General features: G+C 31.6%; 2 protein-coding genes and 4 long non-coding RNA genes across 6 annotated transcripts in view; 3 read left to right on the plus strand and 3 right to left on the minus strand.

Moving 5' to 3' along the window:
* The window catches only part of LOC143049201 (uncharacterized), a 4,815-nt gene extending 3,973 nt beyond the window's left edge, over positions 1–842 (minus strand). The window contains exon 1 of the long non-coding RNA XR_012970121.1: positions 760–842. This is a non-coding gene — a long non-coding RNA (uncharacterized LOC143049201). The remainder of the gene's footprint in view (positions 1–759) is intronic.
* A 14,265-nt stretch (positions 843–15,107) lies between these two features.
* Positions 15,108–33,086, plus strand: LOC143049202 (uncharacterized). Its single transcript, XR_012970122.1, has 4 exons — positions 15,108–15,867; positions 16,792–16,861; positions 31,877–31,974; positions 32,692–33,086. It is a non-coding gene; the product is annotated as an uncharacterized LOC143049202 (long non-coding RNA).
* Positions 33,087–36,173: 3,087 nt separating this feature from the next.
* On the plus strand, positions 36,174–38,468 carry LOC143049203 (uncharacterized). The gene is made up of 4 exons (XR_012970123.1): positions 36,174–36,207; positions 36,969–37,035; positions 37,444–37,535; positions 38,423–38,468. It is a non-coding gene; the product is annotated as an uncharacterized LOC143049203 (long non-coding RNA).
* A 2,729-nt stretch (positions 38,469–41,197) lies between these two features.
* On the plus strand, positions 41,198–60,694 carry LOC143049503 (uncharacterized). The gene is made up of 12 exons (XM_076223116.1): positions 41,198–41,203; positions 42,679–42,724; positions 43,213–43,289; positions 44,804–44,849; positions 45,337–45,413; positions 46,280–46,325; positions 50,131–50,207; positions 52,470–52,515; positions 53,129–53,205; positions 56,450–56,495; positions 58,714–58,820; positions 59,672–60,694. Exons 1-12 carry the CDS (start codon positions 41,198–41,200, stop codon positions 59,735–59,737), a joined length of 717 nt encoding a protein of 238 aa, XP_076079231.1. The 3' UTR covers positions 59,738–60,694.
* Positions 60,695–63,934: 3,240 nt separating this feature from the next.
* LOC143049204 (uncharacterized) lies at positions 63,935–78,322 on the minus strand. Its single transcript, XM_076222923.1, has 6 exons — positions 78,251–78,322; positions 76,530–76,607; positions 71,181–71,252; positions 66,359–66,430; positions 65,263–65,414; positions 63,935–63,999 (listed from the first exon to the last, which is right to left on the minus strand). The coding sequence occupies exons 1-6, from the start codon at positions 78,310–78,312 to the stop codon at positions 63,935–63,937; spliced, it is 501 nt and encodes a 166-aa protein (XP_076079038.1). The 5' UTR covers positions 78,313–78,322.
* A 38,085-nt stretch (positions 78,323–116,407) lies between these two features.
* On the minus strand, positions 116,408–122,594 carry LOC143049466 (uncharacterized). Its single transcript, XR_012970261.1, has 3 exons — positions 122,522–122,594; positions 121,128–121,199; positions 116,408–116,477 (listed from the first exon to the last, which is right to left on the minus strand). It is a non-coding gene; the product is annotated as an uncharacterized LOC143049466 (long non-coding RNA).
* Between the last annotated feature and the right edge of the window lie 21,585 nt (positions 122,595–144,179).

The raw sequence follows: 144,179 nt of genomic DNA on the forward strand, positions 1-144,179 counted from the left end.
TTGAATTTTTGTCGATAATCATACAATTAACCTCTAGATTTTTACGAGTAACGATACACTATACATTTATTTAATATGTAATAATGCAATATATCAAAATGTATTCCCCGAGGTACGAAGATCAACTCATTGATCTATTGCCGGAAGCCAACGGCTAATGCAATAGAACAATGAGCTGATCTTCAGACCGAAAATAATATATTTTGATCTATTGCACTGTTACACATTCAATAAGTGTATTATTACCTAATACATACTGAGTCAGTTCTAACAAATCCTTAGAAATAAAACACATGAAAGTAACAACTTTGTTATGGAACATGTATTATGGAACATGAATACCTTTCAACTAATTATATTTCAGAATAAGAGGTCATCACAGGTCAGTGAAATAGACTGCACACAGTCGAACGATATTTTTCAGTGCAAAAGACCATGGAACAAAAACAGAAAAATAGCAAATAATTTTGAAATATTAATAAAACAGTAAAATACTCTGTATTATGTAATAATACAGTTTATTACAGTGAAAAACAATTCCAAAAACAATATTTGTCTTGAGGACTTTTGGTAATTACATTTCATATACAGTATTTATCATTGGTAACGATGTTTTCAATAAACTGTCTATGTTATACATGCTATTTTAGCTGATTTAACAGTATCAAATGTATATTGGCTATTAACTTGACATTTTTTAAATGGAAGTATGTTAGATAGGCCGCTTCTTACATGTTTACTAGTCTATGTGTAACTTACCAATTTTTCGTTTTGATGGTTGTGTAATTGTAAGTGTGTGAACTACTTCCTTTATCTACTTCTTCATTGACCTTATTGACATTATGAAAACACATCGGTGTTGATGGAAGCCTGTATTTCAAATCAGACAACTGAGTTGATACATTTTAAAAAGGATTAAAATAACTTTTTTGATTTGTAGTTCAGAAAATCAATTGAATATTTTGTAAGCTACTGGAATATAGTATTAGAAGCAAATACGGATAAGATTTTGTAGGTTGTCTTTTAATACGTTTTTTTTTAAAAAGCATGATACATACATGTTTCATACTGATATCCACTTGTGTGACAGTTTTCGACTATTTTAGTGATATCACCAGACAGTTTAAAACTGTTTACCAAGTATAAAGGCGAGTATAATGCGACACGGGTTATGTTCTTCTCATATATGTTATGATGGTATAATACTAAACCCATAACGGGAAGGATTGTGCCTGATATTCATATGATGAAGAAATAATATTTCAATCAGTTAAATTGAAGTCAGGAGCTGGCATGTCAGTTAACTGCTAGTAGTCTGTTGGTATTTATGTATTATTGTCATTTATTTATTGTCTTCCGTTACCAGGTTACATCTTCTGACATCAGACTCGAACTGAATTTTAATGTGCGTATTGTTATGGTTTTTTTTCTACTTGGGCTAGAGGTATAGGCGGAGGGTTGAGGTCTCATAAACATATTTAAACCCGCCGCATTTTTGCTCCTGTCCCAAGCAGACTTGGGGTAATTGTAATTGTAATCGTTAATCAGCTGTAATTGATTACAATTTTTCAAGTAATTAGTGTAATCATTAATCAGCCAAAAATCTGATTACATGTAATTTAATTTAATCAATTACTTTTCAAAATACCCTGTAATCATGATTACTTTTTGATTACATTCTGATTACAATGAAAAAAATCTAAAATCGTGTTTTTTGTCATTAAATGAACCTCTTTGTTCATATTTGATATATTTTTAACATACTAAAATGGGTTGGTTACTTTAAGCTTGTCTACTTCAGTAAAAAATAAACTGTTACAGTATTGAAAAGTCATCATTAGTCTAAGCAGAGACATATAATACAATTATATATCTTTTATCTTGGTAAAAGATATTGTACATACATGTATAGTCATCGTTTTATAATGATCTTCATATTAATATTTTATTATAACTGTTATATATTCAAGTAATACTTTTCATTAACCCTTAATTATAATCTTTTGTTAATTTTTGTGATTTTTGTCAACTTTGAATTGACAGGTAGGAGACTAATTAAGGTTTGTTTTTATTGCAATTACCAATTGAGTATAGCTGTAGGGAAATATATATGATGAAAGATAAATCAGACATGAAAATTTATCTAATTAGCACAAACTAAATTAAAAGTTGGACAAATATGTTGTTTAAACTTTTTTTTTATTTGGACTGGACGTGTAAAATGCAATGGTTTTTAGTACTTTAATACATATTGTTTACAATTTGATTAAACATTTCTATTAAAATTTAATATAGTTTTAACCGGTACAAATGTAACTTTATTTCATCCATATTTAAACTTCCATAAACTGCAACTTGGAATACATATAAATTATGAAAGAGGTCAAAAGACAAACAAAAAACTCTTGATTATGATATATCTTTATTAAATTTAATTCAAAATAATTTAGAGAACATTGGTGATAAAGTGTGATATATATATATGTAGTGAAATTTGGTGTTTATTTAAATAGATGACGTTTAATTTGAAGTTATCATTTTATAATTGAACCAAATAATATACGTTCTCAAAAATGCTATAGTTATATTAAACGTTTATTCATCCACATCATTCTAAATGTTTTGTTTTTAAATTCATTGTAATCAGATGTAATCATGATTACTTTGCCAATGTAATCATTAATTTAATCAGATACTTTCAGAAATGATGTAATCATTAATTTAATTTAATCGTACAAATGACAAAGTAATTGTAATTTAATCAATTACATTGAAAGTAATCGGACCCATCTCTGGTCCCAAGTCAGGAGCCTCTAGCCTTTGTTAGTCTTGTATTATTTTTAATTTTAGTTTCTTGTGTACAATTTGGAGTTTAGTATGGCGTTCATTATCACTAAACTAGTATATATATTTGATTAGGGACCAGCTGAAGGACGCCTCCAGGTGCGGGAATTTCTCGTTGCATTGAAGACCTATTGGTGAGCTTCTGCTGTTGTCTGTTCTATGGTCGAGTTACTGTCCTTGACAAATTCGCCATTTCCATTCTAAATTTTATAAAGGGTAGGCATTCATCAGCTAAAATACCAATTTCCAAGTCAAGTGTGTACAAAGGTAGATAGGTTCGAAATGATGACGATGATTATCCAGTTATTCAAATGTCTATTGTGTGAAATACTGGAGGTGAAATAATTTTTTCACCAGTTTACATTTCTTGTACAAGTGTTACGGCAATGTAATTTCTCATATTTTAATTTCCTGTATGACTCATGTAAATTAACTACCCAATTTTCGCATAGAGAACAATTCCTTGACACTATGTTGTAAATCATATTCTTACATGAATGTTTGTACTTGCACATATTGTCAGCTGAATCAGTGCACACGCAGAGGTGTCCGATTGCGTATTATAAGTAATTTTATTGTGATTTTGAGCTCTTTGAAGTAGCGTTTATATTTTCTGTTGAATGACAAACATGCATTACACTTTCAGATAATTTCAAGTTTTTAATATCATAATATTGTATAGTTTCTGTTTCTCTGAAAAGATAAGTAACCATTGTAGCAGTAGGTCATATAGAATTTATTATTAGTTTTATCAAATATTTTCATTTTTCAACTATATATGTTATAGTTTGTTTTTTTTAATTTGTCTTTGTAAATAATTACTGATACTGGTAAACATATTTTTGTTTATATCCATTTGACATGGCTTGGTGCTGTGGTAAATATTTTGGGTTTGCCTATATGCTTTGTCTAAATGCCTTTTTAACATTTTATGTTTTGTTGAAATTTTTTTTTGTTTTTATAGTGATAAAGATTATAACACTATATGTACTGCTGTACTCCTTTTTTGACATTTTTACCTATTATGTTTGTGTTTTAGGTTCTCAAATTGTTGTCATTAAAATGGATTTTTAAAGCGACTGTTTTAAAAATATGGGGTTTATGATTGAAACCACGTATAATTCCCAATCTCCACATAAGAAAACTCCTGTACCAAGTCAAGAATATGATAGTTGTTATTCACTCCTTTGCTGTGTTTGAGCTTTTGAACTTTTGAGTTTGTCATTTGACCAGGGACTTATAGTTTTGAATTTTTCTCGGAGTTCGATATTTTTGTTTTTTCTTATTTTTTACACTAACTAAAATACCATGTTATAAGACATAAATTCCTTGCTATTTAGGCGATGGTAGATTTATATTACAACTGTGAACGATTATAACCCTAATTATTCTATGCTAATGGACAAAGATGTTATTCAATTCATATAAATCTGAAAGTATGCTTGTCGAGAGCGGCGAATAATCAAATATTAATAGTTCGTTATCAAAAAATATATTTTTCATCGTGTTAAGCAATTTCAATTGATATTTTATAATATGTATGTTTACGTTGTAATAGAGAATTTTAGGTTTCTGACGTACTTAAACGTAACACACCTTAACATTTAAAGAAAATGGTCATTGTTATCTCCCGTTGACCATTGAACTTGTAAATTAAACAAAAATCGTATAATTTGACGTACGTAATACACCTTAACTTTGTCGTTGTAAAATTGTGTTTGTTTCCCTTTCTCCGTTTAGTTCAAATCTATCTAAAATTTGATTGCCTTTAACATGAGTAAGGGCTTTTGTAAATATATGTGAGAATACCAAACATATTTTTGTTGTCGTATTGATAACTTAGTTTTTTTGTTTTTTTTGTTGTTGAATGAATGATCTGTGTCGTGTGTTCCATGATTCATCAAGAAAAGCAGTTCGAGAACTTTTACTTGGAAAGTTCATTATGGCAAGTGAAAAAACAACCATATCGCGGTGTAATAAATTTGCCATGTTTAGAATCCCTCGAAGGATGCAAAAATCCAAGGTGACATGTAAGTTATCCAAGTCGAAATACGGTTCGCAGAATGGGTACTAATATCTTAACCATTTATGTCAACGAAGCGTGATTTGATTCTAAGATTTTTTTACTCTTTTACCACGATCAGCGTATTAACTTTAGAAATTGACCGTCACATGGCAATGTTGTACGAGCTTAGTTGTCGTCAAACTAATACATTACCATAACAGGTGAACCATGCCGAGTACGGTTTTCGGAAATAGTAATCTTCATATATTTTTCCTGTAGCATAGCATTAAATATTGGAGCCAAATTAGGCAAAGGCGACAATCAAAGAAGCAAATTTGATTTGTTTAAAATCTGCGTATCTGCTCAAAGGAGGTCCTATAGTAAAGACTTAGTATACCTACCCCTTAAAAAACCTTTTGTATTGGTTTCTGACAAATGCATTGGATTTTTTTTTCAATCAAAGGAAAACAAGTGATATTATTTTAAAATCAAGAGTAATACATAAATAGCAAGAAATCATAATTTGAAGTATTTAAAACAACTTTTAGAAAGATTCACCCAATTGTAAATATACGACATACATTTCTATCGTTTCCTATAGCGAAAGTTCAATTTCTGATGTTTTAATTCTGGTAGTTACCAGACTATATCTGATTCATGATAATCCAGACTACAAAAAACTTGGATATATAGCAAAACCGTGGTTCTAAAGTGTTAGATTAGTAACAGGGGCGGATCTAGACATTTCAAAAGAGAGGTACCAGAATAAAAGAAAAAACAATTGTTGTCTCCTTTTTCCGTAATATTCACGTTATTTGCTAATTTTCCGCAAAAAAGGTGGAATTCAATCACAGACCCCCACCCCTAAATTATTTGTAATTTTTTATCTGTATTACATGGTAAACTTGAATGGTCTGTAGGGAAATTACCGAGCATTACCAACGATATTGGTCTTTCTTGTGATCAACTGAAATTGATGCAAAGAATTCCATAAGTTATGACCCTGACATTTGACATTTTATTTATTTTCTTTTCTGAGTCATAATTTTTCTTTATTTTTTTTATAGATAATATATCATTATTGTTCAGTATATATTTTTCCTCGATGTATCTAACAGATATTGTGTTTCAAGTCATATAATCATGAGACAAACGTTTAAGTTCTTAACTAAACTCGATGCACACAAATGTTTTCGTAGTGACGACGTAAAACTGGTCACTAGTTACCAATAGTCAGACTGACACGGCCAAAACGAACTAAAAAGTCTTAAACATAATAAATGACCGAGAAAAAAATGTAGATTTTTCAGTATTTACAGTCTTATTTTCAGGTCACAGTCCTTGCTTGCTGTAATGTAGATCAGTTGAGTCTGTTTAAATACCACTCACCTAGGCTACACGATTTGGTATGAAAAATGAAAAGGACTCCTCGAATCTTAATTTACCGCAATGATTGTTATTCGAAAAATGGACTGAAAATGGTTTTAAATCTTGATAATTTTATCTTGTAAGAACGAGAAAGAAAGAAAATCTTGCGTAGCCTTATTCTGCAACCGTAGGAACATCTTATTCTTAATCAAGATCATTTTATAAATTCAGCCCCTCTCTTTTGAAAGTCCAACACATAACTGAACTATACATGAGAGGTTTTTTTTACCTTTACACTTGTCAACCTGTCGACCTATGCATTTATCGACTTTTCAACATGTCGACTTGTCAACCCGTTAACCTTTACACTTGTCAACATGTCGACCTATACATTTATCGACTTTTTAACACCTCGACCTGTCAACCTGTCGACATTAACACTTGTCAACCTTGTAGACCTGTCAACCTGTCGACCTTAACACTTGTTAACCTTTTAGATCCTTCTAGTGTCAACCTGTAAATTTTCTAATGTCAAACTGTGTACCTGTTACTCTGTCAACTTATGTACATATAAACCTATATTTACTCCTCCGTTTTCCTATGGAACTACTGTACCGTGCATCTTACTTGACCCCACCTTATGAGGTATAGTCAGGTAGTTAAACTCCGCTCTGTCAGTTAGATAGAAAGCCGACCATGCAGACCTATTTGCATTTGTTCTGGTATAGTGATGTCGATAAATTCCCTCAGTCCCGAGAAGACGGAAGACAGATAAAAAGGAAAATATTAACTTTCAAATACCAAAAACGAAAAAAAAAATAATCTTTAAATGTGTTATTTTTTAAGTGTTGTAAACATTTTACCTTCGCTCAGCTAAATAAGAGTCCATGTTTTTGATTAGGGAACAACCCTTTTTATTGTTAGGGGAGGGGGTGCATGAATAAATTTGTTCTATTTCTAACTTAATTGCCTGTTTGATTGAGCCTAATTTGTCCTAGCTTGCCAACATGATTTTTTCTATATTCCAACCATCTTGTTTTGCGGCCATTTGTTTTATTCTGCCTTTTGATTTTATAAATACTTTTCCAAAATTTGTTTCACCATAAATTCGAGGGTCCTGTCTGTTTATTTCAAATTTTATCTAAGCCCCCTCATGAAAAGCGATGCTTTGCTTTTGCGCCAATTGGCATTTCATTTGCTCCATAAAAATCTGTCATTTTCGCCTTTTTACAGGTACATACAGGTACAAATGTATATTGTTAACGAAGCCTTTTTAAAGTCATTTCTTCAATTCCCCCTCAAAAATGTGTTCAAAATATTTGTTGATACATTACAGGGTATATACAAAGAAGACAAATGAAGAATTGTACGTGTTTTCTAAAAAAAAATCGATTTACTAAAATTAATTAAAGTATATGAGGTATGATTGCCAAAAATAATGAAACAACTCTCCAAAAGAAACAAAATTACATAAAAATTAACAACTATAGGTCATCGTATGGCCTTCAACAATGAGCAAAATCTACCGTATAGGTTCATCTTAACGACTTGTCTTCATTTTTCAGAAGATATGATAGCCTATACTTGTGTGTCCATCCTAAATTATAGACTTATTTTGTCTGTTTGTCTTTGAACTGACAATGTTCTTCTTGATACTGTAAACACAAATGTTATTCACAATAGGGCAATGAATATTGAACTTTTCCTTTAAACAATACATGTAAAATGGCGCAAATGAAGTTTTATTTTGGCGCAAATGAAATATAACCTTGTGGCGCAAATGAAAGATTGGATTTTTTTTTAAATTGGCGCAAATGCAATGCGCTCATAAATAGTTATGATTGTATAAAGTAAAATCACAAAAATACTGAACGTAGAGGAAAATCTATTCGGAAAGTCCATAATCACATGGCAAAATCAAATAACAAAACGCATAAAAAACGAATGGACAAGAACTGTCATATTCCTGACTTGGTACAGGCATTTTCAAATGTAGAAAATGGTGGATTAAACCTGGTTCTATAGCGCTAACCCTCTCACTTTAATGACAGTCTCATCAATTTCCGATATATTTAAATTGAATAACCTTATGTTTAATGCATACACTTGTTTAATTTGTCTTTAAGTCATCGATCATTAATTTTTCAGGGGTGGGGTGGGGGTGGAGGGAGGATTTGATGCAGAATTTTTGTTTTGAAAATTATCCAATGGGTAAAATGTAGACCTTTTTTTAAACTCAAAGTGCTGGCTAACTGTGAAATCAATTTCATTCAGTCATAATCAGGATCAGAAATTTCTTCATTTTAAATCCCCCCACACTGATAATCGAATGGTCTGTGTTTGATACATGAATGTTATTTTAGAATGAAAACAATTTTAAAACTATCCAACTGAAATCTGAAATGCTGAAACCGGCGAAGGGAGACAACCACAATTTATATTATGTCTTTTAGTCCGTATAATTGTATGCCTAAGTTACTTGCGTTAACGTACGTAAGTTTCGTTTGAAACTTAAAATTCTCTAATATTACACTATTGTCTAAGGTAAGACTGAAGGTTGACGCTATACAAACGTTTAAACCCGATGTATCAGGTTTAAGTCAGTAGGATATTATTTAATGGTTATCATTTCTTAATTATAAGAATTAAAAGGCATGTGTTTCACGGTTAACACCTACACAATAGTGACAAATATTGTAATTGAGCTACATTGGTCTTTTTTGCATAAATTATTATAATTATGATAAAACATGATATAAAGAACTCATAACAATATAAAATAAGACCATTTGTTTTTCAATCAGTCATCAATAAACATCAAAGACCAAAACTGATTTCCCCATTCATTTACAATATACAATTTAGTATGGATTTGGTTGAAGCACAAAGCGACAGGTTGCTTGATATCATGCTGAGTATGAAGTGGTATGTCAAAAACAGTGGGTAAAACCCCGGATTTCTTTTCCAATCTGTGTATGTTGTTTGAACCTTGTCCACTGACACAAATGTGGCCATAGTCATCAGAACATATGTCAGTGGGTGTATCAATAGTGGCAATGCTACACGTTTCTTTAATAGGCGTACCGACAAAGATGTTGTTTTGGCCGCCTATACAGGAATAGAACAATCATTTGTTGTATGGAACTTAACAACATCAAATCCTTTAGTATACGATGAAACTATACGATCATTAATCGTTTTGGCTTCGAGGTTTCTGAAATAAGTGATTAAAAATTTAACTAACAAATTAACTAGTGGATAGATATCGACTTTGACAATCAAACCTCATCTCTTTCCTGTTATAGATATATATATAATATTTTTAAATCAGAGAAATTTGAAGCTGTAAATTCATATAAAAAAACTTGAAGTTTTGTTTACTTACCAATTCAAAAGAACGTAGAATGATATGACAGCAAACGCATTGTCTTTCTACATGTTCGAGGCCGAAACATTTAATCTAATCTCAAACCTTAGAAAATATGCATACTCGTGTAAAAGTTATTGGCATTCCAATAATATTTCCCCCATAACAAACTGATATAATTTTTATACCGACGATATTAACTATCTTAAAATATCGTGTGAAAGAAAAAATATTAGGCCTTTTTAACATAAATTCAAATTAGCGATGCTTGTATGATTTTTATTCTTGATGACGACTTCCTTAAAACTTGCCATTGAAGGGACTACCCGCCATACATTTCTTAATTGTAATTTAGTAAAATGCAATTTCTTTCTTTAAATCAAATGCAATATCTTTCTTTAAATCAAATGCAATGTCTTTCTTTAAAACAAATGCAATTTCTTAATTTGTGAAGTGAAATTTCTACATTTGTAATTTGTGTTTTTTGTCCCATCCGTTACATGAATATCTGCATTTATTTACTGTGAAATGTATTTCTAACGAGTAAATATAATTTCTGAATTTGTAAACGCATTGTCTAGTGTTGCTATCGGACTATTGCAACTCATTCAAAATTCTGACCAAATTGCAATTTGCTTTATAAAACCAAACTGTTCAACTGGTCAAAATTTTGAACAAACTGTTCAGTCAAATTGTGAAAGTGCAAAGTGATAAATTAAAATATACTTATAATCCTATAAGACTTTAACTCCACTTTGATGTTGCTGTGATAAAATCAGTCTAACAGTTTGTATAGATATATCATAGTCATTACCATGCAAGAGGTGAAATGTAATTTTGAATTGCTATAAAAATGTCCAAACTAAGCTTTCATATAATTTTTCTTTTGAAAATTCTTCTATATTCATAAGAATCAGACATTATTTGAATTGAAACATCATATATTCGGTAAAATATGTGTGAAATAACAATACTTTAGTGATAAGTGTCCATGGGTAGATAACCTAAAACATTATTCTTTTGAATAACGACTTTTTGAAAGAAAAAATGATTATCTCCCCATGGAAAATTCCTAAAAACATATTGTAATTTCACATATATTTTACTGAATATAAAATGTTTTAATTCACATACTGTCTAATTCTTGTGAATATAAAAGACATTTTGAAAGAAAAACTATATGAAAGCTTAGTTTGGACATTTTTATAGCATCTAGTTACATCTAATGCATCTTTTCAGTCAGAGTCAATTTAAATTGAATGGAACATTGTGAATTACAAGCTTCCAGCATGAAAATGCGGCAAGGGAAAAATAGAGATCCGCTGCATGAAAATTGTTCTTTACCGCCACTTTAAAAAAAAAATTTAGTAAAGTTAATATATATTATACTGAAGATTAAGAAATTTCTGCGTACATCAATCGATTCATTTTAAAATGCGCAAAATTTCAGAACTACAGTTATTTCGATTACAGTTGATACTGTTTGTATACATGTACAAATTCTGCTCTAAAACTTTAGAATTTTATTTTTGCTATACATATTTCTTCTCAATTTTTGCTTTAAATAAAACTTTGCAAACAAAGTACAAACAGGGAATATTGTTGGCATAAATTACGAGGTACACAATGCCGTTGGCGATATCCAATCGCTGTAACAACTAATTAATACGTTAAAACTCCCTCGAAGACGGTTCTTTAAAATCACATGCAGTTTTTCAATTCAGTACACTGTAAACATGATCATTACAGCTAACAAAATCTAGACTGGATATATTTATCAGAACGTCATATAATATGTGTTCTGTATTGAACAATATATAAATAACACATAGCTGAGTGGGGGATAGAGCAGATTGGTATCCCGATAAAAACATTGTCAACCACAGCGAAGCAGTGCATGCAATAATCATTTTACATCCATCACTGAATCGGCAAATATGAAAGAACGTGAGTAAAGCTGTGGATTTTCTATAAAATTTCCATCACCACAAGGGTACATGATCCTTAAACGAGAAAATAACAGCGTGGAGAATGTTCAAAACAGCGAGACGAGGAATTTGTTTTATAGGATCTTGAACAGGAAAACATAACAACAGTTGTATATAATGTAGACAGTGTTAACAAGGCATACACCAATTTTCCTACAAATTTAATGAGTATAGTTTGACAACCACATAACAGTGAAAAAAAGAAAAAAAACTGTACATAAACCAGCACCGTTTATGAATAATGATCTAAAAAATGAAATTTACAAGAAACCAATGCTACACAACAAATATTTAAGATCTAAGAAAAAAATAGAGACATATTGTAAAAAAATTAAGAAGTCAGTCTATAAGAAATTATTTTATAGAGCGTTGCACTGGTCCAAAACGAAATGATTTTTGGCCAACAATTGAATCCTTTTTAACAAACAAAGGTAGTCATTTTGAAGACAATATTGTATTGTGTTATGATCAAAACATCATACATGATCAGTCTAATGTTGCAGAATGTTTACTGATTATTTTGTAAATGTAGTCAAAGACAATGGCAATGATAGTTTGATAAAAATAAAAACTGTAATGTGGAATGTAGTTTATCGTTTAATAAAATTAATGATGATTTTGATGAAAGACAAAATAATAAAATCAATGTCAATAAAGCTACTGGCTTTGATGGTGTATCTATCAACATTTAAAAAAAGCCAAACCAGTAATTGTTCAACCTATTACAAAACTTATTAATATGCCAATAAGAAATTCAGAGTTTCCTAACGATCTTAAGGAAGCACAGGTTGTCCCATAAAATGGGGAAAATAGTCCGTTAGAAGCAGAAAACTCCAGACCTGTTAGCATACTTCTGGTGGTTTCAAAGTGCTTGGAAAGGGCCATATACCAGCAATTTATAGACTATTTTAGATAGATTTTCCATCCTTTTTTGTTAGCTTTCAGATCTGGCTATGGCTGTAATACAACACTTCTTAAAGTAATCGAGGACTGAGAAAAAGCAGTCGACAACAATGTATATGTTGCAGACGATGTTCTTATAGACCTTTGGAAGGCCTATGACTGCCTACACCATAACTTACTGTTATTAAAGTTGGAGGCATATGGCCTGTCAAATGAGGCAACTATCTGTCGAACAGAAAAATAATGTGTAAAAGTGGGTGCATATTTCAGCACCTGAATGCATTTATAAAGGTGTACCGTAGGGAAAATACACGAACGTGTCATGAGGTTTATCTATGAAGTTGTTAGTAGTGACTATGAAACTCTTTTGATAAAATCTGGTTTACCTCCTTAAAAAATAAGACGTCTACGTATAATGGCAATATATTTTTTTTTAAATATTACACAAAGAGTCACCAGTGTATCTTGAAATTATTATTTTTAAAAATGTACTTTACTCTTTTATAAAGCAACAGACGGTTGAAGTACCTCACGTGAGGATACACAATTCGGACTTCATTCCTTAGGGTATGCTTGAGCTACACTCTAGAATGAGCTGCCGGACGTGAGCAGTCGAACCTGAACCAGTTTAAAAATATGATCAACAACTGGAAAGGCAACTCATGCAGATGTAGCTCCTGTATATCTGAAAGCTTTTCATTTTTTTTTATGTTTTCCATGCAACTTTAATAAACTAGTTTATTCGTCTGCTTTGCATGTGCGCATAATCTAGTTTAGTGCTTTCCTTGTTTGTGCCTACTTCTATATATGGACTTTGCTTATGCAATATAGCTTTTTTTATATTGTCCTGTGTATGCTGTATATTTCTAATATGTCTTAATATTGTATGTGTTGTGATTGTTATTAATGTCGCTAAAAAGCTCTACAGAGCTTATGTTTGTAGTACTTTATGTAACCCGGCTTTAAGTAAATTTTCCTATCTAATCTTATGAATGTAAACAAAAATGACATACAGAAAAATAGCAAAAACTTCAGAATTACAGGCTCAGGATTCCGTACAAGTACATTCAACGTGTTTACGGAATAATTTTACGGTTAAAACGGCAAATTATCTAGTTTGTTATCTGTTTTACAAAAATATACGATCCAGATAAGTGGACAATTTTCACAAGGTAACATTCAAACGCCAATAATATGTCATTTTATCTTTTCACACTATTCGTAGCAAACAGCTGTTACGTCAGTTTACCATGATACTGCTATTTACCGCGTGATAAGGCGAAAAAGCATAACATGCCAATTTCCAAGTCATTGGTTTAACCCGGACATATACTTAACTCATGACTCAAAATGACAACGCTACCACATGTGCACGAACATTTTTGTCACAATAACAAACTTTGCTATGTCACTAATATCATTAATTATTATTTCATGAGAATAATTAAAGTTGTATCATTGTTATTTTAATAAATGTGTCCATTATGTATAAAGAAAATTGTTGTGAGTATTTGTTTAATATGTTTATACAGTTGATCTTAATAAAAAATAATAAAACTAATGTTTGTTAATACAATAAGCATCTTATAAATAAAAAAATATAAAAAGACGTAAAAATATTTAAGTAAAAAAAAAAATAGAGATTATGTCTTACAAACAAAGTCAATCATAATATCCTGGGTTTCTTGTTTTTTTTCGCAAAAATATTACGAGAGAAGTAACATTCAAGACAATATCAAAAACAATAACGGGAATCATCAAACTTGTTGTTAATTCGAATCTCCAACGGTCAGCAAACAGATTGTATACAAACAGCAGAATGTCGAAGATGATGTCCATTATCCGGTAAACAGTGATAAAGCTTTTAAAATATCCAGGCCATCCGAATGTGATTGTGTCTAAAGAGGAAAATCCTTTCATTAAAGCAAATGTCATTACACCGTAGAAAAACACATTATACAGTAAAATTATACTGAACATCGTAACGGATAATCCACTTTCTCTATAGCCAGTTCGGTTTATTCCACATATTAATAGAAATCCACATACATTGATAAATAGTCCCATTGCTGTGCGGATCATTAGAACTTTCAACTTCTTCTCTTCAATTTTACCCTGTGGAGACTTAAAGATTTCATATAACGCAAGAAGAATGGCACACGAAATATCCAAAAAATCTTCTGAAAAACACATCTTAAAATATAGTGTTGACGGATTGGAGGTAGAATACTATGTTTTTATACAACAGATGATTTCGAGTGTAATACAATTTAAATAAACGTTGAGTATCGCATGTTTTTAATAACAGGTATAACACAGGTCTATATGATACCTCTAAAATTGTTGTTTGCTTGTATCACTCATGCATGTAACTGTTCTTTTCAAAATATCCCAGTAGGTGAAATTCATAGCGAATTGTTACCGTTTTTAATTATCTAAATTGGGTAATTTCATACGTTTGAGGTTATTTCATTGAATTTAAATGACAATTATAATAGTGATGTCCATTAAACTGCAACAGTGGTGGTGTTATTTACAAATTAATGACGTGGAACTAACAATGATAAGAACAGTAATAACTTGTATTTGAAGTCAGATCTCGGATTTCTAAAAAGAATCTGATTTTTTTTAATTTATCAACTGTTATTAGAATAACTGTATTCTTTTAATTTATGACAATTTTAAAATTGTGCTCAAAGTGTTGTGTTATACATGCATGCGTTTGGATTTAAGTTCGGTTCTATTTGATAGTTAAAATGTGCTGCAGGCTTACGTGTGTGTTTTATACAGATTTGTTATGTTCGTTCATGCTCAGTAATTACGATAAACTTGCAAATTATATTGGAATAAATGATCCAGAAGAAATATATAATCCACAAGACAAGATGTTATTGATTAAGAAAGTAAGGATCTTACTATTACGGCTAGGAATAGGATATTTGATCAACATTGCATGCTTTCTTATTGTTTGTTTTGTCAACAGAAAAACTAAAGACGAAGGGGAAGGCGGATTCCTGTTATTTTGTTCAATCGTTATTTTTGCAGTGTGTTTTTATGCTTTTATAACTTTTTCACTAGTATACAGAATTTCAAGATTTTCTAAGGATGCTGACAACAGTAAGGCTGAATATAAAGTCTCAAAATATCAAAAGTTCATGATGGTATATAAATGTCTGGATGTTATTTTCGACATTGAGGTGTTGCTTTATAGTTTCATTTTATCAGATTGGCAGTTAACAGCTTTTACTACCACGGCTGTTGCGGTGTTATGTACCGATATAGTACTGAATGTAATTGTGGTAATGAAAAACTGTTGTTCCGACGAGGAAAAAAACAATGCATATCGTTCAAGTGAAACTAACCAAGCGTTTGAAAATCGAGAAATAAAAGAGGTAAGAATACATGTATTTAAAACATGTACTTTGTGTATTTGTTAGTTCGACTTTGCTGATTAATTCAAAACGTATTTAATATAGCCAATGTTTTAGTGATCACTATTTGTTTGCAATGTAAACCTCTGAATTTGTTCGTGTATTTGAGTCGTTTATATGCTTTTTATTGACTTTCAATCCTACGTTTTTTAAAATCATTTGATAAACATAAATAGTGATATAATTTAGCCGGTCCTTAAGTCTTAGATTTGTTATTGTGAGATTAATTTCAATTCACGTACTCTAGTGTACGCGTATCGTTTTGTGCATACACTATTGACGTTCACATGCTAATTTTTACAGGTACACTTGAGGCACTCGTAACTGTTTGTTTGATCAGCGACATATAAACGCAACAGAAAACCTATCATCCTTTTTCATGAATTATGAATTTTCTGTGTTAACATCATTTCCTTATTCTCCAATCTCAAACTACTTTCAACAGAAGAATAAATGTCAGAAAAGGTATTAGTAAGGAAACATTCCCTTAACATGAATACAGATCAGTTGGTAGCCTTCGGCTGTTGTCTGCTCTTTGGTCAAGATGTTGTCTTTTTGTCGCACTTCTCGTTTCCATTCTCAATTTTATCTAAAACTATAATAGGAAGAAACTTATAATATACGTGAAGGATGTATTTTGGATTAGGGAGATAACTCAGGAAATAATGCTTAAAATTTGACAACAACCGACAACAAAACGACAAGTACTGTTGTCCATGTACAGTGTATAATATGGAATCCTTGTGAATATGTAACAAGTATTTGCAACTGATGCTTCCATAATAATAATAATTAATAAATATGAGAATATTTAACGAGAGCCATTTCTCGACTAAAATCTTGATTTTGACTAAAGTTATAATCATTTGTATGTGCATTTTGTAGGATGGATCGAATGCTATTCATCATTATATCATTCATCATGATTATAGAGAAGAAAGCGTGTCACGGGAAGGTAAATTGTGTAATATTCCAATTATAATGTTTTAACGTGTTATAAATGAGATGCAGTTAACAAGAAAATGAGACAACAAACTAACCCGAATGAAAAAATCCCATATAAAACAAGAATGTGTCCATATTACACGGATACCCCACTCGCACTATAATTTTCTGTGTTCGGTGAACCGTAAAATTGGTATAAAACTCTTTTTTGGCATGAAAATTAGATTGATCACATTATAGAGAACATGTGTACTAAGTTTCAAGTTGTTCAGACTTCAACTTAATAAAAAAACTACCTTGACCAAAAATGTTAACTTGAAGCGGGACAGACGGAAGAACGAACGAAGGGACGTACAGACAAGGAAACATAATCCCCTCTCTATCGTAGGTGGGGCATGAAAATAGGAAACATGTACAGGTTACACTATCATTAAAAAAGACAGAAAGATGTACGTCAATCAGTGAAGCTTAAAATCGCCACAAGTACAAAATTATTTAAACCCGATCTTCTTATTATATATATATATATATATATAAAAAAAAAAACGCCTATAAAAAGTGTACACAACAACACCAATAACATAAAAAGGAACTATAAATATAATTATTTATAATTATTTCGGATAACAGATATCCTTCATCGGTATATATGATTGTGATGTTGAATGAATCATCAATCAGTCTACTTAGATTAAGCTGTTACAATCTTGAAATTTATACAATGAAAAAATCAAATCGAACATCAGGTAAGACGCTTGCACAAGTCTAAAAATTCGTTAAACACGACATAGGTTATATGACTAATTACATCAGAGAGTTCAAATATATGCTTTAAATACAAATAATAATGTGCGATATGAACTAGCACAAATATAAAGCTTTAACGGGGTCGATAATTATGATTTTACAAGAAAGATTGCATCAATAAGAATTCAAAAAAAAAAAAAAAAAAACAGCACTGAACGGTCTAAATTTGTAAATATTTCAGATTTGACAACGGTAGAGTAGTTACATCAGAGTCTGCGATGTTTAAAACAAACAGCCGTTAAAATATAATAATAAATTTTGACTAAGGTAAACTAGTTGAACGTGGCTTGGTACCTATACATTCCTCACAAAATTAAGCAATGTAAAATGTTATATTCAACAGATTTATTTTAGAGATGAGTAAGATAAAGAAATAAAAATAGATACTGTAATAATAAGTAATATAACCCAGATGTGAGGCACTGCATGGAGTCGAACTACATCTTTCATTTATCCCATTTGGTGCCAAATTTGTTAATTTCTTATCCAAAATCATTCCCGAGTAAGTCTATCCTCTCTAGACCAAGCAGAGTTGTGGTCAATGATTGTTCTGGTCTGCCGATTGAGATCTGCCTTAGTGTGGCTAGGGGATCTCAAATGTCGACTAAGAGGGAGGTCTGGCTGGCATTGGTAGTCGCTACGATTACCGTTCATTCGTTTGTAAAACGGCTGTTCTGACTCGCCAACATACTATTTTCCACATTTACACTACAGGAGATACACAACATTTGTAGTCTTGCAATTATATGGTGTATTCTGTACCAGTGGAGTGACCGTTAAAAGTCTGGGAAACCCGTATTTGTTTGCGAGTCAGACATCGTTTGTTTCCGCAACCCTAACAAGTGCCCTATGACGAAGAGCCTGCTTGAGAGGATAACTCAGCTCTCACCAGTTAGTCTTAAAGGCTTTAATAACATCTTAATTGTCGACCCCGTTAAAGCTTTAGAATTGTGCTAGTTCATATCGCACATTATTATTTTTATTTAAAGCATATATTTGAACTCTCTGTTGTTATTAGACATATAACCTATGTCGTGTTTAACAAATTTTTAGACTTGTGCAAGCGCTTTACCTGATGTTCGGTTTGACTTTTTTATTGTATAAATTTCAAGATTGTAACAGCTTACTCTAAGTAGACTGATAAATGATTCATTCAACATCACAATCATATATATCGATGAAGGATATATGTTATCCGAAATATTTATAAATAATTACATTTATAGTTCCTTTTTATGTTATTGGTGTTGTTGTGTATATTTTGTAGGCGTTTATATAATTTATTTTATTGTGTATATGTAAAGTTACTTGTAACGATCCGTCGCCCTCGTGGGAAAATCGTTGACTATTATTCAGACGTTCTATATATATATATATATATATATATATATATATATATATATATATATATATATATATATATATAAATATATATATATAGTGTCTAAAAATAGCAACAATCAACATTCAATCTATCTAGGTGTGGATCAGTTTGTAAATAAACTGATGCAGTTACTAAATTAAATTATATAAGTGTCTAAAACTAACTATATATATATATATATATATAGTTAGTTTTAAAGACTTCGCCACTTACAACAGGCATAAAGTCAAACAGATTTTTACATAGACGGAACAATATTCTATACAACAGTTCCTTTAGCCTGATGAATCTTTTACGTCAAGAAGCAATTAATCAAGTTAATAATCTATATAAACTTAGTGATAACTTGCACTGCCGATATCGTGACCAATTATCTGGTCTTGAACTTGACGAAATTCAAGTACGGCTTAGTGATATCAAACGTATTGAATCACATAAGCTTCACGTCAAGCAGATAAACAAATTTAAACGTGATGGTGTGAAAGTTACCACTCCTTTAAACAGACCTTCAAAAAATTATAGTAAAAAGCCTCGCAATCGTAGATTTCGAAGAAAAAAATCATATTACGGCCAATCCCAACAACACAGTTGTCAATTTGTCAACAGTCTCTTTGACTGAGGATGAAACCAAAGTCTTATCTAAGGGTTTGAATTTTTGCCCTACTCCTAGTAACATAGATAATATGAAACTGGAAGATGACCTCAATAACTTTGCCAGAACCCTCAGAATTAAAGAATACTTTGGTAACAAGAACAAAGAGGAGGATAATGAGGAAGACACAGACACGTCCAACTCGGAAGACGAAATCATAATTCCGCATTTTAAAAAGAAGAGTTCATGGATTCCAAAGCCCAGCAAATCTGCTACACTGGAAGATGTTATTGACAAAATCAAATCGGATGTTGTTCATCTAGCCAGCAACAAGTCCTCGTCGTTTTATAACACCTCTTCTGACGAGAAAAAAGCCATACAATAGCTGAAAAAACCGAGATGATATTGTTATAAAACCAGCAGACATGGGAAGTGCCGTTGTGATAATGGACAAAGCCGACTACATCGCGGAAGCAGAGCGTCAGCTCTCTGATGAGAGATTTTATAAGAAACTTGACTATGACCCTACTTCCGAGTTTAGTTCCAAAATTATTACAGCGTTACAAACCATGCACGATGACGGTCACATAGATGAGGATACAATTGGATATTTAAAACCAGAGAACGCCAAGCCTGGTCGATTGTATCTTCTTCCTAAAATACACAAGGGTTAACAACCCTGGTAGACCCATTGTATCCGCTAACGGCTACCCGACTGAGAAAATCTCGGAATTTGTAGACTTTCATTTAAGATCTCATGTAGAAAATCTTCCTTCTCACATTCAAGACACTACAGATTATCTTCGCAAAATGGAATCCATGCACCCTCTTCCTCCGGAAACCCTCCTTGTCACTTTAGATGTCACCTCATTGTATACAAACATACCTCATGATGACGGAATACAATCGTGTAGGGAAATATGGGACTCGCGCAACACTTTAGAACCACCTACCGAATGTTTAGTCCAGCTGCTTACTCTGGTCCTGAAATGCAACAATTTTACCTTTAATGGTAAGAATTACCTTCAAATAAACGGGACAGCGATGGGGACGAAAATGGCACCGTCTTACGCCAATATTTTCATGGGCAAATTAGAGAAACAAATTATTTCAACATCTTTAACCAAACCTCTGTCTTGGTTCCGTTTCATCGATGATTTTGACATGAAATGGATTGAATCCCAACAAAAATTGGATGCTTTTATCAGACATGCAAACAACGCCCACCAGTCAATTAAATTTACATATGAAATATCCGACTCTAAGATATCTTTCTTAGACACAGCTACATCTATAAAGGACGGTGTTATATCAACAGACCTTAACTGTAAACCTACAGATAAACATCAGTACCTTTCTCCCCAACGCTGTCACCCCAAACACTGTACAAAAAGTATCCCGTACAGTCAAGCTCTCAGAGTAAAGCGGATTTGCTCCTCTGAGGAGGCTGTCACTCAGCGGTTACAGGAACTTCGCGGATTTTTAATCAACCGAGGTTATAAGAAATGGGACATAGATAAGGGGTTTGTGCGTGCGAACAATATCAGCCGCAATGACCTGTTACAGTACAAAAAGAAGAGGTGCAGCAAAATAGTTCCAATTGTTTTAACATACAATCCCGCCTTTACTAACCTTTCACGTTTGATCCGTGCCAATTGGGAAAGTATTGCCAATCACCCAAAATTATCCAAAATCTTTCCCGATCCTCCTGTCTTAGCTTTTCGGAGACCAGCAAGTCTAAAAGACTTATTTGTGAAAGCTGCCGTCTCCTCTAATAAAAGCTGTTCAACTACAGGATGGTGCAAGTCATGTGGTAACAAACGATGTCTGACTTGCCAACAAATACTGAATACTCAAACATTTACTTGTCACTCCACTGGGTCTGTGTTCACAATATTTTGTAATGTAACTTGCAAAACCCAGAATGTTGTATACATTCTTCAGTGTCGATGTGGCATGCAGTATGTTGGCGAGACAGAACAGCCATTCAACAAACGCATGAATGGTCATCGTAGTGACTACACCTGCAAGCCCGACCTCCCCGTAAGTCGTCTTTTAAGATCACATGGGCACGACAAAGCTGATCTAAAAAAAAACTTACCATCACCATCATAGATCACAACGAGGATTGGTCAAAGACCGACATACTTGCTCGGGAAAGATTTTGGATAAGAAAGCTCAGTACAGTTTCCCCAGAGGGCATTAATGAAAAAAACATAGAAGAGTCACTCATTTTCCCTACCATCACTAACTTCCTGCCATCACCCGTGTTCAGTAACTCCGGCTTCCGTACTGGACACTTACACTTTTCAGGAATTTTTGAATTATACTAGTTTTAATTACAGTTGGCAGGGATGTGTAAATACACAGCCACGTTCTATTACTTAACCTAAGCAAAAAATTATTACTCATTTTTCTTTTTATCTAATTACTATATATTTGAAATGTTTAAATACGCAGTCTCTTGCAATTTTTCTACCGCTGTCATATTTTAAATAGTATACCAGCGTAAATCGGTCAGGACTGTTTATTGGGACTGTATTCCCACGCAGTTGTTTACCATCTCAACTATCACCACCATTGAGAATTCAGAGTTGTGCCAGTTCACATCGTAAATAACTAATTTTATTTTGGCATATCTCTGTAGTCTTTGCGCCGTGTTTGGAAATTTTAACATTGTTCCAGCGTTCGCTTAAATTGTATTAATTTCAAGATTTTGATAGTCTTAATTTGAATTGACATGATTCATTTGTAATCGTGCTATTACCGAGGAAGGATATCTGTTATCCGAAATATCTAACATATTGTTCGTTTTATTGTGTTTTTGGTGATGTTGTACCCTTTTAGATTTGTTATATATTATATTTTGTAGTGTACTGAATCATAATCATATGATCCATCGCCCCGTAAAATTTATCGTTGACTATTTATTCAGTCAATTATATATATATATATATATATATATATATATATATATATATATATATATATATATATATATATATATATATATATATATTGCGCAAAATCAATAATAAAAAAACCAATGAATAAAAAAAGGAAGAACAAGTATGTGTCCCCAGTACACGAATGTCCCATCCGCACTATAATTTTCTATGTTCAGTGGACCGTGAAAATGGGAAAAAATCTGTAATAGGGCCATTAAAATTAGAAAGATGATATCATAGGGAACATGTGTACTAAGTTTCAATTTGATTGGACTTCAACTTCATCGGAAACTACCTCGACCAAAAACTTTAACTTGAAGCGGGACAGCCGAACGAAAGGACAGACGGACGGACGGACGAACGAACGAACAGACGGACGCACAGACGGACGCACAGAGAAACAAGCTTTATGACCATAAATGGGGCATAGAAAATAATAAAAAAAAAAATAAAGCAAATATTAATTTATAAAATTACAGATATGTATTAAGTAAAACCATAAAATATTAGTCAACCAGAAAGTCAATGACATGGTTTCAAAATACAGACAGATACGTGACATGAACACGTGATGGCAGTTTTAGGTTTAAGGGGGCTCGCGGGTCTTAACCAAATGTTTTAATTAATATAGGACTTCGCTTTTTTTTTCTATAAATGAACTTTATCTCACTACAAAAGTCAAAAAGTCTGAAAAGACCAGTTTTTGTCTTGATTTGCATGAACTTTTACTCGACATTATCCAAAAGTATGACATGCGTCTTAATTTTTCTTGGCAAATTCTCATTTATATCAAATTTTTATGAAATGTACTCGACATATTCTTGGCATTCTGAATATGGTCTTAAAATGTCTTGACATATTCTTGACATTTGAATACCGTCTTTAAATTTCTCGACATATGCTCGACATTCTTATTTTTCTCAGTATGGCTTGACATATTCTGAACATTTTGAATTGTGTCTTAAATTTACTTGACAGTTCTTAGTTTTATAAATCATGACCAAAATTCATGATATAACTTTAATCTTTATTTCTCTTTACATAATATACAGTTGTTTTAAGTTTCACTTGTAACAACAAATATGACAGTTAGACATGTAAAATAATTAAAAATTTTGGTATCTAATTTTTTTTACAAATGCAAATATTGTATGAAATATTATGTATAAAATAATTTAAATGTGGGTTTTTAAAAAATTACAAATTTTGATTCCTAAAATTCCTATTAATTAAATGATCAAAACCATCATATTGTAGACATATTTCATTTTACATTCATAATATTCAACGTTAATATGGTAAATATTTATTTTACAAAAATGTGGTAAGATTTACATAAATAGCAAATTATGATGATATACAAGTCATTCATTTAACAGAAGAAAAATTTGTGTAATGTCATCTGTTGGAAAATATATTAAGTATTATACATGGACAGGATAATCCCCATAAAATTAAGGTATTCCACACCCCAGAATACACACCACTGTCAAATAGAAATTACTGATTTACCTGTAAGAAGCCATACAACTTATCAGTTGACCATTCCAAATATTAAAAAAAAAATATTATCTACTCCAGCAATCATAAAATAATAAAAAAGTATTGGTATAAAACTTATTGGTCTTATGATATAGATCTCAAACAGACATGCATAATATAGCTCTAAACATTTTTTTTTCTTTTTGTTTTATAAAAAATTATAAAATTCAACACACAAATTTAAATAAAAAACGATTATTGTTGTTATATAAATGAATAAGGTTTTTGAATCAAGATGAGAACGAATTATTTGACCTACACGAAAGCCCCCCTTTTTTAGCCACATTAACCCTAAAGATGAATTGTGGGGTGCAAACATGGTCACATGTTAAAACTGCCTTCAAGACACCTATTTTAGTAAAGCATTTGACTGGCAGTTTTGCAAACTGGCAAAAATCTAAATGCTGTTTGTCAGTTATTTCGTCTTATATTCCAAGTGAACACAATTGATTAAACGTTTAATAAAAATAAATCAAAATTAAACTGCATTGGGGGGGGGGGGGAGTTATTCAGGGTATTCCAACTTAGGTGCACAAAAGGGGAATCTTACTATACCAAGTAAATCCTTGATTCTGCAAAGTTTAGTTTAGCCATAATAAAAAGGAGATATACCAGCAATAGAATGAGTCTGTACACATTTAAGGCGAAATTTATACTGTGAGATAGTGTCAAGACATATATAAGACTTACAAGAATATGTCAAGACATATTCAGACATTATAAAGAATGTCAAGAATATGTCAAGACATATTCAGACATTATTAAGAATGTCAAGAATATGTGAAGACAGATCGAGACAAATTTAAAACAGTCAAAAATTGGTCGAGACTAATCCAGACTCTTATCAGATGATACAGGAAGTGTCGAGAAATTTTAAGACAATGTTCATATTGTCAAAACACTAGTCAAGGAAAATCAAGAACCTCATTAGACAAATTAATACTATGTCAAGAATTTCTTAAAAATTATTCGTACAAATAAAGAATGTCGAGTAAAAATTCATGGAAATTCAGACAAAAACTTGTCTTTTCAGACTTTTTGACTTTTGTAGTGTCTAATACTAAAAAAAATGAAATACAAAAATGGAGTTACCGTTCCTTTACGCTTACAATCTGCCTTCGAAAGAGGCATCCTTTTTTGTAAGCTTTAAGGTACTTTTTATCTGTTGAACTAATAGGAGAAAAAGAGGTAATATCGTAATAAAAAAAGAACTTATTTACTGAAAAAGATATATCAATTTTTATGCCATAAAAATGACATTTTTGCACCAAAGGGAGATAATTCGGAGCGTTTTCAATGGTATCTACATTTTAAAAGTCATCTGAAGCCTGTTCAATGATTTTTGTTCTATATGATAAAGTAACAACTACTAAAGGTAATAAATATAATTTGTAGTGAACAATACATGTTATTTTTTTTCTGAAATTTTTATACCCTCTAACCTCCTTAAGGAACACTATCTCAAAATCAGGGGTATATATGATTTTAATAGTTGATATAAGATCATTTAAAATTTAGAACTTATTTAATACTAACACAACCAAAGATGTAGTTATGTGAAATTCACAAAAAATCTTGAATTTATTCTCCATACTATAAGTAAGAAGAGCCTTAGTAAAGAACAAAAGACTGCTCAATGACGCTAGAAACCAAAAAAGTTAAAAAGGCCAAATAAAGCACGAAGTTGTAGAGCATTGAGAATCAAACATTCCTACCAGTATTACCAAATATTGCTGTGGTATTTATTACTTATCTTATCACGAGGTAAAAAAGCTTAGATTAGTATTTCAATACTTCAGAGCTTAATTCATCAAATTGACTATATCAATGATTATTCATATCAACACAGAAAAATATGGATAGGTTAGGAACTTCTATTTGAGATATATATTTTTTTTGATTGGCGGGAAAAGTGTAATTCCTACAAGTATTGCAAAATATTGCTGTGGTATTTATTACTAATCTTATCACGAGGTAAAAAAGGTTAGATTAAAGTCATAAGAAACCTCAAATTAAAAAAATGATGCATATGATTTTTATAACTAAATGGATAGTTTTCATTATACAACTTATGTACATATACTTTTTTCTGAGGAAAATTCTTTAATTTGTCCACATTTAGAAGAAGTTTATTTGTTTTTAATTGCTTGCTTCCAGGAAGCAATTCGCCGACATATTTTCCGTATTCATATTGACCTGAACGTTACCGATCGCAATACGCATGGATCTGTCATTAAAATAAACAATTATCTGATTGTACATGTTAAACACGTGCTCAATACCCATGCTTTTTGTTATTTATTTACTATAAGGTGACAATCGGTAAACTTCGGCTTTAAAACACGGCATTTAATGAACAGCCATATTTGTTAAATCGTAACAGACAGAGAGAAAAAAAAAATTGACGATTATTCGATATATTTGCGTAAAAAATGACAAAATCGTGCACAAAGTTCTAAGTTTATGATATATACATGCATTGACTCAAGAATTGGATAAACATTATTTTTCACCACTCACTGCTTTCATATGACTTTAACATTTCAATAATTCAGAGCTTAATTTATCATACTGACTATATGAATGATTATTCTTGTCAACACAGAAAAATATGGATAGGTTAGGAACTCCTATTTGAGATATATATTTTTTTTGATTGGCGGGAAAAGTCTTATTCTGGTCTCAAATCAAAAGAAAACAATTAATACCGGTAGCTGCCTTTATTTTGAAAATCATCTTAACGTGAGCTAGTGAAGTCTACTACATGTATGAAAAAAGTTGGCGATATTGGGCAATATATTATACCCTGTATCTAATGAAAAAAAAAACAAAGGAGTACGAAAATCTGACAAAAAAAATCCTAATTGACCCTTCTACATTCTTACAGAACTATCTATCTTATAAACTCTCATAAGGCACCAATCAGTCAAAACATACCCTTTTAAAGTGTTTAAGACTCGGGGCCGTATGCATAAAACATCTTAACTTAAGTGTTCCTTAAAATTAAATTTCACTAAGAATTTCCTTAGTTAAGTAAAGTTCTTAAGTCGTATGCATAAACTTACGTAGGTCTTCACTTAACTAAGGAACCGTAAATCGGAACCTTTCTCTTATTACCGTATGATATACTAGCTTATTGCATGGACTCATCCGTGTAGAAGTTTGTTATGATTATTCACATTGATTGATCAATATATACATTGTACTTTTATTAAGAACTGGGGTTGGTGTGTATTAAACAATTCAATAATGTGTAACATAGTACAATTTTGAAACACAAGATAATTTGTCGCATAAAAGAACAGTTTGACGTTTCGATGGATGACCATGGGAAGAAAAAAATGTATGAAATCCAAAACTTATCCTACCAGAGGCATATAATTATGTCTCTGCCCCTACTTAATCTTAAATGCAATGAATGTTATATTTTTCTGGAGACAAAAATATATTTAAAACTCTTAACAAAACATGATCAGAGTTTTCATTGCATGGCACCAGTGTAGCATTGCAATTTTTTTTAATCTAAAACCTATTTCAATTTAAATAAACATTAATCCTACCCCTTTTACATGAAAAGGGGCTTTTATGACAATGATAAATATAACATTAAAATAACAACATAACATGACAGGACTAAAGTACAAATAAATGCAAGAACATTCAGAACAAAGAAATACACAAATAAACCTTGCAATATGACATTTCGAAATGCTGATATTTATCAAAGGTATCAGTCTGATAATTTAATACACCACACGTGCGTTTTGTCTACATAAGACTCACCATTGACGCTAAGATCAAAATAGTTAAAAAAAAAAAAACCAACAAGTACAAAGTTGGAGATCAGTGGTGACCCAAAATTGTAAAAAGTGGTGCAAAATACTGCTACGGTTATATATTCTTGGATAAGAAAATCCGTAGTATTTAGAATAATTCTTACTTTTACAAACAGTAAATTTATAAAAATGACCATATTATTGCTATTCATGTGAACACCGAAGCGGTGAGTCACCACAGAATAAAAACAAACACATAACAACAAAAACGAAAGCACATAAAACAGTACAAAATAACTAACTGTGCACCACTTATTGCGGACCTGTTTTTGTATTGCTATGAGTTACACTTTATGACAAAAATCAGCAAGGACCCATCGAAACAACATCTGATACACAAATTTAATAATACTTTTAGATATTTGGATGATATTTTAGCTCTCAATAATGAAGACTTCAGTATGTATACTAAAGAAATTTATCCTGTTGAACTTACTTTAAATAAAGCTTATACTAACAATGACCACTGCCCTTTCCTCGATTTTGATATATATATATATATATATATATATATATATCATAAACGGAAAGCTTAATACTAAAAATTATGATAAAAGAGATGATTTCTCATTTCCTATCGTTAATTATCCATTTTTAGATGGTGACGTACCCTTGTCACCATCTTACGGAGTTTATATATCTCAACTTGTACGATTCGCTCGTGTATGTAACAATGTTTTAGATTTTAACGAGAGAAATTTATGTATTACTGAAAAATTATTACACCAGGGTTTTCGATATCACAAACTAGTCAAAACATTTACTAAATTTTATCATCGGTATAAGGACATCATTCGTAAATATAGCTCAACACGCATATATACTTCTTATACGTTCAGGTATTTTACATCGAATATTTTATGGAAATATTCTTTATAAAGCACAAAAATGTCAGTATTCACCTCAGAAGCTAACAAAACCTTTAAATAGACTTATTAAGAAAGGATATAGTTACGATGCTGTTGTCAGGTCATTAAAGATTGCATATTTTGGCTTTAATATTGATAGGGTCTTTGCATCGGAACTAAACACATTTATTCTTAATAAACCAGTTTTTGGAATGACACGGGTTATGTTCTTCTCAAATATACTATGATGGTATGATACTAAACCCCTCACGGGGAGGATTATGCCTGATATTCATATGATGAAGACATAATTTTTCAATCAGTTTAATTGAGGTCCGGAGCTGGCATGTCAGTTAACTGCTAGTAGTCTGATGTTATTTATGTATTATTGTCATTTTGTTTATTTTCTTTGGTTACATCTTCTGACATGAGACTCGAACTTCTCTTGAACTGAATTTTAATGTGCGTATTGTTATGCATTTACTTTACTGCATTGGCTAGAGGTATAGGGGGAAGGTTGAGATCTCACAAACATGTTTAATCCCACCGCATTTTTGCGCCTGTCCCAAGTCAGGAGCCTCTGGCCTTTGTTAGTCTTTTATCATTTTAACTTTTAGTTTCTTGTGTACAATTTGGAGTTTAGTATGGTGTTCATAATCACTGAACCAGTATATACTTGTTTAGGGGCCAGCTGAAGGACGCCTCCGGGTGCGAGAATTTCTCGTTGCTTTGAAGACCTGTTGGTGACCTTCTGCTGTTGTCTGCTCTATGGTCGGGTTGTTGTCTCTTTAGCACATTCCCCATTTCCATTCTCAATTTTATTGAATTGTCACCTACAGAAAATTACTACGTTAAAAAATGACGTCACAGGTAAAAGTGACTAAAAGTTTGGTATAGTTCAAAATCAGGTTTGTAATAATGGCATTTAATGTTTTAATACAACAATTACAATTTAATTAATATAGAATTGTGTTAGCGACCAGATAATTAATTTAATTATTTAGCTATGTAGGTATTAATTTTATAAAATGAAACTATAAAGCAAATAAATCGTATACGTTAAGTTGCCCCGAACTAAAATCTCGTGAATAAACTGGGTTGATGATGGAAGTGTTTGGCGACCTTGACTGGCTTTTTAGCCTTCGCACGGTCAAAGTAACTGGGTGGTTAATTATCTGTACAAACGAAAAGAATATTAAAAAATTAGAACCACAAATACAAACAAGAAAACATTTAACAATATCCAATCAGAATAACAAATACAACAGCATAACTAAATACATCAAATTTGGATAGCATAGTACCTTGACACGTCTTATAGTAATGCGAAATCACACTCAGCAAGGCAGTCGAATTCGGGAGTAGGTCACATTCGGTACTCAAAATACAAGACGACGTTAATGGTATAAACAACAATCTAAACCATATTCAAAATGTCCTCAGTTAGTTTAGAGAGAAACACATCGTATGTATCACGAGAGGGATGAAAGATACCAAAGAGACAGTCGAATTCATCAATCTAAAATAAACTGACAACGCCATGGCTAAAAATGGAAAAGACAAACAGACAAACAATTCGTGAGGGTGTCCATAAAATTTACGGAGTGTCATTTTTAATCTTTCCTCTTCAAAACTTTGTAGGAGCTAGTTTCAGAGAAACCAATTCAGGGAAAATTTGCCCTGCATCTTTTGAATAAAACTTAATAATTTAGTTTTCAACCGATGCCCCACCCTTCTCCCTCCAACCCATAGAGAAACCAGGGATTTGTATGCCTGAAGTTCTTCATCTCTTCAAACCTTCATGATACAGAAACTGTTTATTATGAACGGTTACAATTGAAACCACGAGGTTTAGTTCAAGAATTCAACGTTTAAAATTATTTGTGTAAACAAGGACGTGTACAGAGTAAACAAAATTAAATACTAGCAGGAACTCCATGCGCGAAAAAATGAGTACTTTTCGGTATACACAATTACTAGTTTGGGGAATAAGGATAGAATGACTTTAACATTATATAACTACCTTCTGTAATCTTTTGATATCTTGATTATACGTACTGCTTAGAAAATTAAGATGATCGTTAATATTAGGTAATAAACAAACGATTTAATAGTATTTTATTTCTGATACAATTATCAATCAATTAGAATTATATTAATCTATTAATGTTCTGCAAAAAACGCACATTTTTGACAGATGTTTAACTAAATTTGAAGATTTAAGGTAGCTCTATAGGTACCTTAGACTAAAGTGAAGTCTTATGAGTTTTATAAGCGTGACTCAAAACAACCTATATTTTACTTAGGAAATACTAAGTATAAGATTTTGTATGCATACCACTTAGGTAAAAAGGACGAAGTTACCTTAACTTAGGTGTTTTCTAAGGACAATATTAACTTGAGCAGCTTTATGCGTACGGGTCCTGAAAAAAAACTCCATATTGTTATGATAGTTCATGTAAGCTATTCGGTTGTTTTGATTTGAGGGTTGTTCTTAGAAATATGATATTTCAAAGTTGTATAATTGCACGGTTCGTTGTCTCTTAATTGAACTCCATTTAGATATGAAGTGAGCTATTCATACGAAACATATAGAGTTATTTTCTGATAAACAAAAACACAATATTACAACGAATTTTATTTTGGTTTACAGCGATTCATTCACTTATTTCAATAAGTGATAATTGAAACTATATTTGATTTATACGGGTTTATAAATCAATAAGATAAAATTCTGCTTTGCATTGTACAGCAAATAAGTGTCCCGATTGAAAATTAAATGAAATCGTTTTTGAGGTCTTCAACAATTATCATTAGTTAAACCAAGCCTATTATTTTCACATTACTAAATTAAATGCTAACCAAATCAGTATTCTATAAATGATGAAGTAGTATGCACTAAAAATAGAGTCAGCAATATTATTTGTTAAAACTAAGTTTAAGCAATAAACTGCATTTAACCATTGAGAAAGTTTCTTACAAAGAATGACTCTTCAAGCTTTGTCAAAAATTATACGATGTTTTTTAAATAAGGTGCAATTAGAATTATTTTAAAATATTTATTTCAGAACCAGATTTGGAAAGACTGCCACCTCAATCGGTTTCTTTATCTGATACTAGAGTAAACAGGAGGCCATATACAGAAACAGACCATCAGCAGAAAATGGTAGATATACGTTATGAAAACAGCCAATACATATTGTTCGACAATGTTGAAAAGCGTGTAATGCTAGGTTCATACTATATAATATATATTAAGTAAAAATTCGTTAACAAATATGTATTGCAGAATTATTTATCAACAATTGAAAAGGGTGGATTTGTTGTTGAGATTTAAATGAAAATAACTGATACGAGTATTGATTTAATTATTTCTAAGAAAATTATGTAGCGTGATTCTCAGAAAAGTAAACAACTAGGTTATTAGTTCATGTACTGTTAATTGTAAACAAAGGTTGACATGCATTTTTTATTATCAATTTTACTTTATAGTTTACAAATACATCCGTGCACCCTAGAGCAATTAAAATAACAACAATGGATAACTTGATCTTACACTTCACCTCCTAAAAGACGAAAAAACAAAACCAACATGATCTGTTTTTATGAGTACTTAGATATCAACCTGATTGAGATAGAACTATGTTCTGCTCTTTTGTCGGTTGTTGTCTCCTTGACACTTTCACCATTTACATTCTGCATTTTATTTAGTTACAAATTCTCATCCAGAAACTGCACAATTTGAGCTTTGAAAATAAGGAGGTAGTCTGAAATAGGAAAATATTTACAAAAACACTAGGTAGACGTTATGTCCTGATAATGTTATACAAACTAAATATGAAAAGTTTAATAAATCATTTTATGTTTTATGGTTCAATTGTAGTCACGCAGTGTCAGTTATGAAGTGCACGCTAGTTCAAAAGGAGAAGAAGGTGAAGATATTTAATTAATATTAAACATATAGGCGGGAATAAGGTGACTGTGAATCCTAAAAGAGATACCTAAAATTTAAAAAAAACAAAAGTTTTAGATTAACATATCGCATTTTGTTAAAGTATCTGTTTTTGAAGATGAGCTTTGCAATTAAGCAAAGTGACTGTTATTCTTTTTTTTGTAAAGATTGTTATTTTAGTGTGCACATTTTGTCGTGGAATAACATTCAGAATATTGTTCAATCTTTTATTAACAAGAGACATATTGTCAATAAGAAATATCTTAAATGTTTTTAATATTTTTAATTCATTTCAAATTTACTTTTCAAACAATTATATATAATTTTATAACCCTTTATCTATCAATATAAACATTAATATTTTGAGACCTTCTCAATTTTTTATCAATGAATATCGTAATAGTCATGAATGATCTAATGGGTTTCAATTCACAATATTTGTTATTTTTTTAAAATTCCTGTTATTTATTGACACTGAAAAAATAAATTTCTCAACATTTGCAAGAGTCACTAAGCAAAGCAAAACTATTCAGTTGCGAATTTAAGGAGTTCAGTCGTATATATTTCTGTACTCGAGGTACAAATGTTTTGCTTGAAATACCAAATTATAAATTTTTATTGCTAGATTTCTGAGCTTTAACATGATAATCATGCTCGAAATTTTTATGACCTCAATGCTTGTACTGTAAAAAGGAAGAACAAAGACAACGTTATTATTTGGACGTGTCAATTTACTATGTATGTAGCTCCATCAGGTGAACCGGGGGATATAATACCCCCCTGTTGTTATCTTACAACTATACACCATGCATAAGGCTAGTACAATGTACTTTCGAAAGAGATTATTACAATAAGGTCAATAAGATAAATGATAAAATCACTTCGTTGCAAGTTAATACCCTTATTGTCATTTGAGCAATTACTGGATTAATGATACGAAACAAATGTGATTTGCTACATTTAAGAAAGAAATGTAGAAACAAAACTCAATTCTAATGACTGTAAAAACTCTAAAAAAGGGGGTAGATTTGTTTAATATTCTAAATTCAAGTTTACTGATTTTATTAGTTACACAGTGTGCAATTGTCCTAATACGAGAATTTATCGGGTCAATAAAATTCATATCGGGTGAGGCAAAGCCAAATCCGATATGAATTTTATTGACCCGATAAATTTCGTATTAGGACAATTGAACACTGTGTAACGAATTTATCCTGATTTTGTTATATTACATATAATTATATTCAATTTCAATAATAGGACAATATCAACCAAATATATTTTAGATATTTAATCTAAAACTGTGAAAAATCTAATATATTAGGACTATTTAAGGCAATTCAAATTATATATTCTTTATTAGGTCAGTGGTATAAGGGAGATAATTTTAATTGACGTAATAAATAAGGGAGATAATTCCAATTGACGTGATAAAAAAATATACTGAAATTTATTAGGAAAATACCAGCCAATCAAATTGCGAGACATTACTCTAAATCAGGATAAAGTGTTTTATGGGTCTATTTTGTATTAAACTACATTGATATTAGCGTAATAATAACCAATTATCACCCAGTTACAATTTGATTAACTAATACGCATGACGACAAGTACTTATAAATATTTCATAAAAATCTGTATTTAATTTGACCTGCTTTAAACTGTTGTAATAATGCTTTGATATGGTTTTTGATTTGTTTTATTTTGATGGTTGATGAAATGTTTTGCTAAACATAGTATAACAGGAATTATATTTACCATTCATTCGTCGAAAACGTATGTATTACATGCAGGACAGGAATAAGCTAGTCATTTTTTACTTATTGTTATGTATTTATTTTTGTTATCTTTTTGCCGTAGTTTTTAAATACAATCCTTTGTAAGAGGCAAAATAAAAATATTAGTATGTTCTTTGTGATTTGTCACTTTCATTTTTGTCTATCTTTTTAGTAATGACTGGAGAAAGTAACATAATAATACTAAGATTACAAATATAACGGCACATTATCGATGAAAGTACGACAGAATCATAGCAGACACACATGAGAAAAATAAATACCCAAGCATTTTTATTACTACGATTTCAAATAAGTGTCCTGATCTTGAGAGTATAATAGTGTTAACTAAATAATTAATGGCAACGAAACCGTGTTTTATAGTACTATTGTTAAAGAGTACCGAAATACGAACGTGACATTTAAAATCTTAAACAAAAAATGATAAAGCCATGACAAAAAAAAAGACAAACAGATAAATAATAATACAAACGTCACATAGAAAATTTAAGACTAGTCAACACAAGCCACATAAAAAAGAAGGGTGCTCTCAGATGCTCCGGAAAGGTTAGCAGATTCTGCTCCACGTGTGGCACCCGTCGAGTTGCTCATGTTATTATAAAACAGGTAAATGGTCTAATTCGTAGGTCACATTCGTAAAAATGGAACTGTATTTTTTACATAAGGAACATATCCGATATCATCTTCGAAACGAGCTATTGATGGCCTTCGTAAAATTTACGAAGGGATGATTTTAACTTCACCAATTGGACTCTTGGTTTAAAATCTTCCCAGTAAGCAACAACACTCCATCAAGGAAAGCATTATAGGAAATACAAGCCCAGGAATATTGTATCAATTGGGAGATAATTATATATTCCAACTTTTAAGACAATACAATAAAGCAAAAAATAGCCTTCGCCACAATATGCTCAAAAAAGAAATATAATAAAAAAGAGACAACAATGTACAAGTCATCATGAATTGCTGTTTTGATAAATAACATACAATGGACTTTTTTCAATATTTATTTTTCTGTTTTATTTATTGTATGAAGGTTGATTTCATCTCTGCTTCGACACAAACAATAAAGGAGTGTAGCAAATTATAATGTGGAGTTATAACACTAAAACCAGTTGTGTTATAATTTTATCAGGATAATGCTAATAGGTCTACCAGATATCATCATTATTTATTGTTGCTAAATTAAAGCTACTGCAACAATGGATCATAATGTAACATATTTCAGCATAACAAAAAAGTCATTTACATTCAAATCTTGATTTTTATATATCTTCTGATTACCTCATTAGCGATTAAAGAACACTGGTAAATATTATGTATCAAATATAGAATATTTCTCTTCTTGTATTACAAGAAACTGTACATTTTTAAAAACCTAAATATACAAAACAAAAAGCATATATAAGAACTTATATATATCAAGCGTAAAATTTTGAAGAAGTAAAACTAAGTGCATTGTGTGAGAAAACACAGATTTTCAAATCACTGTTACAATTTGTGTGATGATCTGTTTTGAAAATTATATATCGGTGTCTAATGTTTTTATATTAATTCCTGCAAAAATTCTTGTTGAAAAAATTGTCTATATCGTCGTTTGATAACAACTTATTTTGTAGATCCACAGGAAGGAATTCCGCAGAAGTTTTCGGTATGTTGAATCTGATCTGATAGAATCAACAGTACTTATTTCACAGATAGAAAAATGTCAAATAACAAAAATACCAAAAGTGAATATTCAAAGCGGAAAATCTTTTATTTGTTGGCAAAATCAAAACTTAAAACACACCAAACGAATTGAAAACAATTATAATATTCCTAACTTTTATCAAGCATTTCCTAGAAAATAACGTATAAATGAAAACATGAATACCATTGACGTGAAATAGTATTTAAATATAGGAAGATGTGGTATGAGTGTAAATGAGACAACTCTCCATCGAGGTACCAATTTATAAGTGTAAGCAATTATAGTTCAAGGTTTGGCCTTAAACACAGAGCCTCTTATCTTTATAAAAACGAGAAACGAGAAACTGAACTACATAAACAGACGACACCTACTGTACATCTGATTTAGGACAGGTGCAAACATTTGCAGCGGGATTAAACGTTTCAATGGTACCAAACCTTCTCCCTTTTCTGAAGTAATAATTTAAAATCACAACATCGAAAAACACACAATAAAATATTAATTAGAAGGCTCAACTCAATAAAAAAAAAAAAAAAAAAAAAAAAACACGCAAATTAACACACAAATAACAAAAAAGTTAGATCTGTGATACATAGTTAAACAATTAAGGTATGAAAATTGGATTTAAATTGTATATTAATTACTATCCATAAGAAAACTCAATTGAGCATTTTTCGCTATAGTATATGTTTCTGAACATTTTTTGATATTGTTTGTGTTAGGATTCGTTTGATCATAATGATGAGTTTGACCAAAGAAAAACAACAGACAACACAGAAATCTACAATAGTAAGTTTGTTTTATATTTCTGAAGACATTAGTAAACGAGTACTGACTTGGAATATATTATAAGATGTCTAAATTATACAAACGAAATAATTTCTTACTGACTCATGTATTTTAATTTCAATATATTTTTACATATCATTTAATTTAAAAGGAGAAATGAAGATTAAACAGCTTCATTGCCGGTAAACCGTGCATCTCAATATTTGCTGGATGTTTATGTCAACATTATTACCGGTCAACAGTGCATCTCAATATTTCCTGGATTTTTATTTCAACATCAACTTTGTAGTGTACCTAATTAACATTGTCTTAATCATGAGAACCGGAACATCTATGAAAAATCATTTTTTTATTGTAAAATTTTATTCTAATATTGAAAAGTCTTTTTCATATTTTTCTTAACTCAAGAATCGAAGAATGACAGACCACCACCTTATTCTCAGGTAGTTAATGATACAAACAATACAGGCCATAACGTATCAGAAGAGATTAATCAAGAGGTATGCTATGTAGATTGTAATATTGTGTAATGTACATGATGATGTATATAGGATTCGTTTGATCATAATGATGAGTTTGACCAAAGAAAAACAACAGACAACACAGAAATCTACAATAGTAAGTTTGTTTTATATTTCTGAAGACATTATTAAACGAGTACTGACTTGGAATATATTATAAGATGTCTAAATTATACAAACGAAATAATTTCTTACTGACTCTTTACAGTAAGAATATATAACATGAATCTCAACAAATTACAAGTCGATATTTTCCTTATACTATATAACAGTGTATAACATGGGAGTATCATATGTAGACCTAATCATAACAACTTGTTCTAGCCAGATTCTAAAATAATACTTATATAGTCATTATCACATGGTATGTAAATGTATGGAAAATGTAATATATTTGATAAAAAGATTTTTACTGAACCTACTTCTTAGAAAAGTAAGACATAACACATTAAAATTCAATTATCAAAGAAAAAACTAAACACATCAATACATTAAAGTGTTTATAAAAAAAAGTTTAATCAATAAACATATAAACAAAAGAAATACAGGCTGCAGACAAGGTACGTATTGATGAATTGCTTTTCATTAACTATACTAAACATAACACATATCTAAAATAGCCCACACAGTTTTAACGTCTCATGAATGCTGTTTTATGAAGTCTTGTCATCAGGATTGTCATCTTATTTCGTCCACAAGATGTTGCTTTCTAACTTGCTAAACAAGATAAAAAATAATTGAAATTTGAAAACGAAATATTGTATTTTTTCGTTTTGTGGTTTTGATTGATTTTTGATTTCATTAGTGTAAATAATGTTAACATGACATGATTTTGTTTTATGTGATATATGTTAATCTATTTGTAGAAATGTAAAGAAAAGTACGAGTCAAAAAAGAATAACGAGAATAAAAGTAGGTAGTTATTACATATATTTCTATTACTATACAAATTCTTCAACATCAGCTAACACGATCTCGACACTATGATCTAAACAGAAGTTAATCATTCGTTAATTGATTTTTTTTTCTCTTACAAGGTGATTTTGAAATAAACATCAATGCAATTGTTTGAACAAAGGTCTCAGATCTGTACTCAGTGTTCTGTTGTCACTGAGATGTATAATTACACAGCCATGTCAACTTTGTGCTTTTGTTAGATGTATTTCTATTTGTATTCATCTGATAAGGTAACCAATTGCAACTGAACTGTTAACATCCACTTCATCTGAACTTTGATGGATGGTTGTCTTATTAGCAATCATAACACATCTCTTTATTTTTTATATGCTATTCAAATTGTACAACAATGTTTTATTACTGAGTGTATGTAAGAACTATTGAAATTCCTAAATATGATATATTTTACACGATGCTGTTTTGATTATTTAATTCTATTACCAGAATCTGACCTGGAAAGAGACAACCTTTATTCCCTAGAATCCAGACCCAACAATAGACAAACAGACGACCAAGATGAAGTACATTATTAGATTAAAGATATTAATCGAGTTTAATATAATGATTGTATGATTTGTCATAAGGAAATGATGTGATATAGATGATTGCTACGTCTGAAATAAAAATAGCTTAGTCGATTAACATCTATATATAAGAAATATAGGCTGCAAAATAAAGGCAACAGTAGTATGCCGTTGTTCAAAACTCATAAATCCATGGACAAAAAACAAAATCGGGGTAACAAACTAAAACTGGAGGAAACGCATTAAATATAAGAGGAGAACAACGACACAACATTAAAATGTAACACACACAGAAACGGACTAAGCATTAGACAAAATCCTATGAGAATAACAAATATAACATCAAAACCAAATACATACAAACAAGGTACCTATTGATGAATTGTTTTACATTAATATTCTAAACATAACATGTTTAACCCCGCCACATTGTTTATGTATGTGCCTGTCCCAAGTCAGGAGCCTGTAATTCAGTGGTTGTCGTTTCTTTATGTGTTACATATTTGTTTTTCGTTCATTTTTTTACATAAATAAGGCCGTTAGTTTTCTCGTTTGAATTGTTTTACATTGTCTTATCGGGGCCTATTAAAGCTGACTATGTGGTATGGGCTTTGCTCATTGTTGAAGGCCGTACGTTGACCTATAGTTGTTAATGTCTGTTTCATTTTGGTCTTTTGTGGATAGTTGTCTCATTGGCAATCATACCACATCTTCTTTTTTATATAACAAATATCTAATTAGTTATCAAAAGTAGCAGGATTATAATGTAATACGCCAGACGCTTGTTTCGTCTAAATAAGACTCACCAGTGACGCTCTGACCAAAATAGTATAAAACCAAACCAGTACAAAGTTGACGAGCGTTGTAAACCAAAAATTCCCCAAAAATTGTGCCAAAAACGGCTAAGGTAATCTATTCCTGGGATAAGAAAATTCTTACTTTTCCGAAAAATTCAAAGTTTGGCAACAGCAAATTTTATAAAATGACCATATAATTGATATTCATGTCAACACAGAAGTGCTGACTACTGGGCTGGTGATACCCTCGAGGACGAAACGCCCACCAGCAGAGGTATCAGCCAAGTGGTGTAAATAGTTATCTAGGGTACCAGGATTATAATTCAATACGCCAGACGCACGTATCGTCTACATAAGACTTATCAGTGACGCTCAGATCGAAATAATTATAAGGCCAAACAAGTACAAAGTTGAAGAGCATTCAACAGACTACCCAGTTTTGACGAGCATTCAAAAGCCTACTCAGTTTTGACGTCTAATGAATACTGTTTTATGAAGTATTGTTAGTTTGTTTGTTTTCTTATTTCGATCGCAAGATGTTGTTTTCTAACTTGCTAAACAAACTATAAAATAATTGAAATTTGAAGAGACGAAATATTGTATTTCTTCGATTTGTGATTATGATTGCTTTTTGATTTTATCAGTGTAAATAATCTTAACATAACATGATTTTTTTTACAATGTTTTATGAGATATATTTTAATCTATTTGTAGAAATTTAAAGAAAAGTACGAGTCAAAAAGGAATAATGAAACTAAAAGTAAGTAGTTATTACATATTTTTCTATCACTATGCAAATTCGTTAACAACAACCAATACGATCTCGACATTATGCTCTAAGGAGAAGTAATTGATTCGTTAATTGATTTTTTTTTCTCTTACAAGGTGAGTTTGAAATAAACATCAATGCAATTGTTTGAACAAAGGTCTCAGATCTGTACTCAGTGTTCTGTTGTCACTGAGATGTATAATTACACAGCCATGTCAACTTTGTGCTTTTGTTAGATGTATTTCTATTTGTATTCATCTGATAAGGTAACCAATTGCAACTGAACTGTTAACATCCACTTCATCTGAACTTTGATGGATGGTTGTCTCATTAGCAATCATAACACATCTCTTTATTTTTTATATGCTATTCAAATTGTACAATGTTTTATTACTGAGTGTATGTAAGAACTATTGAAATTCCTAAATATGATATATTTTACACGATGCTGTTTTGATTATTTAATTCTATTACCAGAATCTGACCTGGAAAGAGACAACCTTTATTCCCTAGAATCCAGACCCAACAATAGACAAACAGACGACCAAGATGAGGTACATTATTAGATTAAAGATGTTAATCGAGTTTAATATAATGATTGTATGATTTGGCATAAGGAAATAAGGTGATATAGATGATTACTACGTCTGAAATAAAAATAGCTTAGTCGATTAACATCTATATATAAGAAATATAGGCTGCAAAATAAAGGCAACAGTAGTATGCCGCTGTTCAAAACTCACAAATCCATGGACAAAAAACAAAATCGGGGTAACAAACTAAAACTGGAGGAAACGCATTAAATATAAGAGGAGAACAACGACACAACATTAAAATGTAACACAAACACACACAGAAACGGAATAAGCATTAGACAAAATCCTATGAGAATAACAAATATAACATCAAAACCAAATACATGCAAACAAGGTACCTATTGATGAATTGTTTAACATTAATATTCTAAACATAACATGTTTAACCCCGCCACATTGTTTATGTATGTGCCTGTCCCAAGTCAGGAGCCTGTAATTCAGTGGTTGTCGTTTCTTTATGTGTTACATATTTGTTTTTCGTTCATTTTTTTACATAAATAAGGCCGTTAGTTTTCTCGTTTGAATTGTTTTACATTGTCTTATCGGGGCCTATTAAAGCTGACTATGTGGTATGGGCTTTGCTCATTGTTGAAGGCCGTACGTTGACCTATAGTTGTTAATGTCTGTTTCATTTTGGTCTTTTGTGGATAGTTGTCTCATTGGCAATCATACCACATCTTCTTTTTTATATAACAAATATCTAATTAGTTATCAAAAGTAGCAGGATTATAATGTAATACGCCAGACGCTTGTTTCGTCTAAATAAGACTCACCAGTGACGCTCTGACCAAAATAGTATAAAACCAAACCAGTACAAAGTTGACGAGCGTTGTAAACCAAAAATTCCCCAAAAATTGTGCCAAAAACGGCTAAGGTAATCTATTCCTGGGATAAGAAAATTCTTACTTTTCCGAAAAATTCAAAGTTTGGCAACATGAAATTTTATAAAATGACCATATAATTGATATTCATGTCAACACAGAAGTGCTGACTACTGGGCTGGTGATACCCTCGAGGACGAAACGCCCACCAGCAGAGGTATCAGCCAAGTGGTGTAAATAGTTATCTAGGGTACCAGGATTATAATTCAATACGCCAGACGCACGTATCGTCTACATAAGACTTACCAGTGACGCTCAGATCGAAATAATTATAAGGCCAAACAAGTACAAAGTTGAAGAGCATTCAACAGACTACCCAGTTTTGACGAGCATTCAAAAGCCTACTCAGTTTTGACGTCTAATGAATACTGTTTTATGAAGTATTGTTAGTTTGTTTGTTTTCTTATTTCGATCGCAAGATGTTGCTTTCTAACTTGCTAAACAAACAATAAAATAATTGAAATTTGAAGAGACGAAATATTGTATTTCTTCGATTTGTGATTATGATTGCTTTTTGATTTTATCAGTGTAAATAATCTTAACATAACATGATTTTTTTTTACAATGTTTTATGAGATATATTTTAATCTATTTGTAGAAATTTAAAGAAAAGTACGAGTCAAAAAGGAATAATGAAACTAAAAGTAAGCAGTTATTACATATTTTTCTATCACTATGCAAATTCGTTAACAACAACCAATACGATCTCGACATTATGCTCTAAGGATAAGTAATTGATTCGTTAATTGATTTTTTTTCTCTTACAAGGTGATTTTGAAATAAACATCAATGCAATTGTTTGAACAAAGGTCTCAGATCTGTACTCAGTGTTCTGTTGTCACTGAGATGTATAATTACACAGCCATGTCAACTTTGTGCTTTTGTTAGATGTATTTCTATTTGTATTCATCTGATAAGGTAACCAATTGCAACTGAACTGTTAACATCCACTTCATATGAACTTTGATGGATGGTTGTCTCATTAGCAATCATAACACATCTCTTTATTTTTTATATGCTATTCAAATTGTACAATAATGTTTTATTACTGAGTGTATGTAAGAACTATTGAAATTCCTAAATATGATATATTTTACACGATGCTGTTTTGATTATTTAATTCTATTACCAGAATCTGACCTGGAAAGAGACAACCTTTATTCCCTAGAATCCAGACCCAACAATAGACAAACAGACGACCAAGATGAGGTACATAATTAGATTAAAGATATTAATCGAGTTTAATATAATGATTGTATGATTTGGCATAAGGAAATAAGGTGATATAGATGATTACTACGGCTGAAATAAAAATAGCTTAGTCGATTAACATCTATATATAAGAAATATAGGCTGCAAAATAAAGGCAACAGTAGTATGCCGCTGTTCAAAACTCATAAATCCATGGACAAAAAACAAAATCGGGGTAACAAACTAAAACTGGAGGAAACGCATTAAATATAAGAGGAGAACAACGACACAACATTAAAATGTAACACACACAGAAACGGAATAAGCATTAGACAAAATCCTATGAGAATAACAAATATAACATCAAAACCAAATACATGCAAACAAGGTACCTATTGATGAATTGTTTTACATTAATATTCTAAACATAACATGTTTAACCCCGCCACATTGTTTATGTATGTGCCTGTCCCAAGTCAGGAGCCTGTAATTCAGTGGTTGTCGTTTCTTTATGTGTTACATATTTGTTTTTCGTTCATTTTTTTACATAAATAAGGCCGTTAGTTTTCTCGTTTGAATTGTTTTACATTGTCTTATCGGGGCCTATTAAAGCTGACTATGTGGTATGGGCTTTGATCATTGTTGAAGGCCGTACGTTGACCTATAGTTGTTAATGTCTGTTTCATTTTGGTCTTTTGTGGATAGTTGTCTCATTGGCAATCATACCACATCTTCTTTTTTACATAACAAATATCTAATTAGTTATCAAATGTAGCAGGATTATAATGTAATACGCCAGACGCTTGTTTCGTCTAAATAAGACTCACCAGTGACGCTCTGACCAAAGTAGTATAAAACCAAACCAGTACAAAGTTGACGAGCGTTGTAAACCAAAAATTCCCCAAACATTGTGCCAAATACGGCTAAGGTAATCTATTACTGGGATAAGAAAATTCTTACTTTTCCGAAAAATTCAAAGTTTGGCAACAGCAAATTTTATAAAATGACCATATAATTGATATTCATGTCAACACAGAAGTGCTGACTACTGGGTTGGTGATACCCTTGAGGACGAAACGCCCACCAGCAGAGGTATCAGCCAAGTGGTGTAAATAGTTATCTAGGGTACCAGGATTATAATTCAATACGCCAGACGCACGTATCGTCTACATAAGACTTATCAGTGACGCTCAGATCGAAATAATTAAAAGGCCAAACAAGTACAAAGTTGAAGAGCATTCAACAGACTAACCAGTTTTGACGAGCATTCAAAAGCCTACTCAGTTTTGACGTTTACTGAATACTGTTTTATGAAGTATTGTTAGTTTGTTTGTTTTCTTATTTCGATCGCAAGATGTTGCTTTCTAACTTGCTAAACAAACAACAAAATAATTGAAATTTGAAGAGACGAAATATTGTATTTCTTCGATTTGTGATTATGATTGCTTTTTGATTTTATCAGTGTAAATAATCTTAACATGACATGATTTTGTTTACAATGTTTTATGAGATATATTTTAATCTATTTGTAGAAATTTAAAGAAAAGTACGAGTCAAAAAGGAATAATGAAACTAAAAGTAAGTAGTTATTACATATTTTTCTATCACTATGCAAATTCGTTAACAACAACCAATACGATCTCGACATTATACTCTAAGGAGAAGTAATTGATTTGTTAATTGATTTTTTTCTCTTACAAGGTGATTTTGAAATAAACATCAATGCAATTGTTTGAACAAAGGTCTCAGATCTGTACTCAGTGTTCTGTTGTCACTGAGATGTATAATTACACAGCCATGTCAACTTTGTGCTTTTGTTAGATATATTTCTATTTGTATTCATCTGATAAGGTAACCAATTGCAACTGAACTGTTAACATCCACTTCATATGAACTTTGATGGATGGTTGTCTCATTAGCAATCATAACACATCTCTTTATTTTTTATATGCTATTCAAATTGTACAATAATGTTTTATTACTGAGTGTATGTAAGAAGTATTGAAATTCCTAAATATGATATATTTTACACGATGCTGTCTTGATTATTTAATTCTATTTCCAGAATCTGACCTGGAAAGAGACAACCTTTATTCCCTAGAATCCAGACCCAACAATCGACAAGCAGACGACCAAGATGAGGTACATTATAAAATTAAAGATATTAATCGAGTTCAATATGATGATTCTATGATGTTTCATAAGATAAAAAGGTGATATGTATTCATTACTACATCTAAGACGATTATTTGTATTTCCAATCTGTTGATTGAAAGTAATCAAGGCCGTACCTTGACCTATGGTTTACTTTTATAAATGGTTACATGGATGGAAAGTTGTCTCATTGGCACTCATACCACATCTTCCTTTATAGAATTACTGTTCCAAAAAAAAAAAAAATAAAGGTTTTGATCCGAAGCCATGGTTTAGAAGCGGAAACATTTATCTTTTTACAATGTAAATTATCTTACATGTAGTGCTGATAATGACGTCTATTGACCGACCGTTATTGCAAATATCTTCGGTAACAACACCTACCAAACTATAATAGTTTACTATACAAATATTCACAGCTTACTTAGATTCATCTAAATCAAATGATGTTGAAACAATTTTTTCTCGGTAAGCTCTTGTTTTATTTCTGTGATTTTTTTCTTAAGTTGTGACTTACTGCAATTAAAGTATTTTTGACAAAAACATATTATGAATCAAACATTGTTTTCACTGACCAATGGCAAAATTATAACAGCCTTTGTATTCATTTATATAAAATAAGTTAAAATTCCTAAACACATTGTTATTGTATCTGTGCACTAGTTATCTTAATTTTTCAACATAACCATCTATATATATTTTATTATAATTTAACTGTGGTGAACAATTGTTTTGCCAGGATATCTCAGATATTTCATTATTTATTGCATATGTGTTTTATATGGACTTTATCCTATGAATGAATTTGTGGGTCCAACAATTTACTGAACATAATATTTAATCGGATTGTCTAGGAAAATCAAGAAGAACATGAACAGAAAACGTGTATTGACACAAGGAGTAAGTAAATGTTTAAAAGATATCAACATTCATCGAGTTCAAACAAACTAGCCGTCCTCATATTGTAATTTGAACATGAACAGAAAACGTGTATTGACACGAGGAGTAAGTAAATTTTTAAAAGATATCAACATTCATCGAGTTCAAACAAACCAGCCGTCCTCATATTGGTACTTAAAGAAAAAGATTTGGTATAAATGATAACGAGACATAATTGAGGCAAAATATACCAGAGAGAAATATGTCCATTAAGAAACAAACAAAGTCTAGGGTAGAAAAGCAAACGACTAATATTAGACAAAAAATAGTACACAAAGCACAACATAATCAACTATAGATCAAGCAACACGAACCCAACAAAAACTTGGGGTGATATCCGAAAAATTTCCAACAAATGAAACAATACGTGAATTAATACTTTAGAGAACAGCCCGGATTTTCTCTGATATTCAACATTGAAACCATGTAATTGATTGTTTATACAAGCAATTAAATGATTAGGTTAAGTGCTTCATTCAAAGTTGGTGTCCACTGATGTTATCAAATGAACACAGATGGTCAGCTGGTCAAGATTATTTAATTTCCATATCCTCTGCACTAAATACATTTTATATTCTTGTCTATAAAATATTCTCATATTCAAGGTATTTTGAATGAAAAAAAAAATACTTTAAAAATTCATTTAAATAATATATTAATTTAATTTTTCTTTAGGATTTCTGCAGCTAATTTGGAAATGCTATGATAAATATTTTAAATTTAGCAAATTTGATATGTTTTAATATTATATTATTATCAATAGGGTCCAGGACCAATCCAGTCTATCTTATTATAGTCCTTCGTAATTAATTCCATTTTTCATGTCCATATAGCTGGTATATTCAGTGAAGGATAAATATTTCTTGTTAAAAAAGTTTTTATGGAATACATTTTTTAGCATTTATTTAGATTTTTTTATCAATTCCCACTTGCAAGCTTGTGTGTGTATATTTAGAATAAAAATCAAAATCTGGTCTGTGGTTCTAATACTATAAAAGGTGTTTCGGTTACTGTCACCTATCCTCATCAGGTATCCCTAACCTATATGTTTCCTTTCTTGTAATACTTAGAATGGTTCGAATTTGGTTTCAATTATGGGGATACGCCAGAAGCGGATTTAGACGGGGCAAAGCCCCCCCCCCTTTTCTGGGAGAAATTTGATTGATTAAATAGGGAATCACTGAAGCCTGACCGGAGCAGGCCCCTCTAAGGCAGTCAGTGTACTCAAATAACAATATTGAAATCAATCAGGTTCAGGACCAATCCATATATTCTTCATTAAAATAGTACCTAATTCTGTTGACGTGCAAATGTGAAGTGGACACACACCCCTTTTTATTTTCCACTGAATAGATGGGCAATATGTATATAAACCACTTTTATTGTTATAGTATTGCATTGAAATGAGTGAGATAAAACGCTTAAAATAAGAGAAAATAAGTTGGAATATGAAATTGAGAATGGAAATGGGGAATGAGTAAAAGAGACAACAACCCGACAAAAGAGCAAAAAACCGATGAAGGCCGCCAATGGGTCTATAACACAGGAAAAAATCCAGCACTAGAAGATGTTTTGAAAATGAAAATTAAGCACAACAAGAATGTGTCCACAGTACACGGATGCGCCACTCGCACTATCATTTTCTATGTTCAGTGAAATTGTGGTAAAAATTCTAATTTGACATTAAAATTAGAAAGATCATATCAAAGGGAACATGTGTACTAAGTTTCAAGTTGATCGGATTCCAACTTCATCAAAAACTATCTTGACCAAAAACTGTAACCTGAAGCGGGACAACATAAGGACGGACAAACGGGCGCTACAACCAGAAAACATAAAGCCCCTCTACTATTGTAGGTGGGGCATAAAAATCATAAACAACTGCACTGCCATGAGCTAGAGCGTATGATACGCCTAGCGGTTTTCAAGAATACAGTTCAATAACTTCTCAGTGTCATACCAGAAATTTATGAAAAAGGGGGGTTATCTTAATAGATATAAATCAGTCAACAAAGTTTAACGAAAAATGATCAAAGCACTTTAAGGTTATTGTCTGAAAACTAGAGAATCACTCCTCTTAAAATCCCATAACTCGGAAATGTGGGGGTAAATAATTTATAAAAAGCGAAAGGGAGCTTAAATAAATAGATATTAACAATTCACCAAAGTTTCATGAGAACTGCTGAAAGCATGTTTTAGTTTTTCTCCAAAAACTAGATAATGTTAATGTCTGACATGTTAAAGACAGACGGACAAAGATATACCAGAAGACTTCCTTTAATCAGGAGTATAAAAAGGGGGAGGGGTGTTCTTATCCCAAATTGTCTATGCTTCATGAATATTTGATAAAAACAAATTGTTTAAATATCAAGTCGATTTTGTTTTATCATTTTAAAAATCAAATTTATAAAAAAAAATGTGAAAATTACAAAGAATATTCATTTCTTAATAAAATTAATCTTCAAAATGACATCAATTATCAATCTATTCAATTAACATTTAAAAAAAATGAAAATTAATAAAAAAATTATTCAGAACTTTATTTTATATTCCTTTAACTGTATTTGAGCATGAAGTTGATAAAAAAAAACAGTGACTTGATTGTCAAAATCTTATGAAGAATATACACACATAGATTATGTTACATGTAGTAGAAATTTTTCAAGAAAAGACAGAAAATGCCAAAATGTTGACTGTCTTATCAGATAATCTATATGTAACATCTGTGGTCAGTTTATTGGGAAGAGTGATATATAAATTACAAGGACTTCAAACTGTGAAGGTAATCAGTTGTGAAATTTGAGATTCCCTCAAATCTGAGGGCATTCTTCGGGCTGTACTATAAAGTATTAAAGCAAGTATATGCATGCAATAACCGGCATGCAAATTCAAACAAGCAAATACTCAATCAGTACCATTACATATTGGATGATTTCTGGTACTGGTATCTAAAGACCTAAAAGTCTTTGAAAAAAATGTTTCTAATGAGTTAAGACATATCAATATCGTATAGATATTGACTGTTATACTTATGCAATGTCAATTTTATTTATTCTTACTTTTATATTTGGTGTAATAGTTTGTGGAGCACACTTTTACTGAGGAAGTACAAATTAGATGATTATGTACGAGCGTACATGTACAAGCCATGCCTTTTTAAAAATAATTGCATAACAGATTGATACTGATTTTAGATAATTGAACAGATTAGATAACACAACAAACCGTTCAACATCAACATGAAAGTATAAACATGCAAATACAATCAATGGCAATCGAGTTAGTAAAACGTTTGGTCACATTTATGCAATAAAAAATGACGGAGGCGTAAAAATGAAATATCAAAAGCTTCTGAATTAACATTATTCCACACTTTCATCTATAATACATTAAAACGAGAAAGAAATTATTAAATGTAAAATAACACAATAAAGAATACTGTTCACTAATTGTTGTCGAAACTGGAAAAAAATATAACCTTCAAAATAATCAAAACACCATGTCGGGTAACTGTACTCATTCTCCCCTGATTAATCAATGTATTTGGCTGTTGCGAACCTTTATGACATATAAAAAGAAATTGTTGCAATTTTTCGAACAAAATTGAAACTGTAAAAAACCTTAGTACAATACGTGATATAACAGGATTCAATTGATCTATTTTTCGAAAAGTGTATGGTGTTGTTCGGAAACAAGATCATGTTTCAGAAGGGGATTGAACTTATTCTAATGCAGTCGTTAAACGCCGAAATATTTCTATTTCTAGAATCAAACATAGAAAGCCGCAATCGTTATTCTAACGACCACAGAGGACCAAAAACTAGTGTTGATGTTGAAGAAGAGGTACATATAATAAGGGTTCACTTGTTTGTTTGTAGGTTTGAATATTCATACGTGATGGAGAATTTTATTTATATTTGATGTTTAGTTTCGGTAACAAAAGTAGCGTCATAATTTAGTGTACATCGCTTCATTAATAAAAAAAGTAAAATAAAAAAAATACTAAACCTCAAGGAAAATGCAATAGGCAAAGTCCATATTCAAATAGCAAAATATTTTAACAACTTTCTTGGTACAGGCATTTTTTTATGCAGAAAATTGTGAACTTATTCTGGTTTCCTAGCTAGCTAAACCTTTCACTCGTATGACAGTCGCATCAAATTCCATTATATTGACAACGATCAGTGAGCAAAACAAACAGACATAATGGATGTAATCAGTAAATATGTAAAAAAAGGAATACAGCACTCAACATTGTGTCATAATCTTAATCACTATACAAACATACAAATATGCATCAACGAAGCACAAAAGGCGTAGAGACAATGCACATAAGCAAACCTTAAAGTAGGGTTGGATGCACGGTTTCCCCTGGGTTAATGGCCTGGGTCGATGCCACTGCTGGTGGACGTTTCGTCCCCGAGGGTATCGCCAGCCCAGTAGTCAGCACTTCGACATGAATATCAATTATATGGTCATTTTTATAAATTTTCTGTTTACAAAACTTTGAATTTTTCGAAAAACTAAGGATTTTCTTACCCCAGGAGTAGATTACCTTAGCCGTATTTGGCACAACTTTTTGGAATTTTGGGTCCTCAATGCTCTTCAACTTTGTACTTGTTTGGCTTTTTAACTATTTTGATCTGAGCGTCACTGATGAGTCTTATGTAGACGAAACGCGCGTCTGGCGTATAAATTTATAATCCTGGTACTTTTGATAACTATTAATTATTTTTTTCGCCACCTCTTTCGCCAAACAATATATTTTTCGCCACTTTATTTTTTTTATCGGCAAGTAACATAAATATATTTTTCGTTTAAAATTTACCTTTTTTCTACCCCCCTCCCTCCCTTAAAAAAGATGATTTTGTCCCATTGTGTCTATGATTATTCTCTCAAACTTATTTCAGAGTCTACATTTTAATGAATAAACACTACACATTTACTTTAAAACATCAGAATTTCTTTTAACTTAAAAGCTAGGGAAAAATATTAATTGTTTTTTAAACAACTTTTCTAAATGAGGGGGCTGTATACTTTTAATAATAAAAAAGATATAAGTCCTGGAATATAACAAGTTAATGTTTTTTTTTATCATATAATACCAGTATAGTTCGTAGGGAAAGTTTCTTAAAAAGAAAAATACTGATGTGTCCTTTTGTACTGAGAAGTGGTTTTTACAACAAAACAAAAGCTTTTATCACATGAAATTAATCCCTCATTTCATGTGTAGTCATTACATTGAAGAGTTACTCTCATTCGAGAGGTTGTTCCCAACCTTTTGGATATATTTCGTCATAACGACAGTTTTTTTTTCTTGACCATCGTAAACAATGGTAAATGAAAAAGTTGAGACGTCAAACTATGCTTGAAACACGTGGGTCACTCAATCGACTTTAAAGTAGTTTCCCTCATCAATTACCTATATTAAAGTCAAAGAATAATTAAAGTTTTAAATCGGAGATTTTTTTTGCTTTTGAACATTTTTCGTCACAACAACAGCTTTCTTTTCTAAACTGTCTTTAAAAAGGAGAGGAGACGTCAAAACGTTGCTTCAAACATGTGCGTCGTAAAGTGGTAAATAATTTCTGTATGGGACATTTAACAGAAGCCATTTAACCATATCATTTTGTCAAACTCTTCAATAAACACCTTTATTAATTAGTCCTTTGTTGTCGATAGCTTTAAAAATGCAATCAGCTGATTATTGATTTTCTGAGCTCAAGGTGAATTCCGAGTATTGTTTGATCGGGTAAAGTCCGAAAAACTCGAAAAAATTAAATAAACAAGATGGAGAAAAATAAATCGATATATATAAATATATTTCTTTCGCCAAATTTTTTATCGCCACAATTTTTATTTTTTCGCAAATTGCGAAATCGTCTGCCAGCGGAAACCTTGGTTGGATGGCTACACTATTAGAACATAACAAGTATTGGAACAATCTGAATATACAAGTTTCCAATGCACGACCACGAATCAACGGTATGTCGAGATTTCATTCATTACATTTCATGGTTGTGCTCACATGACGACCTGGTGTCTTGAACAATGTCCAAGATTAATAGACTTCGATCAAAAGCTTTTTTTTTTTTAATTCTTTAGGATTATCTTGAAGAACATATTCCTGCAAGTACCAATGAGATACACCGTAAGTAGATTTTAGAACTTTAGTGAAGTCAAATTCATAATTGATCAAGTGGTAAAACAATTTAAATTACTTTAAAGTCTTAACTTTAGAGAATACATGAGTGCTAGATTTTTTTTTTAAATAAACGTATTTTATTTCCTTTTGTTCTTTTCTGACGCCTTACTGAATTATCTGCGTTGACGTATACATATATATTATAACTATTGAATAGCCTGTATAGTATGTCGTCCATGCCACTTTGTGTATCTATTGTTTCAAAAAAAGAGTTTAAATGAAGGAATGTGATTTTCTAACAGACAAAATGATGACATCACAATTTCTGCTTTATAAGTTTTAGTAGCAACATGAGACACATTTGTTTTAAGAAGACAAACATGATATTTTTTTATCTTCTATTGAACGTGACATCAACATTGAACATGTTTTACTTTCGTTAAGTTCTCTGGTATTTTATAAATAAGCTTTATTTTACATTTAAATTATAATTTCCCTTTACTCTTTGCAGTATTGTGACCTTTAACTACAATAACTTTTGTTAAGTACTATTCTATGTACAAAACATGCAGAGTTTTATTCAATGCAGTCTTTTGACGCAGGATATTTTTATTTCTAGAATCCAACATAGAAAGTGACAATCGTTATTCTATAGAACCAAGAAGACCACAAAATGGTGTTGATGTTCACGAAGAGGTACATATATCATGTAATTCAGGAGATTTCTGAGATTGTAGGTTTTTGATATTGATCGGCTGTGTTATGCTGAATATTTATGCATCAGTTATTTTAGTAAACCAACCTGAGGGTCGCACTTTAGTGAACACCGTTTCATACTGAAACTAGAGGCTCTAAAGAACATGAGTCGCTCACCATGGTCTATGTGCACATTATACAAAGGACACAGACGGATTCATGACAACATTGTGTTTTGGTGATGGTGATAAGTTTGTAGATCTGACTTTACTGAAATTCTTGCTTCTTACAATTATCTATATATATAATGAACTTGGCCAAGTAGTTACAGAAAAAAATATTATGTAAAACTTCACAAAAATTTACAAAAATTATGAAAATTGATAAAAATTGGGCAATAACTCCTGAAGGGATCAATTGACCATTTTAGTCATGTTTGACTTATTTGTAGATCTAACTCTGCTGAACATTGTTGTTGTTTACAGTTTATATCTATCTTAATTACACCTTATGTAAGAATGCTGCATTTTGATTGGTTAAGAACCAGTGTATTTTTTGCATATTCTAAACTTTTTTCTTCATTTCAAAAGAATTTGGCTTTTTTTTATCACTGCCGGTGAATTTGACGCAAATACCATGGTATTTGCCATTTTGGATATTCCTTTTTTACCCTCGCGAGCCTCTTCCCGCCAAATTATTCGGAACGTTTCTCTTCTTATCCCAATTATTAAGGCAACGTGATTAATCAATATTGATTGATAGAGATATTCCGAATACTGTAAACAAAAATGTCAGCTCACACGGCTGCAGGCGGTCGTGGATTAGATAGATTTGGTACTGCTGAAGATGAAGATATCGATGATTTGATGAATGATGTGTTGGCAAATAACACTAAAAAGTCAACCAAGTTTGCAATAAAACTAGTTTATGACTATTGTGTGTCTAAAGGAATAGATGCAAATATAGAGGACAGAAGCCCAGCCAGTTTAAATAATTTGTTAAAAGAATTTTATGTTAACATTCGCCAAGCAAATGGAGATTACTATTCTAGAAGCAGCTTTTGTGTAATTCGTCAATCTATTAATAGGCACCTAAAGCAGCCGCCGCACAACAAGCCCTTTGATGTAATAACTGATACTGCATTTACTACTGCAAACAACATCTTCAAAGCAATGTGCAAGAAACTTAGAAAGGAAGGAAAGGGACAAATTAAACATAAAAAATCTGTTGACAAAGGTGATATTAAGAAACTGTATGAACATCCACGTACATTCAATGTTAATTCTCCTTCTGGACTATTGAACAAAGTGTGGTTCGAGGTTTTATTATATTTTTGCCGCCGGGGGCAAGAAAATCTCCGTGAAATGAAGCCACAAGACTTTAAAATTTCTAAAGATGATGAAGGGAAAGAATATGTACACAAAATTTCATCTGAAATGACAAAGAACCACCAGGGAGTGGATGAAGAAGACTTTGAGCCGGAAGGGGGCAGAATGTATGCCACCGGAACCCCAATGTGTCCAGTTTTGTCTTTCAAAAAGTATCTAGATAAACTAAACCCAAACCAAACTGCATTTTGGCAGAGACCAAGAGATTCTTTTGATGAAGAGGATGAAATTTGGTATGAAAATAAACCCCTTGGGAAGAACACTTTAGGAAATATGATGAAAAACATTTCAGAATCTGCAAATTTATGCAAATCATACACTAATCACTGTGTGCGAGCAACGTGTATAACTGTTCTTAGTGATTCTGGATTTGAAGCCAGACATATTGTCACTATTTCAGGCCATAGGAATGAACAGAGTGTACAGAACTATGTTCGTGACACATCCACAGCGCAGAAGCGTGACATGTCTGCTTCAATTTCGTCGTATACCGCTGCGAATTCAACTGCAAATTTAGATCAAAACAATAACAATGAAAATATAAATAATTCTGTTTTTGATGTCAATGAATCAGATTTAACTGAAGATCAGTGTGATGACATTTTTGAAAGTATTCAACAGGGAGAAGCTGAATTGCACCCTCTTTCGGACTTAACAAACATAAATCCACCAGCACAAACTACAAAATGTACTGCCACTACTGGGATGAATAAGCACCCTATCGTGTTTAATAACTGTAATGTTACCATTCACAATATTTCATAAAATTCATGTTTTGAACATTTATAGTTGACACTGTTATTTTTCATGTTTCTGTTTGTATTACACATGGTATATTTATTTTATAAATATTTTACATAGTGTTTTAGTGAACAAAATTAAAAGTTTATCAATCTTGCACACTCAATTTATTCACATAAAATAGTTGTGGTATAATTCCTAATGAGATCATGTAATTATTTACAAATGCAAATTATGCATAAACTTGTTTACAGATTACAGCTTACTACTAGTGGTAACAAAAGATTTCCTTTGACCTGTACAAACAGTTATAATCAAAATAGATTCGGTGTAATTAAACAGATATATCATGTTATGGAGGGGTATTTGCGAAAAATACCAGTCTTGGGACCAAATTTCCCTCGCCTAGCGGCTCGGGAAATTTTACAGTCCCTTGACTGGTATTTTTCGCAAATACCCCTCCATAACATGATATATCTGTTCAATAATAATATTCAAGATAATAACCAAAACGGCAACATTTCCTTAAAATTACCAATCCGGGGGCAACAATCAAACGACGGGTTATCCGTTTCATCTGAAAATTTCAGGGCAGATATATTTTGACCTGATGAACAATTTTAATATATAAGCCAAAATCAACATTTAATCCGTATGTTCCATTTTTAGCCATGGTGGTCATCTTTGTTGGTTGACTGGGGCACCGGACGCAAATATTTTAAACTAGATTTCCCAATGCTGATTGTGGACAAATTTGGTTAAATTTGGCCAAGTAGATTTAGAGGAGAATATTTTTGTAAAAGTTAACGACGATGGATGATAGACGCGCTCGACGGACGCCAAGTAATGTGAAAGCTCACAAGGCCATTTGGGCCAGGTGAGCTAAAACGGAAATAAGCTTAAATGAATGATGTGGGTTACGATGGGTTGGATTTTTTGAGAAGCATTCCATTGTTATTGTTAGATATAGTGTATCAATTGCCTATCGATAGTAATCATAGTTTACAGTCGTCACTGTTGTAACACAAATATAACAAACTGGAAAATGTTTGTTCTTAACAATAAATTATTGATTTAGGCCTCACTCAAATGCCCTATGTTCTTAAATTTTATAGGATATTCATGAAGAACACATTCCTGCAAGTCCTAATGAGATGGAAAGTAAGTATATTTAATATTTCAGTGAATGTGTATGCATAATAGACAAAGTCAAAACATAAAAAAAAAGATAATCATGATAAGGAAATAAAGACATTTGTGTTAGAAATTTATTATTTAGGCAAAAAGAAAAAGAACAAAAATACTGAACTCTGAGGAAAATTCGAAATGGATGAAAGCCCTTAATAAAATGGTAAAATCAAATGGTAAATGTACAACGTTCAATCTTGTATTTTTTAACGAACAATAAAGTATATCTGCAATAATCCATATAGCGTTGTCGACCATGAGTCAATTTGTGTATCTGCAGCCTTTTAGACGAAAATGTAAGTGATTTTAGGCGTTTTTCTTACCAAAACCATAAATTTCTGATATCATGCGACGTAAATGTCCTTGTGAGACGAACATTATATTTGTCCTCCAAGTGCAATTGCCTTCATAAAAAGTTATGTCAAGGGTTTCATAATTGAAAGTTTTTACATCATGCTTAAAAAATATATAGCTGGAGTTTCCGGCTGTTTTGATAGATACCCATGTTTTGTCCGTATAAAAAAGAATGCGGATCAAACAATGGAGCTGAGCTTACAATTTCCATCCCCTTCACGTTACGCTATAATGGTCATGCCCTTTCTCGAAATTATGGAAAACGGACAAAGTTAACCGCAAAAACTGGTCACATTGATTAAAAATGAAAGATCCCACTGAATATAATTGGAAAGGATATCGTTCTAGCATGTCGATATTTAGACATTGACATGAAAACGTTTTATTAAAATCAATAGAGATGAATGTAATATGTCAATTGTCAACGTCTCATTGTATTTACCAATATTTGAGGAGAGCATGTTTAATGCAGTTAACATGGTGTTAAGTGATACGGTATGTCAGAGCTTGTGTTTTGAATAAAGGCAACAGTAGTTTACCGATATTCAAAAGTCATAAAGTTTTTGAGAGAATACAACTCTTGTTTATAATCTTAAACTAAGGGAAACACATCAACTATAAGAGGAAAACAACAAAAACTAAAGAACAACCCAAGACATACGACAATGCAACATACATAAGCGCGAACTATAAGATAACAACTGCAATATTTTTGACTTGGTTCAAAATAGTTTCAGAAAAGAAATGGTGGGTTGATTCCGTTTTTGTGGCCAGTCAAACTTCAGCGTTTCATTGGAATGTCCAAAAAAAATTTCCCCAGTAGAGGTTATTACTCAACCTTGTATTTTTATCCACGGTTTTAATATAATTAACTTAGTGAGGATTGTGGTTTGTAGTGCAGAAGTAAAATCATATTATACATCAGCTAGAGTCTGAATTTAATTATGGTTTTGAAAATGCCAGGGAAGCTATAACTTCAAACTTCAAACTTCAACAAACGGCAAAACACTTTAGATAATAAGTTGAGGATAATACATAAATGTCATAAGTTTGAAAGATGAAAAGAAAATAATAAATGTCTGCAAAAAATCTATAATATTTAGAATTTAAAAAATCGTTGTTTTCAAAGGCAACCTGAATACTGTTAGCTAATGAAGTCATCTAATTTGTGCAAAGCATGTACAAACCTTTGATGTTTGGGAATATTTTGAGACATTTGATTATTTGTTTTTGGTAATGTTGTACCCTTTTTGACTTGTTTTGTATATATAAATAATTAAAGCCTAAGTGGTCGAGTTGTCTTTTGCTCAAATAATGTAGTATCTAAACACAAATATGTGATTTTATACATATATATATATATACAATTCATCAAAAATCCGGTTTAAAGGTATGAAATATATTTGTAATGCTAACAGCTCCGATATTCGTTCTAAGTACGTCTTAATTAGAAACGTGATCCTATAGTGGAGTAACAATTTTGGCCAACTTTGGAACGTTACTTTCAATATCATTAACTTGAAGTTCTTTCATCGAAAGTGTCACCGACGTCATAAGGTTGACCATTATCGACATATGAGTTACAGTTGATTCAGTGTTGTTCATACGACTGTAGATATTGTAGCTAAAATCCAGGTCTTTGATCCTACGGAGAAAATTTACAATTTACATCTATTTACTGCCAAGTACACATATTTGGTCTGAATTTAATCCTGTACTTGTCATATTTATCTTGATATTAGTGCAAACTGTAATTTGAAAGTGTTTCCTGATATCTGCATAAATCGTAAATGGTTTCCTTACTCAATGAATTTGAAATATTGTAATGTATTAATAGCTATTGAAGATTCATCGGACTATTGTGAACCGATGGAAATAGAAAACTCTTCTGATGATGTCCAAGAAACAGTTGCAACGTCCGATTTTAATTCATCATCAGATTGGGTAACATTTTATACTAATTATACATCATAAAGCGATCAACCATTCTTGAGAAATGACGAAACCTTAAAAAAATACACGCTTATGAATCTATGTTACTAGATAAATATGTAATATAAATGATGGCACAAGAAAAGTTACATGAAAATCTTATCAGTAATAAAACAAAAATACGATTTAGCATGAAATGTAAACAAGTTTGATGTGATTGTGAGATGTTTTGATATTTTCAATTTCTAATTTGCAATTCATGAAATGTAAACGTTACATAATCATAATAATCTTTGATTATTGAAAGGTTTTTGTTTTCTTTATTTCAATTAAAAAATGTGTTATGCATATTCAGGACAACAATCTTCATCGAAACGATGTTGTAAAAATAAGTTTTCAAGAGAAGAAGAAAAAAGTCGCAATTTTAGCGGTTGTTGAGTTAACAAAAGGGGATTAAAATATTATTTTGATTTTATAATGATTGATCACTATGAAAGCCATGCTGAATGATGATCTTTAAATAAAGGCAACAGTAGTATACCGCTGTTCGAATTCATAAATCGATAGAGAAAAAAACAAATCCGAATTACAAACCAAAACCGAGGGAAACGCATCAAATGTAAGAGAACCAAAACTTGGAAAAAAAAAAAAAAAAAGAGTTATTGAACATGCACAAATACATAAACTATGTGTTGACAGTTTTTTTTCATTGATGAATTTAAATGCCTCTGGTTTGACATATTTCACATTTCCTTTATTGAAAGTTTAAGAATAAACAATATCCAAAGGTTTATGCAGCATATAAACCATGCGAATTAAATTAAGCCGTTAGTGTTATAATGCTTCCGTCATTTTACTTCCAGGTCGAACCCGAAGAAAAAATTCGTGATGCAATTACAAAAAGCCATATTGAGGATTGTGAAGTGTAGTACAGAAGTAAAACCGTATTTATTTAACACATCAGCTAGAGTATGAATATAATTATGGATTATATATAATGGTTTGGAAAACGCAAGAGAGGGAACAATAAACGTCATCAAGTGTGAGAGAAGAAACGGAAACTAATAAATGTCTGTATAAAATGTACAATATTTTGAAGCTAAAAAATTCATTGTAACATCCATGTTAGCTAATAAAATCATCTAATTGTGCATGTAAAAAGAAGATGTGGTATGATTTCAAATGAGACAATTCTCCACAGGAGACCAAAATGACAATGAAATTAACAAATATAGGTCACCGTACGGCTTTCAACAATGAGCAAAGACCATACCGCATAGTCAGCTATAAAAGGACCCAAAGTGACAATGTAAAACAGTTCAAAAGAAAAACGAAAGGCTTTATGTATGTACAAAAATAAATATGAACAAACGACATCCACTGAATTAAAGGCTCCTGATATGGGACAGGCACATACATACATAATGTGGCGGGGATAAACATATTAGCAAACCTTTGCTATTTTTGGGAATATTTAGAGATATTTGAAGTTGTATAGGACGATTTAAACTTTTTAAATCAACGTATTCATGGTATTAGTAAATATAAATGCAAGTGTAAGGAATCTCATCCCCCTTTCAGAACGTCAATATTGTAAAAAATACCAACGTTATGAACTGTGATTAATCATATAACGTTTAAGACTATAAGTTCAGCTTGACTACCACATGTTAAGATACGACTCATTTGTCATCTAACTGATGGAGGAAACTAGTTATCCAAAATGTTTAACATTTGTTTTTGATTTTATTTATTTTTTGTAATGTTGTACCCTTTTCGACTTGTTTTATATACATAAATATATATAGCCAAGATGGTCGAGTTGTTTATCTCGATGGAAAAACTTTAATTACAGATCTGTATGTCGTACCTAAACATATATGTGGACCTTTAAGATTATAATATTGTATTTAGTATGGCTTATATATTTACCCTAAAGTCTGGTTGAAAGGTGTGTAATATATTTGTAATGCTAACAGCTTCAATCTTCGTTCTAAATTCTCCTTAATAAATCAAAAGAAACGTGATCCTATTGAAGAGCAACAATTTTGGCCAACTTGGAAATAATAAAAAAAATAACTTACGCCAAACCTTACAATGTAAACAACTTTTATACCCTATTTAATTTTGTGAGTTTTTATCATTGTTGATGGTCATACGATTGCCTATACTTTCTGACGTCAACTTCATCTGAACTGCGGTGTATTGATGTCTTATTGGCAAGTTTTCTCTCGTCTCCTTATTATATAGACATTAAACCAGTGCTCACATTGGACAAAGACTTTTGTTAAAACAGTCATTTAAACTAAATACACACAAATATAGATGGAACTAGCTAGCGAACTCGTTAAATACTTTCTAGACTTGTTTAAGTTCATATCATAGGTTTGAAATATGTTAATCTTCGTTCTTAAATGTATAAGAATGCCTTTATGTGGATAGAATCAATCAATCACTGATCTACCTTTGTTTCATTTTTTTAAGTAACTGAATAGCCTAATTCATGCGTAATCTAGCTAAGGGGTTGAAATGAAGGTGCAATAAATATGGATTTAATGAAATCGATGTTTTCACATGTATATGAATTATTCATCGCCGATGTTGCCATACTGGCTGCTCAAAAATTATATTTTTCACTTTTTCACTTTCATTACCGATTGAACCAAAAAAAAAAAAATATTTTAGATTTATTATATGTTTTGTAGTTAGTGCTCCTTTAACTGAATAGAAACCGCGGCGCCATCGTTTTATTCAAATACTACTCTTTGTTGGACATCATACTTTAAATGATGTATTTTGTAGCTGTAAATATTTTAATCACAAAAAAATAATTACGAACATGGCATATACAAAATATAATATATAATGTAACAGCTTAAAACATTCAGCAACGTAGTTTCATACATATATACATGATCAATGATAAGCCGTGGATCGTAGTTCACAGATATTAAAAAAGGAAAAATAACATAAACGAGAAGCAAGATATGAGTAGTCAGTCTCTGTGTGAATTATGCTGAAGGACATGGTGCTCCAATGGTGGCATGCTTTTGAAACCAGATCCACTTTCTACATCTTCAAAATCGAACATAGGAAAGGTTTGGTCTGTACATACGCTTTCAATTTTCATTGCAACCTTCGACAGAAATTTATAGAATGGTTACTCTTTTTTTTTTATATAAGTAAAATACACATGAAAATAATTTTTTTTTTAAATATGGGAATGTTTTTGTGATTTTACATTGTGGTAGATTGTTTCGTGTTTCGTTGTTTCACTCAATGTAAGGTGTTTATTTATTATATGAAAAGCGAGATATACACAACAATGTTTGACTATAAAATGCCACTTCCATTCCGATATATGTATTTGCCAGACATATTCAATAATGCCTTATTTTGCTCCATTTCAATAATATCCGAGACATTTCTATTAGATCAAATTGACATAGGTAAACCTACGGCTATGATCGTTTTTTAATTACCATTTACAAAGAAGAGGGCAATAGTTTCTATTTTTTTTCAAATTTTTGATACATAATTCAAAGTAACAATGTCGGAACATACTAGAAGGAATTTGAATAACTAAAAATGACAACAGATAATTATGTAAAAAATGGACAAACTATAATTTATAACAATCTATTTTCTTTTGAAACGATCCACCGGATCGTTTGTCGTTTGTAATACTGAACCCGTATCACCCCGTAACCCCGCCCCTCTTATTCATCCCGAACTGTTTATGTGCTCAATCAGCAACAGTTGTTCCTCTTATAATGTGGTAAAGATGTTGGTATATAAAAAAAGGAAAACTGATTATTGATCTCAAATAGCTATTTGAATGTAACAATCTTTGAGTCAAAAAGTACGAACAACAAATTTTAAGATCATGTTAAGGATATTTTTTCAGGTAATTTTACGCTGTATTAATTCAGTATCGATCAGAACATTCGCTTGTAGTCTATAAAGATCTGTTCAGTTCAATATCAAACTAAATTGTCAGATAATTCGGTAATTTCAGTTAACATGTTTTGTTGTGTAGAAATCTGTAATCATTCTACTTTAATATCCTAATTTATTTTCCAGGGAACTAATTTTGTATTATTTAAATGACTTTTTACCTGCCTTATTTCAATTTCCTGGACTTCAACTCTTCCTTTACCTAACATTTTCATTATGGAAGCTATGATAGTAATAACAGAAACTATCCCAGAAATGCAGCCAATTATAGCCATTATTATTTGAACGCCTGAAATAAAAACAAAAGGCTTCGTATTGAAAGCCATACTTTGACTTAAACTTTTATAAATGGATGGACAATTGATTCATTGGCACGATTACCCAATCTTTCTATATATCTTACGTCTTACGATTTTTCATGCGGTATCAATCAAGTTCATTGTTTTTATATCCTAATCATCAGAAGTAGAGTTTGTTAACAAGAGTATTGGGCAAAGCTTTGCCAGAACTAAGCAACTTATCTAGATTTGTTACGCACAGTATTCACTGACATTTTTGCGTTAAGAAATAAATATATGTATTACACATAAGAAAAAAAAAAATTCTTACGAAAGTTGTTCCTGTTGAGTGCAAAATATTTGACAACGGTCATTGTCACAATTAAGTTGACAGTACATATAGTTTACCAATGTGCACATCTCGTTATTCGACTAGAAAGAGATAATGAACGTAACAAAAAGAGAAAAAAAAAAAATAACCGAGGGAATGTCATGAACTCGTGTCTGCTTCGAAATCTCTTATAATACTAATAAAATAAAATGCATTAGTAGATACTTATTCTGTATCAGTTTTTCACATTATACAGTTATACTAAAGATCATTACAGTTTTCGTCATGGTAGAACTCGTGGTGTATTTGTAAACAATAGGTTTTAAAATAAGCAGGTAAAAGTATTATACAAAACCCGACTCATTGTAAACATAGCAGATTATTCTGTCCAGAGCATATACTAGTAGTCCATTAAACAGGAGTATTCACTGGTTCATGCTGATAAAAAATATTTTCTTTTCACAATTCGTTACTTCTTCTGTGTTTTACTATATAACTGATGAGAATAATAACACATTTCATAAATTATCTAATAATGCAAGTAAATAAGTTTTGGTTATTTATAGAATACCTGTACTTGAAGCTCTTGGCATTGCTGTTGAAATTGTGTCAGTGTCCGTTGTGCCTAAAAGACAATCCAACTTTTACATATAGAACATAACATTGTATACATTATTCACAAAGTGACATTTTATGTAATTCATCTTACAATAATTACATGAACAAAACAAAATAAAAATAATGCTTTGGTACTGAAATGGTTGATAGCAAATTTTTCAATGCAATTGAAAATAAGAATACACGCCCTATGTAACTTTCAAATCTTTCATGCAAAATTGACAAAAGAACATGTTTAATGGTTTGAGATGTGGTATGATTACTAATGAGACAACTCGCCTTAAAAGACCAAATGACAAAGAAATAACGGTTATGGGTCACCGTACGGCCTTCTACCATGATAAAAGATTATACCGCATAGTCATCGATTAAAAGATCCAAAATTACAAATGTTAGGTTCAAATTGATCATCTAGCTCTTAACGTTTCGATGTTAAGTATGTTAATCTATAATATAAGAATACAGTTAGTAGGGGTATATTTTTTTATGTTACAGAGGGTAAATATTAAATTTTATTTTATTTATTCATTTTAAAACACCATCAGGTATGGAGTATAGGTGTTCAGTAATACATTCTTAGAATTGTAAATTAAAATTTTATAAATATAGATGTATATGAACGAAAACGGGCATTTGAAATTTAATACAAGGAATATACTTATTATACTTATGATTATTCTGATTCATAGACCCCTAGCAAGTTCGAGTGCAAGTGCTTCGGAGACAATTAATATAGAAGCCCATGGAACATGTTCTGTTCAATTTATTTATAAGTCTTAGCCAACTGTATCTATTACATTGCAGAACTTGTGCTGTGCAGAGAAATGTGACTGAACTTGTTTTAGAGTGTATAATACTTCCTCAAAATTTTATTACATCATGTACCTTTAAAATTAGATGATAAATTTTGATAGATAAATGAATGAAATTATAGTAGCAAATCTTGCTATATGCATAATATTTACGGTAACACAACAGTTTTAACTCAATAGAGCGAGAATAACGTTTGAAACACACCCAACTAAGATACAGAAATCCTAGTGATAATAGCTTCATCTCCAAACGAAGAAGAACAGGGAACGAGTCTCCATGTTACATGTATCCATTTTATCCATGTACCATCCGCTGTTGGAATTTAATCTCTGTCGAATTGTCAAAATTTGAAATAAAACACAATTTGTAAAGTTGCAGATTGACGAATATCATGGTATCTCCAGACATAAAACTACACAATTTTGGATATAACTTAGTAACGATATATATGCATTACCTGTATCATCTGAACACTGTTGATAATTATCAATTGAAAGCACGTTTCCGTCAGTAATATACTCAGCAACGATGGACACATTTTTCCAGACTTCGGTCAAATTCTTGAGATAGCATATACTATTTGAATCAAGTAAATTGTTCCCAATATCTCTGCAAAACAGTGTTTGAAAGAATCTTGTAAATAATTTAAAACACATGAATAATGGCGCACGGAAAACTTGAACAGGCAAAATGATCGGTAATAATATTATTTATCTTACCTTCTATACATTTCAAGGAATATGATTGGTTAAAAGCGTCCGCGTGAAAACCGTGTATATTTGATATTAGGTTAGTAGGGAAGCGGGGCTTATTTCATACGCGGTTAGTAGTGGAATTACGTCCCTTCATATTCCATATTAGGTAAGAAGGGACGGGGCTTATATCATTCACGGTTAGAAATGGTGTTATGTATCTTTATAAAAACAAAATGGTACTGAGAAAAAAAATTAAAAGTTCCAACAGACGAAGAAATTTATGATTGAGATTGAAATAAATTCATTAAACACATTAAAACCTTACGAGTCGTTATTGTTGGCATCTGTTTTTGTAGGATCAATGGAAGTATTTTCTTACTGCTAACAGTATTGAAGACTTGCTCATTTTGAGAATCACTAGTTTTAATTTCACACGTTAAGATAGTCGGTAAGATAAATTCGTTACATAGTGTGTTAGTGACGTAATACGGTATATATGGGTTCAGCAAATTCCATATATACCGTATTAGTTCACTAGCACAGTATATAACTAACAGTATTAATCTTCGAGTATTGGTTATGAATAAAAATTCTGCGTGTTGCAGGTGCGCACGACTCGAAAATTGTAAATGACTAGGAAAATAAGTCTGGATCAGGTGTTCCTTCCAGGCATGAAATATTGTACTGCCACAAAAAAATAAATTAAGTAAGACCAATGTGACAGTAAACACTAAAAAAAAATCTATCACTGAAAAGATCAAACTAAAGCTTTTTCGTCATTACAGAATACAAAGCACACAATATTAGATCTTAATTTCTTTTTATTAACGTTACGTATTTGCAGATATAATTACTCACAAAACTTCGAGATTTCCAGGAGAAGGCAAAGCACCAATTTCTATTGTTGTTATTCGGTTCTTGCGTAGTGATCTTAATTAGAAAAAAAATGTGATGAATTAGATGTAATATTCAATATGATTATAACGTTGGATTTGTAAGAAATGACATAATAGATGCAATCTCTTTTATTGACAAACATAGGATTTTGAAAACTGACAGGACTTTATCGAAGATTTGATTTGAAAAAAGTCATATCACAAAAAGTCCCTCTCAGATTGCTAAATCAGAAGCCCTAACAAATCAAAAGATTGGATAACAACCGCCATATTCATGACTTGGTACAGGCATTTTTGTTACGATGACAACAGTGGATTGAACCTGGTTTTATAGTATCTTAACCTCTCATTTGTTTGACAGTCGCTTAAAATTCCATTGTATTGACAACGATGAATGAACCAAACACACAGACATTATTGGTGAAAATGTAAAAAAAAAAGGACACATCAGTCAATATTGTGTTATAACCTTAATCACTATAGTCCTGCCGATCGGTGAAAAAATTGCTCAAATAATGAGGAAAGCACCAAATTTTGTACGATGGTATATTTTTGTGTATTGAGCAATACTAGCTATGGACCCACCCTCAACATTCAATATGGCGGCTTTTTTAAAGATGGCTGCCATACATTTTAAAATATTTTCCAGTATTGAACAAACCACAGTGGATTTGATGCTGGAAGCACGAAAATCAACATATTTGAATGAATTGGTGTACTAAGCAAGATTTTGTTTTGATCTATCTTTGAAATTCAAAATGGCGGCTATTTTCAAAATGGCCGCCTTGAAAAATAAGCAAATATTTATTATTAAGAATAGACCTGAATTTAAGCATTTTATTTATCTATAGTGTCATTTAGTCTCTGTCGCAGTTCTGTCCTTTTTGATTTTGCCTAAATTGTCATTTCAAACACAAAATAGTAGCTTTCTTAAAAAGCTGCAGTAGTAGCTTTCATTAAAAGCTGCACTATTTGTTGTCTTGGGTCAGACATAAAAGCTGGGATTTGGGATTTATTTGCCCTAAGATATTATTCAGTGCCTATCTCATTTCTTTGGTCGCAATATTTTTCAATTTGAGATATTATACTGTGAATTGAAAATCATTTAAACACTTATCAGTGAAATGGCAGTGATTGAGAACAACAAGGACAAGAACATTGAAATGGAAGAAACTGAATCACCTTGGGGATCTGGAGAAACCCACAGCTGAAGACGCTTTCAGAAATGACTATTAAACAATTGTACCAAGAATTTTTAGCAGATAGGAAATCTAACGCTCATAGAACAGCTGAGATTTACCGCAATATAAAACAGAGCGAAGCGCGAATTGATCAAATATGTGTCGGTCTAATTACGATGCAAGCTGAACAGAAAGAGGTAATTTTAAAATATTAATAACGAACGGATGGGAGAAATATCTCAACAACTTCAGCAGTCTAAAGACAGAATAGACCACAAGGCTATTGTTAATTGCTTGGCGAAATTGATGGTCAGACCAATAATATCTTCAATTTTGTGCTGAAACGCATGGACAAGTTGACAACAAATAAGGAAGGAGACACAATTCAATTTAAAAGTGCATTTGTACAGCAGGGTACCTTCCAACAATTGGCATCTGTTGCCTGTTGTAAGTGAATTAGTGGACAATTATGACAACCTCGTCAGCTCCTGGAACTCTAACAGGCTTTCCATAACAGCAAGCTGACTCCACTGACCGATCAAGGATAGGGCAGAGGAAACTAAAAGAGTGTGGCAACAGCACTTCTCCAGACTCCTCATTGGAGAGATAATATACCCGATGGCAATAAAATCTTGGTGCAAGGGAACGGAGACTATGCCCACAGCTCCCAAAAAATACTCAATTGGAGAGGATTCTTGAATTGGGAGGCGTTCATTTACCAATTTGAACGAACTGCCGGTAAATGACAATGGGAAAACAGGAAAAATGTGTGTAGGCTCCCAGATTGCCAAACCGATGTTGGCTTTGAGTACGTTCGCAAGGTAAAGACAGATGATGCTTCCAAGGCCTTCAGAAAAACATTTGAGCAGCGCGTCAGCAAGAAAGAAAGACGACCAAACCAGATTGGAACCGAAACATTCCTCCCAGGATGTAAAGACAAAGATTCTGCAAGGCATGTAATATAGAAGAACCCAGAAACATTCAACAAAGCGTTAAAACAATTGAAAAACCTCAATAGCCAATCAGATGGCGATATATGGATTAAATAGTGCCAATTATGCATATCGGCATGTCTACTTTGCTTGAAAACCTCAATAGCCAATCAGATGGCGATATATGGATTAAATAGTGCCAATTATGCATATCGGCATGTCTACTTTGCTGTTGGCGCAGTATCACCGACCTATAAAGGAAATATGAGCAGTCCTTTGGAAAATGAGGTGCATAACCTAACACAAATTGTTAAAAAATAGCTGATGTTATGTTTCAACTAATCAGCATAATCCTAGATTGGCCGATCAATATAACTGTGGTCCTTCTGATCAAATAATCATGGAAGATCACCAGTTCAATGGAAGATCACCTGATCAATATACACGTGGAAGATCTCCTGATAAATAAAATCGCGGTAGATCGCCAAATAGAAATACAACCAAGTTCAATGCCTATCGACCAGCAACACCCCCACTAAGCCAGATATCATATAGCCACTAAGGACAATGGTTAGCATCTCCACGGACAAACTCCAGAAATCCTGGTTATTTCAGACAACGGTCACCTTTACCAGGATACAGAGCAAATAAATCTGCAACCCCAACAATGGAGTCTTTAAACAGCAAAGGGTCGGGCCAGTAGGCCATCGCTCGACTCCCATGTCTATTGGCCATGAAACATCACCTCATCACAACATCGAACAGAGGCTCGCGGCCTCGTCCGATATCGTCATCAGACAAACCATTTGAAAGAGCTTAGCAGTACGAGGTACTATACATGACCAGAATATGAGCATGATTGTGGACACTGCTGCAATTATAACATTAGTAAATGAGAAATTAATTCCGGCAGATAATGGAGATTTGGAGACCGTTACGCCACGTGGTTTGGGTGAACAGCTTGTTTTTTGGGAAGATTATAAAGAACGGCTCTCGACATTGATAGAGTAAACATACGATGGGATGTGTGCAAAGAGCCATTAACAGACGATGTTATACTTACGCTTGATATTTTGGACATACTGAGCGCAGTGATAAATCTCAGTACTCCCACACTTACCATCAACAATTAAGTGATAAATGCGGCAATTGTTAACAGTGGAAACGAGATTTCAACTCAGCATGTTTGCATAAAACGAACCATCATAGTTCTGCCAAACTCAAATATGACTGTTACCATTAAAACTAATAAAAGTGCTGACCAGGAGTGCATTTTAGGACCATGCTCGCTGATTAGTTGCGAATTGGTTTCGCACGTAGTTGGAAAAGGACATAGTTGCCCCTTAACCATTTTAAACTGTGGCAATCGTCTAATCCGACCGCAGAAAGGTACACCTATTAATTACATAGAATAATTTGACGATGTAGTGGGTACGGCAGATGAAAACGCGATAAGTGACGTCAGACGTGGCATTGAAGAGACATGAGACAAGGTGCCCTCGGCACTGCCTCAAAGTTCAGATAAGTTACCTACAATGTAATATTCCACCACATTTAACCGACCTATATCAACGTTCAATCGACTCGCTTTAACCTATTTCATTCCAACCATTAAAACTTAAAGCGTTTAAAAAACGATTACAATAACATGTAACATATTGATTAACTTTTTCAATTTCATTATTTGGTTTTGTATATGCAGCCATTTTTGCAAATGTATGTGTTATAGATACTAAAATATAACCAAATTAATTTGTTTATATTTTGAAATTAATTGATAACAAATTCAAGAACAAGAAGACCATTTTTAAAGAATCATTACTTTAATTTCCGAAATTATATAGAATACCTTGCGGACACTTGATATTGATAACGTTTTTCCGCCATCTTGAAAATGGCAGCCATATTAGATTTTTCAGAGTGGGTCCATAGCTGAAATCAAAGGGTATATAACCTAGAACTACTGTGCAAAGTTTCATGCTTTCCTCACCAAGTGAACAATTTTGCTCTATATGTGCACCAATCGACCGGACTACTATAAAAACATCCAATATTTAGCAAAGAAGTACAAAAATGAATATAGAAAAAGCACATCAGCAAAAATAAAATAAGAATACAAACATTTACCATAACACAATACATTTCTTATTCTTCAACGCATTTGAACTCATATTATAAGTTTTCCTCATAATTTAAGTTCCTCATAATATAATTCCTCATAATATAAATTCCTCACAATATACATTCTTCACAAATTCTAAAATTGAAGAAATATTATGGAAAATTAAGTGCACTTGGTCATACCCAGAAATAATTAAATGAAATGAAGAAGTATATTCCGCATACAGAGTTCTATTTTCTTGTCTTTATTCGAGTATACTTTTTAGATAATGGATAAAGGGAAGGTATTAAATTGAAAAAAAACCCGGCCAGAGAGCAGACAACAGCCTAGGACGACCAAAGGGTCTTCACCAAAGCGAGGCAGGTTACAGTTGACCACTACAAACATATTTGTACTAGATCATCTAAAATGAAGGTCACACTACACACTGAAACACATAAACGAAACATCTGTGAATCTTCACAATATACGCAAAACTGTTTAGCAGACACATGTGAATACAAACACACAAAACGCAAAACTGTGTAACACATATATGTGAATACTCACAAAACACGCAATTCTGTGTAATTACTAAAGTCGTTCTTTTTCAATGTAGTTATCTGATTGTTGTCAAAAGCTCTGCAATATAAAAACAAGAAGATATGCTAGAAACTAATATAACAAAAATACCGAATTATCAGGAAAATTCTTAATGGAATATCCTTAAGAAAACCAAAAGGTCATACCCACCAGATTTCAAATGACGAAGATAAAAACATAAGTTTTAAAATATTAATGTCATGTTAAAACGACTCGTCGAAATGTTGCTATTTCTATCAAATATTCTGAATAAAATGTACTAGTATGAATAGATAATTTATGGAACGCATGGACGATCGGTGGGTAAGGTTGTCCTGCGAGAGAACGTTCTGTGCTGGTGATTCGGTCCTGACGGGTGCTGGTGATCATTGAAAAAATGTAAACAAAGACGAAAATGATGATTTTTGACAATTTCTCTAATAAAAAATGTAAGGAAACCGTTGTGATTTTTCAATTTTGTTTCTTATGGGTTCATAGGCAAACCATTAAAAATGTGACCCTCTAAACTGTTTCAGTAAGTGTAACACAAAAGTGCTCATTTTCAGAAAATCTAGAACTGAAAAAAATAACACAAAAATGCTCATGGAGTCCGCTTTCTATACCCAAATCCAAAAGACAAAATTATTTTGTGAAAAACTAGGCATTATAATGAAATGTTGCAATTTCTCAGTTTTGTTTATGTCCTGATACTGTGCTGGTGGGTCCTGATACGGTGCTGGTGATTTTGGGTAAAAATTGACGATTCTTTACATGATATGCTAACTTCAACAGTTTTAAAAGGTGCTTAAAGTAAAGTGACATTTATAAGTGGGCGTCTTATATTGATATTAAGGTTTGACTGGTTTATTTCAGTTAAATATGCATTCCACACATCCCTCGCAACTCCATCCAACCAACCTCTCCTCCTTTCCTCATTCATTGGTACCGTGGTGTAACACCACAACAATTTATCGCATAAAATAATAACATTAAGACACTTATTATTGAACAACACATACTTGCAGCTACTGAAAGCTAGTTCAAAGCCACATTTATAACTAAAACCGGTAGATAAACCAAGTTTTCTTAGATAAAAATCTCAATCGTACCTGTCAAAAAGTTCATATTTTAATGTTTGATAAAGCACAACTTTAAAAGTGCAGTGAATCTTGTGCTCACAACAGTTATTTCATATGTATGAATCAGACATTATATAGTCATTTGGAAGATATCAAGAAATATTTCACAGTTAATGATCATGAAGGGGTGAAGATTGCATGGAAGTTAACATAGGATAAGAAAAAATTAATAGTGTGTTTTGTTGAAAGACTTTAAAACTTCTTTGCATTAAATTCTAAATAGTTTTTTTTTCTTGTCGTAAAGGTTAAATTCTCAACAAAATTTCAATAACTGTGTTGGAACAAACAGATCAAAAGCGACCTACAGTTGTTAACTTCTGTGTCATTTTGGTCTCTTGCGGAGAGTTATTTCATTGGCAATCATAAGCGCATCTTCTTTTTTATATTTAAATCAAATTTTCATGGAGTTTGATTTACTTTTAAGCTCCAACCATGGTGAGCCATGCGTATTGTCGGTATGCTGTTGCACACATCGCATGTAAATTTTCATATTTCCATCTTTCTTCTGATATATTTTATCCAATTCATACGTGACAGGATTATTATCCTAGTAATCGGTGTAACCATGTATACATTGAACATAAGTTAAAAAAAATCAACAATACTATATTTATGTGTGTGTCAGTTTGTTTAAGCAAAACAAAACTACAAAAAACTTCGAAAACAAGAGAGATTTTTTTTAAACGTCATGATTATCTGTCGATTTCTAGAGCTATTAACTTCAGATGACAGGGAATTCACACCCTGGTGACCCTGTTGTCTTTCATAATTATATTCATATAAAATTGAGAATGGAAATGGGGAATGTATCAAATTAAAGGGACAACAACCCGACCTTAGAACAGACAACAGAAGAAGGTCACCAATAGGTCTATACATATATAAACTGAGACTCTATCGATTTATCGGATAATGCTAGTCTCCTTATACATGTAGTTAGCTACGTTATTTTAACTTAATTTTAATTCAAAAACTCATATACATTTTAACAGACATTGGGCATGTTTGTTGATGAATATTGTCTTTCCTAGATTCACTCTTGAAAAATCAGTTGGTAACATTTAATCAAGTAATTTCAGAGAACATATTTTTGTTATTACGGACGCCAAGTCGATACATGTAGCTCACGCCGCCCTTCGACACAGGTTAGCTTATAGCGAAACGGGTTGAAACCAATTATTTCAAATCAGTTGTGTAAAGTGTGTAGATTTGTAATGTTACAGCGGATAACAGTGAGGGCATTCCGGTGTATTGCTATCGCCTAGATTTCCATTACGTAACTTTCGTTTTGGGGTTTTAACCGATCCATAAACATGACGAATACATAGTTATCATCAACATTCCTTATCGCTTGTTATGAATCTATTTCTTTAATGAATACTCATCAATTTTTTTTAAAGAAGATAAATATTAATTTACGTTTTTTTTTATTGAGTTAAGCCTTCCAATGGATGTTTATCGTGTTTTTTTCTATGTTGTAATGTTATGCTATTGTTTCAGAAAAAGGGAGAAAGTTTGGTACCATTAAAACGTTTAATCCCGCTGCAAATGTTTGCACCTGTCCTAAGTCAGGAATCTGATGTATAGTAGATGTCGTTGCTTATATGTAATTTATACGTGTTTCTCGTTTCTCGTTTTTTATAAAGATTAGACCATTGGTTTTCCCATTTGAATGGTTTTACACTTGTAATTTTGGGGCCCTTTATAAGCCAATGCTCCATGTTGACGGCCGTGCATTGACCTATATATACTTTCATAAATTCTTATTTGGATGGAGAGTTGTCTTATTGGCACTCACACCACATATTCCTATACCTGTGTAAAAAAATCATTAATATCTATGCACACGCATGCGGACGAATATCTCAAGAACTTTTGCAATCTCAAGGAACGATTACTGCATGGATGATTCAACATTTTTTGCGGGAAAGTACGAATGCCTACTCAAATCCATTCTATTAGAAAAATTGAATTATTTCAGTAGTGTCCAATATGCACTTGTACTGCACTATTATTTATAGAGTAGAAAAGAATGATAAACAAATACATGAGCATTATATATACAGTCATGTAACTGTAATATGCATGTATGAATATAACAATAAACCAGAGTAAACTGAGTTGTATCACTACAATACAATAGGTATTACGGTGAGGTTGAATTCCCTGTTATTAATTTATCATCCACGCACGAATTTGTCCCAAAATAAAGAAATTATATCTGTTAACAAACCTCACTTTACTTTCAGGTACAGAGATGTGATTTTTTTCTAAGACAAATGGTGGTCGGACCATCCACAAGAACATGTGGTCATCCGATGTTCAGTACATCAGTACTTTGATTTTTAACTGTTATGACTTTTTAAAGTTAAATGTAGGTGTGTAATTTAGTTTTTTTTGCATCTTATACACTTGTATAATTATACTCAATTGGAAGTATGAAGCTACGAGATATTTTATTTTTTTTGAAATCAAATGCACATTTAACAAAACCGATTCCGAGGTGCAAACAAGTATAAATTCAACTAAAAACAAAACGTACACGAAAAGACAAAATATTGATTTTAATTTGCATATCTGACCCCTCCCCCTCCACATCCGGTAACAGCACTTTTATTCTATTTTGTTGGGGGTTATAGATGGGCAATCATTTTATTGCATTTTACTTCTAAGGCGTGTTTGAATTGACTGTTTTGTCCTGAAAACACATATTAAATGTAAAACTGGTATATCTGGCTTTAGATTCGACTATATGACAAGATATATATAAAAAGGCTACATTTTATTGTTATAATACTAAGAATTCACTGTATAAAAAAGTATAAAAAAAAATGAAATAAATGCGTGAAGTGAAATACCTCAGTAACGAGTCATTACTACAGAGAAGGTGTGTTTGGCACACAAAACTTAAAAGCCTCGTGATATTACCGATACTTTAATAAAAGTGTATTTCTTAGTCTGGTATTTTTCCCCGTCCACTCTTTTTTCACTCGTTTTCAATCAAAATTAAGGTATATTCTTATTTTTAGTCAAGAAGTATATTTAAATATAGAAAAGTAGGACACATCATTCACTCCACCCTGAATTCTTTATCAAAAATCTTTGACAACAGACTTTCTTTTGGAATTACAAAATGCAAAACTTTTTGTATTGTATATTTTGTTCAGTTCATTAATATATTGATAATCGATAACGGCTTTTTTAATCATTTTAAATGACAGTCAATTAAAAAAGATACGGGTTATTTTGTTCATAATTACAGTAAACAGATTCACAATAATTTTATGATTATATACAATAAGAAAACAGATAACAGCTAATTAGTTAATTACAGTTAAGCATCAATGATCTTGAATATTTGCCACTTTTGACTAAAATATAAAGGCACAGAACCAGGACATAGGAGCACAGAACCAGAACCGTTTTTCTAGTCACCAGCACGGCGTCAGGACAATTTAGTTTAGCGAACTTGCACGACGTTTGCAATAAAATAGTGTTGTAATATGCTTTGCATGGTACTTATGACGTATCAGAGAAAAATTAAGCAACAAAACAGTTGTTCTATTGCCGTTCTGATACAATGTAAACAAACCCACCAGCACAGAATCAGGACCCACCAGCATCCGTCAGGACCGGATCAGCAGCACAGAACGTTCCCTCGCAGGACAACCTTACCCACCGTGATATTAGGATATTTTAACAATAGTGTCAATTAAAAAAAATATTAAACTGTATAACAGGAGATTCATAAACAAAAGTTTGTATTGAAATCTACAATGTTTTACTTTATTTGACCTCGTTTCGTAAGATTTGTATACATGTAGTTCCAGAAAGCTATCTAATTATTTTAATACATTTATTTATAAGACAAGATTCATCAACCTTGAGCTTCATTCACATTGAATGCAAAACGTGTTGTTATCGTCAAACAAACTAAAAAAGATTTGTTTTGCATACTGAAAACAATTAGTTTTTATTGCAAAGTTAGTACAATGTTGTATAAAACTGCCAAAATCTGAATGGTAAAACATAATAAAAAAAATCTATTAAACATTTGAAGGGCGTTGCATTTGTCAAAAAGCTTATTTGTTTCAAACTATAACCCAAGTCAGAATTGATATTTTAATACATTAAACTACACGTAGAACGAAAAGTATACTTATATTTTAACATAACAGTTTGTTTCAGATATACATACATTTCATATAGTTTATTCTCCAAGGTATTCGTTCCAGCGAAGGACATGTTAGATGATATCAAGTTGCCATGTGAACGTCTAAAATAATCAAAATACAATGTAATCATAAATGTCTCATGTTCATACAAAAATATACATAGAAATTCAGCTGTGCATGATAGATTATCTGAAGCAGGGCATATCAATATCATGAATGAAAAAAATAATCTACACAGATATCTCGGAGAACAATGTTTTTCTGATTCTGAAACAAAATGAGCTGATCAAACAATATCTCTAACTGACGTCATTATAAATTGAGTTTTGTCCATAAACAACCTTTGAATATATATGTACAGTTCTAACATATAATTAATTTGGACAACATTTCTGTTGTCTTGTCGTTAATGATCCAAATAGCTATAAAATTGCCTTTTAATACCATCATTGTCATGAAAATTGTTTGGACACATATATTGAATATAATTATGTAAAGTTCAAGATTCATACTAGTTACGTAGGCGCGTCATTGTTTTTGATATCCTGTGGAGTTTGTCGTTGATGGGAAATGTGTGTTTATGTTCAGTTAATTGTATGCTATGTTCCATGTCATATCATTTGTTTCTGCGTTTCTTTGTTTTTTAATGTTCTTGTGTGTGTGTGCGTGTGTGTGCTATATTTCTGTCACGTAGTGATTTAGTAATATTTTTTTAACATTGCATGCAATTTAACCAGGTTCAACCGATTTCTCTTTTCTTTAAATTACCTGTACCAAGTACGGAAACTACATAACGTTGCTTTACTACCAATAATGACCAAGTACGGAAACTACATAAATTTGCTTTACTACCAACAATGACCAAGTACGGAAACTACATAAATTTGCTTTACTACCAACAATGCCCAAGTGCGGAAACTACATAAATTTGCTCTACTACCAACAATGACCCAGTACGGAAACTACATAAATTTGCTTTACTACCAACAATGACCAAGTGCGGAAACTACATAAATTTGCTTTACTACCAACAATGACCAAGTGCGGAAACTACATAAATTTGCTTTACTACCAACAATGACCCAGTCGGAAACTACATAAAGTTGCTTTACTACCAACAATGACCAAGTGCGGAAACTACATAAATTTGCTTTACTACCAACAATGACCCAGTACGGAAACTACATAAAGTTGCTTTACTATCAACAATGACCAAGTACGGAAACTACATAAATTTGCTTTACTACCAACAATGACCCAGTACGGAAACTACATAAAGTTGCTTTACTACCAATAATGAGTCTTGAACAAAAACGAAAACCTGGCACTATATATAGATCGTCTCGGGTGATGGACAACATCTTATACAATGAAAACATTCAAATATATTTTTGAATGAAACATTCATTGCATTCAAACAATACCTGATTACTCACAGACGGATATCTGCATATGCCATATTCAAACATGATGCAGACGTAAAACGTGATAATCATCGTCCATTAAACAAATACCACATCGGTGGCCTTATATTAAGGGAAGGAACTAGGTAATCAGTGGTTATTTCGTTTTTAAAACAATACCTGAAATATTTTTTTTTTCTCAGAGACAAACTTTATCATATTGATGATAAAAAAAGTTCAGAAAAAAATAATATACAAACAAATAACTTATTATTGTCCTTAATCTATATCTACCTACCTAAACATGGTAACTAATTATGGCAACATTAATCAAAACTTACACAAAACGGAACTTCGACAAAACAATGGGTTCTCCTAAGAGACACGTTGTTAACATAGTCATCGGGTTTTTTCCTGATCTAAAATATTTCTCAAAATTATAATGTAAATCATTAGTTAAGCAGTGGACAGAATCTGCTTACCCTTCCGCAGCACCTGAGATCACCCCTAGTTTTTGGTTGGGTTCGTGTTGCTTATTCTGTAGTTTTCTATGTTGTGTCATATGTACTATTGTTTGTTTGTCTTTTTCATTGTTAGCCATAGCGTTGTCAGTTTATTTTCGATTTATGAGTTTGAATGTCCCTCTTTTAAATGATATTATGCTAAATGACATAACCAGCATTATATGCAATGTTTTCGTGTTCAACAACTAGTAAATTTAAACATATGTTTCGAAAATCAAGATAGTTCATTATTATGATTTGAATACAGAAATCTAAGTTCTGGATTAAAATTGATGTGGAAATATAATACAGTATAATATTGACTCTATTAACGTAAACAAGAATTATTTCAGTCAAAAACTAATAAACACTCCAAAACGACAAAAGACAAACAACGGTATACAAAATATATGATAGAAACTAACTGGTGAGCATCACAAACCACAAGAGTAGCCGGATTGATACTTGATGTTCCGGAAAGGTATGCAGATCTTTCACCGCATACAATATCGCATTCGCATGATTTCGTATTCATTGTTTTGATTATTAGGACCTTAGCTTTAAGAAAGTGTGCACAGTGTAGGAATTTTCTAATGTCATAATGGATCATAACTTTATATGTCTTATATTATTAATTTCGTCACTTAACATTCGATTAGAAATATGCTATATAAACAAGAAATCAATCATATTTGTTAATTCTTCTTAAATGCATTCTACACATGTATCATTTGCTTTTACAAAACTTAATTTAATATTTATTCTTACGTTCGATATATCAATTGCAGATTTGTATTAAATTGATAACAAACAAATACTTTTTTCACTTTTTCACCAACTTTACACCTGTAATTAAAAACGCATGTATCCCAATCACCTTCTCAATTGAATTATAAAAAAATAAGCGGTTCTGTCATTTCTTATAATTTAATTCTAAATTCCATTTTTAACTGTAGAAAACCATGAAAAACATTGATGACTTCACGGTCATATGACCAAATTATGTATATGGGCTGATAACAAAATAACGTCGGCCAATCAGAACACGCGTTACATCCAAAATTAAATTATATATAATTGTGATGGAGGCAAAATTAAGCTTTTTTCAATTTCGTGGACAAATATCGCATTAACTAAATTGTATGTGATCATGTCGTTACAGAACGAAACAATCATTTTTCGATCACATTGTTTATCTTAAACTAACCTTACTAAGATGATAATCTATTGCTGACGATTTATAGTCAGTAAAAAAGTATCATGTGACAAGTAAAGAACATGCGCATTTCTCTAAAATTATACACAAACTCAATATGTATAACATATAGACCTTTACCATTTTATAAAATTTACTGTTTGCAAAAGTATGTATTATTCTAAATTCTAAATAATATTAAAGGATGTTCTTGTCCCACGTGGATAACCCTGGCCGTATAGGTCGCATCTTTTTGGAACATTTGGTCCTAAGTGCTTTTCAGCTTTGTCTTGTTTTGGCTTTCAAAATTTTTTCATCTGGGCGTAACTGGTTAGTCTTGTGTGGACACCGCGCTCGTCTGCATGGCGTATTTAATTTTTAACTAGGTACCATTTGTTGGCTATTAATCGTTTGTTTCTCTGTCCTATATTTTCTCCAACTTATTTGTATTGTAGTCCTGTCATGTAATGTTGTCATTGTAATGTTATAATTAACAATGCCATAAAAGCGGGAGGTTTGGCATGTCACAAAACCAGGTTCAACCCACCCTTTTTATCTTAAAATGCACTGTACAAAGTCAGGGAAATGGCCATTGTTATATTATAGTTAGTTTTTGTGTGTGTTACATTTTAATGTTATGTTTCTCTTGTGTCGTAGTTCTCTTATATTTGATGCGTTTCCCTCCATTTTAGTTTGTAACTCGGATTTGTTTTTTCTCTATCGATTCATGAACTTCGAACAGCGGCATACTACTAATCCTGCAATTCAGAAGATTTCAAAATATGGTTAACAAAAAGCCACCGATCGTTTTTTAAAGTTATCCCATTACTAATGTAGAAATGACAGGTCTTTTCTTATGTAAGTCTCTAGATAACTTGTGGGTAGATGTACCCTAGAACTGATAATGTGAAGAACAGTTCTTGGATCGTTTTATGCATTTAAATTACAGAGTACCCTGTATTAAACAGTTTTTTTATGATGATGATGATCAGTTCTAGGGTACGTCTGTCATAACTAGGTGTACGGAAGAACTGTCAATACCAGTAGAAAGGTAGACTGACGATTTCTGACTTATTATTCAGGAACCTGTTGTTCAGTGGTAGTCGTTTGTTGAGGAGGTTCCTAAGTGTTTCTCGTTACTCGTTCTTTTGTATAGATTATACCGTTGACAAGAAAAAAGGTCAGGCAAGGCAGGGTGTCGGCATTCTCAGTTTTGTTTTGTAAGATTAGGCATAATTTGAGACCATGAAAATGTGTCGACTAAAGCAGTATGTTGGAATAATGAGGGGTCGGATTAGACAGGTTGTACTGTACAAGAATGTGTTGTGGTGGTTTCTATGCATTTGTTGAGTGTCATTTTAATCTTTCCTTCTAATGTTGGAGCAGTTTGAATATATTTTTTTACAGATGACAACAGGTTCTATCAAAATTTAAAAAAAACATTTATCGCCGGGTTTGTATAACATGGGCAACAAACTTGTGCAACACGTCGAGTGACATATTTTTGACGTTGATAAGTCATGCCGGTAACGTATTAATTAAATAAACTGATTCAATAATCAAGATTGTCATTTGTTTTACATTATCATTGGAAATGTTATTCTATGTTGATTTTCATTTCTAAGTATATTTATTTTAAAAGCAAGTATTTCTTATATATCTAAATAATATTATTGTGTACTCACATTAGGTATATCAAAATGTCTGCGTCGCTAGCGTCAGTCACGTGATCACCGTCATGATCTGTTTCGTAGTCACATATGCATCTCCTACAAAATTGAAAAAAGTAAGATAACAAAAAACAAATAATACTGAACTTCAAGTCAGGAATAAGACAGTTCTTCTCAATTCGTTTGATGTGTTACCGCTTTTGATTTTGCCATTTGATAACGGACTTTCCGAAATGAATGTGACTAAGCGGTCGATTTTTTTTCTTTTTAACAAGAAATTCTTTCATTAGTGTAAAAATCAAAAGCTCTAACATGTCAAATGAATCAAATGAAACGATCATATTGTTGAAGTGCTACAGACCTTATTTCAAAAATGGTAGATTTAATTTATTTTATAGCTAGCTTAGCATCTTATCTGTATGATAGTTGAATATAACTCCATTGTACTGACATAAATGTGTGATTAGAAAAAAACAAAAGACATGATAGATGCCAATGTAAAAAAATGGAGTACAAAAGTTAACATTGTGTTACAATCGTAATCGACATGAAATAAATATCTACTTTTACAACGAAAAATTAAAATTGCATATTGATACTCTATACGGTTCATAAGTACAAGACAGGAATATAAAAATGATCATAGCAAAATAACTAAACGTCGGGATGTATAAATGCCGATCCACAATACAATTCTTAGTTCTTATATTCTCTTGTAGCAATTTAAATGTCAAAGAAGAATACACACTATTATTATCTACATAATTAAAATCAATTATAATAATTTAAGAAATTGAAACAAAAAGAGACCGCGCTAATTTTCTCTGATATTATTTCACAGCGGTGGAGCTAACGTCATTTACTATTTACTGAAATGCACAAATAACATATACTCGTCTTGTATGTTATATTTAAGAAGAACTTTGATGCATTTAAAAAAAATCTTTGGTCGTATTTAATTTATATTTGTATTACACACATTCGAATTCAAGTGCGTTAGAAAAAAAAACACCAGTATAGTAACAAAAGGTAAAAATGCTAAAAAAAAACAAACCAACAAAACAAAATGGGAGATAATTGAATATCCAAGTTCTGGAAGTTTTTGTAATATACAGTAAATAAGCCGCGTACAGATTTTGGCCCAATTCTCTTGATGAAAACTCTTTCAATGGATGCAATAATGATAATTATATGCATGAAAAGAAATGGAAACGTTCATAATTTGGGAGCCTTTTATTCAGAGATTGTCCTTTATTTTTTATTATAAAACAGTACAGATAACTCACCAAAACGTACGGTGTTCTCGAGGAAAGTCAAACAAGGTTATATTTGTGTATTGTTCTCCGCAACTAAATTCCGTTTCATTTATAGATATAGAACACATTCCCATCTGCTCACATACAAATGAAGTCGACTCTGCGCACAGAAGCAACCCAAGCAAGGATAGTATACAGATATAGATCATGATTAGCACAATGTCTGGACAAAAAAAAAAAAACATATATATACATTAGCATAAACATTGTATGTTGGTATTTTAGAAATATATTTATATACTTGGCAGATTAATTGTGTTGTATGGCAATATAAATATTATATCAATAGAATTGTAAAGGGTTTGATAAATCACAGTTTATAAATACGATCCACTCGATTTGAATGTACCGACAAAGGCGTTGACCATTTGCCTGATCACACGTATTTGTATTCGTTTGATAAAAGTATGCATATATATTTATTCGAAAACTGTATCAAATACGTATTGTAACATAATTTGTTTGTCTATTGTAGATAGTGAAATGCAACATTTTTCATTTATTTCAACATCGTTATCAGCATAATGGAATTAGATGCAACTGTCATACAAGTAAGAGGTTTAACTTCATCCCCTCCTTTTCTACATAAGAAATTTCCTGTACCAAGTCAGGAATATGACAGTTTTTGTCAATTCGTTTAAAGTGTCTGTACTTTCGATTTTGCCATTTGATTAGGAATTTTCCGTTTTGAATTTTCCTCGGAGTTCAGTATTTTTGTGATTTAACTTTTCCTGTTTATGTGCCTGACAATATCTTAAACTAGTGTTTTAGTTATTTCTTTATTTGAAGGAGATAAGAAGCAGAATTGGCAGACGGCATACAGAAATTATAAAGTTTTTTTATATGTCGTTTGAATTTGCATTTAGGAAACAACATAGAATACCTTTATATTATATATTTCTAAAACAATCTAAATGACCACACGACGATGAAGAAGAATGACCGATATCGATACAGCATTAGATTTACTGTCACCTTGGCAAATTTATTGACCTACTCGATGATTCGATATCTTGACTCTCAAGGGACATGTTTTAATAAATCGTAATATAAAATGCCGTTTGTTAGTTATACATGGTGTTTTGACATACGTTTAATCAGATGAATACATTTCGTTGATAATAAGCTTTTTTAGCTGTAGGTGTAATACCACCAAATCATGGTACGTCACATCCGGTTGTATACGAAAGTAGATCTAAATAATATTCCCTTGAATTTAACAGTTGCAGTAGAAAATTAACCCTGCATTTCAATGCACTTAAATTTTTGTGAGTCATAAACATGTATGTTGGGTGTCTGAAAGCATCATTCTTTTTTTATTTGATGATCTTATAAAATTTTTTGGAAAGTTAAGGTTACATAGTTACCAAAGCAGGTAACCAGTAAATAACAGTGTAAAAATTAGGTTGTTTAATTACGGTGATGGTTACTTTCTTATATGCAATGAAGGTAGTGTGAAATTTTTACAGTAGCACTGGAAAGTATTAAACTTTATTCATGCAAAGTATTTCTTTGGTTGAAATAAATGTAAATACTGTACATATTTATTTAAAGTGCCAATTTAACAAAGACTAATAGGGGAAAATCAATGGCGGTATTACAACTGTATCTCAATCATGCAAATACAGCAGTGTCAAAAGATATAGATAACTCATTTTACATCAAAACCAAATCCAAAAACGAATGAAAACGTTCCTATCATATAGAAATCAATACGAGTAATATTTGTAAACTTTTCATATATTGCCAATTGACCATCTACGGTGCTGGAAATGCTTTCCCTTCCAAAGCACCTGATTTTACTCCCGGTTTTAAGTGGAGTTCGTGCACTATTTTCAGACTCTATTACAAAAGGGATATGATTGTTAAAGGGAAACTTCGCAAACAAATCAAAAATTGATATTATGTTCATTCAGTATAAAAATGCTCAAATTCATAGTTCATAAGTTTTATTCCGCTAGATAAGCGATCACCATCGATTTTAAATTTAGAGTATCAATTCTCTGCGTTCGGCCATTTTGTCTTCTTTCCCGATTAATAACAACGATATGTCTATAAACCACAAAGGAACAAAACTACAGTAACCGATGTAGTCGTAATTGCGTGTCGATATCTTGTCAATCGTACGGTTGTTTTATCCGACTAACTAACTTGATACGGAAAAAATTCTTATTTTTTTAAATTACCATGGTCTGTTGTTTTTAAACTGTTGATATTGGAATTAGGTAAAAAGTCAAAGTTGAAATCATATATAAGTGTTCCGTGAAAATTGTTTTCGAAAATCTATTTTGTTCATAATTCTTTAAAGTAATAAACTTTTTTCAAATAAATTCTGATCTTCCCTCATCTGATCACCAGCATGGCTAAAGGTATTACTTCCAAAGGTATTGTGAGGGGTGTGAGGTGACACGTCCAGGTATTCAAGCGATTTCCTGTCGGGCTTGCAAGTTCATGCATCGTTTCACCTCTGCAGGTATTGATCAGTGTACACGGCGGATAACTTATAACTTTCCATTTTGAACTATCAGATGTATAATATACAACTCTGTCTTACTTGTCATTACTAAACTCATACGCTTGTTTATAAATAACATTTCTGGTGTAAAGAATATTTTTCATAAAAATATAAATAATACCCAAAAAATAAGATTTGATGAAATTAAAATCTATTTAAATATTTTTTCCAAGGGTGAATTTGGGTAAATGAAATATATACTCATTGTCAATAATGAAGGACAGATTGGAACATACCAGAAATATTGATTTAAAAAAATGTACGCACTTGTCGACGATTCGTTTATACGACTGGGTAGAAAGTTACGGAACTATAGCGCAATTTAAAATGTATACATGTATAAATTGAACATAAGAAAAAAACATATATTTTGAATAAATTGGGGTAAAAGTTTTGTAAATAGACTAGTCCACGTATGCCAACAGTATGTAATCATCGAATGTCGATAGACTATTGTATACCAGAAGAAGAAGAAGAAGAGAACAAATTTGATTTAAATACAGGTCGATGTATAATTTTCTTTGGTTCATCGAAGTTGTGGACATAGTAAAATCACAGATTTATATTTCAATAAGATTGTTCTCGAACAAAGGAAGGAATTCGTCATCACAATTGTTATATATGCCACTGGACGAACACTAATTATCCCAAAGGGATGTGATTATTTTGCTGGGAAACTATTGAGTATGAAAGTTTCAAATTAATTCCGGGATTTATTTTCTTTCTTGGTATTCAAAGGAAATATGACATTAAATTGGTTCTGTCTTTTTTTTAAACAACGTTAACAAGATGTGTGTCTAAGGTGGACGCCACAATAACCCTGTAATACTAGTACGAGAGTATAGCATGTAAACATTCCTTCTCAATGATATGGTTGTATTGGAAATCTTTTCATACAGACTGACAACTCATGGCCCGATATGCATGTAATATTTGCCACATGACGCCCATTGTTCTTTCTACCATCATCATTTTATTCTTTGATATTGCTGTAAACATCGATGGTTCACACCCAAACAAAATGGGAGTAATGTATCTTCAGAGCTTCTCCGTGGTATACACTTGTGAAACTTAATATATAGACGAAATTTCTGTATTGAAATGAATCTACATCTTCAAATAACGATTTTGAGTAATCACCTTACAAACCAATATAAACGTATGACAAGATATAACCATGAAGGAATTTAGTTTTTGTCAGACGCAAGAACTCATCACTATCATAAACGTATACGTATATATGCATGCAGTTTCAAATATCAAAAACAAGCGGTTGATGTCGATAGTCCGTTTTCTAACTGTTCAGAGTTAGACATGTCACTCGTTCATTCTTGGAAGCCTTCATATTCCCCGTCCAACGATGGGAACTCTTTCTGGTTGTGTTGACTATAATTGCTTGTATGGTAATTCTGTCGTTTATCTGTACAAGTGGTTGCATTTCTTCTCCTTTCCCAACAAACAAACTAACGAAACGCTACTAGTCTGCTTTCTCTAGAGCTCATCCTCAATGGCGCTTATACGTCAGGAAACTTACATGAATGTATACTAATAATGATTGTTTCAAGAACAACGATGTATGGACGAACTATTCTAAATTCGTCAATATCAGTTATGCATGACTAAAATATAAGTTTTATTACAACTACTGTATTACTTATTTGGATTAATGACGGCTATCATGTTCAACATTGCACAAATATTATCATAGAATTTCAAAAAAAAAAAGTACAAAAATCCTCAAAAAAATAATGCCTTAGCTTAGATCATTGGTATTCTTTTCACAAAAAGTTCGTGTAAATGATTTTCAAATGAAATTAATTATGTTACTTTTTGTAAGAATGAAATGTTAAAAAGAAACTAAAAAAAATCATGCATGTTGTATGTTGTATTTTTTTCAATTAAAAAATTTAAAATTGCGATAGTTTAAGAGCATTAAACACAGCCAGATTTGAATACAAGTTAAGAAACTCCGGTAAAGTCAATGATATCAAACAGATGTGCAATGGTATATCAAATTGGGAAATATTGCATTTAGTTTTTATTAATTTAAAAGATTAAAACTATTATTTTTACTTCATATTTGAATCTTTACGCCAATTGCCGCTAAGAAAGTAATCCAAAATTGTTTCCTTTTATTTTTATACACTTTCGGAATTATGAATCTGAATTTTATTTTCAATTGATTTACACAATCTAATTATTGTATCTTTATTCTCATCGTGTATTAAATCTTAGTGTATTAAATAAAGCATACTCTTTTTAATCCTTTCTGTTTATCCTTTCCAAATAACAACATTCATACCTGTGTACGCTTGAACTCACACCTGCGGCTAAATAGCTACAAGGTAAACGAATTGACCTCAAGCCGAGAAATATACAGTGACCTTTACAAAATAATATACACACTCTGCTCACACATTAGTTGCATTGAAATGATTATCAAAACTATAACGGTAAATAGAACTGAAATATTTTCAGTTCAATATCAGTATAAATGTTCAATAAATATTTTATGAAAAAAGTCTCAACAATAATTAATGAAATTTATTCGAAAACATTTACTAGAGATAATTTTATAGGAGTTTAATTCAATCAATATAAAACGGTATATGCATATTCATTTTCGTTCATTCTTATATTGTGGTTAATAACTACGACCATACGTCAGCTGTGCGCTTTTAATTACGTATATTGTCGATAAGCTATAAGAGTTAAACAGATTTTATTTTTTCCCAGAATTCAACAAATCGGGCTAAAACGTCACGACTCACTCGAGAATTCAACCAAAAAAGTTACAAATACTTGATTTTCTCCGTTATTAGAAGGAATATAAATTTAAAACTTTGCAAATGTGTTTTTTATGTTAAGATGAACATAATTTGATGATAAGTAAAAAATCGCGGAATTTCCCTTTAATGTATAATCCCCGACCAAAAAAAAAAACAACAAATGACACAGTAGGTAATAACTAAGGTAAACGTATGGTCTTTATCAATGAGCAAAGATCATACCACATAGTAAACTATAAAAGACCACAATGTAAAGTATGTAAATATGTACGAAAACTCTATCGGCCGGATGCAGGTACAAAATCTCCGATGAACAAAAACAGGTATACCTATTAGTTTTGAATAAACTGTATTTATCGAATAATATGTGTTTATATATCAACCCTGTGTTAAAAACCTTGATAACAGATAAATTGGCGAACAGAAAAACCCGAAGAACTTTAGAATGACAAAGCCAAGTTTCCTATATAGCTTATTATTGATTGTACAATCCGTTTTCACCCGGTAAACACGACATTTAGAACAACGTTTAAATTGTAGAAATTGATATTTTAATGGATTATGTCAGACACAGAGATATTGTAGATATTACACAATGTATTATCACCTGTATATTAAATGTCTGAACTAGCTATAGTAAAAATGATCCTAATTAATTCAAGGTTAAAAACAAAACGTTAGGAAAATATAAACATTCCTTTATAAAACACTCTTATTCTAACACGAAGGTACCCTAACGTGTCTTAATATTCTAAATTATTCCATATTTTTCAAAAACATTGCAAACATTACCTATTCTGAATAAAATTCCGAATGTCGAGTTTGTTTAGGAAAACCAAAGTTTGATTCCAGGTTTATCGTATGGGGAAATGTTAGGTTGTAAGTACGTCAATTTACAGAGGTGTTAATAAACCTGACTGACCTGACTTGATAGACTATTTGCATTGTCTCCATAAATTCACAAACTCTTTTTCTTTTATAATATATTGGTAATCTGTGAGCAGCAATGCGAAATAATATTCCTTTAATAGGCTACCATAGTAAAGGAAACATTTGAGTTAGTAACATAAAACAACAGGAAAAAAGTAAAATCACAAAAAATACTGAACTTAGAGGAAAATCTAATCGGAAAGTCCATAATCACATGGCAAAATCAAAAAACAAAACACATCAAAAACGAATGGACAAGAACAAATAATGGTTTGTAAATGACGTATTCGATTTCCAAGCGACACTTTTTATTTCTTCCGTGATGTAAAACAAGTCACCAACGTTGCAATAACTGATGTCCAATCTTATAAATCAATTACATAAGTCTTGGTAATAAACACAGAGAATCACATGAACTCTACAAAAAGCGTAATCGAGATGTCAATATATCTTGGTTTGATAAGTCTTACGTTTGATTTGTATGATTTTTTATGGCATACCCCCTTTTTTTAATCCTTAGAGTTAAGTAATTTTGATATGCTTTTTCTTCGACAAGCAGTGCTTCTGCCACTATTCATGCATAACTCGCCACCAGTCGTCAAACTATGTACAGTTATTAAAACATTATGTGTGGTACTGCATGGTACAGCATTGTTATACATACAATGAAATTGGTAAAGGGGATATATTCTACAGTCACTACATTTTTCAAAAACCTTACAATTATTCTTTGTTCTGTCGAGACATAAAATATATTGATAATTTTTTAAATTCAAACCCCTCCAATGGTGAACAGGAACATTTTATAAGCTAAACATGAGGCAGTAACAATACAAGAGACTTGATTAATTCACTACGATGTTTGATCAGATTTAAAAAAAAACCCATTAAGTATAATATCCTATGTAATGAAATATCAAAGTCTTGTGAAAAACAACCTTTTTAAAACTGTTTGAAGTGCCAGTAAATGAACAATTAAAGGTCAAATGTTATACGACTATCCCGTAAGTCATTTAACCCTCTCAGACTTTTCAGATTATACGTATTGAATCAAGTGTTTTTTTTTTTATTTTCTAGAATCAATATCACAGTGTAGATACTATTCTGTACGCAATCCGGAAGTCGCGATTTTTGACGAAGCAATGATTTCCAACTGGCTAACAGGACGGTCTTGCCTACGGTAACTTTTCTCATCATTTGTTTACTCCTATATCTACAAAGTGCTTTGAACATCTTCAAGGTATATATAGCATCATAAATATGAGTAACTGTAACAAAAACATTCATTAGAATATAAAATATACGTGTGCATCACATCAACTTGGTAGAAAAAAAGTGAAATCGATGGACAATTTTGCTCTGTACGAAGCAAATAATCTTTTATTGCAAATATTTGCATCAGTTTACAGTTAAATATATACTGTTTCAATATTATTTTCGTATTTAAGTAGAATATTCGTATTTCCCATAAAAGAATATGTTTTCCTTGAGGATCCCAAAATAAATTACTGTACAATCAGTCTAGAACTGACTGTATTCTAGAAGCGATTTCAGATTGTTTGACTGTATGACCAGTCGTGATTTTGAAGAAAAAACAACAGCAATTTGAAGGTATATACTTGTTTATGTGATATTATGAACTATCCAGGGAACTACAAAATGTATAACGTGTAATTACTTTCATCAGACAATACAAATATATTTCTGATGAATGTTTTAGACGGCGAAATAATTGTATTTTTGTTCCATCAGTCTTATTTTAAATCAAATGCCTAAAAAGTAATACATGATTCGCATGTGGACTTTGTAATAGTGTTTCGTTACAGTTATCTGTTTAGCTATTACATTTTTAAAGATTATTTACACCGTTCGCCGTTGACCAATTGATGATATTAACATAAATCAAGCTTGTCTCTTTTAAGATAAAAAAAAAAATGGATAAAGACAGCTTTGCGTAGGGGGATAATTCGAGCAATTTCAGAAAACTTTAATGATTGGTTTTGGAGGTATTTGAAATACCTGATGGGTGCCCCCATATAAGGCAATGTTCAAGTCCGTAATATCTTATATGAAGTAACCCCATAAAAGATTTTTACTAAAATTCGTAATAGACGGTGCACAATACAGTCATTATCATAATGACATTTATGATAAGGAACCTAATAAGATTAACTAATAGTTATATCAGTGACGGATTCAAAAAAGGGGATCCGGCAGTTTGAAACCCTTTTTTGAACTATCAATGTATTTGTATTGGAACATATATTTGGAACCCCTTTTCTCCTGGATTGGACCCCCTCTCCATTTAAAAATGGCCGGAACCCCCAATGTATATTAAGTGGTTTATGAGGAGATGCGCTTACAAAACCGGCGAAACATATTGTACCTGTCCAACGGAGGAACGGAAAGACAGACTTCTTTAACACTATAACCCCCCGCTTGACAAACTGGTGTACAATTGAGTGTCAAAGAGACAGCTCTTCATCTTAAACAAAGTGAAGGAACTGTGATCAATTATAGGCTACAGTACAGCCTCGAATGGATGTAAATACATGCATTTTTATATAACAACTAAATCTGTGTGTTTGTACAATTTTAAGAATAACGGAGGACATTTCTGAAACTTATATACTAGTATAAATCAAACCTTCTTCTTATTTTAGCAACATTTAAACATCCTTATATACTTAATGTAGTAAGTCGAGTACACCCTATCAAGCTAAAACATGTTTCATAAAATTTCAGGATGTGAATGTATTGAAATACATTTGTGTTATTTAAAAAAATGCCACCTTCTAATGGATCGTAAATAACTTTGAAATCATCACTAGAATACAGTGACATAAAGACTGATCATACAGTTTAAAATATACAAGCGAGACTGATCGTACAGTGAGAAATTCAAACAAGTGTAATTTTTTTTATTTCTGGCTTCAAAGATCCGGTTGAAACTTTTACCACCACTTCAAATATACTTCATTTAGTTAATTAAGTCATGTTTTTACGCTAATTTGTACACTAAGAGGGTAAACAGATTGTTTTTAGATTCGCCGACTGTTTTTTCTTAGTGATGCACTTGGAAATCTCTTGATTAAGGCAAAGATATGAATAATGAATGTGCGGAATTTAATTCTAAACCATTTGAGAATATCGATGTCGGCTGAATTAATCATTAAGCAATGTACAGATGATCAACTTACCGTTTAATTCATTATACCCATCAAATTTAAAATGTGATCCAAAAAGTTCTCGCTTCGAAAATCGCGACTTCCGGGGAGCGTACAGAATAGTATCTACACTGTGAATATACATTTAACATATTTCCCACTGTATTAAAAAAACTAATTATTAATTGATAACTACGCAGCAACTACGCAGCAAAAACAAATACATAAAAAAGGAAAAAGAATTTACATATGTCAATCAATAACAAAGAATTTTAAAATGCATACAATGTTTAGCTTACTGTGACTGTGTGTTGGCCAAATACAGCAGCATGCTAAGACAGTTTCTTTCTAATCCAGCAAATAAAATGGAAAATACGCGCATGACTTTTTCTGTATATCATTACGGAAATATTTCGTAATTTATACAGCTCTTTATAGTAATGGCAACGATTGTATCTGTTAATGCTGCAAGCGAGAACGTGTTATGAAGAAATTTTGATGAGAGTTTTTAAAGACCTTTACTCGCTATACAGCCCTAGCACAGTCGATAAAGTAAAAATAAATTTAAACACAAACAAAGAAAAACTTGAATGAAATCGTTTTTCAAGAGGTAAATAACATCTATAATTGAAAAATATTAAATCCAGAAAAAGAGTACTTTAAAAAAAAACTGTTCTTCTATATGAGCGACTAATTGATATAGGGAATTAGATAAGTGAATACTCAACAATTAAAAATACCATACCCCAAAATGTACATAGATATACAAAGGAATACAAAAATTGTACCGAGTCAGCTGGTCAATTTGTTAAACAATTAGACAATTTAAATAAATACAAAGTTTTTGGCATTATCTGGTAATCGATTTTTGGTAATTTAAGAAATATTGGTATACACATTTAAATTGTGAATTCATTGAAAGTCCATACATGTACATAGCATTACTTATACCAATTTTAGACTGCAACAGCTAGGTCAGTCTTTGTTTCAAGGTACCAGCATTTTTTGCAAAAATAACATTGAAACACAAAATTATCTTCTTGACTACTTTAAAAGATATACTGATAATAATAGAATTAAACACAATATCCATAAAAGTGCACTTCTACAAGAGGAAAACATGGTCCTTCACTTTTATGACAAGCCTTTACAGGAAAATCTTTTTCACAATATCATAAGATGTATAGCGAAATTGACATATTGAATATAAGTACTGCGAAATCTAATCAAGTGTCGTTACTACATTACTTCAAATAGAATTATTAGACAATTTTATTTTGAATAAGACGATATCGTTTTACGTTTGAATTGTTTACCAAAGAGAACCAGATATCAATAACGTTGTGATGCAGAATGGCGAAGATTGGTCCAGAAGCATTAGCTCTACAGTAAACATATGTATATTACGCACGGACCAAATCACAGTTTTAATATAATATCGACACTGCAACTTTGATGAGAAGGAAAATTAAATGTAAAAACATCATGGACATGACAAAAAGTAAAATCACAAAAATACTGAACGCCAAGGAAAATACAAAAGGAAAGTCCCTAATTAAATGGCATAATAAAAAGCTCAAACACACCAAACGAATGGAAAACAACTGTCATATTCCTGACAAGAGATACAAATACAAACAGATACTCGTGATTGACAGGTGGCACAATCTTCAATTGTTAACTCGCACATCTATTAAAATATTCATAATTCTATAATTGTAGATATAACCAATTTTATTTGCTAATTGAAAATTAAGCGGAATAAAATAATTTAAGACAGCAGAGAAGATAATTCTGTTTTAATTGGTTATTACTAACCGACTAAAATAAAAGAGTGAGCTATTACTACTGTAAATGTATGATGTCTCTAGTCTGGTCAAAGGGTCAGAGTGTCCTACTTAATTACACGATAAATTGTTGAAATTAGATAACATGTTTTCACATGCAGAGAAATTTCACTTATGACCAATGCATGAGTGGATATCATCTTTCTTATTGGTCAATGATCTTGCGGGTCAGTACGAGTTCACGTGTAAGTGTATTGTGGTCACTTCCTTTTATCATCAGCATTTGATGTGTTAACTTGTGATTCTTATCAAACAATTTGTTCAAAATTATCTTTTTGACTACTTTAAAAGATATACTGATAATAATAGAATTAAACACTATAGCCATAAAAGTACACTTCTACAAGAGGAAAACATGGTCCTTCACTTTTATGACAAGCCTTTACAGGAAAATCTTTTTCACAATATCATAAGATGTATAGCGAAATTGACATATTGAATATAAGTACTGCGAAATCTAATCAAGTGTCGTTACTACATTACTTCAAATAGAATTATAAGACAATTTTATTTTGAATAAAACGATATCGTTTTACGTTTGAATTGTTTACCAAAGAGAACCAGATATCAATAATGTTGTGATGCAGAATGGTGAAGATTGGTCCAGAAGCATTAGCTCTACAGTATACATATGTATATTACGCACGGACCAAATCACAGTTTGAATATAATATCGACACTGCAACTTTGTTGAGAAGGAAAATTAAATGTAAAAACATCATGGACATGACAAAAAGTAAAATCACAAAAGTACTGAACGCCAAGGAAAATTCAAAAGGAAAGTCCCTAATTAAATGGCATAATAAAAAGCTCAAACGCACCAAACGAATGGAAAACAACTGTCATATTTCTGATAAGAGATACAAATACAAACAGTTACTCGTGATTGACAGGTGGCACAATCTTCAATTGTTAACTCGCATATCTATTAAGATATTCATAATTCTATAATTGTAGATATAAAAGGAATTTTGATGCCTCGAATGCAGTATTCACATGCACCATACATACATGCAATGATAACTGTTTAAATATATATCCCATGCATGTTAACGATCATTTATATATCAAGTAAAAAGTCTAATAAGAAAAATTCCAATGTTAATTCAAAACCGAAGGTCAAAAGCTCAAACAAACCTAACGAATAGAAAACAACTGTAAAATGCATGACTTGGCATGTCGTTGTTTCGAAAATGAGGGATACAAACAACTATATTATCTAGCTACACCTCTTACTTATACGACAGTTTATAAGATAGATAAAGAGTGAAGACCGATATATAGAGAGGAACAAAACAAGGAATATACAAAAATAGCCATTTTCCATCCCATCTGTTTCGTCTAATAAAATAAAAAGATGAAATTTCCAACACAAACAGAATTTGACTAAAGGTACCATTGGGGAACGGCTTCGATCAATAGCGGCAGATACCAAGTAGAAGTAAAGCAAAATTTGAATTCAGATAATAAGAAAGTCCCTTAAGCTCAATGAAAAAAAATCAATAGGGTTCACAAATTATTTTGAAATAAAAATATTTCAAAACTGGAAGAGAAAAAGTCAAAATAATAGAAAAAAAAATCATAAGGAAATTGTCATGTTGTTTGATTGGTGATTGCGGTCAAGGGTGAAAATGGTTGGTGAAATGCCTCTGATTTTCCATGTCTCCATCTTGGAAATATATAGTGAATTAGTACTGTTCGGAAATTTTTTTAACACACATATAAATGCATAAAAGATTTGTAGAACATTAAAAATGTTTTATAATGTGTATGTTACAGGTAAATAAGAACTAGTATGGTTATATACTTGACATATCATAGTTTATATACCTGCATGGAGGCTCTTTCTGAACGATACATGTAGGTCTCATTTTTGAAGAATCAACCCGGACGATACAAACTTTCAATGACATCTGCTTCAAGGCATAAAATATTGACCTTTTTTATTTTCTTGGTTTAAATGTAAGCTATTCGTATAATACATATGTGTGGAGTCCTCACCTGTACATTTTGAATGGTCAAAGTTAACCTTTGACATGATTTAAGATGGATCTGATTATAGTTATTGAAGGTAATTTAATACATCAGACGCGCGTTTCATCTACTGACAAACCTAGGACCAAAATCAAGTTAACTTGAAAAGCAGACTTAGTCCTAGGAGGACTATTTCACGACTGCCGACAAAGTTAAGATTGATACAGGATGTACAAGTTCGGTACTATTAAAATTTAATAGTTATCAAAGGTACCAGGCTTATAATTTGTTACGCCAGACGCGCGTTTCCTCTACATAATGCTCATCAGTGACGCTCAGATCAAAATAGTTAAAAAGCCAAAACAAGTACAAGGTTGAAGAGCATTGATGACCAAAAATTTCAAAACAGTTTATGCCAAATACGGCTAAGGTAATCTTTACCTGGGATAAGAAAATCCTTAGCATTTAGAATAATTCATATTTTTGCAAACAGTAAATTTCTTAACTGTCTTGCAATAGGTTAATTTTTTTTGGACAACTTCGGTCGAATCAGACCTGATCGTTTAAAACTTTTCTCGTTATCTGCCTTTTGTCAATTGAAAACAATATTGGTTACAATGCTTGGGGGTTTTGAAAAAAAAAAGTAAAAATCACAAAAAAAAATTAGAAAAATTTAAAATAGATAGTCTCTAATCAATTGGCCAAAGCAAAAGCTCAAACACAACAACTAATGGATAATAACTGTCATATTCCTGACTTGGTACAGACATTTTCTTATGTATACAATGGTGGATTAAACCTGGTTTTATAGCTAGCTCAACCTCTCCCTTGTATTACAATTTCACTATTCCACTATATTGACAACGATGGGGGATTTTTAGGAATATAAACTTATACAAAAGTGAAAATAAATGTTGGTGCTATAAAGCCGAGCATGAAAAATGAAAATGCGTTGCGACAGACGAAAAAAAACACATGGTCAATACGGACAAAATTTCCTGCAGCCAACTTGGCACAATTATGTCAATGGTTTAAGAGGTTTGTTCGAAAAAACTAATGCCTGTTCAGCTTTCAAATATGTGCAGTTGTTTCTGTTGATGTATGATTAATTGATACATTTGTGTTGTCTTTCACACCGAGGGGGATTTAGGTCCAAAGCATTATGCAAGACCATAACAAAGACCTGATGTTCCATATTCCTTGTGTGACACGAACCCGAACAATTTGATTTTATCAACAATTATAACGAACATATATATTCAATAAAAAGTTTGAAGTTTGGTTAAAGAGACACATAACATATTCTTTTGAAGAAAATAATAATAGTTATCAAAGGTACCAGGATTATAATTTAATACGCCAGACGCGCGTTTCGTCTACATAAGACTAATGATGCTAATGTCAAAATATTAATTAAGCCAAACGAGTACATTCACAAAGTTAGCTGGCTATTCAAAACAAATGAATCAACCAAACAACAAGCAAACATGAGAATTTCAAGATTAAAGTTGAAATATCTTAGATTAAAGTTTGAATTTCCTAGATTAATATAGATAGTTCCAAGGTGAGAGTTGGTTATTCCAAGATTAATGTTGATAATTCCAAGATTAAAGTTGATGATACCAAGATTAAAGTAGAAAATTCCCAGATTAAAGTTGATAATTCCCAGATTAAAGCCGACAATTTGAAAAAAAGATGGTCCTAAATAAAGGCAACAGTAGTATACCGCTGTTCAAAACTCATAAATCCATGGACAAAAAACAAAATCGGGGTAACAAACTAAAACCGAGGGAAACGCATTAAATATAAGAGGAGAACAACGACATAACACCGAAACGTAACACACACAGAAACGGACCAAGCATCAGACAAAACACCACGAGAATAACAAATATAACATGAAAACCAAATACATGAATTTGGGATAGACAAGTACCGTGCCACGTCTTATCTCAATTTCTCAAAAATAAGAGAAAACACAAACGACTCAACGTTAAAATGCAACACACACAGAAACGAACAATAATATAACAATGGCCATCTTCCTGACTTGGTACAGGACACTTTTAAAGGGGAATAAAAGTGGTGGGTTGAACCTGGTTTTGTGGCATGCCAAACTTCGCACTTTAATGGCAAAGTTAAATATAACTAATACGCGCCCGTACAAAATGAACACATGTCTTTTCATTAATCAGAGTTGACAGTATCGTGATGATACACGTAATTATTTCCCTTTCGATGAAAATGTGGTAAATTGGGGGTCACATTTTAGTCTGGTTAAAATGCTGAGATAATTATAGCAACATCAATACAAAACTTTCCAATTTTGTTATGTGATATATTCAATTTAAAACTATATTAAAAGTATTATTCTAAACACCAACGAAGAGCGTAATATTTATATTTTCATGTAAAGATATCCTGTACAATACAGGATCTGGGGGTTCCTTTTAAAAACACTTCATTTAGATAATCGTGACCATTATAAAATATCACGATTTTCATATAATTTGCAAAATAAAAAAAGCCGTGTGTTATCCGTTAATTTAAACTCTTTTACTAAAGGACTTTTTAGACAATGGACACCCTACTATAAGTTATAAAATGATACAATGAAAACCCCAATACAAAATGCAATTATTTGACCATAACTATCATATAATATCGCACCTTTTTTTTTACCTGAAAGACAGAACAACACGGTGACCTTTATTGCATATATTTTCAATTCAAAATACTTACGCTTTTATTTATTTTCCCTTTGAGATCATTGTAGTAATATAAAAAAAAGTCACACACACAGTTAGTGACTGTATGCCAAACGGAATCTTGCATTATCAACACTAATACATCGCTCAAAGTCAGCTATTATTTATAATAACATATCAAAAATTTAAACAGTAAGAAGAAATAAAAAAAAAGTTTGGATTGACCGTGAAAAAAAAAACATATGTGTACCGCAAATAGACACTAGACAGTAATTGGGATCATGCAGTTACAATTGTGTAAATCATAAATTATAGCACAACTGAAATTCATAAAAATGTAAATCAATCCATTAAAATTTGTCTTTATAAAAATTAAAATTCTTTCATAGTTTTGTTCAAAACATTTTTTTTTCGATTGTGAAACAGTTAAGATTGCTCACCAAAAACGTTCGAGATCAAGAAGGTTGTCTGCTCTGGTTACATTTTCATATTCTTCTTCGCACCTGAATTCGGTTTCATTCATTGCAATTGAACATACTCCAAATAGCTCACATGTCAGATTAGTAGACTGTACAAGTACCAACACCTCATACACTAATAATATAGTGAGAAGGTTCATTTTATAGTGTTATCAGCAAGTCTGAAAACGAAATATATATATAGGTATTCACATAATCATTGTATGTGGTTATTCTAGAATGTCGAATACCTTTGTTTGTATTTTGTAGGAACTCTTAAAGATCACGAAAATAGTTTCAACTTGATAAATATTATGAGGAAGAACGAATAAAAGCGTTACCAGATTAGTTTAACTATCACCATCACTGTGAAATCGATACAATGTTTCAGTGTCCTGACTCAAAAGGCACATGTTTTCTTTGAATTTAAGACAACATGTTGCCTTTGAGTTGTAAGTATTATATTCACACAATTTAAAGTCAGATGATACCATATTTTTGTTTATTAACTGTCGAGCAGTTTTTGGTGTATATTACTCATGTAATAAAACAGGGTCAAAATAAATAAAAATTAACATTTGTCTGTCCTCCGATATATTTCTGGGCATATGATTCGTTAAAAGTGATCGCGTGGAGACCACTATTTAATATTTTCGTTTTTGTAAAAGCAGAAACAATTTGATTTAAATTTATTAGAACAAACAAATAACCATACACTTCTTTTGTCCATATTTGTGGATTTAAATTTTTTTTTCTCATAACTTTTCGCACAACGTTACCATAACAAATAATATATACTTTACAAAATGCAAAACTATCAAAATTATTTACAATCTTTTTATATATTGTTTGTGGACAATCTAATATTCTTCTGTGAAAGGAAAAGAAATAGTTCCGTACAGCATGAGTTTTTTTTTTCTAATGAACGATTTTCCTACTTCATTTAAAAACCATAATAACTATTCGTTTACTGGATAGGATTTGATTAATGTTAAACGAGAATGTATGGTATGATTATCAATGAGACAACTCTCCACCAAAGTCAAAATAACGTTGTACTTAACAACTTTGGGTATTAATACGTCATTCACCAATAAATCAAATCCCATAAAACATAGAAAGCTACACAGTCGAAGATGTCGTAGCTGTACCAATGAGACAATCCTATCATCAAAGTCATAATTTGTAAAAGTAAACCATTATAGGTCAAAGTATGGTCTTCTACTGTGAACCTTGGCTCACATCGAACATTAAACTATAAAGGGCTAAAAAAATGAGATGTGTTAAACCATGCAAAATGGAAAACCAACAATGTAATCTATATAAAAAAAACGAGAAACATTTATGAACCACATCAATAAACGAGTACTACTGAAAATCAGATTCCTGACTTAGGACAGGGGCAAACAAGTGAAGCGGGTTTAAACGTTTCAATAGGTACCAACCTTCGCCCTGATTTGAAATAATAGTGTAAAATCACAACATAAAAAAGTCACACTATAAAATATCATTTGAAATTGCTTAACTCAATCAAACGACATATTGACAAAGGTGAACATACACTTAATGAATAAATTTGATCCATGACACAATGTAAATACACAATCAATAAAATGAAGGATTATATGTTAAACATTAAAGGCTAGAAAAATATCAACCCGTAAAACATTTAATACATAAACACCAATTGCCTGATTTATGTACAAAATGATAGGGGTGAGAAAAAAAACATGTATAGCTATGAATTTTAAAAAATATTGTATTGTTAAACGACGAGCGTTTAAATATCATTAGCGAATTGAAATTGAGGACATAAAAGTGCATACAGAAACAGATCATTAAATTTTGATTATAAAGTTTACCGCCAACTTTTTAATTTATAGCACACATATTGGTGAGTCAATCCGATTTCCTCCAGTAAACACGACTTGAAAACAAGGTATTAGTTTTTGACATTAATATCATAAGGTTAAAAGGCTACCACTAAGATATTATATATACTGTCACCTGTACATTATAACTAATGATTTAAACTTTTTTTTGCAAATAGAAATAATATAAATTTTATCATATTTAAGAATCAGAATCAGAATCATAGGAAAGATTTAATTAAAGAAAGATTTCTGGTTAAACTAAACACTTTGTGCGCTGTTTTATTCATACGCAGGTGAAAAATAACGACGATCGTAATATTTCATTTGATGTTTATGAAATATTGATATAACATTCAAAGATAAGAAATCAAAATTTCCTCTTGTCTAACATTTGCTTATTGAGCATTTTCAGGAACATACAATTTGTGTTCTTAAGGCGCGGTCTTAGTAGGGTAAATAAATCAATGTTGTGGTATTTAATAGTCTGCAGGTGCCTGTCTCACCGACAAATAACCCGGTTCTACTTTAACTATTCATTGACTTTCCAATCGTTCGGTTAGATAATTGTCAACCGGTTAAATGTATAAGATAAACAAGTTACAATATTAGGGACATGATTTATTTTCTTTGAGATTTGCTCATAAAAATTATTTTGTTTTGTCTTTTGGAAAGGCACTTATATAAACAACCCCTTTGCCACGAAATGATCAATTTGAGGTCAAACACTGTGTGATTATTAAAAAAAATATGCTTCGCTTCCTACTGTACTTTTGAAGAACCTATGTAGATACGTTATGAATTAATTGTTTGTTTTTGTTTGTTTTTTGTTTTGAATATACAAAAACACATTTTCCAATGTACATTTTTTTAATCACCTGTTAATAGTTATCAAAGGTACAAGGATTATAATTTAGTACACCAGACGCGCGTTTCGTTTACATAAGACTCATCAGTGACGCTAATATCAAAATATTATAAAGCCAAACAAGTACAAAGTTGAAGAGCATTGAGGATCCAAAATTCCAAAAAGTTGTTAAGGTTCATCAATACATTTTGACAAAAATGGCTGTTTTCACACCATGAAACTCTCTTTGAGTACAGACAAAACTGTATGTGTAATTTCAAAATTTTAAAATCCTGGCAGTATATAGGAGTTGAATGTATTTTGTTGATTTAGCTAAACATTTTTTTTCATTGCTGCATGTGGTGATACAATAAACATATTCTGGTAAAATCATTGAGAGGGTCCAGTTCATGTATTGATTGTATTGTGACATATCTATTTAAATAGACAAAAGAGGGGCAATAGAAATGAACACAACAGAGGTGATATAAAAAGTGTAAATGAATTGATTGTATAAAAAAAAAACTCAGGTATTTGTTTGATTTACTATTTTCTGTTGCAAGGAAGGAACATGTACATCAAAATCCATAAAGGTTTTTAACTTTTTAACACATAAAATGAATGTAACATTTATTTTTCTAGGTGCTGCCAGACTGTAAAACTTTTCAAATTACTCAGTGTTATCTGTATTCAAAGAGAAAATGTGATGGTGTAAACAGTGTATTGAGGAACCTTAATTCAACAGAAAAATAGCATTAACATTTACTCAATCACAATAAACTTTAAAATATACTTACCCAGGCCTGTAAATATAAACTAATGTTGAAAATAGTGCCCCTAACCTAGTTATTTGTTCGAAAAATAATGCAGCATTCTTAAATAGTGTTGATATTCGTCAACAGCGATACTACGAAATTTAAGCATTGTTTTTCTGTATATTATTACGGAAATCATGCATAATTTATAAGGTAATAATAATCATATAAAGAAAACATATAGGAGCGAACCCCTGGTTTTGGACAGAAACCTGTTAAAAAGCCTTTAGTTCTTTCTAAGGAATGGGACCATGTGTACACTGTAATGATTTGATATGGTATATTAAATGTTCAACAATGAGTAAATCGAGAATTACGGTTTTTGTATAAGAAAGATGCAAAGGCGACATACTTTAAGTTTCGGCTTTTTTTTGTAAATCAACAAACAAGTTTCGATTGTTTAGCTAATAAATTTAACATTGTTAGGTAAATTAAAACTTCATACATATTCTATATAGGCGTAGAAAGTTAGCTTTGCAACAGGTCACATTCTGATCCCTTAAAAAAATTTGCTGCTGTTTTGTTTAAGGTGCAAAGAGCGTGGTACTCGCTTTACACAAGGCATCGGATTAAACATCCCCATTCTTACCGAATATGATTGCATTTTCATACATCCCGCACAGCAAAAAAGACACCACACTTCTGCAAGAGTTTAGTTGCCGATCAGACGAAGAACAATGGTGATCATACTTTCATTTCCTAGTTACCCTTGGGTATTGGTTGAACTGTAAAACTATATAGTGTAAAAAAAAAAAAAGATGAGTGCGACATAGCAAACATATTTTAGACTCGTAACTCTAACAGTTTAAAGTAGTAAACTAGTTTCTCAAACGTCCACCTTCGATAACTGTGTTTAACAATTTGATTTAGGGTTGTACTTGATTTTTTGAAATCACGGGTTGGTGTTTTACTTAGTAACAGAGTGGAGTTATTTTCACATTTAAATATTCTAGATAATTTATCATCGGAAAACGTTACATCGGTGAGTATACAGTACTTTAAGGCGCATATCATAAATTTGCTAAGGGAAATAACTCCCATGAAATTACATTGCATCAGTTCGGTAAAACTAAACCAAACATTTCTTAAGGATGCACTTAGATGAGGTGCGGACTCCTTGTTTGTTTCTCCTGAATACATGGTGAAGCACTTTTCTTCATAGCACTCATTGTTCTTTTTATGTATTACTTTAATAGCTCAGAAGGTAATCTACCAAAATTTAAGCAGATTGTAGATATCTTTTTTTTCAATTTGAGACCCAACTCATACCAGCCTTGTTCAGCCATTAGCAAATATTCTGTAAGGTACATGTACCCATTAGGACCTTCTAGACGGAATTTGTTTCATCAAATTTGTGTATGTGTATATATAAGACTATATTCACCATGACGTTTTTTCATTTGAGGATTTTGTACAACCATTGTTTGTCATCACATTTCATGTCTCAAGAAATCGCTGTACATATACACCTGGAAAAAAGTATTGCAACACCAAATTAAAATTCAAATTAAAAAAAACACTTTTTATTTTTGTGTGATATAATTTGGTAAAATAGAATTAGTTAAACATTATTTAAGTATCACACGAGTTTAATCAATAAATATCGACTCGATAAGTTCTTATCTGCACATGCAGCAACTGTACCCGTAAACAGCAAAACAGGTGTTTTAATCCTCATTGTTTTCAACACTTTAAATAACCAATTTTTTGAAGTTATGTGATTGACACCTTGTAATGGGTCGTCGACAACTCTTAACTGCAGCAAGATGGCATATTATCATCATGAGCGAGGCAGGGATGTCGCTGTAACAACTGCATGTATTGTTGGTCATCACCATTCCACTATAAGTCGTTTTGAGAATAAAAATCAGGCAATAAGCGGTGTTAAAGACTTTCCGAGATAAAGAAGAACCCCTATACCATTTGCTAGGGAAAATTAGGCATAATGAAGGTTGGTCAGAAGGAAACCCATTGCATACAATACAATCCTAAAAAGAGAGTGGTGGGTATACAGGAGCCTTTTAACAAGAACTGTTCGAGATCGACTCATCGCTACTGGTTATCGTGCGATAAAGCCATTTCGGATACCTTTGCTTACGAACAGACACACAGTTTTCCGTATCCAATGTAGTGCAGAGCTCGCCAAAGTTGAAAATTAGCATCGTGGAGGAAGATCCATTGTTCCTATAGAATTCTGTTCATCTTTCTTGGCCCGATCGTAGCCCGGATTTGAACCATATCGAGCAAACATGGGGGACACTATTGGGCGTAAAGTGCGCGAAAGGACACCACAGTTCAAACACATCATGAAATAAACAATGACCTTCATCAGAAATGGTTGCTGCTACCTTAGAAACAAATTAGTCGATTTATGACAGGAATCAGAAGACGTTATGGTGCGGTTATCCGTTTGAATGAAGGCTGTGCACAAAGTACTAATTCTTTGGCGTATAATGATCACTCATGATGTGAACAGTCATCGGAAGATTAATTTTGAAATGTCTGACATTGTAATGTTCGACTACAGTTATAGTTGTAAAATGCATTTTTTTGTACAAAAAACACTTCATTTTGTTATCAAAATTGTGGTTATATAAATCATTTTTTTTAAAAACATTTTTTGTTCGTGTAAATGCCAATGTTATCATAAACTATGTTTCAATAATATTATACAAATACTTTACTATATTTTATCCAAAAAAATAGGTTGATTTTTCAAGTTTTAAAAAATCAAGGTGTTGCAATACTTTTTTCCATGTGTATATATTACTTTCGCTGTTGTTGTTATGAGTATTGTTCTCATTGCATTTAAAATTTTATGTATTCCCATGTTGTATAAAATTGCAAGATCAAACCTGATACTTATATTGTTATAAGTTTTTAATAATTCATTGACATAAACATTAAATATGATTTTTTATTGAAGTCACGCGTGATTATAAATGATACTCTGTGGAGTGTGAATCAAGTTATCCAATGCCAACAATGGCAAGCGTTAAAATAACATCGTCCAACGTCGTATCTATAACTGTTCCCTCTGCAACAATTGTCAAACAAAAGATTTGATCTATGCAGCATATGTTGGAACCAACAATACCGTTCTCTGGTGAGGTTAGTTTTATATTATAGAATATGAGTAAAAACTGATATAATATATTTTTTTAAATTTCTTATCTTTGTTGTCTTTTGATAATCGATGTGTCTGTTCTTTGACGTTGGGAGTTTTCAAGCACCCATTTTCGGTTGGTTCATTTTTGTTTACCAAAACTAGTGTTTCAAGTTAAATTATTGTGTGATCAATTCGGATTATTTTATGTAAATAATAACGAAAATAAATTAAAAAAACACATTTTGTTGTATAACAAATTGCGTTTACTTACAACACGAAAAGATCGGAAGTAACAAACAATTTGTTCCAACAAGTACTTAGTATTTCATTTTTAATAGACGACCTAAATAATTTACAAGGATGTACACGAAAGGAAGATAAATGTGGAAAACTTTCAAAATTGTGAATTGGAGAATACAAATGATGAAGGTACAATATACTAATCCTGTTTGACGTGTTTGATAAATGATTACATTGACAGGTAACAAACGACTGTAAAGAGACGATTTATATCGTAAAGGGATCGTCTCAAACGATGTATTGATTGTTTTTGTTTTTATCGTTGACATAATGTATAATGTAAAATCAAATGAAGCACGATAAACTAAGATTTTATGATGTTCACTCTATTAAATTGTGACCTCTTTCGACCAAACCAGCGCTAAATTTAACAATAAGATATATTTGCCACTAAGCCACATTCTTCCAAGTACCGTATTGGATTGAAGTCTGGAGAAACATGTTCTCGTCATTATTAAAATATGGTTAGAATATATTTTGTATTTTGCTAATACAAAAATTTCTTAATGAAACCCGTTCGTGTCCAATAAATGGCATGAAGATGACTTGTTTTTCATCATTTTGGTGGCACTGGGAACCAGTGCGTACAAGTCAGATGTGATTTTGGTTGTCAATTAAAACCTAATTGTGAAAACAGTGATAATGTCTTTGTACGGAATACAACAATCTTATCACATATTCACTAGGATTAAAATTTTGTATTTTCGTCAGATGCGCGTTTCATCTACAATAGACCCAAAATAAGTTTGGCAAAATGAACCACATGTTATGTGACGGCCAATCAAATTGAGAAAAATCTGAGTCTGTTCTTTGATGATCTCATCTGCAAAACATTATCTTCGTGAAAGGAAACGTTATCGGAGGGCGTATTTCCGGGATTAGAACCCCACTTTGTTTTCCGATTGACCTACAATTTTATAAACGTATCAGGGTGTTCAAAGTTTTAACCCCCTTTTTTAAAAATGGCCGAATCTGTGCCGTTGTGGCAATTTAAAAAAAGTTATTATTGTATCAGATGCTCGACTCTCAATGTCAAACATAGTTATATATCTACCATTTCTACCATGCTAGGTAATTCACATGCCCTAGATGGTTCAACATTAGAATTTTATAAGCCGTTCTTTAAACAAATTTAAAATAATTTTCAGTTGCAGAAACCAAGGCCCATATCTCAGAGTTCGATGAGTGTCAAGCCTTATGCAATTTTTTTGGTCATACTGATGAACTGCTTCATCATGTGCAAGATGTCGTTGATAAACATCTTGTCGCAACTGCCATACAGGAAAATCCCGGCTTTCAAGATAAAAATCAATGTCCTGTTGTCATTCAATTAAACAATGAAGCATCAGAGATCGTACAGTCCGTATCATTGAACTTGCCATACAAAAATCTGCTATCGTGCTTGTAAATTGTATGGTTCGGGAAGGTACTTTAACTGTGAATTCATAAGTGTTCGTCGGATACCAATTATCGTAATGTTCGTGGGTACAACGAACAACGATTAACAACTTTCGTATAGGCAATGTTTTTCGAGATTGGCAAAATCACGAAATAAAATACTAACAAAATAAAAGTTTTCCACAATCCATAAAAATTGATACCCCGAAAATAAATGAATCTAAAGTATATTTTGAGACCTTGGAACAGTATCGAACACACCATAACGTAGTGTCTCAGAAGAGATCCTTTTTGACAGAGACTGGACGACCGATATGGTGCTCCAGAAATATTGGAGGCGTCCCTCGTTAACAAAATTGTCAACTTCCCAAATTAACAAACAAGGACAACTCACGGCTTTACGATTTGTCGGATATTATCTCAGAAATAAAATATAATAAAGAAAATTCTAACATAGTTTATTTTGACTTTCTTTCAAGATAAACCCAAATGTTAAAAAATTTCAATACTGACTGTATGATAAGTGGAAAACAAGGGCTGCAAGATATAAGTCTGAATACAAACCTCCGCCTTTCACAAAATCAATTGTTTTCATCAGGAAAATTAGCAAAATCAAAAACAATTCTAGGTTCATATATGGGTCACACAATCACACCAAGTACAAAAGGTGCTGCGCAAATGTTCACTTCTCCGACTTATTCTAAAGTGTACGTCCATTAGCCGGCAGTCAACAACAAAGTCTTCTTTTTTGGACAATACAAACTATGCCCTCAACGAATGCCAAGCGTTCCGAGCCAAATCAATCGAAGAATGCAAAGAACTGTGAAGACAAAACAATGTTTTCTTTGCAAGTGAAGTGAGTTTTTATCGACAACCGGAGCGACCTCGCCCGAATTTTCAGTCTTTTTGCCGTTAAAGATAAATAGGGAACTTTACACTTTCAACATACTGCGGCAGAGTAATTATTTGGGTAAATTGGTAATGAAACATTTGGCATGCCTGTACTTATTGAAAGTGAGCATATTTAAATAATAGTGATAACATTCCTATATTAAATTTGCTACATCCTCATTAAAATGAACTCAGAGGATGGTTTTCACCAATATAGGAACGTTTTAATTCTACTTTTAATTTGAAGAGACCTTATAGCGGCGAACAATGGCATTGACAAGCAAATAGGACTACTCAAAATCTATGGATATCATTCTGGAATCAGAAAGACCTGAAGTTCACGGAAAAGAAACGAGTTGCATTCATAATCAAAATCCCTCTATGACTTAAGGAACTAATTGTCAATCTCAATCTGCCGTTGAACAAGTACTTCTCCAAGTAGGAAGCAGTATCGTCAATTCTGACTCAAATATAAGTGAGAAGGACCCATGGATCTTTTCTCATAACATAGTAACGCCTTTTGTCAGACAATATTATAGCAACATCAAATATCGAGGTCGTCATATTACAGACCGCGCACCTAGATTAGCAGGATTCAACATTAAGTCGATACGATTGATTTCACATAACCCTCACAAATACATGTATGTGAACTTCCGTAAACTCAAAACGGAAAATATACGAACTCTCATATAACTTACAGGAGGACTATCATCCCTGTAAATAAAATATTTCCTAATGTCGTAACCGCAAAAATTGACACTTCATTAGATCACAGTGATCTCATCGTAGACATCCTTCGTTTCATGTGTGATAAATTTATCTAAGATACTCTGAAGGGAAAAGTCGTGAACCGACATTTTTAAAAAGATTTATGCTTGGACTTATTTATTTATCTCATAGGATATTTTTTGACGCAATCCCGAAATCAGATAGACATCAGTCGGGCAGAGTTCTGTCACCTCGTTTCTTAATTCATATAGTTCGCTTGGTTATATTCTTAATCTGTTTATTTGACCAAGGAGGATCATCTTAAAATCGTTAAGAACTTCGAAACATTAAATTATCGTTAAAAATTAAAAACAACACGTTTAATAATTCCTTGCGTCCGAAGCGCTTGTCTGGATTTACCTTCATCAGGAAAGCTCAAAGCCAAACATATGAAATCTGAAGATGTATAAGCACCGAAACCATTTAAGAACTATATGTCAAAAATACCTAAAATAAATAGCCAAATTCATCTAAAGCCAACTTTAAATTGCCTGAAGGAGTTGAAACCTTAGTTTCTTGAAAATTTCAAAATTTATAAACGGACAATTTTTGTAAAGTTTGTTAAATCATGCAGCCAAATTCATCTAAATCCAACCTATATCATTTGTTTCACGTACCTCAAAATGAATTACAAGCTCATCACAGAATAGGGATACATTTAAGGACAAACGTCACCATTACACAATGTGTGTTTTATCACATAGTGAGTTTTATTAATAACTTTACATTTGATACCTTCAAACTATTCATTACATATTTCAACTTTTTACCAATGATATACCGGAAATATTACATTTATGACAATTAAAATTGCTAATTTATTTCGCCTTTAATTGTATTTGACATTTCGTTCATGAAAACATTATTCAGGTCATTGTTGATTTGTCTTTTATTTTGTATTTTACCTTTTCCCCATTTGTTTGATTGCTTCTTGATTCGTGTATCCTCACCTCATAGTCTTTTAGCTTGGTCCAAATCGACAATTATAGATTATGGTCACGCCACTACATAAAAATATTTTACATATTATATATTATATTTTATATAACGGTGAAAAATGAATAAATTATACATAATAGAATATACGTGTATACTGCTATTTTCAATTTCCTTTATTATTTTTACAAACCAAAGAAATACATTTTACTAATGGAAAGAATTAACAATATACCAATGATTTGTTATGGTGTGTTACCTTCATCTTTACTTTGAAAGATGTTTGGCCAGAGTTTCTTCAATATATTTCGTGAGGGTTTCGCACATTATATTTATCATTATGATAAAGTTAGCAGTGTACGGTGTAATAGGAAACGTATAAGTTTCTTTTATTTTAAAATATTTAATGTAAAGACTCATTGAAAATCGTAACTTTGTCCTTCATGATGCTGACTTTTATATCTAGAGAAAGGATGTAAAAGACATCATCATGAGTTTATATTGGCTTACGACTTTTGTAACAGTATATCTTAATGAGACTAGTACAGCACATGCGAGAAAATAACACCCGTATCGTAAACATAAACATGTCTTTCGAAAATCTTGACATATAAAAATACTCTGTTTTGCCGTTAAAACCATTCCTCGTGTCTAGCTTTAATTCCAGTTAGAATACATTTGCACGTCTCAACACTTTTGTTTATGTGTTTTCTCCTTTTATGGACTAGTAGTCTTGAATGATTTATTGTAGTTCAAAGTCCCTTGGGATTATAGGGTATCACTTTAAAAGGTTTAACGAATCTTAACAAACGTTTCACTGCTGCGAATCCATTTTATGCAGGTACAACGTTAACTTTATTATGAAATCATACTTTAGATGAAGCAGCTGTAAATATTTTGATCACATATGGAAAGGACAACCAAAGCATGCATGCTACAGCTATAAATATGCTATAAATAGTATCATCAAAATCCTGTTCAAGTAAAACAAAATATACATAAAGTATGAAACCAAGTTTTGTGTCAATTTTAAATACAAAATAAATTAAATACAGTCGACCGTAGTGTAGAAATGTCTAAATTGTAAACAACAATGTACGTAGAGCTAGAAATTAGTAACGAGTCTCTGTGTCAACAATGCTAAATATCATGGTGTTCCAAAGGGGGGATGTTCTTGAAAAGAATTCCACTGTTTGCCCTTATGAACTCGACAGGTTTTTCTCCTACATAATCTCTTCCATTTTCTATCACAACCTTAAGTAGAAATGAATATAATGGTTAATTTATATTTCGAAGAATGAGAATACGCTATTATGTAAACAATTTGGTACAAAATATGGTAATGCTCTGGGGTTATTTGTCTTGTGTTTCGTTGTTTGGTTTTGTATATCACACACAATTGTAGGGTTTTTATTTATTATCTTAGAAGCAACATCTATACATGTACAACACTGTGTTTGACTATAAGCTGCATTTTTAATATATGTAGTAGCTTACTATGTTCATAATATTGTCGTTTTACGGAAGATGGTTAACAATATTAATACTAATAAATGCATTCTTGTCTCAAATGGTGATTTTGAATTAGCAGTCACGAAGAGTACGAACAACAAATTATACACTGCATAAATTCAGTACTTATACAACAATTCGCTTGCACTAAATTCGGTTGAGTAATTTTACAAATTGTCTAAAAGTTATTTTTGACGTCTACATATACCAATGACAAACTGAATTGTTTGATAATTTGGTAAATTTTGATATAAAATAGTATTATTGTCATGCATAATTCATGTTGCACTTGGTACATGAAGCTGTTTCCAGACCAAGCCTCTTTTAGAGTAAAATTTAAAATTCATACTTAATTTGTAGTGTTTACCTAATGGTTTAAAGATATACTTTAATGTTTCATTGTAAAGACACAACTTGAGAATGTAACCGCTTTAAATACACAGGGATAGCGGTCAAATTAATTTCTGATGAAGACCCAAGACAATGTGAGATTAATTATACAATTGAAGTCTACATTTCAGCACTTAGAAGTTCAAGACATATACATGTTAATATGCCACACAATTCTATGTTTAGACTTTTGAAAAAAAGGTGTTGCATAAAGCTTTCCATTCAAAATACATTTTAGTACTATTTTGTTAAGAAAAAGTAGCACAGTTTTAGCTGTCAAGGCAACTCATATTTCAAGAAACGCATTTTTTAGTAAACATGTTTATTGGAGGAAAATCTTATCTAAATGTTTTCACTTTAACCAATTAATGCATGTTGACGTAACAAATTACAAATTTTGTATAATTTTTATGACAGATTTTTACCTCAGTGTTGTCATTTTCCTGGGTGTTCATGCTTCCATTACCAAACATTTTCCTAATCAAAGATGTAATTCCAATAATAGCAGATGTTCCTAATAGTAAGCCAATTATAACCATTGTTATCTGAATATCTGAAAAAAATGTTGTTCAAATGGAATATAATAACATGTATTAAGCAGAGACAATTTTGCTGCCATAATGATACAAATAGGGATAGATTTGTTAAAGAAATGTATTTCTTATCGTTTGACAATGGTTATTTTAACAATTTAGGCAAGATCAATTAATTTACTATCAAATAACGCTAATCCGCTAGGAAAATAAAACATAAACGGAATACACAAAAACTGAGATAATCTCATGAACTCATGAATTGTCTCAAATTTTGTTTTTAGAATATTTGGAAAAACTCTGTACCGTAAAAGTAGTCGAAAGTCATATCGTAAAACTAAGGAATTACTACATGCATAGTTAATAAATCCTAAAGAAAGGTCGAAGTTGCAGTCTCTTTTAACAATTAAACTGTGTTGTAATTTCAAATTGAGCAAATAAATATGCTATCAAAACTCAATTTAGAACCGCCCTGTTGGAAATATAGCAGATGATATTACACAGAACAGAGACTCACCACAAAGTACAGACTGGTTCATACAAACATTTACCATATAAATATGCTGTCAAAATTCAATTTAAAACCGCCCTTTTGGAAATATAGCAGATGATACTACATAGAACAGACTGGTTCATACAATATAAATAATTGTTTACATTATTCCACTATTCATTACTGCTTCTATATTTTATTGTATATCCTCGTAGAATAGCAAATTCGCAAATAAGGAACAAAATACTACATGAACATTTTATGGAGGTATACATATATGAATATAGAAATTACCTGTAATTGTAGCTGTTGGCATTATTTCGTAAATGTTGTTATTGACCGCTGTTCCTTAAAGACAAAACAATGTTTATATAAAGTGGAACATAGCACTTCATAGGGATAACTCTGCAAAATCATCTGAACATTGTTATCATGTTCTTGTGGTAGGGAAATGTTAAAATTTTTATATCTGCTACATATCCTATGAACTGTTCAGATAAAGTGTGTGGTGTAATTTTTTTTTTAATTTCATATTTCTCTCTAAATATTTTGTCAATTTTTTCTGAAAATTGAACGATCTGAATTCATTTAGGTCGATGTGTTTTGTTACATCATACGGAACAGTTCAGAAAGTGACATTGTTCTTCCGATATATATTTCGTTTTTGTCATACGCAAATTGGACGTACTGACAGTTTAATTGCAGCGGAACAGAATTGTGGACAAACATATAATTGCAGATATTTTCTTTAAGTCTACTGAACCCTTGCACAGGTATAAAAGTATTATTCTGGAATTAGAATAGGAAATAAATGATGCAATGGCATGTATATAGATATAAGAAGAAGTGGTGTGAGTGCCAATGAGACAAATCTTCATCCAATGCAAATTACAATTTAAAAAAAGGAAACCATTATAGGTCAATGTACGGCCTTCAACACGGAGCCTTGGCTCACAACAAACAACAAGCTACCAAGGGCCCCAAAATTACTAGTGTAAAACCATTCAAACGAGAAAAACAACGGTCTAATCTATATAAAATAAAAAAAAAAAGAGAAGCGAGAAACACGTATAAATTACATACACAAACGACAACTACTGTACATCAGATTCCTGACTTAGGACAGGTGCACACATTTGCAGCGGGATTAAAGGTTTTATCATTTTGTATGTTTGTACGTTAGATGTAGAAACGTAAGATACAGAGGGAAGCAGTCATAACCTGAACAAAGTTTACTTGGAGCAGATTTTTTGACTGCCTTTAAGTAAACTTGAGAAACTTTAAGCAGTCAAGCCAGTTAACTTCGTCGTTGGTAGACCAGACCTATGTCTGTTTTTAAAGACTACTACAGACCTATTTACAAGTCTGCTCCAGACCATTTAGGACACGTCGAATATGAACCTGTCCTGAGGACAAGTTTGCCCTAGATCAAACCTGAGGACAGGTCTGACCAAATCAGCCCAGACATGTGGACAATTTTGTTACTGACCAGACATGAGGACAGGTCTGCTTGAGACAGAATATTTTAGACTTTTCATATTATTCATGAGCTTTTATTCTAACAATAATCGCATTATTCTTTTCTTCCAGTATAGTATACTCGTAAGACTATGTAACTATGTATATCCCAAGTTTACGAAGGACTTCGTACTGCTTAGTCTTTAGCTGCTATTTATGTTTTGTTTTGTGTACTAATATTTGTCTATTTGTCTTTTTTCTTTTTTGTAATAAGTTTTTTTAATCAATGAGTTTCATATCCCTCTGGTATCTCTCGCCCCTCATTTATAAACATAAGAAATTACTTTTTCATTTCATATTCTTTTAAACATTGCATAACACAATGCAGCTATACAATTACACACTTTTGATCGACAAATATACATGTACATATATTTGATGAGAAACTTAGTCATAAATGTTATAGATACCCAAAACGTTAGTTTTTGTTATCAATTAGAGTATTTTAGCGACTCCTGTGCTTTGAAAACATCATATCTTTGCGCGTTTCTTGTTAAAAAAAGAAAGCGTCCCAGAGACAATCAAATAAGAAAGTAAATAATTCGATTGAATTGTTATGAGTAATACACTTATGTAGATTACCTGTAATTGTAGCACTTGCCATTGCTGTAGATAATTTGTCATTGTCAGCTGTGCCTAAAAGACATCCAATATTTATATATGGAACTGAGCATTCTCAACGTGACAAGTTTAATACAAATACTTCCTTTTAATCAATCGCAAATTGGATGAACTATTAGTTTAATTAAACCGGTTCAGAAAGGTACATTATGTAAATGTAGGTAAACATCTGATTGGTGACATTTTGTATATGTTAAACGCTGCCCTTGTACATTTGTAGACAAGTGACATACTTTATTTTGGGTATATTTAGCGAATCGTGTGTTTATAAAAACATCGTATGTTTCCACGTTTCTTATAAGTGAAAAGAGTGTCTCGGATAAAATTAATAAATATAGTCTTTTGTCTTATTAATTCATTAGTCGTAGCCAACAATACGGACTACAACAGTTACTGTTGATGTTGAAAAAAATATGACCGATCTGATTTTTTTATTTATACTTATATATATATATATATATATATATATATATATATATATGTAACCTGCGCCATGTTATAAACAAATATATGTGTACAACCGTCTGTACGATGTTAAGGTTTAACTGTTTTATAGTATAAATTACAAGATTGTTATAGGTTTATAATCAGAATAGATTTTTATTTACATCGTATTCATACTGATGAAGGATCTCTGTTATCAGAAATATATAATATTTGTTCATTTTTTTATTTTTTTTGGTGAGGTTGTACTCTTTTTGACTTGTTATATATTACTATATATGCATTACATATGTCCTCCAAACACTGTTGGTAATTGTCAATCGATGGAATGTTTCTGTCAGCATTATACTCAGCCAAAATGGACACATTTTCCCACACAGTGTTCCAATCCATCAAATAGCAACTCGTATTGCAATCTAGATAATTGTTCCGAATATCTCTGCAAAACAATGGGTTGTATCATACCCTTTAAATCTGTATAACAAATATATAAATATCTGACTATGGGAAAACTTGAGTAGTCAAAATAATTGGCAATTTGTCTTGCTTTAATAGGTGAATGCTGAGAATTTTTACTAGTATTTTAATTTAAAATTGATGAGTAATAAAAAAAATACCAGTTCTTAACATATAAAAGTGAAAAAGGTCAAAAATAAATTAGGCTTTTTTCTATTGATCGAGGGACTTCGGTAGCCGGAATTTCTAAGTTGTTTATATACTGTCATACTCTCCTGTTAAACTGAGGATATGGGTATACATCTTCACGTAGCAAGTGTGATAGTTTCGAATCATAATAGACTAAGAAAATCAGTTTTACTGACGAGACGAAGATTGATGATTCTCTCTGGGTAATCCGGCGTTCTTCAATTATACAATATGAATACCATGAAACAGCAATAAATAACACAAGTTGCGTTCAACAGGTACAACTCAGTCAATAAAATGATCAAATACAAGTTAAGTATTTTGACTTACAGAACTTCAAGACTTCCAGTAGAAGGCAAAGCGTCAATTTCAATTGTTGTTATTTGGTTCTTGCTGAGTGACCTTTAATATGAGCATATGAAAAAAAGTAAAATCATAAAAATTCTGAACTCCGAGGAAAATTCAAAACGGAAAATCCCTTATCAAATGTAAAAATCTAATAATAAAACACATTAAACGAATGGACAACAACTGTCATATTCCTGACTTGGTACAGGCTTTTTCAAATGTAGAAAATGGTGGATTGGACCTGAGTTGATAGCGCTTAACCTCTCTGAAATTACTGAATCTTACAAATATATTAATTTAGGTATGATGCTGAGTTTGTAATCAGTGACTTAAAATCGATAGGATTTTTTTAAATTAACGTGGAATGTGGAATGATGTATTGCTTTCTACATGTTTTATATTATAACAAATTCAAACTGAACGTTAATTGTACAAACTTTTCCACTTCAACATGAAAACTAGCTTTAATCTGTATCAATGTATTGCATATGCGTTTATCGGTCATTGATATCAAAATTGTGTCTCTTCTGTGAGTCTCAATCACAAATCACAAATATTTGTAAGTCTTAAACCTGACGTAAACGTTGAAAATCGTATAAAATAAGAATAAATAAAGTATTAACCAAAACCTTAACAAAACAGAAAAACAGAGCTATTTATAAGATAAATATATATTCCTTAATTTATAATGAGCGTATACGGTTATATTTAGATAGAACAATACAAAAAAAATATGTGTATATATTTGTCTGTACCGAAGTTGTTGCTTCTCGGTTGATGATTGGTTGAAAGAGAAATATTTCAGTAGCAGAGGATGTCGTTGTAATGCACCAGGGGTTAATCGCAGATAATTACATTTTCCCGAGTTTCAAAGAATAGCGGGAAAATTTTGTATTAACGATACGTATGAACTTTCTAATTTAGTCATTGTTGTCTCAATTTTATTTTTTAACATATTTCAGATATGTAATTTTATTTAATTTTTTAAATTCTTGTTTTTGCTCATGATTAGTTGTGTTTTTTTTTTTAATAATTGTATAAATCTTTTTATTTCCGTTTTTATACTGTCCAAGTATACCTCTTCAGTTTGTCTCCCAATCATTGGGTTAGAACACAGGTTTCCAACTTGTTTCCACTTCATATTTAGAATTAACTTTGTCATTATTTGGTATTTAACTTAAGATACAGCATATCAGCATTCAGACATCATTATATGTAATGATGTATTTGTGTGTTTATACTGATGAATTGTATTCGTCTAATTATTAAAATTCGGTATCCTCCAAACTGTCTGGATTTTCGGATATATATTGTTTTGTCTTGTGTATTTATGTATTTATGTTAAGAAGATAAGGTAATACCTATAATATGATACGTGTCAATAATTATATATTTCGTTAATTTGTCAGTCTGAGTCTTTTGGAATAACGTTGCAAGATCAGAATGAACTTATCTGTATCTTGAGACAAACAAAACAATCTTTATATAAAAGTGGGACGAAAGATAACAAAGGGACAGTCAAACTCATAAATCTAAAACAAACTGACAACGCCATGGCTAAAAATGAAAAAGACAAACAAAAAACACCACACATGACACAACATAGAAAACTGAAGAATAAACAACACGAACCCCACGAAAAAACTAGGGGTGATCTCAGGTGCTCCGTCGTGTTGCTTGTGTGATAACAAATTCCGGTAAATAGTCTAATTCGGTAGGTCACATTCACGAAAGGGAAGGGGATTGTAGTAACGACGTAAGGAACATATCCGATATCATTAGTGAAACGGTTATTCCATAACGGTCAACCAACTCGTGATGGCGTCCGTAAAATTTACGAAGAGATGATTTCAACTTCACCATTTGGAACTCTTGGTTAAATAGCTTCCTTGTGAGCAGCAACCCTATCAAGAAAATCATGATAGGAAATGCAAGCAAGGGAATATCGTATCAATTGGGAGATATATACCCCGTATGCTGGTGCTGCTGGAATGTTGCTACTAAGAAATGGAAAGTCCACAATTGGAAAGCTAAAATCATCTCTTTTGTCGTAGAGTTTTGTTTTCAACCGACCCTCACTGCCAATTTGAAGATGTAAGTCAAGATATGAGGCCGACTTAACTGTATCTGTGGTATCCTTTATCTCTAGCTCGATGGGATAGATTTGTTCCACATAGTCACCAAATTTTGATTTATTTAGTGAAAGATCATCATCTATATATCGGAAAGTAGAGTAGGCTATTGCTAACTTCTTATCTTTCTGCATTAAGTCAGCCTCATAATAATAAATAAACAAGTCGGCAAGTAGAAGGGCACAGTTTGTTCCCTTTGGAATGCCGACAGTCTGTTAAAAAACTCGTCCTCCGAACGAAACAAATATGTTGTCAATCAAGAAATCAAGCATCTTGATAATATCAGTTTCAGAGAATTTTTTGTTTGAATCAGGGTGGTCCTGTACAAAGTAGGATTTATCCCTCCCTAAGACTAGATACATGTATCTACGTTGGCCATTCTTTTTTATGAAGCAAAGCAATACCAACTCTTTTAATTTGTCTCTTATTTTGGAATTTGGTATACTTGTGTAAAGAGTAGAAAAGTCAAATGTTTTAATACTGTTACAAGATGAAAGAGAGTTAGATTGTATGTACTCTAAAAGATCTTTCGAATTTTTAAGAATCCACATCTGATTCACGCCCCCTCTAGAAAAGGCAGTTTCACAATAACTTTGAAGCCCGTCTTTGATTGCTGATAAAATAGATGTTAAGGTGGTACCTAAAACTACAGGGAGATAACTCTGTAAAGTCAGCTTAACGTTTTAATTACGTTGTGTTGTATAGGGAATATTAAGCTTCTTAATGATCAAAATTGATGTTTGTCAAACTGCTATATAACCAGTGTATTTTTTCTGACAAAACGGTTGGTTCAAAATTTTTGAAATTTTTATATTTTTTCATAGGGTCAAAGTAAATACTTTGTCAAAATTTAATTAAAATTAAACGAGCCAAATTATTTTAGTGAAAGTGTTAGGTACCACCTTAATAATTTAGAAAGAGGTTTCGTGGAGCACTTGGAAGACCAAGCAATATGCCGTTGTTTGTAAGGACACTTATGTAGTTTAGGTATCCAATACAGTGATGGAAGATCCAGTTCTTCATAATTGGTTTAAATTCCAAAGGAACACAGAACAGACCTATGATTATCCAGGATTTCCTCTTTGGTAAGTGTCGTGAGGGTATATGTTGAGTTTCATAGTGAATTATCAATACCTAATTCGTTTATCAAGCAGTTAATGTAATGAGTTTTACACACATAAACGATGTTGTTTGAGGCTTTATCTGCGGGGATAACAACATATTTGTCATGGAGGTAGGATAGGTGTTTTGCAACATTTGGGTCTTTACAGATTGACTTAGCATGGGCATTGCTAGACCCATGCAGTTTCCTAATTCTGATTTGTATCAACGACCTCACTACCTTAATCCATTCGGAAAGAGTGTCTACGTCTTCCTTCTCGCACTTAGCCCATTGCCTGGCATAATCCTAAACGGAATCCATCAAAATTTTAAAGTTGTATTTCCAATTGATGGATTTAGGCTCACGATATTTCGGTTCTTTCGATAACACATTTCGTAGAGAAGTGTTATTAACAATGTTGAGGTCACCGGTAATAACGTGGCCAGCAGGATTATATGTGAATTGGGAACTACCACAAGTGCAATTAGGAGGTTTAGACTTGAAGTCGTCAATATCGAGATCCTGCAAAACGTGTTTGTAATTGAAAAGTTTAGTTGCAATAGGTTTGGTATAGGTATAAGAAATGATTGGTACAGACTGGTCTTTGAAATAAGAAGGTATTTTCGGTTGAACTAATTTATGATGAAGGATATTGCCTAAGTTGACGCCATCGATACCTTTGTTTGCAAAGATGAAGGAAAGATCTTTTCTCTTTTTCATCTTTGCCAATGAGGACTGGCTCAAAAAAGTCTGTGACTTGCAATATCCGAAGTTATAGCTGTAATTTTGTATTGGTTTGAATGAGGGTTTGTAACAGTGGTTTCCAAACATAAATTGAACAGAGAATGAAGTTTTGAAAGGAGTAATGAATAAAGTTTTGTGCGAATGTGGTGAATACCTAACGGCTTTTGTATAAATGGCAGAAAGTCATTAATAGATACATCATGCAGAGAAGGTGATGTATAATGACGATGACCATGACTGCGTCTACGTCGAGGAGTCGAGTTAGAAATATTCATCACATTCATCGAGTTACAGGAAGGACTAGATAGAATACCTATACCATCAATTTTGTCATTGCAACCATAAGGTGTCGCAGTTCCCAATTGTATAATCCAGTAGTCCCCTTTTGGTCTACGGAGAGTCGTTGAAAGTATATAAATGTCATGCATCTGTGAAATGAGTTATTTGCAACATGAACATCGCATGTTTTAAGATTTTGGTCATTTTAATTAGGGAATATATCTCCCACATGTTAAGCGTTGTCAGTTTGTTTTAGATTTATGAGTTTGACTGTCCCTTTGGTATCTTTCGTCCCTCTTTTTTAAGCTCTATTTCCCTGACTTGGTTTGACAATACATTACATGTAGGTCCATTTTGATGTCTTTGTGTTATTTTGATAAAGTTTATGCGCAAGAAATATTAAATCCAAGAGTTTATGGAAAACTGTTTGCAAATATAGATACTTACAAGACTCGCAAAACTGTATAATTACTAAAGTAACTCTTTTTCACAAAAGTTATCTGGTTGTTGTCAAAAGCTCTGCAATATAAAGATATGATTTACGACAACATAAGAATATTTTTTATGCAGACAGCGCATGTTTTAATTGTCATATGTTACAATAGTTACCAACAAAAAAAACGAAACGAAAACAGATGGAAAAAATTGCAGTACTTAAACCTTATCTTAAAGCAACTCATAATTTATAATTTAGTTCAAATTGATAAACTAGCTTTAATCCAATACTAAGCGAAATCAATTAGTTTTCTTGCATTTTTTTAAGGTTACCTGGTGTTATTTGAAAATGTCGTGTCAAATTCTGTTTATGTCTGACTAGTTTAAGTGTTACCAGTTACCTCAAACAATCTATGAATATTTACAAATACCTATCTCCAGGAGTCCGCCGTCATCATGGTCAAGAAATAATATAATTACATAATTTGAGATTATGAATCGAGCTAGTAGTAATTCTTTGTTTTGCATACTTTAATCAATCAGTAAGCAATGTTACTGAAGAAATAAATGCTATAAACTTATTATAAAATTGAATTTAATACTTGAATTTCCCTGCATGTTTGAAACATAAGGGTGAAGGTTGGTACCTATTAGAACGTTTAAACCCGTTGCATTTGTTTGCACCTGTCCTAAGTCAGGAATCTGATGTTCAGTAGTAGTTATTTGTTGATGTGGTTCATTAGTGGTTCTCGTTTCTCGTTTCCAATATATATTAGGCAGTTGGTTTTCCCGTTTGAATGGTGTTACACTTAGTCTAGTCATAGCTTGCTGTATGGTGTTAGCCAAGGTTCCGTGTTAAAGACCGCACTTTAACCTATAATGGTTTGCTTTTACAAATTGTGACTTAGATGGAGAGTTGTCTAATTGGTTCTCATATCACATCTTTTTATATCTGTTAGTTGTCTTCCCAGCCTATTGAAAACCAAAGAGTCAAATTCAATAATTATTGAACTGAATCATCACTGAAGAGACATGGCTTTGCGAAATGTGAATAAGAGGGACGAAAGATACCAGAGGGACAGTCCAACTCATGAATCGAAAATAAACTGACAACGCCATGGCTTAAAATGAAAAGGACAAACAGACAAACAATAGTTCACATGACACAACATAGAAAACTAAACATTAAACAACAAGAACCCCAGTAAAAACTACGAGTGATCTCAGGTGCTCCGAAAGGGTAAGCAGATCCTGCTCCACATGTGGCACCCGTCGTGTTGTTTATGAGATAACAAATCCGGTAAATAGTCCAATTCAGTAGGTCATATTTATGAAAGGGAAGGGGATTGTAGTTACGAAGTAAGGAACATATCGGAACTTCGAAATTCCGTAGTAGATATACATACAGCTCATGCAATACATCATCCAAGAGTCTTGTTCCAGCGATGGATATGTCAGATGATATCAAGTTGCCATACAAACGTCTAGAATAATATTAAATTCTTTAAGGATGTTCGCTTTTCTTGTATTTGATTTGTTTATTAGAAATTCGGAATCATATATTTTTATCAATGTAATGCCTAAATAAATTTTGCCTGTTACATAAAGCCTTATGTAAAATCTTATATTATGATAATTTGTTATAGTTTCAAAGTGTGGGAGAGAAAACAAGTTTCCAATGTGAAATGTATAAAAAAAAATGCAAAAGGAATATTTCAAAACAAATTTCCAATGGGTTAGTTCTACAAAACAAGGGATTTTGTTTTGCTTTTTTGTTCCATTACTTGAATACTATCAGCATGATAAGTACTAAAAGTCTTTTAAACAGCTTGTGATCACAAACAATCGCAGAACATCCTTTATTCATATATGACATGCATCATGAATTACAATGCAGCTGCCAACAATTGATGTGATATGATTGCCAATATACCACTTTTCATAATCGTTCAACTGAAGTGGAATAGGCAATGATGAGTAACAATATGGCATTCAATAGTGACAAAAACCTAAACCGTATAGTCGGTTATAAAAGGCCCTGAAAATATGAGTTCATATCAACTTCTTTGAATGACTTTATACAAATACTATGTTATATACCAGTCACCTGTAAGTGCAAAGTAATAATATTGTTTTTTTTCCCCAGCGTTTCATTGCTTTCTTTTCATTGACATTATAGTGTATTGACTTGACATATCAACGATAAAAGGATGAGGCTAAGAAACGGGAGCATGCAATGCTTTGTCGAGCATTTTTCCCGTTTTAGTTCGAATCCTTATATCATTGTTATGTCAAGTCATTACACTATCATTTTCCTTATACTGCAGTCTAAAAATAAAAGAAAATCTCACTTGTCGTTTATTATGTTATTAGTATTTTTCGGATTTAAATGACATTTAAAAAGGCATAATTTCTGGCGGGGTAATAGTATAACACAGTACAATGTGAAGCAAATCCGATGTTTAACCTCGATTCAGTATGGTGTAAATTATAAAACAAAACTTAAAACCTAATGATTTCTAGGTTTTTAACAAAACATATTTTAAAAGTGAATTATTTATTTGTAAAATAATTAAGTTTGAGTCGTTCCGCGTTTCGTTGTTTACATTGTAAACAAAGACAGGTTGAAGAGGTCGTCAAGAATAAAAAGATATATTTCCAAGAACTACGTTTTAAATTGTCATGCGAAAAGTGATATCGGGTCAATGACTGTATTATATGAGGCAGGCATAACCTGTGAATGGGGACGAAGTCTGTATGATTTTTTTTATAAAACAAATATGTTAAAAAGAGAAACGAAAATACCGTAACGTTTCCGATTTTGGTTCTGTTGTAATGGATTTAGTTGTGACTTTATGACGTCATATTCAATGTAAACAAAGAAACGCTGTCATCAGGAAACGGGTTATTTTTTTAATAACAAACAATTTTTAGCAATGAATTAGTATTGAGTCCCTTTCTTAGACTGATAAATATACATTTTATTCAAAGTCTCATGCCAAGAAGACCGGAAACGGAAGTAGATTTTTGCGCAGATCCGGAAATTCAAAAACGCGACAAAAAAAAAAATTGAACGATTTTGAGTTCATTAGTACAATGGAAATATCGGGAAAAAATTCCCGATTTTTTTTTTTTTTTTTTTATTGAATTTGTTCTGTTATCGGGGACTTCGTCCCCATTACACATTGCAATGTACGGCCTTTGCATTTGAGCTGCTCAAATAGAACGTTAGCAGTTTTTTTTATAACTTACGCAAATAGGATGAATAACAGATTACAACAAAGAAATAGTTTATAGAACGGAACGTTTATCGTTAAATCGGCTGTACATCTGTTTAAAAAAGTAACTACATAATCATATTCTAAATTGTAATTTGTTTTGTTGGAGATTTTTCAAATAATGTATCACACCTATGCAAAGAAAGTCCCGATTATAACATAACTAACGCAAAACTTGAAATGCGCATCTGGTGCAAGAAAATTGGTACCGTTAATTTTATTGTAAATTCCCTAAATTCGGATCTTCTCAATTAAACATAAATACCATTATAACAGTATCAAAACTTACATGTAAGAAAACGTCGACAACGCACCGTGTCTTCCTGTCATACACTCTGCTAACACGAAAATCGGTGAATGCGTTGTACTAAAACATTTCTTAAATGTTATGACTTCAATTATGAATTAAATAGTATTGTGCTTGAACATATAATCCGCACTTAAAGCAATGTAAAAGAAATGAAAGCATACGTTTAAACGTTCAAGATAGCATAATTTTGCTCTAAAACTGTGAATAAGAAACTTTGCTTAGCATTGATCAGCATGTTTGACCTTATAACCTCAAATTTAATAACAAATTTGTATAATCTGTTTTTTGTTATTTTGATGAAAAATGTTTCCAGACCAGAGTGATTTATTTTATTATTATCAAATATTGTTCTGTACTATTTACAGTTTATTCATCTATTTCAATTGATACTAATGAACATCCTTATTATTATCTGCATCGTTGAATTTGTTTTGCATTCTCAATTATATCACTTCAAAGATACATTTAATTCAATCATATTCCTCTTATAAAAAAGTGCAATGAACAAGACATCAAACTCTTGATTAATCATTAAACATTAAATCTACATGTATTTATAATTTATTCTTACGTTCGGTATAGCAATTGAAGTTGTTCATTAGATTGGTAACAAATAAATACTTTTCTCACTATTATTCCAATTTTACACCTGAAATTGAAAATGTAGATTAAATATATTATTTCTTAGTAAAAATCGAAAGATTTGTAAATACATCTGTATTATACCGTTGTATTGTTTGTTTTTAAATCTTATTTGGTTTCGTTGAAATATATTTTGGTAAACTTCTGATATCATAAAGAGGGAGACTACACATAACTTTCACTTTCTTAAGACAGATCGCTATATATCAGTGTGGTGTCATTATTTTATTACTGGACGAAAGAAATAGTTTCACGGTCAAATAATTTATCTAATAATATAATATGACAAAATTATGCTGACAATGTATCCTTCTGTTGAAAACATGTTACAGTAGGAGCTGTTTTTTTTGTATTTTAATTAATATTGTTTTACAAATAAAAGTGTATCGCTTAACACATTTTGTTTACGGTATAATGCTTATCATATCACAAAAAAGGTAAAATCACAAAAATACTGAACTCCGAGTAAAATTCAAAACGGAGGATTCCTTATCAAATGGCAAACTTAAAGGATAAAACACATCCAACGAATGGACAACAACTGTCATATTCCGGACTTGGTACAGGCATTTTCAAATGTAAAAATTGTTGGATTGAAAAATTTCGTTTTAGAATCAAAGGTATTCCGTATAAGATTTTTACTCCAGACTAGTAAAAATCATATCACAATACGTCATTTCAGAGACGAATGCATTCCGTATATTTTCCAAAGTGTATGTTCAGTACCTATTGTTTATTGACGTGGGCCTTTTAAAGATGTTCGGTATGAGCCAAGACTCTTTGTTGAAGACCGTACTTTGAACTATACATTTATAAATTGTGACTTGGATAGAGCGTTGTCTCATTGGCACTTATACCACATATGTTTATATCTATGCACAATGATTCTGATTTTGTAAAAACGTTTGAAACAATTGCAATTAAACCAATTAACTTGTGTTATGACTTCTTTGTGTGGTATTTACAATGAAATGATCTTTAGTCATTCTGAAACAGTAATGATGGGGTATACCAGTTCTGATTGACGTAATTGGGAGCAGATATTTAAATTTTCTGTTTAAGCTATTTTCCTATATTATGATAATATGAATAGCCATACTAGAGAATGGAAACAAGTAAGAAATGCGCTGCTTACTAAGTTTGCAGCCAAACCGGAAACCTAAGTCATAACCCAATGTTACTTTTTCATGTATGTATTTATCTCCCGGCATGTTAGAGGATGGTGTACGGCGGTACACAGGTAAAGGGCACATAATAAATTTTTGGGCATATTTTTTCACTCTTGTAACTTATATTTTGAATGGTATTTATTTTCTTTGATCCAGAACAAACAAAAAACGATAATTTATTTTACTAAATCTCCATTTAGAATAGTAATACATTGTACATGTTGTAAGAAGTACAGTTTTGTTTTGAATTGGGCATACACAAATGCTTTAACGACAGTACATTGGAATTTAATTTGAAGAGCAATGTGTGTTCTACATTTGTACTTTTATAACCGTATCTAAAATTCAATAAATTTTGAAAATAAAAGGTATAAAAATAAATGTACCTGTCATTACAGGTATTACCTGCGGGCATAACTGATAAAATTTTCCTTTTTTTGTGTTTACAGTTTCTATCAAAACTCAAAAAAGTAAATACAATTATCTTATGAGTGTATTCACGCCTATAACTTGTAATTGTGGGGAAAATAACTGATTTCTTGATCTAGTTTTCTTAATCATTTGTTTGCTATAGAAGTGTCAATCTCTCAGTAAATATTCAAGACAATAATGATAATAGGCAAAACAAACAATTTTAAGATAATTCATTTAACATGTGCATGAATAAGAGTCAGTCGACTTTGAACGTGTGAATTATTTGTAGATTCGGTCTTTTTGATCAATTGCTATTTAGAAAATATCTTAACCTATTGTAATGTTCAAAATAATATGTGTTTAATTTCGCCATACAAGGGAGACTTATCCTGTTCAAAGTCGTCTAATGAAAAATTGTGTTATGGTGCTTTGCATACTCATGTCTATGTTTGAATAATATACAATGTAGTAATGGTCATATTTCAAAATGATTATATCAAGTACTTACAGTAAGAATACCAACACATCTCTTTCAGACTCAGGCAAATCATATTCAAGATTTCGAAATCCACATACACATGACCTGCCAATTTAAAATACATGTATGTGATAGATCAAAGTGATATTCTTTAAGTTACTCCATGTATATACTAAATTAAAATTCACAAATCCACAAGCATAAATAAGATTTCTACCTTTTGATCTCATTGCATTTTTGTAAAATATAAAATTGAGAATGGAAATGGGGATGGTATCAAAGAGACAACAACCCGACCATAGAAAAGACAACAGCAGAAGGTCACCAACAGGAATTCCCGCACCCGGTGGCCTCCTTTAGCTGGCCCCTAAACAAATATATACTAGTTCAGTGATAATGAACGCCATACTAAACCCCAAATTGTACACAAGAAACTAAAATTAAAAATAATACAAGACTAACAAAGACCAGAGGCTCCTGACTTGGGACAGTCGCAAAAAATGTACATTTGTAGTTAAGTTAATTGAATGTGAATGAAGGGTAATGCTACATGTATTCATTAACATATATTTAATACATCGGCCAAAAGTTGGTTATACCATGTAGAATGAAGTTGTTTGAAAGTGGTCGAACATTTATTTAATAATGAGTATAAGATATAAAATAAACATATGTGTACAGTTAAAAGTAACTAGACAATAATTGGGACCCAGCAGTTATGTAATAGTAAAAGTTCAATGATAAGTTAATATTGATATTAAAAGACCTCCGAACAAAAAGGGCTGTTCAGATCCCCGAGCCCGGATAAAACACTCAGGATAAAACTCGAATATCACGGCCCAGGCCATGTGTAAATTTCCAACAAATCTATGGCTTCCATGAATTATTTCGATTCTAATAGGACAAATACGATCATTAAAAAACTGAAGCGATGATGGGTATACCGTGTGTGTGGCTGTTCAATTTTACCCACTGTTCGATAAATGTAAAACAAATCTAATAAGCCTGCATGAATGATTTCTTATCTAAACGCTAGAAAAAATGTGATTACTTTTTTTACTTCTCAGTAAACCCAACGTTTGCAATTTTAGATTTGCATTTTTTATCGTAAGCTACCGTCAAATTCACTGTTGACATGTTGTAACCAAGCAGCCGTCATGTTGACTTGCTGAAATCAGTAAATGTGCGAATATTGCAATAGAACAGAAAACAAGCAACACCTACCTCAATACTTTATTTCAATGCAATTGTATCCGAGTTTAGAAGGCAAACGCAATAGAAAAACCTTCAGCTTTGACGTTTTCATTCGTATGACGTCATGTTTTGAAATGACGTTAATGCGCAAAAATCATTACTGGAATTTCGCGGAATTTTAATTTGTTTTGTTTTTGTCCATTTTTCCGTTCTCTAATGTGTAAATTCTTTTTGTGATGCATCAGAATCAGAATAAATGTTCTGTAGGGTTTTATTCAATTGTAATTGTTAACACAGCGAAATCCACAACCGTTTACACATAGGTTACGTTACATGTGGATTTACGTGGGAGGTATATTTAAACAGCCATTTGTGTACATCTTGGAGTCTGCGCTAAGTATAGATATATCGAGAATTTTATCACGGTGTTGTTTACAAAGCGAAAGAAGTACGTCATATTAGAATTTCCAACAAATCTATGGCTTCCATGAATTATTTCTTAATCAATAACGGTCACTATAAGTAAATGAGATATGGACTTTTTTTATAAATTAATTCCTATTGCAGCCAACATCTCCCGGTTCGGGACAGGTTATTCACTTCCACAAAATACCGCCTGATTATTGATCAAGATATTTAAGCAACCAAAAGCACTTTGAATCAAACAAATTCTTGAAATTGTAAATTAAGGTGTTTTGCTGCGTGTTTTTTTTTTCTCAATCCTATTTCGGACCCCCTGATTTTAAGAGGGCGTATCTAATTAGTCATGCCCGATTAACTTTAAGTAAATTAAACCTCAACTTAAAGACCTACATCGGGTAAATAAGTTTGAGGCACAATAAGTAGACAATAGAAATCCTTTGTGAAATAAGATCGTCCCAGGTATCTTAGAAAATGAATTTGCGTTGAATAACAATGAAAAATGAACGAGCAGGTTTGTAAAGGTAGACATAAACCATCACATATAGAACAACTGACTTAACAATCAATTTATATCAATGTAAATCAATCCATTTATATTTTTCTTTATTAGATATGTTAAAGTTAAAATTCTTCAATAATTCAGTTTAAAGCAATAATTGTTTTTCCATTGTAAAATAGGTATGATTACTCACCAAAATACTTTGAGATCAAGAAGGTTGTCTGCTCTGGTTACATTTTCATAATTTTCTCCGCAACTGAATTCGGTTTCATTTATTGAAATTGCACAAAATCCAAACGGCTCACATGTAAGTGTGTTAGACTGTACAAGTAGTAATACCTCAAATACTAATAATATAGTGAGATGATTCATGGTGTTCATGTCTGAAAACGGAGGTATTCACATAATCATTATATGTGGTTATTCTACAATGTCGAATACTTTTGTTTATATATTGGAGGAACTCCGAAAGGTAACGAACATGTCTTCACCTTGATAGAGCTATGAGGAAGAACGACGGAAATCGATACCGGATTGATTTTACAATCACCGTCATAAATGTGTCTAATCGATACGATGTCTCGTTGTCCCGACTCACAAGTAATATGACTTTATATGCATTTTTAGAAATAAAAACATGTCGCCTTTGAGTTTTAAATGTTATGTTGACACGATTCAGTCCGAAAAAAAGCATATCATTGTTAATAACATTCTTCAACCAGTTTCGCTGCATAATATTCTTATGAATAAAACATGCAGGGTCGAAATAAATGACATGTGTCTGTCTTGCGATACTTGTCGAAGAATTTGATTGTGAAAAAATTAGGAAATTGATATCAATCTGACGTGGTCCTGTACTTTTTCCATTTTGTCATTGTAAATGTTTGTTTACATATTTGTTTAATTTCATAGTGATTTAGATATTAACACAATGTTGACTGATGTACCCTTATTTTAGCCATTTTTGCCTATTATGTAGCATGTGTGTGTTTGTTCTGTTCACACATCGTTGTCAATATGATTGAATTTTATGCGATTGTCATAGGTTTTCGTACACATAAAAAACAAATGTGGTTTGATTACCAATTGCAAATCTCCCCACCATAGTTATCATGATATAGTCGTTAACAACTATTGGTCACTATACGTCATGCAACAATGTGCAAACCCAATAATACATACTAAGCTTTACAAGGCCCCTAAGTAACAACTTTAAAACATTTCAAACGAGAACATTAAAGGCCTGATTTATGTACAAAATTGGCGAGGTAAAAAAGTATTATAGCTGTGTATTTAGACAAATATGTTATAAATGAACGAGAAGCGTTACTAGATCCTCATTGAATCGAATTTGATAAGATATAAAAGTGAATAGAACACAGTTTGTTATACTTGAATGACAAAGTGTTGGGGAAATTTCCATTTCATGGCAGACATATTGATTATTCAACAAGATGTCCTCAAGTAAACATGATATAACAACTCGTTATCAACTGTCGACACTTATATCATAATGGAAAATGTCAACCACCAAGATATAACAGATTTTGTTACCTGTACATTAAAACTCAGAAATGTCTCTGACAAAAATGATTTTACTATTGATTTATACTTTCTTTCGGAAATAAAAATGATATCAATTTATTGTATATAAACCTATATTTACATTTGTTGTTCGATTATAAAAATAGGTTATGGTTAACAAATGTGTGCGCTCTGTTGTTCCTTTGCAGGAAGAAAGTTTTAAATATTTCATATAAAATAAAGATAAAGAATTCAAGTTCAATAAAATGTACGACTTAAAATTGTCCTGTTGCCTAGCACAAGCTTTTTGAAAATATTCTGTAACCTTTAATATGTGTTCTAAAGGCGGTCGTTTAGGAGACAATACATCAAATTTGTGTTATTTGCTTTTCTGTTGGTGTCTGTCTCACCGACAAACAACCAAAATTTATTTTCACTCTACATTGACCTTCAAAACGATTGGTAAGGTAACGAGCAAGCTATAACAATATAAGGTACACGATTTGTTTACTATGATGTTTGCTCAGATAAACGGTATTGTTTGTGTCTTTTGAAAAGGTACTGCGGCATTCATGTGAATACCCCTTTGAAATACAACTACATGATCAATTGGAGGCCAAACGTTATCCGATTATCCATAAAACGCTTCCTGCTGTATCATACTTTATAAAATCTACGTAATAGCGTAATGAATCAATTGTATTTATTTACTGTTTTGAATATGCAAAAACATATATCCGCTTCCATTTTACTTGCATTAATTACCTAGTATTCACTCCACAGAAAAAGCGTAAACATTGAAAATTTGCTTAATTATTTTATCTTTCTTTCTTGAATCTATTCTGTAAAAGGTAGACATGTTCTTTAAAGAATATAGCAGCATTCGAAGACAGTGTATACTTACATTAACAATTATACTGCAAACTTTTAGTACTATGTTATATGGATGTTAAAACGTAAATTGTGCATAATTTATAAGGCAGTAATAAATCTATATTACAATTAACGCTGTTGCCTTTTGAAGCTGCAATAGAACACGTATTTTCAAATAAAAGAAAGAATATCAATCCAACAAAGATATTTTTTTAATACTGTTTGTTTTTATTTATTACCCCGTACATGTAACTACTTTAACTGCAAACTACACAAATTCTTAGCTAAAGTTAGAATTCAAACAGTAATAAAACTATCTGATCACAACAGTATTAAGAAGTTATTTCGGAAATAATTTTCTTTTCGATTGTGATGAAATTCAAATTTAAACATTTGTATCACTTTCATTTACAATCATTGCAGCTGCAATTGAAATTATGACTTCTTTGTAGAGTATACTATAAAAAAGAAGATGTGGTATGATTGCAAATGAGACAACTATCCACAAAAGACCAAAATGACACAGACATTAACAACTATAGGTCACCGTACGGCCTTCAACAATGAGCAAAGCCCATACCGCATAGTCAGCTATAAAAGGCCCCGATAAGACAATGTAAAACAATTCAAACGAGAAAACTAACGGCCTTATTTATGTAAAAACAATGAACGAAAACTAGTTAAGATAATCAAAATCTAAGCATGTTGATATAGAGTCATAATAAGCTGACGAAAAACACCCTGCACGATATCCACTGAAATAGACAATTAAAAATCCACTAAAATCTTGCACCGAAAACAAAAGACTGTTAAACTATGGACCTCAATATACCTGCGTGATTTTATGTTTCCAGTACGGACAGCACTTCATGCAATAATTCCTTTTGTTACATGATATTGTTCATAGTTTAAACTTGAATATGACAATATAATATAACATTTTTTTATGTCGACTTCAGGTATTCTTTAAAAAAAATATAATATGTCTTATAGAAAACTACGAGAATGAGTGGTTGTTTATATAAAGGTTGTCTGCCTTGATAATTTGATATTATGAAATTAACAATGTGAGGCGTAAGACACATTATTTCATAATCAAGTTGTAATGAACGCTCGCATACAAAAAGTGAGTGAACCACAAGTGAACCACATGTATAAAACTATACATCCTGAACTGCATGACATCTGTGTTTGCCTCAGAAAGTTGACAACGAGAGACGTATGGTGATTTTGACTAAAACTGTACAGGGAGTTTATTTTAATTTTACATTGTAAATATCTCTTGTTCAGTTAGATATTTCAAGCAGTACCTGCAAGTGTTGTATATTTCTCTGAGTTTAAAAGATGTCAAACACTTTGCATTTTCCCCATGATAGCTTTGAATAAATAATGCTGCTTATAATAGATATCAAACCAAGATTTCTTGATTGAAGTTACTTTTATGAAAGTTTCAAGTGCAACACTATTATTGGTTAATTCTTATAATATCTTTGTCACAAATGACAATGGATAGGTGTCACATGATCCCGTGCTCCTTTCGTCTCCGACAAAGCGCTCGTCTGGTATACTGAATATTAAGTGTGGTAAATATTTTTTCAGATCCCAGCGATAGCAACATACCAATTTATTTTGTATTTTACATTAACAAAACGACGGATACTGTTGCAATTCTTGAGCATAATTTGTCAAGCTATTTTGGAATACCACAGATCAGTGAACGTTCCGTATTGTTTGTTATGATATTGTTTCAGCTTACTGTGTTGTGTTTATGCTGTATGAGTTATTCCTCGTGTGGTAAACTAAACCCTTAGCCTTAGTACCTTAGTTAGAAACTTTTCAACTCTTGTCTACAAAATAGTGTTGCCTTTGTAAACCTTCATCTTCAATAATTTGTACTGATTGGTTTTTATTGTCTATTATTTAAGAAATAGCTGAACGCATACACCATTCCGTCATTTTATGATGTTTAGGATCGGATATGTATCATTTACTGACTAAAACTGAAGTTGTCACTAGTACAGATAGAAAATAACCTTCTGGAGAACAAATAGAGAAAACATATTATAGATCATTGCCGGTTTTACATGTAAACATTGGCACTTAAATTGAAAGCTATTTCATTGGAAAGCATACCACATCTTTTTATATCTATTAATGCGGATGTAAGTTTTCAATTGTTATTTTATTTTAAAAAAAAGACACAATAAACTCAAATGATAATTACTCATTCATTTTTTTTTTAATTTGAACATGTATTACCATTCACATGATACATGTAGTACTGTTTAATTCTAGGACTTTTAACGTCAAGTAAGCAGTCTACAAGTAACATAGAACGTACAGCAAGTATAAGCCTTTTTGTGCCGCACGTGACAACAGATGATTTGTCATCATTTTTATTGAAATTAATCATTTTGAGCAGATATACATGTATTCAAACAGCTACATGTATATCCGTTTGACTGGATAATCTATTATAATCTTACTGTAAGGTATACGAAGCTTTTCTAATTTGGTGAACGGAAATAAGCGTTTGTGTTTTCATACATTTCGTATTTGCCATGACGTTTTTCATTTGAGGATTTTGTACAGCCATTGTTTGTCAACCCCCCTATGTCTCATGGAACCGCTGTACATTTAATTTTATTTATTTTCACCGTTATTGTTATATTATTGTTCTCCATGCATTTATAGAGTCATGTATTTCTATAATGTATAACATTGCAAGATCAGACTTGGTACTGGTATTGTTATAGGTTATAAAAGATTCAACGACAAAAACATTTAATAAGATTTTTTTAATTGATGTCAGGTGTGATTATAAATTATACTGGTATTCATTGTGAATCAAGTTAACCAATGCCAACAATGGCATGCGTTAAAATAACAGCTTCCGAGGTCGTATTGTTTAAAGTGTCTTCTGCAACAATTGTCACACAAAGTATTTGAATCTGAAGTTTGTTGTTTGCAGTATCCTTGACATCTTACTACCTTGTCGCTGTGTCTGGGTTGTGCCTCCACTCCCCTCTCTTCTAGATATAAAAAGTGAATGTTTAACAAACTTAGTTTGCCTTGCAAAATAAATAATTACTGCAATAATGTTTTTGTTTCAATTTCATACCGGTTGAATATAGTCTGTTAGATTTAAGTATAGAATCATGTAGATCACACATGCTGCATGAAATTTGAAGGTAATTCAAATAAATGCAACAGTAGTATACTGCTGTTCAAAAGTCATAAATCGATTAAAAGAAAACAATCCAGCCTAAAAATTAAAACAAAGGGAAACACATCAACTATAAGAGGAAAACAACGAAATAACAGAACACAGAAGTGCAACAAAAAACAAACAACAATGCAACATTCATATATAGAAACGAACTTTAAAAGTCAGATATGTTTAAAAACTTTTTGAATTGTGAGTATCTGAACATGTTAAAAATCGTTTAACTTTTACTTTGAAAATACAGATCTTATGTTTGAATTAAGCAAACAAACAAGAAAAGTATTTTTTAATCAAAACAAAGATTATTATAACAACAATTGTTTGGAATTGTTTATATTTTTACGTACAAAAACGTAAATGAGTAGGAACGAATTGAATAGAGTAAAACAGCATGTTTTAATTTATGCAACTGGTGTTAGAAGTTTGGATGTCATCTTCTGATTGCTGGTGAGGGTAATTTTATTTGTATATGAATTGGAACTGTTGCTTATCATCTTTGTTGTCTTTTGTCCTTTGACTTTGGCAGACTTCCAGACTGCACTTTCGATTGGTTCTTATTTTTTAGTAGACCAGCTTTTAAATATTTCAATTTAATGTTTCATAAAAGATTGTGTGTATTTACCACACGATAGGATCAGGAGTAGTACAATATTTGCTCCAAAAAAGTATTTCATTTTTAAATCGACGATCTGAAAATATTACAATGATATTCATGCATAAGATAAGCATTACTAATTGTATGATTTTATTATTATTCTAAATGTAAGTTCTATGATGTTTTATCGCCTACTCGAACGAGAAACTGGTGATCGTACAAAAATCCTTTTTCAATGTCACAGTTTGAATTTTTGTTTTGTACCCTAAAAGGTTCATTTTGATCTGTTTTTTGTAGGTAAAGTTGGATAAAAAAATCAACTGAATAATTAAATTTAAAGACATTTGTTATAAAATAAAAGAAAATAATAGATGTTTGAACATTTTCAAAAAGTATATGGAGAGCGTTCTATTTTAAGATGTATTAAACATGATCAAATTGATGAAGAGCATTCTCTTTTTAGATGTAATGAACATGATCAAATTTATGGAGAGCATTCTATTTTTAGATGTATTGAACATTATCAAAAGAGTAGGGGCAATAAGACCCTTATTTGGCCAATATATTACCGCAAATTAAAAAGTTACATGTATCACACATATTGATAGATTTGTCCTCACTAGACTAAGGTACATGTGTGCAAGGTATTCAGAAAATAAAAAAAAAACAGATTCAATATTGAACGCGTTACCATGGCAATAAACTATGACTAAATTTGTATATTTTGAAAAAAAATCCTGATTTTCTATGTTTTTCATCAAATTTTAAGTATATTTTAGTTTGGAAAAGTATGCGCACACCCAAAAACAACTTTATATTTGGTGAGATTATGTCAAAAGTTATAATAAAGCTTTTCTTAAATTATCGGAGAATGTTTCCACAATGTAAATATTGATGGAAAACTGCATAAATTCTGTATTTTTTAGCGTTTTTGTAAAAACGGTACTTATTATGACTTAATTGTGACGTCATCAGATAAAAATATTTATGTTTTTCATTTATATTTCTTGACCCTTTTCATTTCTAAACATTATGTGCCACTTTGAAACACTTATCAGACATTTTATTTCCGTGAGCCAAAACCGGGCACTAATGCCCCTCCTTCTTTATAATCAATTGGAGTATATCTATTTCCTGTTATTTTGAAACAAATATATCAAACATTTAACCAAATGCCTTAACGTAAAGTAAAACAAAGTCAGTTGTATATCTTGGTATTTTGAAAATTATTGTTTTCCCTTTTTTAAGTGTTGTCAATAAACTCACATTTCAAAAAGGTAAAGTAAGATACCAACTTTTTCATTCAGATTTATTTGGCACTTATTAAATAAACCAGTTTTTCTTTGTATTTTAAGATTTCACGATAGTTGATTATCTTTGGTGTTGTTCTCTTTCGTTGAACCTCTTCCACGTTTTAACGTAAAATAATGAATTCGTTATATATAATTGTATCCTTGTATATGACTATTTTTAATTATCTAAAAAAGTTTGTTTGTCATAGTAATGAATTATTTTTACAAATGGGGAAACCGTAACATTATATCACTGTCCAGTGACGGCTTGCAAACTCCTTGTTTAACTTTTGTTAAAGGATGTTTTGGCAAATATCAAATTAAAATGTATATATGTATCTGAATATATAAATAAAGCACCCATTTTGCATCCATCGATTTGAAATTTTAAACAATTTAATATAAGGGGAAATCTTATACAATACATGTATATGCATGATTACAGGAAATAAAATAAACATTCTTTCAAAGTTAAGTTACAAAAACGAAATGTATAAACCACATTTAAAACTAAATCACAAATATTTCAAATAGTTAACCGTGCCAATGAAGACATATGTCCATACATGTATAAAGAGTCCACTAATTAACCGAATATATTGTACATGCTTAATAGCAAATGAAAATATTACTACACATTTTTCTGTCATATATTCCCCTGATAACAACTTACAATATTATCAAAACCTGTTTTGTCAAATATTGGCTGATAAAAACAAGAGGTATCATCAAATACCAAAATGCCAAACATATGCAACAAATGCTTGTCCTATTTGTATTGGTTTTGTATCAGAAATTCTAATAACTTATATCACAATAGATAAAATGCATTTTTTTAAAAATAAAAAATGATCACGTCGTACTTACATTCGTTATACTTCCCTTATGAAGTATGGGTCAATGTATATTGTTTGTCTAACTAATTTATAGTAAATCGTGTTCTCATATAAACAGGATTGTCCGTCTGATGAATAAATTCCAGGATGAAAAATTACTTCGCGTATGTTTTTTCTTTTATATGTATGTTGTTGTTTACAAAGTTTTTAAAAACGCACACAAGTATGACGTAAATCACATAATATTAAATGCGGTTTGTACTTTTTTATTACAACTTAACAAATATATAATTAAGTTTCTATAAATAGATTCAGATTAAATTTTTTGGCGTTACGTTTAAACTGCAACAAAAAATCAAAATTGTGTTCAAATAGTATTTAAATGTATGGAAATGCATTTGACTAATACCAGGTTCGCGAAAATTTATTTGAAACAATTTGTACGAAAAACAGTCTGTACGATATCCAATGAAATAGCTCAAAAAAAAAATAGTGCCAAAAGAAATCTTACAACGAAAACAGAAGACTGTAAAACTATGGACCTCAATATACCTTCGTTATTTTATATACCCAGAACAGTTATAACTTTATTCTAATCATTCCTTTCGGTACATGATATTGCTCATCGTTTAAATTGAAAAATGACAATTTTTATTATGATAAAATTTATTTATGTCTTATAAGTAATAATAATGTTTGTTATAGGTAATTATAACTACCATCACGAATGCTTTTTTTAATAAAAAAAGAATGTCTGCCTTACTATTTATGAAGTTGACACTTTGGAGCGTTAGAAACATTATTCCAAATTTAACGTGTCATGAACGCTCGAATGAAACACAACAACAAATGAACGACAAGTATACATGAACTGCATGACATCTGTTGTTGCTTCGGGACATTAACAACGAGAGTAATATAGTGATTGTGAATACAACTGCACGACAAGGAGTTTATTTTCAATTTAACAGTGTCAAACTTGTATGTACAGTTAGAAGTGTCAGCAGCACCTGCGTGATTGTATATTTCTCTAAATTTTAAAAAATGTCGTACTAGCTTTGATTAAATGATGTTGCTTATAAAAGGTATCAAACCAAGATTTCTTTGACCAAATGTTAAGTGCAACCGAGGTTTGGTTAATCATTATCTCATGATTCCGTACCTTTTCTTTGTCTAAACAGCGCTCGGCTTGATTGAAACTAAATATTAAGTGTGGTACTGTGTTAGTTTTTTTAATGTCACTGAATGTGACAAATTTAATCATATTTTCAATTAATAACACGACTGGTACTAGTGTAATTCATCAGCAGAAATTGTTTGACCGTCTAGAACACCACAGCTCACTTAACGTTTCGTAGAGTTTGTTATTATGTTGTTTTAGTTTAATGTGTTGTATTTATGCTTTATAAGTTATCACTCGTTTGGTAAAGTCACCAATTTTTATTAGTATCTTAGTTCGAAACTTTCCAACTCTCGTCTACAAAACAGTGTTGCCTTTGTAAACCGTCATCTTCAATAACATGTACTGATTTGTTTTATTATCTATTATTGAAGAAATAGCTAAACGCATACACCGTACCACCATTTTAGGATGTGTATGAATAAATATGTTTCATAAACTGACTAAAACGGAAGTTACACAGTGGATGTTACTAGTACAGATAAAAAGGTAATCTTCTGGAGAACAAATGGAGAATACATATTATAGATCATCCCCGGTTTTCGACAGAAAGCTGTTTACAAATTGAGACTTGAATTAAAAGTTGTCTCATTGGCAATTATACCACTTATTCTTATATCTATGAAAGAGGGACGAAAGATCCTAAAGGGACAGTCAAACTAATAAATCTAAAATAAACTGACAACGCCATGGCTAAAAATGAAAAAGACACACAGACAAGCAATAGGTCAAATGACGAAACATAGACAACTAAAGAATAAACAACACGAACCTCACCAAAAACTAGGGGTGATCTCAGGTGCTCCGGAAGGGTAAGCAGATCCTGCTCCACATGTGGCACCCGTCGTGTTGCTTATGTGATAACAAACCCGGTAATTAGTCTAACTCGGTAGGTCACATTCATGAAAGGGAAGGGGATTGTAGTTACGACGTAAGGAACATATCCGATATCATTTGTGAAACGGTTTTTCCACAACGGTCAACCAACTCGTGATGGCGTCCGTAAAATTTACGAAAGGATAATTTCAACTTCACCATTTGGAACTCTTGGTTTAATAGCTTCCCTGTGAGCAGCAACCCTCTATCAAGAAAATCATGATAGGAATGCAAGCACGGGAATATCGTATCAATTGGGAGATATATACCCCGTATGCAGGTGCTGCTGGAATGTTGCTACTTAGAAATAGAAAGTTCACAATTGGAAATCTGAAATCATCTCTTTTGTCGTAAAGTTTTGTTTTTAGCCGACCCTCATTGTCAATTTCTAGATGTAAGTCAAGATATGAGGCCAACTTAACTGTATCTGTAGTATCGTTTATCTCTAGTTTGATGGGATAGATGCGTTCCACATAGTAACCAAATTTTGAATTATTTAGTGAAAAAAACTTCATCTATATAGCGGAAAGTAGAGTTAAAGGATATTGCTAACTTCTTGTCTTTCTTCCTAAAAATTCATGCATGAAGTCAGCCTCCTAATAATAAAGAAACAAATCGGCAAGTAGAGGGGCACAATTTGTTCCCATTGGAATGCCGACAGTCTGTTGAAAAACACGTCCTCCGAACGTAACAAATATGTTGTCAATCAAGAAATGAAGCATCTTGATAATATCAGTTTCATAGAATTTTTTGTTTGAATCAGAGTGGTCCTTTACAAAGTAGAATTTATCCCTCCCTAAAACAAGATACTTGTATCTACGTTGGCCATTCTTTTTTATGAAGCAAATCAATACCAACTCTTTCAATTTGTCTTTTAGTTTGGAATGTGGAATACTTGTGTAAAGAGTAGAAAAGTCAAATATTTTTTAATACTGTTACAAGAAGAAAGAGAGTTAGATTGTATGTACTCTAAAAGATCTTTGGAATTTTTAAGTATCCACATCTGATTCAAGCCACCTCTAGAATAGGCAGTTTCACAATAACTTTGAAGCCCGTCTTTAATTGCTGATAAAATAGATGTTAATAATTTAGAAAGAGGTTTCGTGGAGCACTTGGAAGACCCAGCAATATACCGTTGTATATGTAAGTTTTCAATTGTTGTTTTATTTAAAAAAAAAAAAACAAATGATTATAACTCATTCAAATGTTCGATTTTTTGACATGTATTACCATGCACATGATACATGTAGTACTGTTTAATTCTATACTTTATAACGTCAAGTAAGCAATATACAAGTCACATAGAACATACTGCAAGTATACGCCTTTTTGTATCGCAAGTGACAACAGATGATTTGTCAACATCTTATTGAAATAACCATTTTGAGTAGATATACATGTATTTAAGCAGCTACATGCATATCCGTTCGACGGGACAATTTAATATAATCTTACTGTAAGGTATACGAAGCTATTCTGACTTGGTGGACGGAAAATATTTTAACCAATTTGTGTAAGTGAATAATTTTGACGAGCGTTTTTGTTTGCATGCAATTCGTATTTGCCATGACGTTTTTCATTTGAGGATTTTGTAGAGCCATTGTTTGTCAACACCCTAATGTCTCATGGAACCGCTGTACATTTTATTTTTATTTATTTTCGCCGTGATTGTTGTATTGTTGTTCTCCATGCATTTATAAGGTCATGTATTCCCATATTGTATAAAATTGCGAGATCCGACAAAGTTTTGATATTGCTACACGTTGTTAATATCTATTTTTTTTATTGCTGTCACGTGTGCTTATACATGATACTGACAATCAATTTGAATCAAGTTAGCCAATGCCAACAATGGCACGCGTTAAAATAACATCGTCCGACGTCATATTGTTTAATGTTCTTTCGACAACAATTGTTACACAAAGGATTATAAGCTGTCGTTGATTGTCGGCAGTATCCTTGACAACTGTATACCTTGTCACTGTGTATGGGTTGTGCCTTCACTCCTCGCTCTTCTAGATATAAAAAGTGAATGTTTAACAAACATAATTTGCTTCACAAAGCTAATGAATTTCTGCAATTATTTTTTTTTCTATTTTTATACCGGTTACATATAGTCTGCTAACTTTAAGTATGGAATCAATTAGATCACAGATTTTAAAACGCTGCATGATTTTATATAGGGTAATTGAAAATTGGGATGTTTCTATAAACTTTTTGAATCTGTGATTATCTAGAATAATTGTTTGTTAATGCTTTTCAACTTTGTGCTTGTTTAGATTTCTACCTTTTTTTTATCTGAGCGTCACGAATGAGTCTTATGTAGACGGATCGCGTGGCTGGTGTATCAAATTATAAGCCTGTAACCTTTGATAACTATTAACTTTATGTTGAACATACTGATCTTATGTTAAAAAAAGTAAAAAACAAGAAAATATTTTTTATCAAAAAAAATTCTTAGAACAGCAATTATTGAAAGATAATTTTTTTGTTATATCCAATTCATGGATACATAACAAACGTTTGGAATTGTTTATACTGTATACATGTAAAACAAAAAAAAAATGTTAACGTACAAAAACATGAAAGTGTAGGAACTTTGACTGTTGCAGATTTCTAACCGCCAATTTCAATTGGTTCTTATTTTTCATTTCAATTAAATCATAATTTCGGTGTATGATTAAGTCTGACTTAATTAATTTATAAAATCGAAAATAAAATGTTATAGAAAATATTTTGTTTCATAACAAATAACATGTACTTACCACACGAAAGGATGACAAGAAACACAACCGTTACTCCAACTATTGATAAGTACTTCATTTTCAAATAGACAATCTGAAAATATTACAAGGATATATTGCATGAAATAAGCATTTCTACTGATTAATTACCGTTCTTATTGTAAGTTCTCTGATGTTTGATCGCCTATATCGTATCAAGTAAACTGTGGTTTAATTATGTTGTAAATGCTACAGTACATACTCAGTCGCACAACAGGTGATCATACCGGTATCTGATTTTAATGTCACAGTTAGGGTTCGTACTCGACCCAAAAAGTAGGTAAACTTTTAATAATATAATTCAATGAGTAAGTAAATTTAAAAACATTTTTTGTATGATATTTTGGCAATAATTGTTATTCCTTATATTTTTTTTTCGGCACTTTGTCTTTGAAGATTACACGATAGTTAATTTACTTTACATTTCCCCCGTTGATCCTCTTTCACGTTTAAGAGTTGAATAATGAATGCATTTAAGATAATTGCATCCTTGTGTTTAAACTATTGTTAGTTCTCTGACATAGTTTGTTTGTCATAGTAATGAATTATTTATATGATATTTATGGAAAAACCGTAACATCATATCAATGGTAATTATGGTTTGCAAACTCCTTGTTTATCTTTTGTTTAAGGATGGTTTGACAAATGTCCCATTATAACTGAATATATAAATGCAGCGCCCGTTTTGCATCCATCAACTTGAAATTTTAAACCATTTAATTTATGGAAATATCTTAAACAATACATGTATATGCATTTTGTAAGTGTAAAGTTGTAAAAATATAATGTAAAAAACAAACTTGAAACTAAATCACAAAGATTTAGATTTAACAGTACAAATGAAGACATATGTCCGTACAAGTATAACGAGTGTGCTGATAAACAGAAAATAATGACAAAAGAATAAGCATATCTGCTCTATGGTCGGGTTGTTGTCGCTTTGACACATTCCCCATTTCCATTCAAAATTTTATTTTCCAGAAACATTTCATATTTTTTTGTTATTTTATTACTCTTAAAAAAAATAACAATATTAATACACCAGTTTAGTCATATATCATGTATATTTATCACATGGTATTATTAGGGTATAAAATGTCCAACATCTTAAAAGAACACAAATAATTTGCACTATTTTGTATTGTACATGTACCTGAAATGAGATAAAAAATATGACAATAAATAAAATGCTTACTACCGTTGTTATTTTTTCCTGATGAGGTATGCGTTCACAATTTTCAAAATAATTTATAGTAGACTGTATCCTTATATAACCAGGATTTTCCGTCTGATGAATACATTCAAACTTTATTTTGTCGAACATCATATAATCATACGATATAAGGTATTATGATAAATAGTGTTTATATGTTTTCTTCTATATGTATAAGGTTGATTACAAGAGGGACAAGTATGACGTAAATCACATAGTATTAATTGTACTTTTCCAAATAAACAAATAATTTTATGCT

Source organism: Mytilus galloprovincialis, chromosome 10 (assembly GCF_965363235.1).
Source record: "Mytilus galloprovincialis chromosome 10, xbMytGall1.hap1.1, whole genome shotgun sequence".
Taxonomy (NCBI): Eukaryota; Metazoa; Mollusca; class Bivalvia; order Mytilida; family Mytilidae; genus Mytilus; species Mytilus galloprovincialis.

What these genes read in the sequence shown, in the direction of transcription:
- LOC143049503 (XM_076223116.1), top strand. An exon ending in AAACAGACGACCAAGATGAG is followed by an intron (nt 43,290 to 44,803) that starts GTACATAATTAG and finishes ATCTATTTGTAG; the next exon opens with AAATTTAAAGAAAAGTACGA. An exon ending in AAGTACCAATGAGATACACC is followed by an intron (nt 52,516 to 53,128) that starts GTAAGTAGATTT and finishes TTTTATTTCTAG; the next exon opens with AATCCAACATAGAAAGTGAC.
- LOC143049204 (XM_076222923.1), bottom strand. Translation starts at nt 78,312, where the DNA reads ATGACTATGTTAACAACGTGTCTCTTAGGAGAACCCATTGTTTTGTCG. An exon ending in CCTGGAAATCTCGAAGTTTT is followed by an intron (nt 65,415 to 66,358) that starts GTGAGTAATTAT and finishes ACTGTTTTGCAG; the next exon opens with AGATATTGGGAACAATTTAC. An exon ending in ACAGTGTTCAGATGATACAG is followed by an intron (nt 64,000 to 65,262) that starts GTAATGCATATA and finishes ATTGTCTTTTAG; the next exon opens with GCACAACGGACACTGACACA.